At 40.2% G+C, this 136910-nt stretch overlaps 6 protein-coding genes across 10 annotated transcripts; 2 read left to right on the forward strand and 4 right to left on the reverse strand.

Annotated features, from left to right (window-relative positions):
• Positions 1-7061: 7061 nt before the first annotated feature.
• Positions 7062-17053, reverse strand: LOC128230188 (serine protease inhibitor Cvsi-2-like). The gene is made up of 3 exons (XM_052942249.1): positions 16987-17053; positions 12795-12929; positions 7062-7226 (listed from the first exon to the last, which is right to left on the reverse strand). The coding sequence occupies exons 1-3, from the start codon at positions 17015-17017 to the stop codon at positions 7105-7107; spliced, it is 288 nt and encodes a 95-aa protein (XP_052798209.1). The 5' UTR covers positions 17018-17053; the 3' UTR covers positions 7062-7104.
• A 2951-nt stretch (positions 17054-20004) lies between these two features.
• LOC128231278 (DNA repair protein RAD51 homolog 3-like) lies at positions 20005-35149 on the reverse strand. 4 transcript variants are annotated; one of them, XM_052943889.1, is made up of 8 exons: positions 35009-35149; positions 33450-33584; positions 32955-33177; positions 32008-32174; positions 31639-31772; positions 30184-30315; positions 24065-24244; positions 20005-21196 (listed from the first exon to the last, which is right to left on the reverse strand). In XM_052943889.1, the coding sequence occupies exons 2-8, from the start codon at positions 33568-33570 to the stop codon at positions 21068-21070; spliced, it is 1086 nt and encodes a 361-aa protein (XP_052799849.1). In that variant the 5' UTR covers positions 33571-33584; positions 35009-35149; the 3' UTR covers positions 20005-21067. The 4 variants fall into 4 exon arrangements, with proteins under 4 accessions (XP_052799849.1, XP_052799845.1, XP_052799848.1 ...); XM_052943885.1 differs by having other exon boundaries at positions 32955-33183; XM_052943888.1 differs by having other exon boundaries at positions 32955-33183; positions 34579-35044.
• LOC128231277 (protein phosphatase 1E-like) lies at positions 35119-63589 on the forward strand. Its single transcript, XM_052943884.1, has 7 exons — positions 35119-35320; positions 43960-44135; positions 44329-44528; positions 44906-45094; positions 47822-47965; positions 56113-56209; positions 56489-63589. The coding sequence occupies exons 1-7, from the start codon at positions 35133-35135 to the stop codon at positions 57865-57867; spliced, it is 2373 nt and encodes a 790-aa protein (XP_052799844.1). The 5' UTR covers positions 35119-35132; the 3' UTR covers positions 57868-63589.
• Positions 63590-63765: 176 nt separating this feature from the next.
• Positions 63766-67426, reverse strand: LOC128231094 (arginine/serine-rich coiled-coil protein 2-like). Its single transcript, XM_052943515.1, has 6 exons — positions 67357-67426; positions 66656-66808; positions 65963-66074; positions 65338-65495; positions 65083-65179; positions 63766-63901 (listed from the first exon to the last, which is right to left on the reverse strand). The coding sequence occupies exons 1-6, from the start codon at positions 67424-67426 to the stop codon at positions 63766-63768; spliced, it is 726 nt and encodes a 241-aa protein (XP_052799475.1).
• Positions 67427-85866: 18440 nt separating this feature from the next.
• LOC128233008 (uncharacterized) lies at positions 85867-115891 on the reverse strand. 2 transcript variants are annotated; one of them, XM_052946858.1, is made up of 3 exons: positions 115552-115891; positions 91039-92147; positions 85867-89114 (listed from the first exon to the last, which is right to left on the reverse strand). In XM_052946858.1, the coding sequence occupies exons 2-3, from the start codon at positions 92119-92121 to the stop codon at positions 88089-88091; spliced, it is 2109 nt and encodes a 702-aa protein (XP_052802818.1). In that variant the 5' UTR covers positions 92122-92147; positions 115552-115891; the 3' UTR covers positions 85867-88088. The 2 variants fall into 2 exon arrangements, with proteins under 2 accessions (XP_052802818.1, XP_052802819.1); XM_052946859.1 differs by lacking the exon at positions 115552-115891 and adding an exon at positions 114938-115066.
• LOC128231095 (uncharacterized) lies at positions 106913-108145 on the forward strand. The gene has a single exon (XM_052943516.1). It carries the CDS (start codon positions 106913-106915, stop codon positions 108143-108145), a length of 1233 nt encoding a protein of 410 aa, XP_052799476.1.
• Positions 115892-136910: the final 21019 nt, after the last annotated feature.

Consider the following 136910-nt stretch of genomic DNA (forward strand, 5'->3'; position numbering starts at 1 on the left):
CGCACCACCCCTAAACTCGTCCAAGTTTACCTTTTGTTTCAGAATAGGAGAAAATAATAAAGTATACTTAAATACGACCAAAATGCGTCATTTCGGACAAAAAACCAAACCCAACCTACCAATACTTTAAACAAAATAATTTTCGATTCAGAGGGAGGGGCGCAAGTCAAAAGTTTACGCCTAAAACTACGTACGGGATTTAGAGGATGCTGGAAAAACGACATGTAATGGGACACAGGAGTGAAAAGACTTTTGTTCGAAAATGGTTCCGCTTATGCACGGATCGCCATCGAAGTTGGAAACAAGACAAACTATATTGTTGTTTAAGACTGTGCCTTTTAGAAAATGCAGGGATTTGCAAATTCTTCATTCGCTGCACTATGGATATTTTATAAGTCTTTTAAACCCGGAGATATCCTAAGACTTACCATTCATGTTGGAAAAGCCGTTATCTCTTATGGTTTCTTTTGTTGTTCTAGTGGTTACAGTCTTAGAAGCAGCAGCAGCAGCAGCAGAAGCAGCAGCAGAAGCAGTAGCAGTAGCAGTAGCAGTAGCAGTAGCAGTAGCAGTAGCAGTAGCAGTAGCAGCAGCAGTAGCATTAGCAGTAGTAGTAGTAGAAGTAGTAGTAGTAGCAACATATTGGAAATTGCAAGTAATGCTTATTATTATTGCTAATCATGAATAAATGACACTCTCAACCCCGGATGATACCTCTAGCACCTGATGCACACCAGTAGCACCGGTTACACCCCTCCGGTATCGGTGTCACACGTGTATCAATGGTTTTACCCCTCCGGCATCGGTGCCACACGTGAAACACCGGTTACACCTCTCCGGCGTCGATGTCAAACGTGAAGCACCGGTTAAATCCCTCCGGCGTCGGTGACACACGTGTAGTACCTGCTACACTCCTCCGGCATCGGTGCCACACGTGTAGCACCGGTTACACTCATCCGACATCGGTGTCACACGTGTAGCACCGACTACACCCACCCGGCATCGTAGTCACACGTGTAGCACCGGTTACACTTCTCCGGCATCCGTGTCACACGTGTAGCTACAGTTACACTCCTCCGGCATCGGTGTCACACGTGAATCACCGGTTACACTCCTCCGGCATCGGTGTCACACGTGTAGCACCGGTTACACTCCTCCGGCATCGTTATATCACACGTGTAGCACCGGTTACACTCCTCCGGCATCGGTGTCACACGTGTAGCACCGGTTACACTCCTCCGGCATCGGTGTCACACGTGTAGCACCGGTTACACTCCTCCGGCATCGTTATATCACACGTGTAGCACCGGTTACACTCCTCCGGCATCGGTGTCACACGTGTAGCACGGGTTACACTCCTCCGGCATCGTTATATCACACGTGTAGCACCGGTAACACTCCTCCGGCATCGTTATATCACACGTGTAGCACCGGTTACACTCCTCCGGCATCGGTGTCACACGTGTAGCACCGGTTACACTCCTCCGGCATCGGTGTCACACGTGTAGCACCGGTAACATTCCTCCGGCATCGTTATATCACACGTGTAGCATCGGTTACACTCCTCCGGGATCGGTGTCACACGTGTAGCACCGGGTACACCCCTCCGGCATCGTCGTCACACATGTAGCACCGGTTACTATCCTCCCGGATCGGTGTCACACGTGTAGCACCGGTTACTATCCTCCGGGATCGGTATCACACGTGTAGCACCGGGTACACCCCTCCGACATCGGTGTCACACGTGTACATGGTACACACACCCGGCACCGGTGTTACACGTGTAGCACCGGTGGCACGCATGTAGCACCGGATACACCCCCCCCCCCCCCAGCACCGGTGGCACACATGTAGCACCGGATACACACCTCCAGCACCGGTGGCACACATCTATACCAACGTTTAAATTTTAACAGTAAATGTTTTATGCGAGAAAGTTTTATTCCACCTTATGTATGGAAATTGGTTTTGTCCCAATAACTTCACCAACGAAAACTGGAAACCTTAATTTAACCTCCAAATTATCTAATTTTCTGACTTTTCACCAGTGTCGAGCAATATCTTCAGCGTGCTATGTGCCGCAAGATACTTCATCGTTAGTGTTTTTAATACATCGAAACTGCTTTCTGTGAAGACTTTTTCGTTCAATTTCAGAAAGTATTTGTACAAGCACGTTTTAGGGCAGCAAAACATACTGCTAAAATGTTCGAAAATAACCACAATCTGACAATTACTACCTTTAATCGGATGACGCACACCTCAATTTACTGACCTATGTACCTTTGAACGATGATTGTAACTTTATTTTGAATATTTATTTTGATATAATGCAACTTTAACAATAACTTATATTTGTTTAAAAAGCCTTGTCTGTGAAATCTATGTCTACGTGCTTGTGAGATCTATGTCTACGTGCTTGTGAAATCTATGTCTACGTGCTTGTGAGATCTATGTCTACGTGCTTGTGAAATCTATGTCTACGTGCTTGTGAGATCTATGTCTACGTGCTTGTGAAATCTATGTCTACGTGCTTGTGAGATCTATGTCTACGTGCTTGTGAGATCTATGTCTACGTGCTTGTGAGATCTATGTCTACGTGCTTGTGAGATCTATGTCTACGTGCTTGTGAGATCTATGTCTACGTGCTTGTGAGATCTATGTCTACGTGCTTGTGAGATCTATGTCTACGTGCTTGTGAGATCTATGTCTACGTGCTTGTGAGATCTATGTCTACGTGCTTGTGAGATCTATGTCTACGTGCTTGTGAGATCTATGTCTACGTGCTTGTGAGATCTATGTCTACGTGCTTGTGAAATCTATGTCTACGTGCTTGTGAGATCTATGTCACCTTTCCAGTGCTCACTTCCACATTAAAAGCTATGATACTTAGGACGGCATTCACTGTTATTTTCTTTTTAAAACAGTAAAAGTGACCTTGACCAAAACTGCAATCCGAACTTAATTGTATACACAAGATACAACCTACATAATCTTTATATAAAGTCGGGTAAATGATAACAAGAAACATTTTAGCTCAATGAGCTTTTATCCGACATGAATATCAAACACATGTTTACAAAACATAACAAAACATAACAATGAACTGCATGGTGACTTGGAAATAAACGCATACAATCTTACTTGATAGGTTACATATTGAATAAAATATTTACAAGTTCCGTTTTAGGTTATATTCATGCAGACAATCACAGAAAGTAAGATTGATAGAGTAGTGCGTTCAATGCTAACATCAGCTAGTTTTCACTGCTGTAAAATGGTTAGTTCTTTCAAAAGTATAAACTTAGGATAATAATAGTATATAAAGTTTACACAGCAAAATTGTTAGTCGTATTATGTACATGGGAATTACAGCATGGTATAGTACATGGGAATTACAACATGGTATGGTAATGTGTATAGTTGGTAAAAAATAAAATGAAAAAAATCTGGTATTTGATTTATAAATTACTACTAGACTTTACAAAGACATGGTTACTTCTATGATTGGGTCAATCGCTACCATCGGATAAGCCATCCAAAACACTGCCCGGCCATCGTCCTGACAATCATCAACATATTTTAGGAAAGAATATATATCAAATCGTAACACCTAGATAAAATCTTGCCGAAAACACACTCAAATAGTTGTACGTGTTCGATAGATGTTGATGATATATACATTTGAAACAATCAACAATAAACATTAGCCCTTGCTATTTAATTTTGATAATTAATATTCATAAGTGTCAGGTTTCAATCGTTATCGTACTGTCGCGTTTTCATCATCGTACTATCGCGTTTTCACCATCGTAGTTTCGTGATTTCGCGTTTTCATCATCGTACTATCGAGTTTCGCGTTTCAGATCAACACATTCATAGGTGATGGCCCTAACGGCATACCGTACCTAACGGCATTACGTAATTGCCTGATAATCAATGCACGGCCACGAAAAAAGGCATTTAGGCATTTTTTTAGTATTCCAATACAGGCCGTAGAAATATACTCTACTTTCAAACATGAGTCCACGGATGGTTTATAGGTCAGTGATGAGTCGTATATAATTTCCATGCCCGCCAAACCAAATGCATTGGACATGCTAATTTTAAGGAATGAATTGCGGGCTTGATGTCATTATCGGGGTATGAACGCAATTGGGCTGGTCAAAGTGTGTGGAGTCCGAAGAACCCCACGCGTACTTTGACTAGCCCAATTGCGTCCATATCCCTGATAATGACATCAACCCCGCAATTCATTACTTATATTTACACCAATAGTTCATTATTTTATTCAAATAATTGTTAAAAAAATACTTGATTTCATTTAAGAAAACCTTTCTGTAACCTTTTCCTACCCATTCTGTAAATAGAACGACCCGACTGTAACCGGAAGCATTTTTTTCAAATGACGTCACAATAACGCGGGAAAATATCAACCACTTGAAATCACTTTAAACGTAAAATTCAAACACTTATGGCAACAAATCATTTAAAATTTAAAAAAGTAACACTTTCTGAAATGTTGATTTATATTTTAGGGGACCTGCTACACAATATAAACAATAACAAGATCAATATTTTTCATGTATATTGCTATGCAATGAATTGCGATCCGAACATATCCGAAGAAGTTGCGTTCATCGAACGCAATTGCCGAAAGGCAGTTCATTTAAGGAATGGAAGTTGAAGTGTAAATATGAAGTGTATGAAGTGTATGTTTAAGGTCTCTATCCACTATGACAGGATACTGGCACAAAATTCCTCGGGATCGAATCATCCGCGCACTATTTATTCCCTGTATACATGTTTTAATGTATCTAAATATTGCCCTCAACCTATCGCACTCGTGGACGAAATGAACATAATTATCTATATCAGTGGTTTATAAATATGCACATCAATCTTGCTCAAAACTCTGAGTTAAAATTATTGAGACAAACTGAGAAATCCTTCCGTTCCATGCGGTATTTCAGGACTACTCTCACAGAACGAAGCAGGCCGGCATTTATTAGACAAAATTGATCTTGTTATATATGTTTATGCATGGATTTTGAATAAGCATGTCACTTTAACTATAGTTCATTTATAATCAGTGCTTTAATTATTTAATAATGTTAACTATTCGGAATTCAACAGAAGAAAACAATGTTGAATTATTAATTTAACTAAAATTAACAACAACTGTTATATGTTATTGATCAGTGGTTTATTCAAAACTAAGCTCTTATTAGCGTAAATAATCGTTCGATTTACGTCATGCTAAACGTTTTATAACAATACGTAATGAAAAAGAACAGGTATAGGGGTTAGATTATTTGATACTGCGCAAAAACGAACTCGGTGAGGTACCCTTTTTTGATATCAGGCGATTTGTAATAAAACATTAAATACATGTATTTAAAAAAATCAAAAATTAAACGAGGAGTTTTTTCAAGAATCAAAGAAAGTCGCACTTTTTTCAGCGAAACACGACGCCGTTTTCCCGCGAAAAATGACGTTAAAGACGAATTTTAAATAAATAACATAAAACAAGAGATCGAAAAATATATGTGCGTGAACGTTTTCACAAGACGCACTTGAGGTTTAAATTTCTTAGCGGTAAACGAAGAATTGGTGAAAATATCGGTTATTGTAGCTGGAACGCAAAACTATGAGAGACGTCTCGAAATTGACGTCAGTGGTATATTTTGAGGAGTCATAGTTTCAAAACTGCTCCGAATATTGAAAATGTAAAAACAGTTCCTAATTGGGCATATGCTCTTCTATTCGTATACCAATTTTCAGACAGTAACTCGAAAAAAAAAATCATAGTCACTTCCACCTTAAGCGCTTTGATTGTAATCACGTAAAACATTGCGACATGTGGTTTTATTAATTTATTACCGACCTTACGCATGGGAACTGAAAAGAGCCTAGCCCTACAAAAAGTAGAAACGTCGCACTGCGTTTCCGTCTTGCTTTAGGCTGGAGCAATGCATCCCTACATGGGTTGTTTTTCTTTATTTTTTTTTGAAATCGGAGTTGCGTGTATGTTTATCCGGTATATTTATTTAGTGGTGAAACTTTAATGATTAATTGTCTTTCAGGTCCTTTTTCGCTGGGAAATCGTCCGTTGTTTCGGACGAAGGCTGGGATTATATAGGAACTCTCATCGGACACATCAGGGAATAACGAAAAGCAACCGGAGAGCGTATCTTATGACGTATCGAATAACATTTCTAGTAAAATTTTAAGGAGACCGTCTTGTGGAACACTAAAAGTGAGTACTCTCTTAGAGAAATAGTTGGCGGAATAACAACTTTATGTATAGCGTATGTTTATATCATATCCAGAAATATGAATGGCTGAAGAAGGATAAATAAATAAATCCATTACGATGCATCTACTCGAAGACACTGGAAGTTATCTTCAAGCGAATAACCGGTATAGCCGTAATGGAGTAATGTCCACAAATGTGCTTTATTATTTTAAGAAGCTACATCAGATTTATATTTACTCAAAAGTTTTATGGAAAGTGGTTTAACACAGGTTCCAAGATTGACTGACTGAAGCGTCCTGTATACATTAATATGTAAGTCCCAAGTTATTCAGCGATGGTTACCATCGAATAACAGAGAACGCTATGAACTCCCCAAGTTGTCTGTATAGTATGGGCAATCCAATAGATAAGGCTGAATTGTTTCTTTGGTGCCAATGTTGGGGAGCAGGACTTTTCAACCCCAAGACTTTTCAACCCCTTCTCAAAACGAAGACTTTTCAACCCTTAGACTTTTCAACCCCTATTTTAAGACTATTCAACCCCTACCTGTTTGGACTTTTCAACCCCTAAATCAAAGACTTTTCAACCCCTAGTTGCCATCATTGAATTAGTCACATTGAACGTCTTGTTACCGATAACTGGCGATACAAATGACAGCTTTGTTCTAAAGTTCGTTTTCTATATCTTCTTTGTGAATTTTGATGTTAATTTTGGCCGAACGCATGTATTTGCTGATATTGCCAAAAACTGAAACCGTTATAACATCCTGTGAACAATTATCACATATTGTAAAAAAAAAGACAATAACTGCTGGTCAAGAGCAATTTAATACAGAATATGCAGTAGGTCAGTTAAACGCGTAAGCATTTGCACACGTTGTCCAGACAATGCCAACGCGCAGTGCGACCATCGCCATTAATGCACGTACTGTTATTGGCCCCACCACCGGGACAATCAGCAATTGCCAAGCAGTCTGAAAAAAAAACACACAACAATAACACATTAATGAAACAAAGACATAGCTAGGAAAAAAACGCACGCGGGCCTGTGACATACAGTTATTCAAAAGAACAAGCCCGGCTTACGGTATACACCATACATGGACTAAAACACACGGACTCAAGGTATGCAATATAAAGATAATAAAACATGAATGCGGAACAATGCTATACAGCAACAATAACAAAAAAGAAACGGACTAGTCATAAGTGGCATATTACACAAGAAACAATGGTATACCACATCAGAAACAAACGCACGCTGGCTATGGGTTACCACATCAGAAACAGACACACGCGGGCCAATGGTATACCACATCAAAAATAGACACACGCGGGCCAATGGTATACCACACCAGAAACAACCACACGTGAACCAATGGTATACCACACAAGAAACAACCACACGTGAACCAATGGTATACCACACCAAAACAAACACACGCGGGCCAATGGTATACACACCAGAAACAACGACACGTGAACCAATGGTATACCACACCAGAAACAGCCACACGTGAACCAATGGTATACCACACCAAAACAAACACACGCGGGCCAATGGTATACCACACCAGAAACAACCACACGTGAACCAATGATATTCCACACAAGAAACAACCACACGTGAACCAATGGTATACCACACCAAAACAAACACACGCGGGCCAATGATATATACACCAGAAACAACACACGTGAACCAATGGTATACCACACCAGAAACAACCACATGTAAACCAATGGTATACCACACTAGAAACAACCACACATGAACCAATGGTATACCACAATAGAAACAACCACACGTGAACCAATGGTATACCACACCAGAAACAAACACACGCGGGCCAATGGTATATCCCACTAGAATTAAACACAAGCGGGTCAATGGTACCACACCATAAACAAACACACGTGGGCCAATGGTATACCACACCAGAAACAAACACGCGGGTAAATGGTATACCACACCAGAAACAGACACACGCGGGCCAATGGTATAACGCATCAGAAAAAGACACACGCGGCTCAATGGTATACAGCAACAGAAACAACCACACGTGGGCCAATGGTATACCACACTAGAAACAAACACACGCGGGTCAATGGTATACCACACCATAAACAAACACACGTGGACCAATGGTATACCACACTAGAAACAAACACAAGCGGGTCAATGGTATACAACACCAGAAACAGGCACACGCGGGCAAATGGTATACCGCACCAGAAAAAGGCACACGCGGGCAAATGATATACCGCACCAGAAACAGGCACACGCGGGCAAATGGTATACCGCACCAGAAACAGACACTGGCGGGCCAATGGTATACCGCACCAGAAACACACACACACATGGGTTAATGGCATACAGCACCAACAACAAACACTCGCGGGTCAATGATATACCACAACCAGCAACAAACACACGCGGGTCAATGGTATACCACACCAGAAACAAACACACGCGGGTCAATGGTATACCACACCAGAAACAAACACACACGGGACACCAGAAACAAACACACGTGGGTCAACGGTATACCGCACCAGAAACAGACACACGCAGGTCTATGGTATACCACACTAGAAACATCCACACGTAAGCCAATGGTTTTCCACAAAAGAAACATATACACGCGGGTCAATGGTATATCACACAAGAAACAGATACACGCGTGTCAATGATATACCACACCAGAACAAACACACGCTTGCCAAAGGTATACCACACCAGTGACAAACACACGCGGGTCAATAGTACCACACCATAAACAAACACACGCGGGCCAATACGTATACCGCAACCACCTTCAAACACACGGGATATTGATATACCGCAACCACCTACAAACACACACGGGATAACGGTATACTGCAATCACCTTCAAACACACACGGGATATTGATGTACCGCAACCTCCTACAAACACACACGGGATAGCGGTATACCGCAACCACCTAGAAACACACATGTGATATACCGTAACAAGACACAAACACGCTGGGCAATGATATACCATACCAGCAACAAATACACGCGGGTCAATGGTATACCATTCCAAAAACAAACACGCGCGGGACAATGGTATACCGCACCAAAAACAGATACATGCGGGGCAATGTTTTACCACACCAGAAACAATGACAAGCGGGGCATTGGTATACCTCACCAGCAACAAACACGCGCGGGCCAATGATATACCGTAGCCAGCAACAATCACATGCGTGCCAGTGGTATACCGAAGCCAGCAGCAACCACATTCGGGCCAATGCTATACCGCACAAGCAACATACACACGCGGGCCAATGGCATACCGCACCAGATACAAACACACACGGGTCAATGGTATACTGCACCAGAAACAAGCACACGAGGGTCAATGGTATACCACAACTAGCATCAAACACACGCGGGTCATTGGTATACCGCACCAGCAACACACACATTCGGGCCAATGGTATACCGCAAGCAGCAACAAACATACGTGGGCCAATGGTATATCGCACCAGCAACAAACGCACATTAGCCAATGGTATACCGCAGCCAGCAACAATCACATGCGGGCCAATGGTAAACCGCAAGCAGCAACAAACACAAGTTGGCCAATGGTATATCGCACCAGCAACAAACACACATTAGCCAATGGTATACCGCAGCCAGCAACAACACGCGAGGGCCAATGGTATATCGTATCAGCAACAAACACACATTAGCCAATGGTATACCACAGCCAGCAACAACACGCGCGGGCCAATGGTATATCGCACCAGCAACAAACACACGTTAGCCAATGGTATATCACAGCCAGCAAGAATCACATGCGGGCCAATGGTTTCGGGCTAGCAACAAACACATGCGGGCCAAAGGTATACCGCACCAGATACAAACACACACGGGTCAATGGTATACCGCACCAGAAACAAGCACACGAGGGTCAATGGTATACCACAACTAGCATTAAACACACGCGGGTCATTGGTACCAGCAACAAACACATTCGGGCCAATGGTATACCGCAGCCAGCAACAAACAGATGCGGGCCAATGGTATACCACACCAGCAACAAACACATGCGAGTCAATGGTATACCGCACCAGCAACAAACACATCACGGCAAATGGTATACCGATTTCAGCAACAAACACATGCGGGCCGATGGTACACCGCAGCCAGCAACAAACACAAGCGGGCCAATGGTATACCGCACCAGAAACAAACACATTCGAGTCAATGGTATACCGCAACAGCAACAAACATACGTAGGCCAATGGTATACCGCACTAGCAACAAACACATTCGGGCCAATGGTATACCGCAGCCAGCAACAATCACATGCAGGCCAGTGGTATACCGCACCAGCAACAAACACATGCGGGCCAATGGTATACCGCAGTCAGCAACAATCACATGCGGGACATTGGTATACCGCAGCCAGCAACAATCACATACGGGCCATTGGTATACCGCACCAGCAACAAACACAAGTTGGCCAATGGTATACCGCAGCCAGCAACAATCACATGCGGGCCAATGGTATACCGCAACTGCAACAATCACATGCGGGCCAATGGTATACCGCACCAGCAACAAACACATGCGGGCCAATGGTATATCGCAGCCAGCAACAATCACATGCGGGCCACTGGTATACCGCAGGCAGCAACAAACATACGTGGGCCAATGGTATACCGCACCAGCAACAAACACAAGTAGGCCAATGGTATACCGCAGCCAGCAAGAATCACATGCGGGCCAATGGTATACCGCACCAGCAACAAACACAAGAGGGCCAATGGTATACCGCAGCCAGCAACAATCGCATGCGGGCCAATGGTATGCCGCAGCCAGCAACAATCACATGCGGGCCAATGGTACACCGCAGCCAGCAACAAACACATGCGGGCCAATGGTATACCGCAACAGAAACAAACACATTCGGGTCAATGGTATACCGCAACAAACATACGTAGGCCAATGGTATACCGCACCAGCAGCAAACACATTCGGGCCAATGGTATACCGCAGCCAGCAACAATCACATGCAGGCCAGTGGTATACCGCACCAGCAACAAACACATGCGGGCCAATGGTATACCGCAGTCAGCAACAATCACATGCGGGCCATTGGTATACCGCAGCCAGCAACAATCACATGCGGGCCATTGGTATATCGCACCAGCAACAAACACAAGTTGGCCAATGGTATACCGCAACTGCAACAATCACATGCGGGCCAATGGTATACCGCACCAGCAACACACACATGCGAGCCAATGGTATATCGCAGCCAGCAACAATCACATGCGGGCCACTGGTATATCGCAGCCAGCAACAAACATACGTGGGCCAATGGTATACCGCACCAGCAACAAACACAAGTAGGCCAATGGTATACCGCAGCCAGCAACAATCACATGCGGGCCAATGGTATACCGCACCAGCAACAAACACATGCGGGCCAATGGTATACCGCAGCCAGCAACAATCACATGCGGGCCAATGGTATACCGCAGCCATCAACAATCACATGCGGGCCAATGGTATACCGCAGCCAGCAACAATCACATGCGGGCCAATGGTATACCGCAGCCAGCAACAAACATACGTGGGCCAATGGTATACCGCAGCCAGCAACAATCACATGCGGGCCAATGGTATACCGCACCAGCAACAATAACATGCGGGCCAATGGTATACCGCAGTCAGCAACAATCACATGCGGGCCAATGGTATACCGCAGCCAGCAACAATCACATGCGGGCAACTGGTATACCGCAGCCAGCAACAAACACACGTGGGCCAATGGTATACCGCAGCCAATAACAATCACATGCGGGCCAATGGTATACCGCAGCCAGCAACAATCACATGCGGGCCACTGGTATACCGCAGTCAGCAACAATCACATGCGGGCCATTGGTATACCGCAGCCAGCAACAATCACATGCGGACCAATGGTATACCGCAGCCATCAACAATCACATGTGGGCCAATGGTATAACGCAGCCAGCAACAAACACACGTGGGCCAATGGTATACCGTAGCCAGCAACAATCACATGCGGGCCAATGGTATACCGCAGCCAGCAACAAACACACGTGGACCAATGGTATACCGCACCAGCAACAAACACAAGTTGGCTACTGGTATACTGCAGCCGGCAACAATCACATGCGGGCCAATGGTATACCGCAGCCAGCAACAACCACATGCGGGCCAATGGTATACCGCACCAGCAACAATCACATGCGGGCCAATGGTATACCGCAGTCAGCAACAATCACATGCGGGCCATTGGTATACCGCAGCCAGCAACAATCATATGCGGGCCAATGGTAAAACGCACCAGAAACATACACACGCCGGTCAATGGTATTCGAAACTAGAAAGAAGGAGCCAAATGTATACCACACCTGAAACACACTGTACATATGTTGATAAAACTTTTCGGTGAACCGAAAAGTAGCAATACAGAAAAGGCAAAACAGTTTAATTTTGAAACTAGGCAAATAAATCTATTTTAATGACTTACTGATAGCATCGCGCTCACAGGTGCAGTGTTTGGCGTTACAGGCTATGTGCACGTGGGCCTCGGTGCTGACGCATTTCGTGCCTACACAGTCAGTGGACACGTTACACGGCTCCGAGTGCACGATGTATACCAGTACTGAAACATACCATGATCACGAGATTTAAAGTATTTCAACACGTTAGAGAACTCGATTCAAGATACAACGTTATTTAACGTTTGATATATAATAATAATAAGGCATTGAGCCATTTTCCGACATTTGAGTTACAATTCACGCATTCTGATTACAGATTAGTAAAAAAATTTATGTCCATCTTCAATTATGTTAGCATTACTTAATTCACAATTTGTATCGAACAATATGTTCGTATATAACTCTTTCAATTTCAAGATCATGGCATGATATTCGAAACAAGGATCTGAATCTTATTATATTTAACACATCTTAATATGACTAAAACTTAGATGTATTTATGTATGGAATATAGCCTTTGGTTTAAACATATGTTATGGAGCTAAGTACACACATCATGTAATTATAATTACATATTCAATCTCAAGGATTGGAACGGTACAATCAAAGCACTGAGAGTGCTGAATGCGGCAACGAGTGGATTGAAACTGATGGTCGATGAAAGATTTGCGATAATATGTAAACAATGACTGAGTAAGACACCGATACGAGTAAACTAGCCAACCGGGTCGGTATTTATACTTATATATAAATAATCATAGATTCTGATTATAGAATGTTGTTTGTCGTGTAAGCTCAAAATTCATATTACAAAAAACAAGGGGGACAAAATGGCCCTACATCGCTCACCTGATCAAAATGGCGAAAAAGTCATTCTTTATTTTGGACATTGCTGCCTGCCTAGGGAGTAAGTGGTTGCTCGATAAGTTGATGGTTGATACTACTTATTCTAAGGAAGTCGAGGCATTGTAAACTACATTTGTAGTTATTCCCAGGGACAATGGTAGCCGACTAAGAAGGTGAGAATTATATGGCTGCAAAGGAAGTCATCGGTTGTTAATTAATTCATTTGATGCTAAAGATGTAGGAAGTTGCGAAGGTTATTATTTGTAAGGAAGTGATTGTTTGCTATGAATGTATGTAGCTGGTAAGGAAGCAAGTGGTTGCTAAGGAAGTCATTGGTTGCTAAGAAAGTTGGTGGTCACTAAGGAAGTCAAGAGTGGCCAAGAAAATCATTGGTTGTTAAGGAAGTCATTGACTGCTTAGGAGGGTATTGGTTGCTAAAGAAGAAAGTGGTTGCTGAGGAAATCATTGGTTGCTTAGAACATTATTGGTAGCTTAGTAAGTAAATGGTTGATACGAAAGTGATTGGTTGCTAAGAGAGTAGTTGGTTGATGCATGCTGCTTTATACCAAGTATCAAGGTTTTTGGTCTTGCAGTTTCAAAGAAGATTTTCAAAGATTTTATTATATAAGTATATAGAAAACCTGAAAGTTTGTAATTCGACCAGTTTTGTGTTATTTTAAACTCATTATAAAGAGGCGTTTTACTTTCCTCGTTTACTATGTTGCAAATGAGTAAAACTTCTTTATTCTTGAAGGTATGTTGTTATTTAGTGCATTGATTCATTCAATTTGTTTTGCATGTGATAGTTCGTGTCATTTATTCCATGTTACTAATACTTAGTGGTAAATTAATCCATAAGATAATGGAAAGCTTTCCATGAACGGCCATCATGTAACTCAGTAATTGCTATTACTAAAGAACTTCACTCGATTCTTGAACTTGTACTGTATAAAATTCCTTCTCTGGTCTTTTTGGTTTTGGCGTTGCACATCTCGATCTTGCAAGCTTGATTGGCCGTGGTTGTAATGCAGCATTAAATAAAAAAAAAACCTAACGGTGTGTAAAAACACTAGTGGAGCGTTCTCCCTATATATGGTGTTTGGGGTCGTGAAGCACTAGAAATCGGTGTTATCTTGCATGCAAATGGGCCAATTGACTATAGAATAGATTAATATATAGGACAATTATTTTGGGGTCTTTGCCCTACGTCCGTGGCATTTGGAACTCCTCGGCCATTTTCCATAGAAAACAAACTGGGGTGTAAATGGACGGTTTACAATGTCAGAAACCTTTACATTTAAATTACGCTGCAAGTAGATCGCGTAGTTATTTCAATTTAGCAGTTAAACTTAATGACTTTACTGTTGGGAATCTTAATCATTTATGCAATTTATTATTCATTTTAGTGGCAATCATTTTAAACTTAGATGTTAAAACATTACAATTAATTAATACTATAATTAAAAAAATACGAACTAGTTTAACCGATGTACCGGAATTCCCTCGAGGTTGTTTTCGATGGTAAATGGCCGAGGAGTTCAGAACGACAACCGTGGTTGTTTTCCGATCTACAAACGGCCGAGGTATTTCAAATGCTCATATGGTCATTTTACCGATACACATTGGTTACGTTACACTAATTTTATTTTTCTTATAAGACTCGTAACTTTTTTCTAACATTAATTGTTAATGTTAAGTTCACAAGGGGCTGATTTATGGTGTTGGGGTCGTGAATGCCTGGAAATCAGTGTTTTCTTGCGTGCAAATTGGTCAATTGACTATATTATATATTAGTATAGGACATTATTTAGTGGTGTCTGACTTTGAATTCTGACCACGTGTTTATTGATAGAAAATGGTACATGACATATCTGTAATTCGTAAACAAATTTACTGATGTCACGCATCGATCTGAACGTTTTGGAATTTTCAAGACCGGGCATGTACATGTCTTATAAGCAACAAAATGTGTCCAATATTTTCGAAATAGTATAATTTGGAAACTGTTTTTCAGGAGGATCCACAATTCAAGTGCTGGCAGTTTTATGAGACTTATATATTTGTTTTTGTAATTATTGATTAATGTTGGGCCAATTGTGAGGTTATGGCCCTGGGGTAGGCAAAGGGAAGAAAGCCCATTTAGGGTCTTGAAGTTTTATTTTGATGTAGAATTAGAAACATAGGAAACAGAAAGACGGCACCTATATATAATCTTGGAATACTTAACAGCTACGCTCACCCCGCCCATTCTTCATCATTAGGATTTTAATTCATGTCATCTAACTATTACATAAACCTTCAGGTACAGTTAACAGAATAAACGTTTGTGTCTCTAGTAAATGGTCATTTAGGCCTTTGCTTTGTGAGTCGAAACAGAGTTCATTGTTTTCACTGTCCCTCTATTTTTCATTGTATAATTGTTAATTTGCAAAATATTTGACAAAAAATTAATACATATTTTATGCCATGTACTATGTATTTGCATGTGACTTGTTTACAGGTATAATTTTGACATCTTTCTCATTCTATATGATATCAGATCCACCAAAATACAGAATCATAGCATAATTGTTAACAAAAATACACTTTTCGACAGGTCCCAAATCATAATTATTATAATTTCAAGTTTGTAGTTAGCCGACAAGAAACGTTTTTAAAGAAAAAATATCCAACGAATCTGCCATCTGCCTTTAACTGGATATTATGACTTCAACCACGATTTAAAACACAACAACTTGCAATTCTTGTATTCAGTCTTGACGGCATCGGCATAAATCTGGTAGTTTTTTTAATGAAGAACCACGTCAGTTTTGACCAGCTTTCTGTCATGGCGCTGCTACGATTTCTTAAACGTAGCGCAATCTTATTTTCACTATTACTCAAGCTGTCAAATTGCCTTTCTTGTGTAATCGTAGATGGTCGTGGCTAATCCTAACTTCGATTTTATGACGATTCAGTACGAAAGGACAAAACTATTCTGCATAAACTACGATTTGCTACGTAATGCATGATTGTAAGATCTTTTTGTTACATTAGGTGAGGCATATTCCGTAATCATGCAAGGTGCGGGCTAATCGCCACTAATTGTAAATCCCGTTTTAGGATAATTGTCAGAAAACAATTTGGCCAATCCACTTACAATTGATTATCATTAACGTTTGTGCGTTAACTCGGCAGACACCAGGGCTGAAATTGCGACAGTTAGAACCAGCCATATGTCTTTAATATATATATTATTTTCATTTTAAAGTAGTAAAAGTGGTCTGTAAAGAAAGTGTTTGGACATACATTGTAATACGTACATTGATAACCATGACAGAATAAATATCACTATATTTAACTATATACACTTCTAAAGTTAAGAAAATGTACCTGCTGTATAAATTAGAATCACGATCTTCATGTTGACGTTGAGAATGCCAAGTGAAGGCCTGCGCCAGACATCATGACACAATTTGATAATGTAGATATAGAGTCTAAATTTGGAAAAACATCACGTTTTTCCAAATTTAGACTCTTTATCTACATTATCATTGTTTGAAGTCAAGCTTCGTCCCGCAAACATTTAGTCCATTGAAAAGTGCGTAATTGTACTCAATCGGCATCCATACATGCGTACTTGTTCTCAATAGGCATCCATACTTGTTCTCAATAGGCATCCATACATGCGTGCTTGTTCTCAATAGGCATACATACATGAGTACGTAATTGTTCTTAATAGGCATCCATACAAGCATAATTGGTTTCAAGTGCGTATAGCATTATTTTGAACTTGTTTTGGGCGATATAAAACAGAATCATACAGAAAATGAAAAATGTTTTGGGAGTCGAAAAAACGGCCACTATTTTCGAACTTCAAACACTTAACGCATAATAGGGTTGACGGGTGGTGAAGTTTCAAAATAATACATTTTGGTGTGGGGGTGGGAGGGGGGAAAGTCCCGAGTGCTAGTACAAGTTTTCGGAAAACGTGTGGCAGTTTTTCAGACGCTCATTGTAATTATGTATTAAACCTATCTTAGCTTATCTTAGTGAGATTTTACGACAGTATTGCAGGGAATGTCAAGGTTCAAAGGTAATTACAATTTTGACAACTACCTGATCAAGGAGTTCCATTCCACGAAAGAGCTCGTTTTGTTGGACATTTCGTATCTATAACTTAAATATATTAACTTCGTGCGCTTCCTACCTTGGACACTTAATTCGTACTATCTGGTCGACCACTTTCATTCGGTGTACTGGATGTATATTCTTTAAGAAAGGCTATTCATGTACTGTAATATGTAATGACGGTTTCTGTATTTCTAAAAAAAACAACAACAACCAAAAACGTACAGTAATAAGACATTTGGAGTCATGGTATATATGCTTAACGGACACGGTATTAATTGAGGAAGAATTCGTGTATTAACAGTATCTTGATGGCAGTGTGGAGATAGTAGGTTAAAGCCTTGTGCAGATGAGTACATCCGATTATAATATGCTTCTTTATTAGTTTTTTTAATTAATTCCCAAACTGGTATATTGCAATAGATTTAATACATATATAAGATATCAGTAATTTCAATACAAACTAAATAACACCCACATTACATGATTGTGCAGACTCTATCTGGAGTATCCAATCATAGTTAAACTTATCCAGTGTTTGCAGGCATAATTAATGTCTAGGCCAAGTTCGATTGTTGGTTAAATCGTCACAGTTTCTGAGTTTAGCCTCTTTTAAATTTAAAATAGTAGATTAATGCCTTGTGTTTAATTACTTTCTTTATCACAATCCATTCAGTATTAAAGTGTTACGACTGCCTGCAAATTATAACTTTTCCTTCAAGCAAGCTCCACTCGATTTCTTTATTTGTTCAATCAAGAAAGTAAACTTTTATATAAAGGGCAAGTTGGCGATGGCCGAATTATAAGGAACTCAAGGGTTCGACACTAAGACACCAACCATTTCAAACCTTAATAACAATGTATTTGTCAATTTAAAAAAAATCAGATCCCCAATACTTGCTTCGTGTACACAGCGTTAAAGATGCACTCTTACTCCTAAAATTGTGTACATATAACAAAAAGAATGAATAAACATCGAAACAATGGTTATAATGAGACATACAGAGCTTAGTTTGAACGAAAGGTGCAGAAAACACGGTGTTTCTACCTTATTAAATCTTTTAGCACTCACCAATCATTTAATATGTTTTGCGTTTTCAGCTATTAATTAAATACAAAGTTACAATCTTGTAATAAGTAATTAATATTTTCATGAATGCATTATTTGTTAAGTATGTCAAGGTTTATCACTCAAAATTTATGTTTTTTATACATGCGTATGTATTGATTTTGAATAAGAGTTCCACTTCAAGCTATTGTTAGTTATGAAAGTTATCAATGGACATTGTTCCGTGAACTAAATTAAAATGTATGTTGTCAAGGTCAATTTGTGGTGATCTCCACCATCATACATAGCGTAATGAAATGATTTCACGACACGATATGATTTTAATGAGATTGCGTATACGAGAGCCATATTGCTAAAGCCAACTGAGTTATGTAACTTTTAATTTCAAAAATGAACCAAGTCCACTCTGTTGAACTAACTAAAACTGTCCAGTCTTTAACACACCTGGTTATAATGTTTATGGGCATACCTTCATATTATAGGCAAAAGAGAATTACATCCCCAGTCATTGAATTGGACTAAACAGATAATCACAACAGTACATGCCTGGCCACAATAGGTAACTAATAAACCTATATGAACTAGGAATCTAGGATATATGAACATTGCTTTCATCTCGCAAGGTCATTGCTAGTGTGATGTAAATAGAATGAATCTCAATATTGGTTGAGGATGTTTTGACTATTAATAGTAGGTTAAGTAAGGCAGGGTATTTTAGTCAACACTTTTCAACTTTCAGTTTAATAATCTATAATTACCTATATTTCCATCGGTTCTGCACCAAGATTTATTTAAAATTCTCAGGCTTGCTTTCAAGTTCACGTTGCAATCTTATGAACCTATGTTAATAAAGAGGTAAAAAAAGTAGATCTGATGATACCTGATTTCGATTTGCATTATTTAAGTCTGTAGGCCAACAGCCTAAATAATTCACATCAACGCTACATTATTACAAAGAGAAAAAAACACAAGAAATGGCCATAATCTTCGTAAAAATGAGCACAGCACAAAATCCTTAGGGCATGATTGTGAACATGATGCCTCTAAAGCTTGAAGCAAATCTGTGCAATGGTATACATGTAAGTGAGGTTTAACACAAGGTTTTGGACTTGTTATAGCAAGGGGACAGACAAGAACAACCCTGTGCCTCCCATAAAACATACTGTGGGGGCGTAAAGATGATTACATGTATACATTTTTGCCATCTTTTTTATTCAAGCATAGAGAACTATTTAAGAAATTTGTCTCACTATTTTTACATGTGATATTATTAAAACTGCTGATGCCAAACAATGCTTATGGTAAACAATAAACAAAAAGGTCAATGATTTTAGATAATACAACTGTTCACAATGATCCAGTATGTAACAAAAGATGTCACAGTAAGTGTTAAATACCACCAGTGCCATCCAGTTCAATGGATTTAACAATTACTTATATGCCTACATTCAGGAACAGCTATTATAAACTATCAGCATACATGTCATATTTATGTAGCGAACACATGTGCCAAGTAATTTTAAAATATATTCACAAATTTACAGCCCGTACACAACTAAATATAGTCTATATGTGACCTTGAAATTTAAGGTAAAGCCAGGGTGCTTGCCCATGACACATCACCTTAACGTACCAAACACGTGTGCCAATTCATTTGAAAATCCCTGTGCATACAATTATGCAGTATTCCATAATGATTAAACTCTGAGAGTGACCTTGAATTGTGAAGTAGGCTCTTGTGGCTTGCACGCTTGCTTCACGGCAACCTTGACCTTCATGTACTGATCATATGTGCCAAGTAATTTGAAAAATCCTCCGTTCATGACCATGTTACAGCCTGGACAAGACCAACTATACTTTGAACTTTGAGGTAGGGTCTTAGGTCTTGCATGTGATACATCGCCTTTATCTTCAGAACAATTGTGCCGATGTATTCTTTAATCCCTCAATGCATGACAAAGAAACAGCCAGGACAAGACCGACTATACTGTATATGCATATATGCAGTATTCCATAATGATACACCTGTACTAAGACCGTGACCATTGAGGTAGGGACGTGGGTCTTGCATATGACACATCGACACAGAACAAATGTGCCAAGCAATTTTAAAATCCTTCCATGCAAGAAAAAATCACAGACTGAACATGGAAAACTGGCAGGACAGACGGGCGCTGCGATTCTTGGGTCTTCAAGCAAGTTCATTATTGCAACATATGCAAACTGAGAAAAACTATGGGGAAATTAGTTTTGCATATTGTTAAACAGGTCATATCAGGACACTTTCTGTCGTTTTGTTGGATTTTCCATGTTCATGTCTTCCATCTTTCCAATACATGTAGAGTCCACATCTCTTTCCAATACATTGTTGCTGTCGGACGCCACATCACGGATTCCACTTTCCTGGAAAGGTAATTATGTAAATTCTAAGACTGAACATTATTACCCAGCTTCCCCTCTACCATTTGCACCATTAGTATAACTAATTTGTTACAAGGACTCACTCTCATACCGGTAGTGACGCAATTAAAAAGGAACTATTTGATAAAATGTTTTCCTTGACCAAAGCAAAATATTCCAATCAAATAATGTCTCTGAAGACATCAACTTTGAAATGTGCTTGTAACACGATTGGAATACAAATAGAAGGCCATGCATAAGCAGCTGATAACTATACAGTTTAAAACTAGAGATTGCTTTTTAAAAAAAGCGCTTGTCGCCCCTATTGTGTGGTTGTAGCTGAGCAAAAATAAATGATGGACATGAAATTTGTAATTTTAGACTGGAGACAAACCAACAATGAAGTTTGGTTTATCCACCCGTATTAAATAGTGAACATCTACTGCGACCTTGACCTTTGATCTACAGATCTCAAAATCAAAAGGGGTCATCTACTAGTCATGATCAACTAGCATACCAAGTTTTAAGTTTCTGGGTACAAGTGTTCTTTAGTTATTGAGCAGAAACTATTTTTAAGCTTAAGGTCACCGCCAAAATATCATTTTTTACCTGAATGTATCCTTGACCTTCTGATCTCAAATCAATAGGGGTCACCTACTAGTCATGAAAAACTTGCATACCAAGTATGAAGTTCCTGGGTGCAAGCCTTCTTTAGTTACTGTGCAGTAACCGTTTCTGCACCTCAAGGTCGTGGTGATCTTGACCTTTGACCTACTGATCTCAAAATCAATAGGGGTCATCTACTAGTCATGACCAACTAGCATACCATGTATGAAGTTCCTGGGTGCAAGCCTTCTTAAGTTACTCAGCAGTAACTGTTTCTTCACCTCAAGGTCGTGGTGATCTTGACCTACTGATCTCAAAATATTAGTCATGACCAACTAGCATACCAAGTATGAAGTTCCTGGGTGCAAGCGTTCTTTAGTTATTGAGCAGAAACTGTTTCTTCACCTCAAGGTCACGGCGACCTTGACCTTTTACCTACTGATCTCAAAATCAATAGGGTTTATCTACTAGTAATGACCAACTAGCATACCTATTATGAAGTTCCTGGGTGCAAGCGTTCTTAAGTTATTGAGCGGAAACCTTTTTTTCACCTCAACGTCGTAGTGACCTTGACCATTGACCTACTGATCTTAAAAACAATAGGAGTCATCTACTAGTCATGACCAACTAGCATACCAAGTTTTAAGTTCCTGGGTACAAGCGTTCTTTAGTTATTGAGCAGAAACCATTTTTAAGCATAAGGTCACCGCCAAAATATCTTTTTTTACCTGAATGTATCCTTGACCTTTTGATCTCAAAATCAATCGGGGTCATATACTAATCATGAACAACTAGCATACCAAGTATGAAGTTCCTGGACCCAAAGGATCTTTAGTTATTGAGCGGAATCCGTTTCTTCACCTCAAGGTCACGGCAACCTTGACCTTTGACCTTGTGTGCTCAAAATCAATAGGGGTCATCTACTAGTCATGACCAACTAGCATACCAAGTATGATGTTCCTGGGTCTAAGTGTTCTATAGTAATTGAGCGGAAACGAAGTGTGACGTACAGGCTGACGGACGGACAGACTGACGTACAGGGCAAAAACAATATGTCTCCCCATGAATGGGGGAGACATAATACTATCAAATGACAATACTGCTGGTGCTCTTGCTTAAATATAAAACAGGTTTCCTGATCAGTGTTGACTAGGCTTGCAGGAATATGCAAAATCATTCATATCCAGTGGCGTCGCTACATATAGGCCTTGTAGGCCTAGGCCTACACGTTTTTTGAAAAATGAAAAAATTTATGTAACCAAAAAATGCAATAAAAACTGATAGCTACTCAAACACTTTGATATTTCTTTAAACTGTGTACAGGGTGTATTGCTTGATTTTATTGTTGTCGTTGCATATATATAATTAAGTGTGTGTAATGTGCATATACAAGTCCCAAAACTCACATATTTAAATATATAAAATTGTAACAGGATTTTATGTTGGTTAAATTGGTATGAACTTTGGTGACATCAATAAGAGAGTCCCTTTTAAAGAGAAAATAAGTGTCCGCCAGTGTTGGTCTCAGGCAGACGGCACAAATTACTCATGGTATTCATATGGTAATGATTGAACCCCTCGGTCTGCATGCAGACACAATGACATCACTAGAAAAGCTTTGCTCAACAGCAAGACAGTCTAAGTGTCGCTACATATATGGAAGACCCGGTTTCATGGTGTTTTTTTCCCAAATGGTAGTAAATTACTAAATACACTTCACGTTTTCAAAAATAATTGTTTAAATGGGAAATACAGGTATTGATAATGGACGGTAAATTTATTTTTTAAATTTTCAAAATCCTTTGATTGAAGAGTTATGGATGGGACCCCTAAATGTAGGTGGCTGGAACAAGGGCTTGGCACTTTGACTCAATGTGCTTAACAATTGATCCACCTTATATTTAAGTAGCGCCGCTGAAACCTTCGCGTTGCACATTTGTTCGATTTGGATAATAATAAAATGTGATATTTGACCTTTGTGGCTTCTACCTTAACGGTAGGTAGCTGAAACATGAACTCTGAATGATGGCTTGATGCGTTAAACCTTTTTGCAATTTTTTATGGACAGGAATATCTGAATATTATGCTGTAAGTGTCACCTTGAAGGTAGGAGGTTAGAATATGTGATTTGTATGGTTATTTTGACATTCTTCCATCGTTGAGGGTGTATTGAAGGGACATGAAATGGGGGACAGAAAGACAGTGGAAGATATTTGCTCCCCAATCATTTTCATTAAAAGTGCAGTGCCTGTTCTTATGTCGTACCGTGATCTGAAAGTGTGCCAATGTTTGCTTATTAGTTGGAGACTTGAGGAGGAAGGCATATCCAGAGCCCTGCAGGAGAAGGCGAGTGGTGCAGGCATGGGCCCAGCTCTCACCCAGGCAGGGAACCACTCGGGCACCGTCCTCACTCACCCGGGTAGTCATCTGGTTGGTTACAACAACCTGTCAAAGGTACATTAACAGGAACTGTCACTGCAGGTGAATAAAAATATAAATATATAGGCACAGTTCGGCTTTTTTGTGTTGGCAGCGAGTTTTTAAATAATTTATTCTAATTGCGTTCAGGGCTTTTTCTGCCCATTTTGGGAAAAAGACCCTAGACATTTAGGGAAATTTTAAGTCGTGAAAATGCGGAAATTGGGAAATTTTACAGTGAAAAGAAAAAGCTGTCTAGTCTCCTGTGAATTAGGAAATGATTTAATATTAGTTTATTTTCCCTTTAAAAGACCCAAAATGGCCGAAATATCAATCCTTGGGGTGTAAATATCTATTGCAATAAATCATGACAGATAATATTTCATATCACATAATTTATTAGGATGTTGAAAATGAACCAGTACAGGTAAAAAGAATTTCTAAAAAAAATATTATTTTTTTTTGGATTGGGATTTTTTTCTGAAGATTGGTAAAAATATCTTATATTTTGCTTTGGGAATGGGTCCGATAGTCGGACCCGTGGGTACTACAGAAAAAGCCCTGGCGTTACAATATTAATGTCAGGCTTTCAAGTGACCGATAACAGAAAAGTAGTGATAAAAGTAGGAGGATTTTTGGGAAAAAGTAGGGAAATATAGGGATATTAAGAGCAAAAAGTAGGGATATAGTAGGGCTCTTTACTAATCGTTTTTATGCTAACAAATTACTAAATCAATTGTCCTTTCCAATAACTCATTCATCTGCCCCTGAATACACTTCACCCGTGAGATTTAGTCCACGGAAGAAGTAAAGTTTATTTTCAAATGCCATGCTTCAATTTCGGCTTCGTTGGGTGTAGCCCTTTTTTTGTATAATTCTGTGTTCTAAAGGTTATACTAGTATTGGGTTTTCAATAACAATGTAAGAAACATGCGCTACAAACAAACAAGCAAAAAGTAAAGCATGACATTTGAAATATGAGTTAACTTTTCTCCTTCAGGGGCAGATGAATTAGTTATCCGAAAGGGCAGTTAGAATTGCTTTATTGACAATGGGCATATTGGCCGATACCTGGGCCATTTTTCACAAACAGGCTCAAGAATTGACTCAACTGAGTCCACCAAGTTTCACAAAAAAGAAACAAAGATTTATACAAGAAATATTGGCTACACCCAAACAAGCCACATTGTAGCAAGGCATTTCAACTTAAAACTTTTCTACTTCGGGGGACTAAATTTCCCAGATGAAATGACTTTCAGGGGCAGGCATGCATGCTATATCCCCTGCCGGCGGAAAAATCCCCCGTAATTCCAACCCATCACATGGCCCCCCACCGGGGGATCCATATCCCCAGGAATTTTTATTTCATTTATTTTTATTTGTTTTTAAAAATAGCTCAAGGATGACAGTGTCCATAATATTATGAGTGTGAAATTCCATGAAGGACCATGATGACTAAGTCCAAAAATTATTTAATTAGAGTGCGTTTCTGTATTTATTCTTATATCATGAATGTAGATATTGTGCTAAATTTTGCTGTGTAAAAATCCCCTGGTGTAATATCAAAATCCTCTGGAATTCGCACCTAAATCCCCTGGCAAGCCTCTTAGAAATATGGCATGTATGGGCAGGTAAATGAGTTATTGGAAAGGACAATTGTGATGTACATGTAGTTATCTTTGCTTATAAACCAGTGCTTTAAGAGGGATTCAGCCACAAGATGCGGAGATGAACCTGGAAATGGGGTCTCTGACTTGTAAACATGCACCACACATTCACATCTTAGAACCCCTCTTGCAGCACTGGAAACCTGCTGCATCAAACTGATCCTACAAAAATACTAGAAATGGCTTCTTATTAAAACCAAGATTTAGATTAATTCAATCAATGCATTCAGTTAAAACTTTTCTATTATTTCTTGAATTATTTGTACAAAAAAGTAGGGATAGTAGGGCTTTTTCAAGGAAAAGTAGGGAAAAGTAGGAGCTTAACAAACTAGAACTCCGCGAGTCGGATGTGTCGCCTGACGAATTATTTACTGTCGACATTATAGCTGTTAGATTGGCATTTTATTCATTTATAGACAATGATGTTGCCATTTAACTTTCAAGTGTAGGTGGCATTTGAACCCTCAATCAGATATACCTACATATAAGTTTCAGGTTGAAACCGCCTATAGTTTACGAGATATGCCACGGACAAAACCTAAGCAAGAAAATTAACAAAGGGCAATAACTCTAAAAATATGGCAGCAAGAGTAACGGTTCTTGTGCACTGCACTTGCCCTCAATGAGATCTATCTAGCTATGAAGTTTCAAGTTGATACCTCTTATATTCTTCAAGATATGCCCCGGACAAAACTTTAAGCATGAAAATTAACAAAGGGCAATAACTTTAAAACTAAGAAAGCAAGAGTTACTGTTATTGTGCACTGCACTTGCCCTCGATGAGATCTATCTAGCTATGAAGTTTCAAGTTGATACCTCTTATATTCTTCAAGATATGCCCCGGACAAAACTTTAAGCATGAAAATTAACAAAGGGCAATAACTTTAAAACTAAGAAAGCAAGAGTTACTGTTATTGTGCACTGCACTTGCCCTCCATGAGATCTATCTACATATGAAGTTTCAAGTTGATAACTCTTATATTCTACAAGATATGCCCTGGACAAAACTTTAAGCATGAAAAATAACAAAGGGCAATAACTCTAAAAATATGGAAGCAAGAGTAACAGTTCTTGTGCACTGCACTTGCCCTCAATTAGATCTATCTACATATGAAGTTTCAAGTTGATACCACTAATAGTTTAGGAGATATACCCCGGACAAGCGAAAATGGGACGCGGACGCCGCCGCCGACAAAAGTAACCCCTATATGTCGTCTTTTCAGGCGACACAAAAAGTAGGGAAAAGTAGGAAAAGAAGGGCCTGCTTGAAAGCCTGTAATGTGTATAGATCATGATGTTCCTAAAATAAGTTTGCTGATAGCATACACTAAATGCCTTGTTTGTCTGAACAGTACTTGTTTAATTACACATGCATTATGTGAACAACAAGAGGGTCAAGATGACTAGATATCGTTCACCTAATTGGACAAAGGATAATTTTTCTTAGATTGGACAACATACTGGATGCTGCCTACCCGTATGCTGAAGGTGAAACTATAACCAGTCCCGTATAGGCGTATAAAAACATGAAAAATATGTATTTGTTTAAAAAGTTACAAAGTACCATGACTCTTATGACATTTAAGAGTTATATAACTAGTTACAACACTTGAACAGAGAACATTATTACAGTGAATAAATTCATGTTGTTTGAAGTTGATATCTTCAATGATTTTAGAACAATAAAATGACTTTATAAAAAAAATAACTAGAGATTGCAATATTGAACAAGAGGTTGTCTCCCCAATTGTGTGGTTGTAGGTGAGAAATAATAAATGGACATGAAATTTGTACTTTTGGACTGGAGAATAACAAACAGAGGTCATCTACTGGTCATGACCAACCTGCATACCAAGTATGAAGTTCCTGGGTCCAATTATGAAATTCCTGGGTCCAAGTGTTCTTTAGTTATTGAGCGGAAAGAAGTGTAATGTACAGACTAATGACCAACAAATTGTTTTTCACCTGAAGGTCATTGTGAAGGACCTGACCTACTGACCTCAAAAGCAAAAGGAGTCATCTACTTATCAAAGACCAACTTAAGCAAACAAAGTATGAAGTTCCTGGGCCCAAGTGTTCTTTAGATAGTCAGCTCTATTTAACCATAAGGTCACCATGACCTTTGACCTACTGGCCTGAAAATCAAAATGGGTCATCTACTCTTCATGACCAACTAGTATACCAAAATATGAAGTCCATAGGCGCAAGCCTTCTTTTGTTTTTGAGCTGAAAGTGTTGGTTTTTTATCTTATGGTCATTGAGACCTATACCACATCTTTAACCTCCTGATCCAAAAATCAATAGGGTTCATCTACCAGTCATGACCAATTGGCATATCAAGTATGAAGTTCCTGGGTGCAAGAATTCTTTAGTGTATGTGCGCACCTTTAACCTTCTGATCCCAGAATCAATAGGCGTGTTCAATTAGTCATGACCAACTGGTATAGCAAGTTTTAGGTACCTTGGTGCATGCAGTTATTCAATGGGAAAACGTTTTTCACATTAAGGTCTCATTGACCTTTTGACCTACTGATCCCCACATCAATAGGGGTCATGAACTAGTCATGACCAACTGGCATATCAAGTTTGAAGATCCTGGGTGCAAGTGTTCTAAAGTTAATGAAGGGAAAACATTCTTTTAACCTCAAGGTCACCATGACCTTGACCTTTGACCTACTTATTTCTTAATCAATAGGGCTCATTTAATAATTGAGTGGAAACCATTTTTCAGCTTAAAGTCACCAACAACAAATCATTTTTTACCTGAAGGTCACCTTGACCTTTGACCTTCTGATCTCAAAATCAATAGGGGTTATGTTCTGGTTATAAACAACTTGCATACCAAGTATTAAGTTTCTGTACGGTACCCAAAGGATCTTCAGTTATTGAGCAAAACCCATTTTTTCACCTCAAGGTCAATGCGACCATGACCTTAGACCTTCCAATCTCAAAACCAATAGGGGTCATCTACTGATCATGACCAAGCTGTATACAAGTATGAAGTTCCTGGGTCTTCCTGTTGTAATGAAATGGACGGACGGACTGACAGACAGGCCAAAACAATATTTCTTCCCCATTCAATGGGGGAGACCTACCTTATCATTGATTTCATCAAGGAAATTATTCTGATTAAATTTTCATTGGACCAGATATATTGCCTCTAGTATGTTCCCGAGATTTTTTTCAAAGATTTGACCTAGTGACAGTTTTTGACCCCATGTGAACCACTTTTAAAACATGGCAAGATTTCATTAAGAGAAAAATTCTGTCCAAGTTTGAACATAATCTGAGAAATCAATACCATGATATTGTTCCGGACAAACAATCTCAGATTTGACCAAGTGACATTAATTTTAATCCCATGTGACCGAGTTTTGAATTTTTCAAAGTATTCATCAAGGGGGAAACATTCTGATTAAGTTTAATGAAAAGTGGGCCAAAATATAACGCCTCTGTGTGTTTCAAACATTTGACCTTTTGAACTAGTTTTAAACTCCATGTGACCCAATTTTACAAGCGATTGGAACTTGATGGGGACATTCTGACCAAGTTTAAACATTATCTACCCAATCCCCACCAAGATATGGTTCCAATGATATGGTTCCAGACAAAAATATCTATGATTTGACCCAGTGATCTATTTTATACACCACATGACATAGTTTCAAATTAAAAGAAGAGTAATCAAGGAAAACATTATATCTCTTGTGTGATCCTAAGAGGTTTCAAAGATTTGACCTAGTGACCTTGTTTTTGACCCAATGTGACCAACTTTTGCAAGCCGTCGAGATTTCATCAAGGGGAACATTCTGACCAAGCTTGAACATTATCTGACTAATCCCTTCCTGCATTAATGTTAAACAGATCCTGCAGAGATTGCTGAATAATATGTTTTCTAAAATGTTAAAATTAAATTAAGGCAATTTCTTACAAGATGACAATTAAATTTCTAATCAATACTGCAATACAAATCTTGTAAGATGTAAATCAAATTCCTAATCAATATTGCGTCACCAATGCTGCAAGAGTGCTGCTTCTGCTAAAGCTACCATGAATCACATGGTCAACTATCCTAGTAAATCAAAATTTACATGGAACCTTGTTATATGATCAAGGTGTATGCAAGTGACAGTATAAATCATGATATGTTTTTGTCAATAACACCTATCCCTACTGACTTGTATAATGATTACAACACCAAGATCCCTCCAAATAACAGAACTACATGTAGTTATAAATTGTAAATATTTTTATTCTATACAAAGCATATTAATCAAGTGATGAATGTTTTATACATACAGCTATATTGAACTTCCTTGCACAGGACTGCAGGGACTGAGCCAGGTTGGTGAGGACCCTGGTGCGCAGTGAGAGATCCTCGAAAGAGCTTCGGAAATGGAATGATATGCTGTCAACCACCACCAGTTGGACCTACAAAGAATCAACAGAGAGCTGGACCTACAGAGAATCAACATAGAGCTGGACCTACAGAGAATCAACATAGAGTTGGACCTACAGAGAACCAAAATAGAGCTGGACCTACAGAGAACCAACATAGAGGAGGACCTACAGATAATCAACATAGAGTAGCTGGACCTACAGAAAATCAACATAGAGCTGGTCCTACAGAGAATCAACATAGTGCTGGACCTACAGAGAACTAGCATAGAGCTGGACCTACAGAGAATCTACATAGAGCTGGTCCTACAGAGAACCAACATAGAGCTGGTCCTACAGAGAACCAACATAGAACTGGTCCTACAGAGAATCAACATATAGAGCAGGTCCTACAGAGAAAAAACATAGAGCTGGACCTACAGAGAACCAAATAGAGATGGACCTACAGAGAACGAACATAGAGCTGGACCTACAGAAAACCAACATATAAGGTTACCCCTACAGAGAACTGACATAGAGTTGAAACTACAGAGAATCTACATAGTCTTATATGACAGAGCTGGACCTACAGAGAATCAACATACAGAGCTGAACCTACAGGGAACCAACATTTATAACTGGACCTTCAGAAGACCATTGTATAGAGCTGGACCAACAGAGAATCAAAATAGAGAGCTGGACCTACATATAATCAACACAGAGCGCTGGACATATAAATAATCAACAGAGAGCTGGACCTACAGATAACCAACAGAGAGCTGGACCTACAGATAATCAACATAGAGCTGGTCCTACAGAGAATCAACATAGAGCTGAACATACAGATAATCAACATAGAGAGATGGACCTATAGAGAATCAACATAAAGCTGGACCTACAGATAATCAACATAGAGCTGGACCTACAGATAATCAACATAGAGATGGACCTACAGAGAATCAACATAGAGCTGGACCTACAGAGAATCAACATAGAGCTGGACCTACAGATAATCAACATACAATGTAGAGCTGGACCTTCAGGAAACGTAACATATATGATATATAGAGTTGGACCCAATGTACAGAACTGGACCTACAGCTTAACAGATATTTAGAATTGGACCAATAGAGAACCAACGTATATATTTGGCTTTATAATTAGCCATTATTTCATTACACAAACAAGTGATCAAAAGTGGTATGTGTAAAACTTACAAGAGAACGGGCTGAACAAAGTGGAATTTTTGGCTATATTTTTCTATAAACTATTTTCACATATGGAAACATTCATGAATCATGAACCCTATGTCCCATCCCTCTGGCAGGGGTCATCGTTATCATCATCCAAATTGTAGAAATTTGAAGATAAAGTTACCTTCCTGTGTGCATGAAGGAAGTGTGGGAGTTGAGAGATGATGGCCAGGAGCTGTATGTGTGTGGTACAGCTAAGGATGTGGATCCCTGACAACAGTCGGTCAACACTCATCTCACTTAGTGCTGCCACAACATCTGGAAAAGATGCCTGTCAACTGACAATATGGAAAAGTATAGATTGCCTACAGTCAGTAAACTGTCAAGATCTTGATAGTTAACCTTTACCGGTATTATTTTATTATATTACAATTTCACTTAATTGTTGAAAATTTATCACTAGCAAAACATTATCACCAAATACATTTTCATACAAATTTGACAATTTAACCTATACCTAACAAGTTAGGTCTTTTAAGAGTGATCCACCTACATTGGTCAGTCTCCCCAGCAGCGATTTGCTGACAGTGCTGGATCGTAGCCGTTGCCATGGATACGAGCCTTTCAATGACCACACCCCCCTGGGTGTCAATGTACACAGCCTCCCCCTCTAGCCCACCAAACACATGGGGTATCCTCACATCACACACTAACTGCATGCTTAATGTATCATATTTTTAGAAAAAAACATTCAGAAGTCAAATGGTTATAGCAGTTTTCAAACAAGCATAATACCACCAAATGAACTAAAGGTATTAAAATAACCACATACATGTAATACAGAGTTGAGTTACAGTTTAAAAGGAAAGATTATTTCCCCAATATTCATGTTATCATCCAAGTTTATGGAAGCAAGCTATAACTGAGCAACATGAGCAATGGATGTAACTGTCTATGTTCTGCCAATTTGCTCTCTTGATCAAGAGAAATAAATATTCTAGATAGCTTGCCACACGTGTTCATGATATCAGTGAACTTTAAGTAAATACATTTTTTCTCAAGCTAAAGCAACATGATTGATTTTGCATGACAAAATTGAAATATGTCAACAAATACACCGTGATAGTGCAGAGAATCAAAACTAACTTTTTCTTTCGATTAAAGGAATGGAAAACCCTTCAATGATTTAATTATAAATGAGCACCATCATTGTATGGAAGAAGAAAATGCAACCAAAACATTTTAGAACTCTTCAGGACAAATTTTCAATACTGAATAATTGGTCAAGACAATTTCACTATCAATTAAAGTTTCCAACGTTGGCCTAATTGATCAATTATCAATAACAAATCATCATTGGAACAACACTTGACCATGTTCAAAGCTATTACATGTATGTATGTTGACTTTTTTTCCCCTCAAGTCCCTCTACACAATTCCATTTTTCTAAATAGCAAATCTCAAACGTACATGTACTTCCTTTATATGGTAGTCACTTACCAGAGCTGTGTTTTTCCAGAGCCCGGGGCACCACAGATCTCAGTGAGGGAGCCACAGTTTGCCCCACCCCCAAGGGCTACATCAAGTTGCTCGCAGAAGGTCATGATGGCCCGTCCCTCAGACTCACGGTCCCTCAACTCCCATCCTGTCCACATACGCACCTTCTGATTTCTTGCTCTCTCTACCACCTCCAACACACATTCTACTTCTTCTAGAGACAGACCTGTAACTGTACTTCAACATGTTACCACAATCAATATAATAACATTTAAATATTAACCATGTGATAAATATCCTGGTGTTTTTTGTAGATTAAGATCCTTATTTTCTGTAAATCTAAAACCTGTTACAGGTGACCCCTATACTTAAACTCCTTATAATGGTTATTATAAAATACAAAGAAGGTAAATAATAACATTAATAACAATAATATTCATTCATTATCAGTCAGTCTGTACATTTTAAAGGACGCCAACAAAACGCATAATAAATAACCTTTAGAGATTGAGATCGGTTGTGTGTGTGTGACATCTTCCACAGTCCTGTAGCCAGCTGCATGAAGTTTCCCCTTCCATACAGGGGCAAGAGGAAGAACACTTATCTCACATATTTCCATCTAACCTTCCTAACCTGAAACATGCCTCAATATTAAATTGTGTATGGTTGGAGGCTGGCCTTGCACTTTAACAGCTTCTTAAGAGTTTTAAACGTAGCATTCACACATTTACATACAATACATGTAGATATAAATTTTATGATACCAGCTCGATTTCCACTAAGCAAAAAAATGCCTCATAATTTAGTAAGATTAAAGTTCTGACATCAATTTTCTTTTATAAATTTCGTGTGAAATTTTTGGAAAATATCACAGACACAGAAGATGCTGCCTAAAAGCATTATAAATGCGATTGAAACTTGAATCATTTTAGGCTTGGATTTACCAAATTCTGTTCAATGAGTATATAGAAGTTGCTGTTTGGTCTTTTTTCATGAAAGTTAGTAAGTAAAATAACTCTATTGCAACAATACAAAAAAAAGTTGCCAACATACAATATGTGAACGCGTCCCTTTAAAGCGTGTTTGAGCATGCATACTGTAATTGTGATTCCCAGCAAGTGTGATTACCAGTGAAAGTAAGTTATGATCTTGAAAACTTTTGGTATTTAAGTTATATAATATATGTACTTGATAACAAGCGTTGTTACATTGTTCCTGCTGAAACTTTTCAAGTACTTGTTTGAGATCATCCAAATATTGAATGAGGACACAAGTGATTTTTTTTTGGTGCAATAACCTGCCTTACAAAAGCTGTTTCCCCTTGTGAAAAAATGTCCATTTTTCCCAAAATTTTATATTTTTTCCCAATTTGATTACTGTAGATTACGTTATTGAATAAAAAAGCAATGAATTTCTTGAAATATAAACAAAATCTTGACAAAACTTACTCTTTCACATAGCATACCGTACGCATAAAAAGTAAAAACATGTTTATTTACCATTATATTAGCTATTTTGGCCTGATTTAGTATTTTTCCGAAAGTCAATTTTTATTCCCAATTTGCAAGGCACTGGCGGTAAAAATAATTACCAAAAAAATCACTGGGACAGATTTTTTTTCGCTTACTTTAATATTGTATGGTCAATCCTTCAGTAGTGTTATTGGTCCCTGATAATACAGGTCTACAATGACTGGAATCCCCCTAATTACCGGAATCTACCAAAATCTACTCGACTGCAAATATTGACATTGATTTGAAATCAGATATTTTGCATGCTTTGATGAATCAAATGATAATTAATCGTATGAAAAATCTAAAGGCTCATACAAAGTGCCTTTCTGTTCATCACTGTTCAAAGGCTTTCACTTTGAAACACCGCCGTTTTGAATTTTCATTACCTCGCCCGAAAAACAAAGGTGCGAAAACTAAACCAATAAAACCCATTGAAATCATGCGAAAACTATTCACAAAAGTGATTATATATCATTTTATTTCAAACAATATTCAACATTAAGTAGATTCTACAATCACTTTCTGCAAATCTCACTGCCATACCAATAACAAATTTCTATTCCCAGTGTAATATTTTCCCGCGAAATTCCTAAAATAAATATCAACACAAAATTGACGTCATCAATTCATGTGCACATGTGCTGGCTAGAAATGAAAACAAACGGTGATGGATAAGACGGAAAACTCCAATAAAAGCAAAGAATTCCATAATTTTTTGACAGAACTTTGCAACCAATTCAAAGAAAAATGTGACACAGAAAATTCTGTACCATTAAGGCACCCAAATCCACGGGTCACCACGGGAGAACTTGAAGGAGAATGTTTAGTTTGGTGTTTGGAGCACTTGTCAACAAGGTGAATTACATGTATAATATAATCTTGACAGGAAATATGTTTTGTGATTATTTGTGACTTTATTTGTATGTGGGATTAAATCGGTGAGTCTAACTGCACCTTTAAAGTCGAATTGGACCTATATTATCATATACGATATTGGTTCCGACTTGAAGTGCAAAATCATCATACTAATATTGCTTAGAATTTAGATATGATTTCCTGATATATGGAGGTCAGATATCATCTAGTCCAACTAATTGAATTGCGCTAAATTTAGATACTGGAACAAAATGTATTTGAGTTCAACTCGCTAGCATCTCGCTAAAACTACAATGTTATAAACAATATCTAATTTTAAATCATATTAAATTGTAACAGTTCGTTTTAAACTATTACCAATTGCTTTTGAATTCTTACTCTTAGTCCAATCTATAACATACATGCCATATTTTCTGGAGACCATTCAGGGGGATTTTTTTCAGAAATACTGAAAATTCAGGGGGATTTTGGTAGTATTCAGGTGGATTTTTTAGCAGGTTTAAGTTGACGTATTTTTAGACGCAAGTACAAAAAATGTATTCACATATATTTTGCTATGAAAACCTCTAACTTTTTCATTATACAGAATTATTATATGTCATGATTTATCATATTCTTATGATACACTGTCATGTCATTATCCGTAATACTGTAAATTAAATTTAACTTCCTCCAATGCCTTTTAAAAAATTCTGCTTAATACTATCAGCTATGATGACATTCAGACACTAAGAGAATGGAATGAAAATTATTAATTTCTTCCTTTTCCAAAATAGTAATATTTCTTTGCCTTTGATCAATACTGCGAATTAATTGATCACTTGTTGTTAAGGTTGCCTTTTCGCATTTATCAAACCTCTTTTAAACAGTCATTTCACCCTTGCGGAGTTGTTTCTTTACATTCAGTTTCACTCACATACTGTGGTTTCACTTTGTCATTATTGCCTGATGTAAAATATCTAAAAAAAATTAAAAATATTCTTAAATTCCGGGAGATTTTTATCTCCCGCCGGGGGATATGGCATGTATGCTATAATGTTATGACATCAAATCCAAGGGCAGTAATGTCAAGTGTGTCCAGGTTTCCTGGTTCATTGTTTCCGATGCAAAACATCCTCGATTCGGTGACTATAAACATTGTTTTCGATATGTTTCAACATTATTTTTTAGAAACAACCTTGTGGTTGGATAAGATTTGCACGAAAGAGAATGGTATAAAATAGTAGTTTTGAAGCATAAAGTGCATTGAGTGAATTGGTAAGCCTAGTAGGAACTTGCATTGTTTTCACGAGTTATTTTAATACAGACATGATTTTCATCTAAAACAAGTGTAAACCAGAAATTCCTCTTCATTCGGTGCACAAGATCTTTCAACAAATTATTGTTGAAACATATCAAAAACAATGTTTATACTTACCGAATCGAGGATGTTTTTCATCCCAAACAATGAACCAGGAAACCTGGATGCACCTGACATAACTGCCTTTGAAAGCATTCTTAACAGTATTTTTCTCTAAATCGTTGTCTTGTCTGGCATACACAGTAAGGTTTTCGCCATTGCCATTGCCTTTGAAACTGGTCTGGCTGAACTTAAACTTGCAACAAAGTTTTTTTCTGAATATAGGCCTCATAATTATGTGTCCCCATATGTTAGAGTAACTTTTGAAGTTTCGCAAAGATTTCATAGAATTATGCTAATAGAAACTATTCCAAGTCAGAAACAGTTTCAGTTTGGCCCTTCATCTATAGTGCAGACCAAATCTGATTAAATCATGATTGCATTTTGTTCTAAATGTGAAGAAAGTCTTCATTGTACCAGGATGTGGTCCAGCATGCCCTCTCAAATTATGATTGAAAATGCTCAGGCCAAAAAAAAAGGTTTGGTTAAATCCTTTTCAAAAACAGGTAGGGTAGGTAGGTTTTTTTAATTATTTTTTATTATGCTTTATGTGAGAACATTATTGTTAGCATTGAAGAATGGTGTTAAAGTAATTTTCTTTACAAAGCTTTAAAGGTTTTGAACTACATATTAAAACACAAACTTAAAAACAAATAAATATATATATATTTATTTCATTTTTTTTACCAACTTACTATAAAAACAGTAGAGTCAGCAGTCAGCACCTATTTCAAAGGTAGGGTCGGGTAGCCGGAACCAAATGTATTTTTTGTTAAGGCCTCATGCTACTTCAGATTGGTATTTGTTCAGGTCAGAGTGATGCACATAATTTATAGCTGTTTTACTTAAAATTCAGTACAAAACCTGCACTCAGAGAGAAAAAAAAATATCTTAGAGATTAATTAATTTTTTTTGGACCAGAACTTGGCTGTCTTCCAGTATGTTTGGTTGTCATATACGTGAAACTCTAGAAATGGCAATTATTTCCAATCTGAAGTGTTGTCTGTTTGCAATGAAATGTACAGAGAAATTAATTAGTACTAAGTGTTTAACCTTTAATAAGAATTAATGTTGTTCATTGTTGTGTTGTGTTGTGTAAGTTAAACAAAAAATGGTACGTGTATTTGCATAGTGCTCAGCAACAGATTTCATATTCAGACAGGTACATGTACTGTAAATGTGGACATTTTAGAATGTGGTCCACGTTAATTATTTTAAAGTTGATGTTAATGCATCTAGGTTAGTCTGAAAATAGCACCAATAATCTATCAATGAGTACCATATAACCTGTATCCAGCCGCTTGGTAGTCATCTTCAAGAATGCACTTATTATCATGCTGTACTAATTGAACAATATCGGTCCAATGCATAGGAGACATGATATCAGAACTGACCTGCATCAGATGGACAGCAGTATAGGTCCAACACCATTCTTGTTATTTAACTGATTTCGACATACCTATTTGATATCCGTTGTTTTTTACCAACCTCTTTGCTGACATAGAAAGTTAATCAGAGACACATAGTAAGATTTTTTGTAGCTTAACGTACAGGGTATGCACTTTGTATCATTCTATACCGGTAGCTTGTGTTGTACAGGACATGCTTTTGATACCATTCTATACTGGTAGCTTGGTTGTACAGGGTATGCACTTTGTATCATTCTATACCAGGAGCTTGGTTGTACAGGACATGCACTTGGTACCATTCTATACCGGTAGCTTGGTTGTACAGGACATGCACTTGGTACCATTTTATACCGGTAGCTTGTGTTGTACAGGGTATGCACTTGGTACCATTCTATACTGGTAGCTTGTGTTGTACAGGACATGCACTTGGTACCATTCTATACCAGTAGCTTGTGTTGTACAGGGTATACACTTGGTACCATTCTATACTGGTAGCTTGGTTGTACAGGGTATGCACTTGGTACCATTCTATACCAGTAGCTTGTGTTGTACAGGGTATGCACTTGGTACCATTCTATACCGGTAGCTTGGTTGTACAGGACATGCACTTGGTACCATTCTATACCGGTAGCTTGGTTGTACAGGACATGCACTTGGTACCATTCTATACCGGTAGCTTGGTTGTACAGGACATGCACTTGGTACCATTCTATACTGGTAGCTTGGTTGTACAGGGTATGCACTTTGTATCATTCTATACCAGGAGCTTGGTTGTACAGGACATGCAATTGGTACCATTCTATACTGGTAGCTTGGTTGTACAGGGTATGCACTTTGTATCATTCTATACCAGTAGCTTGTGTTGTACAGGACATGCACTTGGTACCATTCTATACTGGTAGCTTGGTTGTACAGGATAATTATGTACTTAGTACCATTTTATACCAGGACCTTGGTTGTACAGGATACGCACGTGGTATCTTTCTATACCGGTAGCTTGGTTGTACAGGATATGCACGTGGTATCTTTCTATACCGGTAGCTTGGTTGTACAGGGTATGCACTTGGTACCATTCTATACTGGTAGCTTGGTTGTACAGGGTATGCACTTGGTACCATTCTATACTGGTAGCTTGGTTGTACAGGGTATGCACTTGGTACCATTCTATACCAGTAGCTTGTGTTGTACAGGGTATGCACTTGGTACCATTCTATACTGGTAGCTTGGTTGTACAGGGTATGCACTTGGTATCATTCTATACTGGTAGCTTGGTTGTACAGGGTATGCACGTGGTATCTTTCTATACCGGTAGCTTGGTTGTACAGGGCATGCACATGGTATCTTTCTATACCGGTAGCTTGGTTGTACAGGGTATGCACGTGGTATCTTTCCATACCGGTAGCTTGGTTGTACAGGGTATGCACTTGGTACCATTCTTTACTGGTAGCTTGTGTTGTACAGGACATGCACTTGGTACCATTCTATACCAGTAGCTTGTGTTGTACAGGGTATGCACTTGGTACCATTCTATACCGGTAGCTTGTGTTGTACAGGGTATGCACTTGGTACCATTCTATACCGGTAGCTTGGTTGTACAGGGTATGCACTTGGTACCATTCTATACCGGTAGCTTGGTTGTATAGGGTATGCACTTGGTACCATTCAGTTCTATACTGGTAGCTTGATTGTACAGGGTATGCACATGATACCATTCTATACCGGTAGCTTGCTTGTACAGGATATGCACTTGGTATCTTTTTATACTGGTAGCTTGGCTGTACAGGGTATACACTTGGTACAGTTCTTTTTAATCAGCAGTAGCTAAGCTCTGATGGCAAGAATTGTTTTGAGTAAAGAATAGATGAAAATTTTACCCTTGTGGTTTATCCATCATCAACCTGGAAACTGGCAGTATGCAAGGAACATAAGACATGCTCAATTACTGTCCAATTGGGCAATTTGTCTAGATAACTTTGAAAAGTTAGTAAGGTATCCAGGATTTTTTTTTGTGAAAGAGCAGCACAGTTTCAGGAGTAAGTAGTAATTTTCTCAGGTTGCCTATGTAGATCTGTTTTGATGTCTACAACACAGTTAAAAATAGTATGTTACTGGAATTAAAAAAAATCACATACTGAAAAAAATAGTCATAGAAATCACCATCTGAGATAAACACACATGTGGTATTATACCTTGTTTAAAAGCAAGCTACCCATGCTGTATGCAACATAAGTTTACACGTTTTTTGGTACACTAAGCACATACATACATAAATGTGATATAAGGTTATACAATAGTATACTAATAACTAAATAACCAGGCTGTGGACTGGCAGATGCCCACTCTAAGAGTGTAGCTAAGTGGGTACCTGCCAGTCCCAGACAGTAGAGAGGGCACCTGCCAGTCCAAGGCAGGAATGTGGGAACCTGCCAGTCCAGGGCATAAATATTGGCACATACTAGTCCCAGGCATTAGAGTTGGCACCTGCCAGTCACAGACAGTAGAGTTGGCACCTGCCAGGCCAAGGCAGTAGAGGTGGCACCTGCCAGTCACAGGCAGTAGAGTGGGCACCTGCCAGTCACAGACAGTAGAGTAGGCATCTGTCAGTCCCAGACAGTAGAGTAGGCACCTGCCAGTCCCAGACAGTAGAGTGGGCACCTGCCAGTCCCAGACAGTAGAGAGGGCACCTGCCAGGCCAAGGCAGGAATGTGGGAACCTGCCAGTCCAGGGCATAAATATTGGCACGTACCAGTCCCAGGCATTAGAGTTGGCACCTGCCAGTCACAGACAGTAGAGTTGGCACCTGCCAGGCCAAGGCAGTAGAGGTGGCACCTGCCAGTCACAGGCAGTAGAGTGGGCACCTGCCAGTCACAGACAGTAGAGTAGGCATTTGTCAGTCACAGACAGTAGAGTTGGCACTTGCCAGTCTCAGGCAGTAGAGTGGGCACCTGCCAGTCACAGGCAGTAGAGTGGGCACCTACCAGTCACAGGCAGAAGAGTGGGCACATGTCAGTCACAGACAGTAGAGTGGGTACATGCCAGTCACAGCCAGTAGAGTTGGCACATGTCAGTCACAGACAGTAGAGTGGGCACATGTCAGTCACAGACAGTAGAGTGGGTACATGCCAGTCACAGGCAGTAGAGTGGGCACATGTCAGTCACAGACAGTAGAGTGGGCACATGTCAGTCACAGGCAGTAGAGTGGGCACATGTCAGTCACAGGCAGTAGAGTGGGCACCTACCAGTCACAGGCAGAAGAGTGGGCACCTGTCAGTCACAGACAGTAGAGTGGGTACATGCCAGTCACAGCCAGTAGAGTTGGCACATGCCAGTCACAGCCAGTAGAGTTGGCACATGCCAGTCACAGCCAGTAGAGTTGGCACATGCCAGTCACAGACAGTAGAGTGGGCACATGCCAGTCACAGGCAGTAGAGTGGACACCTGTCAGTCCCAGGCAGTAGAGTGGGCACCTGCCAGTCCAAGGCCGTATAGTGGGCACCTGCCAGTCCCAGGCCGTAGAGTTGGCATCTGCCAATCACAGGCAGTAGAGTGGACACCTGCCAGTCCCAGGCAGCAGAGTGGACACCTGCAAGTCACAGGCAGTAGAGTGGGCACATGCCAGTCCCAGGCAGCAGAGTGAACACCTGCAAGTCACAGGCAGTAGAGTGGACACCTGCCAGTCCCAGGCAGCAGAGTGGACACCTGCAAGTCACAGGCAGTAGAGTGGACACCTGCCAGTCCCAGGCAGCAGAGTGGGCACCTGTAAGTCACAGGCAGTAGAGTGGACACCTGCCAGTCCCAGGCAGCAGAGTGGACACCTGCAAGTCACAGGCAGTAGAGTGGACACCTGCCAGTCCCAGGCAGCAGAGTGGGCACCTGTCAGTCACAGACAGTAGAGTGGGCACCTGCAAGTCACAGGCAGTAGAGTGGGCATCTACCAGTCACAGCCAGTAGAGTGGGCACATGCCAGTCACAGACAGTAGAGTGGGTACCTGCCAGTCACAGCCAGTAGAGTTTGCACATGCCAGTCACAGACAGTAGAGTGGGCACCTGCCAGTCACAGGCAGTAGATAGGGCACCAGCCAGTCACAGGCAGTAGAGTGGGCACCTGCCAGTCACAGACAGTAGAGTGGTCACCTGCTAGTCTCAGGCAGTAGAGTGGGCACCTGCCAGTCACAGACAGTAGAGTAGGCATTTGTCAGTCACAGACAGTAGAGTGGTCACCTGCTAGTCTCAGGCAGTAAAGTGGGCACCTACCAGTCCAAGGCAGTAAAGTGGGCACCTACCAGTCCAAGGCAGTAGAGTGGGAACCTGCAAGTCAAAGGCATTATAGTTGGCACTTGCCTGTCTAAGGCAGTGGAGGTGGCACCTGCCAGTCCCAGGCAGAAGAGTTGGCTCCTGCCAGTCCCAAACAGTAGTTTGCACCTGCCAGTGCAAGGCAGTAGGGTGGTCACCTGCCTGTCCAAGGCAGTAGAGTGGGCACCTGCCAGTCACTGACAGTTGAGTGGATACCTGCAAGTCCCATGCAGTAGAAGTGGCACCTGCCAGTTCCAGGCATAGAGTTGGCACCTGCTAGTCCCAGGCAGTAGAGTGGACACCTGCAAGTCACAGACAGTAGAGTGGGCACATGCCAGTCCCAGGCAGAAGAGTGGGCACCTGCCAGTCCCAAACAGTAGTTTGCACCTGCCAGTGCCAGGCAGTAGGGTGGTCACCTGTCTGTCCAAGGCAGTAAAGTGGGCACTTGCCAGTCACTGACAGTTGAGTGGACACCTGCAAGTCCCATGCAGTAGAAGTGGCACCTGCCAGTCCCAGGCAGTAGAGTTGGCACCTGCCAGTCCCAGGCAGTAGAGTGGGCACCTGCATGTCACAGACAGTAGAGTGGGCACCTGCCAGTCCCAGGCAGTAGAGTGGGCACCTGCATGTCACAGACAGTAGAGTGGGCACCTGCCAGTCACAGACAGTAGAGTGGGCACCTGCCAGTCCCAGGCAGTAGAGTGGACACCTGCAAGTCACAGACAGTAGAGTGGGCACCTGCCAGTCACAGACAGTAGAGTGGGCACCTGTCAGTCACAGGCAGTAGAGTGGACACCTGCCAGTCCAAGGCAGTAGAGTTGGCACCTGCAGTATCAGCATTATTCATAACCTGAGCATTACCAGAGTATCTCACTGTCTTCAAATTAAATGCCTCCATCTATGGGGTGTAAAGCATTTCCCCCAAAAACGCACTGGTTGAAAGAGGAAAGATAAAATTACTCATTTTTTTTATAGAAAAACAAGTGGCCATCATATTGTAGAATTTCTGATTTCAAAATTAAAGCTTTATAAGAATGACTCTAAATTAAGCATTTTTGCTGCCTTTGAAAAAATGAGGCATAAAAGGTTTGCAAATTCGGAAAAGTCTGTCAGACGTATATAAGTCTTCATGGTAGTTTACCTGGTAATGGTCAGGTCAACTATGTTATGAAAATTGTCTGCACAATTAATCAAAACAAGGAAACTTCAGTGGTTGGTTGCTGCTTGATGGTATAGATTATCCCTATTATCAGTAGGTCAAAGATCCAGTCGCATTCAATCAAAATGAGATATCATGTCCATTATACTGCATAAAGATGTATGACATAATTTCTTTGGAAAACTGTTCAACTATTCAATGTTAAAGAACAATTATTATGATAATTAACTTCTCTCCAGGAGGTGGCACTCATTTGGTCCTTCGGTTAAAAATATTTTTGAAATCAGACACACACCTCAGGTAGACAACTTAAAATTATAAAAAATCATAATTTATGACTAATAAGTAACATTGTTGACAGGGGGTGTCCTGCAGGGTTCTCGTACCTGTTAGCGCGGGATGTATACCGACACATAGAGGTGGAGGACCTGGCAGGGTATGTTACAGAGGACAAGTGGCGTGATCCCAGCCCTCCAGGGAATGATGCACAGACTAACGGGGACAACGCAAACCCCACCAGCAATGACGAGGACATAGGTGAGCATCGACACATGTGGGCATTGAATAAAATTGTTTTTAAAAAGAGTTCACTGGTCAACATCTTTCTCTTTTGTTTGTAGACATTCTTTAGAGTTTTTTTCTCTCAATTTTGTCATTTCAAAGACCAAGAATATTATCAAATTATTTTTCTGCTGTAAAATATGTTCTCTTGTTACATGTAACTTGACAGAATATGATGCCAAAAGTCTGCATGACCATGTGCTAGATGTGCTGGGGTTGGTGTGTAAGGCATGGCTGGACAATTTCCCGGTATTCAACATTGCGGGGAAAGAGCCGGTGGTGTCACACCACGCCATCAAGAACACGCGCAGGAAGATGGAGGACAAACACGTCATTGTCCAGGATCTCAATGCACTTTATGACATCAAGGTGCGGCAATATCTACAAACAGCAGTCTGCAACATTTGCATTAATGAAGTCTTTAACTTTTTTACTTTGACAAAGGATATGATTTATATGATTTGCTATACCCATATACAATCTCATCAAATCAAAGGCTCATTTGATATCTCTTACTCAAAGCATTATACAATTTTATATTGTTTAAATTCTACCATGTTTTGTATTAGATGTATTAATATTACTTATATTGCTGTTTTCTCTTATAAAGAAAAATAATGTTTTAAAGTTTAAAAACCTCAGAGTAACAAACCAGTAACTCAATTTATTTGATTTATTTAAAAATTATTTATCTGATTATATCTGGCATCTTATATATGGCCAACAGTTTGTGTTGAACTTGTCAGGACCAGACCCCTCAGGCTTTCTATGGGATATTTGACGGGCATGCAGGATCAGATGCATCCATGTTTGCAGCAAAGCACATTCTGACTCACCTTGTACGTCACTGCAACCTTGCCACTGACCCCGCTCGTGCCTGCACAGAAGCGTTCAGGCTCACGGACGAACAGTTCATTACCAAGGCTAGGAAAGAGGTACGTACAGCTGTTGTATCTACTTTGTCAATTTATCTGCACACTACTACTGCTTGCAAATGAACTTTACATTCAAAGTTTTAATGATCTAGGCTGTTGCTCTACGAATAACAACGAAATGAACTTCGAATCAAGTGCACAATATGTTATTAAGGATTTTCAATAAACTTCACACAAAGAGGAAACACTAACTTCTGTCGACAGTGCTTTACTTACTTCTGAAGAGAAGGGCTGATTACCCCCCAAATCCACCATACACATACCGTTTTTTTTACAGCATTTTTTTTATTTTGAGTGGCCTATTTAATTGTAGCTTTAAATTGTGCTTGCAAGAACAAATACAAGTCCTTAAAGTGACTGTGTCACAGATTGGCACCAAAAAAAGTATTTTCTGTAACGAATCTCTAGACAATTATTTAATGGAATGTGTTTCGCTTTGATATCATAATTGTAAAAAAAAAGTACCAAAATGTAAAACAAAATTGTGTCGGAGACTGGGTTTGAACCCGCGTTGCCAAAATTGTAATCCAGCTTCTTACTCACTGCGCTACAAAGGCTTATCCTAATTGGGTGACATAATTAAACTATACACCTACCTCGGTAATATCACGTGATAACACTGACTAGCCAATCACGCATAAGGAATGAACTCTACCTGGTAGACATACCCAGTAATCTTTTTTAATGGAAAAATATGAAATAACTGCTAAACTTGAAAAATTGTAAACTATGTGCTACTTCAGATAGTAAGTTTCAATTAAGGAATGAATTGCGGGGTTGATGTCATTATCGGGATATGAATGCAATTGGGTTGGTCAATGTGTGTGGAGTCCGAAGGACTCCACGTGTACTTTGACCAACCCAATTGCGTTCATGAATATCCCCGATAATGACATCAACCCCGCAATTCATTCCTTATATTTACACCAATAGTTCATTATTTCATTCAAGAATTGTTAAAAAACTATTTAATTTCATTTAAGAAAACTTTTCAGTAATCCGTTCTTACCCATTCTGTAAATAGAACGACCCAACTATAACCGGAAACATTTTTTTCAAATGACGTCACAATAACGCGGGAAAAGATCAACCACTTGAAATCACTTTAAAACGTAAAAATTGAAACACTTCTGGCACCAATATATTTAAAATATAATAAACTAACACTTCCTAAAATGTTGATCTATACTTTACGGGACCTGCTGACTCAATACAACCATTAACAAGATCAATAGCTTTCATGTATATTGTTATGCAATGAATTACGATCCGAACATATCCGAAGATGTTGCGTTCATCGATTGATGAACGCAATTGCCGAAAGGCAGTTCATTTAAGGAATGGAAGTTGAGGTGTAAATATTGATTGTACACATCAATGCCAAGTTCATGTTAGTTTTCGACAATTTTCTTTTTTTTTCGCTATTTTATCATACGTGAGACAGCCCCTTTAAAACTGATTGCCAAAAGCCGCTGTTAATGCGTAATAAATTGACTGTCTCTTCATTAAAAATTGGTATTGTGATCATGCTTTGTTTAACTGATTGACGTTTATTTGCAAACTTATTCTTGAAATTGTTCTTGTTATTCCTGCTCTTTCACCTAATTTATTTCAAACCATTGAAGTAACAACACTTGATTATGTATATGTAACCGTCTGTTCTGATTCTGGGTTTGATTTGAGTTTAGATTTAAAATATTATTATTTCATAAAAAAAGAACTTAAAATAAATATGACTGCGTTAAATCAGTGAAAGAATAGAGCATACAAATAGTTAATACAACATTACATATACAAACACACAAAAGATAGACAATACAAAATATCTTCCTAGGTGCTAGTATTTCAAATCTATGATTATGTTAATTGTATAAGATATGATGCTACTCTTTTGAGAACAAAGATTGGAATGAAACAGGAGAAGATGTTGAACAAAGGATCTTGTGCAGTGTGCAGTGTGCAGTGACCATGAATAAGACTGGAGTGTTAGTTAGTGTTCATTGCCTTTATATTAATTATATTGATGAAAACTCTTCACACACCCAAGACAATCTAAATAACACATACATGCCTGGTAAAAATTTGCACAAAAAGAGACCCGCAATTAAATAAAAACACCTTTGTTGTGTACCCAACTTCAATTTCTCCCTCCTTTATCCTTTGTTTATATCCCTTGATTACCATGTTTATCCTTCCACACATTGCTCGACCAATCTCCCAGTCTAAATATGATACCTGACATTAGAATATTTTTCATCAATAAATATTGCTTACATATTAAATACTTGCTCATACATATTTCACCTTAAGTGTTCAATCTACCACAATTAGTGTAAGTAAAGCTATCATGAGAGAAACATTATAAGCTCTACTTTTGTTTTGATCTGCTACATAATGTATTCTCCAAGACAATACTATGCCCCAGTCTCTCTACAGTCATTAAACTTAACTGAATATACTGTTTAATGTTCTGGTTCTTCCAAAGTTTGGTTCTTAATATTTTAACCAAATTTTGTGTGTTAATTTTCTTTATGAGGCCATTAAATATGCAAGAAAAGGGTTGAGTACACAAGTTTGTAGAGTAATTATTCTAGTATATTTCTTGCTTATTATTATTTTCATTTTTTTGACAGAAAATCATTATCAATATATTCTTAGAGAGAGTATGATTTAAACAGAGGTATTTTTGATACACTTGGGCTAGCACACCAATTTATTCTATTCCAGAAATGGCGTAGTGGATGTACCGGTGTGGTAAGCCTATTGCGAGGGTCTCGACTATACATGGCATGGCTGGGGGACTCTCAGGCTGTTCTTGTTAACAATGGGAAGGCAGCCAACTACATGGAGCCACACAAACCAGACAACCTGGTGAGTATATGCTAGTCTCTACCTGGCCAGTATGCGCAAGTCTACCTGATCAGAATGTGCCACTCACTTCCTGGTCAGTATGTGCCAATCTTTACCTGGTCAGTATGTGCCACTCTCTACCTGGTCAGTATGTGTCACTCTCTACCTGGTCAGTATGTGCCACTCTCTACCTAGTCAATATGTGCCACTCTCTACCTGGTCAGTATGTGCCACTCTCTACCTGGTCAGTATGTGCCACTCTCTACCTGGTCAGTATGTGCCACTCTCTACCTGGTCAGTATGTGCCACTCTCTACCTGGTCAGTATGCACCACTCTCTACCTGGTCAGTATGTGCCACTCTCTACCTGGTCAGTATGTGCCACTCTATACCTGGTCAGTATGCACCACTCTTTACCTGGTCAGTATGCGCCTCTCTCTACCTGGTCAGTATGCGCCACTCTCTACCTGGTCAGTATGTGCCACTCTCTTCCTGGTCAGTATGTGCCACTCTCTACCTGGTCAGTATGCACCACTCTCTACCTGGTCAGTATGCACCATTCTCTACCTGGTCAGTATGTGCCACTCTCTACCTGGTCAGTATGCACCACTCTCTGCCTAGTCAGTATGCACCACTCTACCTGATCAGTATGCGCCACTCGCCTCTCTTTACCTGGTCAGTATGTGCCTCTCTTTACCTGGTCAGTATGTGGCACCACTCTCTACCTTGTCAGTATGCCCCACTCTCTACCTGGTCAGTTTGCACCACACTCTACCTGGTCAGTATGTGCCATTCTCTACCTGGTCAGTATGCACCACTCTCTACCTGGTCAGTATGCGCCACTCTCTACCTGGTCAGTATGTGTCACTTTCTACCTGGTCAGTATGTGCCACTCTCTACCTGGTCAGTATGCACCACTCTCTATCTGGTCAGTATGCACCACTCTCTGCCTGGTCAGTATGCACTACTCTCTACCTCGTCAGCATGCGCCACTCTACCTGGTCAGTATGTGCCTCTGTTTACCTGGTCAGTATGTGGCACTCTCTACCTGGTCAGTATGTGGCACTCTTTACCCTGTCAATATGTGGCACTCTCTACCTGGTCAGTATGCACCACTCTCTACCTTGTCAATATGTGCCACTCTCTACCTGGTCAGTATGCACTACTTTCTACATAATTAGTATGTGCCACTCTCTACCTGGTCAGTATGTGCCATTCTCTACATTGTCAGTATGCCCCACTCTCTACCTGGTCAGTATGTGCCACTCTCTACCTGGTCAGTATGCACCACTCTCTACCTTGTCAGTATGTCCCACTCTCTACGTGGTCAGTATGCACCACTCTCTACCTGGTCAGTATGTGTCACTCTCTACCTGGTCAGTATGTAACACTCTCTACCTGGTCAGTATGCACCACTTTTTACCTGGTCAGTATGTGCCTCTCTTCACCCTGTCAGTATGCAACACTCTCAACCCTATTGATATGTGCCCCTCTCCACCCTGTCAGGATGTGGCAATCTCCACCCTGTCAGTATGTGCTACTCTTCACCCCGTCAGTATGCATCACTCTCTACCTGGTCAGTATGCACCACTCTCTACCTGGTCAGTACGCGCCTCTCTCTACCTGGTCAGTATGCGCCATTCTTGACCCTGTCAGTATGCCCCACTCTTTACCCTGTCAGTATGCGCCACTCTTTACCCTGTCAGTATGTGCCACTCTCCATTCTGTCAGTATGTGCAACCCTTCACTCTGTCAGTATGCAACAATCTTAACCCTATTAGTATGTGCCCCTCTCCAACCTGTCAGGATGTGTCACTCTCCACCCTGTCAGTATGTGTTCCTCTTCACCCGGTCAGTATGCACCACTCTCTATCTGGTCAGTATGCACCACTCTCTTCCTGGTCAGTATGCGCCTCTCTCTACCTGGTCAGTATGTGCCACTCTCTACCTGGTCAGTATGCACCTCTCTCTACCTGGTCAGTATGCACCACTCTCTACCTGGTCAGTATGCACCACTCTTTACATAGTCAGTATGCACCACTCTCTACCTGGTCAGTATGTGCCTCTCTCTACCTGGTCAGTATGCACCACTCTATACCTGGTCAGTATGTAACACTCTCTACCTGGTCAGTATGTGCCTCTCTCTACCTGGTCAGTATGCCCCATTCTTGACCCTCTTAGTATGCCCCACTCTTTACCCTGTCAGTATGTGCCACTTTTTACCCTGTCAGTATGTGCCACTCTTTACCCTGTCAGTATGTGCCAATCTCCAGCCTGTCAGTATGTGCCAATCTCCAGCCTGTCAGTATGCGCCAATCTCCAGCCTGTCAGTATGTGCCACTCTTTACCCTGTCAGTATGCGCCACTTTTTACCCTGTCAGTATGTGCCAATCTCCAACCTGTCAGTATGTGTCACTCTTTACCCTGTCAGTATGCGCCACTTTTTACCCTGTCAGTATGTGCCAATCTCCAACCTGTCAGTATGTGTCACTCTTTACCCTGTCAGTATGTGCCAATCTCCAGCCTGTCAGTATGTGCCAATCTCCAGGCTGTCAGTATGCGCCAATCTCCAGCCTGTCAGTATGTGCCACTCTTTACCCTGTCAGTATGCGCCACTTTTTACCCTGTCAGTATGTGCCAATCTCCAACCTGTCAGTATGTGTCACTCTTTACCCTGTCAGTATGCGCCACTTTTTACCCTGTCAGTATGTGCCAATCTCCAACCTGTCAGTATGTGTCACTCTTTACCCTGTCAGTATGCGCCACTCTCCAGGCTGTCAGTATGCGCCACTTTTTACCCTGTCAGTATGCGCCAATCTCCAACCTGTCAGTATGTGCCACTCTTTACCCTGTCAGTATGTGCCACTCTTTACCCTGTCAGTATTCGCCACTCTCCAGGCTGTCAGTATGTGCCACTCTTTACCCTGTCAGTATGTGCCACTTTTTACCCTGTCAGTATGTGCCACTCTTTATCCTGTCAGTATGCGCCACTCTCCAGGCTGTCAGTATGCGCTACTCTTTACCCTATCAGTATGCGCCACTCTTTTACCCTGTCAGTATTCGCCACTCTCCAGGCTGTCAGTATGCACCAATCTCCAACCTGTCAGTATGTGCCACTCTTTACCCTGTCAGTATGTGCCACTCTTTATCCTGTCAGTATGCGCCACTCTCCAGGCTGTCAGTATGCGCTACTCTTTACCCTATCAGTATGCGCCACTCTTTACCCTGTCAGTATGTGCCAGTCTTTACCCTGTCAGTATGCGCCAATCTCCAGCCTGTCAGTATGTGCCACTCTTTACCCTGTCAGTATGCGCCACTCTTTACCCTGTCAGTATGTGCCACTCTTTATCCTGTCAGTATGCGCCACTCTCCAGGCTGTCAGTATGCGCTACTCTTTACCCTATCAGTATGCGCCACTCTTTTACCCTGTCGGTATGAGCCACTCTTTACCCTGTCAGTATGCGCCAGTCTTTATCCTGTCAGTATCCACCACTCTTTACACTGTCAGTATGCGCCACTCTCCACCCTGTCAGTATGCACTACTCTATACCCTGTCAGTATGCACCACTCTTTACCCTGTCAGTATGTGCTACTCTTCACCCCGTCAGTATGCATCACTCTCTACCTGGTCAGTATGCACCACTCTCTACCTGGTCAGTACGCGCCTCTCTCTACCTGGTCAGTATGCGCCATTCTTGACCCTGTCAGTATGCCCCACTCTTTACCCTGTCAGTATGCGCCACTCTTTACCCTGTCAGTATGTGCCACTCTCCATTCTGTCAGTATGTGCAACCCTTCACTCTGTCAGTATGCAACAATCTTAACCCTATTAGTATGTGCCCCTCTCCAACCTGTCAGGATGTGTCACTCTCCACCCTGTCAGTATGTGTTCCTCTTCACCCGGTCAGTATGCACCACTCTCTATCTGGTCAGTATGCACCACTCTCTACCTGGTCAGTATGCGCCTCTCTCTACCTGGTCAGTATGTGCCACTCTCTACCTGGTCAGTATGCACCTCTCTCTACCTGGTCAGTATGCACCACTCTCTACCTGGTCAGTATGCACCACTCTTTACATAGTCAGTATGCACCACTCTCTACCTGGTCAGTATGTGCCTCTCTCTACCTGGTCAGTATGCACCACTCTATACCTGGTCAGTATGTAACACTCTCTACCTGGTCAGTATGTGCCTCTCTCTACCTGGTCAGTATGCCCCATTCTTGACCCTCTTAGTATGCCCCACTCTTTACCCTGTCAGTATGTGCCACTTTTTACCCTGTCAGTATGTGCCACTCTTTACCCTGTCAGTATGCGCCAATCTCCAGCCTGTCAGTATGTGCCACTCTTTACCCTGTCAGTATGCGCCACTTTTTACCCTGTCAGTATGCGCCAATCTCCAGCCTGTCAGTATGTGCCACTCTTTACCCTGTCAGTATGCGCCACTTTTTACCCTGTCAGTATGTGCCAATCTCCAACCTGTCAGTATGCGCCACTCTCCAGGCTGTCAGTATCCACCACTTTTTACCCTGTCAGTATGCGCCAATCTCCAGCCTGTCAGTATGTGCCACTCTTTACCCTGTCAGTATGTGCCACTCTTTACCCTGTCAGTATTCGCCACTCTTTACCCTGTCAGTATTCGCCACTCTCCAGGCTGTCAGTATGTGCCACTCTTTACCCTGTCAGTATTCGCCACTCTCCAGCCTGTCAGTATGTGCCACTCTTTACCCTGTCAGTATTCGCCACTCTTTACCCTGTCAGTATTCGCCACTCTTTACCCTGTCAGTATTCGCCACTCTCCAGGCTGTCAGTATGTGCCACTCTTTACCCTGTCAGTATTCGCCACTCTTTACCCTGTCAGTATTCGCCACTCTCCAGGCTGTCAGTATGTGCCACTCTTTACCCTGTCAGTATTCGCCACTCTCCAGCCTGTCAGTATTCGCCACTCTTTACCCTGTCAGTATTCGCCACTCTCCAGGCTGTCAGTATGCGCCACTCTTTACCCTGTCAGTATTCGCCACTCTCCAGCCTGTCAGTATGTGCCACTCTTTACCCTGTCAGTATGTGCCACTCTTTACCCTGTCAGTATTCGCCACTCTTTACCCTGTCAGTATTCGCCACTCTCCAGCCTGTCAGTATGTGCCACTCTTTACCCTGTCAGTATTCGCCACTCTTTACCCTGTCAGTATTCGCCACTCTTTACCCTGTCAGTATTCGCCACTCTCCAGGCTGTCAGTATGTGCCACTCTTTACCCTGTCAGTATTCGCCACTCTTTACCCTGTCAGTATTCGCCACTCTCCAGGCTGTCAGTATGTGCCACTCTTTACCCTGTCAGTATTCGCCACTCTCCAGCCTGTCAGTATTCGCCACTCTTTACCCTGTCAGTATTCGCCACTCTCCAGGCTGTCAGTATGCGCCACTCTTTACCCTGTCAGTATTCGCCACTCTCCCGCCTGTCAGTATGTGCCACTCTTTACCCTGTCAGTATGCGCCAATCTCCAGGCTGTCAGTATCCACCACTCTTTACCCTGTCAGTATGCGCCAATCTCCAACCTGTCAGTATGTGCCACTCTTTACCCTGTCAGTATGTGCCACTCTTTACACTGTCAGTATGCGCCACTCTCCAGGCTGTCAGTATCCACCACTCTTTACCCTGTCAGTATGCGCCAATCTCCAACCTGTCAGTATGTGCCACTCTTTACCCTGTCAGTATGTGTCACTCTTTACACTGTCAGTATTCGCCACTCTCCAGGCTGTCAGTATGCGCCACTTTTTACCCTGTCAGTATGCGCCAATCTCCAGCCTGTCAGTATGTGCCACTCTTTACCCTGTCAGTATGTGCCACTCTTTACCCTGCCAGTATTCGCCACTTTTTACCCTGTCAGTATGCGCCACTCTCCAGGCTGTCAGTATGCGCCACTTTTACCCTGTCAGTATGCGCCAATCTCCAACCTGTCAGTATGTGCCACTCTTTACCCTGTCAGTATGCGCCACTCTTTACCCTGTCAGTATGCGCCAATCTCCAGCCTGTCAGTATGTGCCACTCTTTACCCTGTCAGTATGTGCCACTCTTTACCCTGCCAGTATTCGCCACTTTTTACCCTGTCAGTATGCGCCACTCTCCAGGCTGTCAGTATGCGCCACTTTTACCCTGTCAGTATGCGCCAATCTCCAACCTGTCAGTATGTGCCACTCTTTACCCTGTCAGTATGCGCCACTTTTTACCCTGTCAGTATGCGCCAATCTCCAGCCTGTCAGTATGTGCCACTCTTTACCCTGTCAGTATGTGCCACTCTTTACCCTGCCAGTATTCGCCACTTTTTACCCTGTCAGTATGCGCCACTCTCCAGGCTGTCAGTATGCGCCACTTTTACCCTGTCAGTATGCGCCAATCTCCAACCTGTCAGTATGTGCCACTCTTTACCCTGTCAGTATGTGCCACTCTTTACCCTGTCAGTATGCGCCACTTTTTACCCTGTCAGTATGTGCCACTCTTTATCCTGTCAGTATGTGCCACTTTTTACCCTGTCAGTATGTGCCACTTTTTACCCTGTCAGTATGTGCCACTCTTTACCCTGTCAGTATGTGCCACTTTTTACCCTGTCAGTATGTGCCACTCTTTATCCTGTCAGTATGCGCCACTCTCCAGGCTGTCAGTATGCGCTACTCTTTACCCTATCAGTATGTGCCACTCTTTATCCTGTCAGTATGCGCCACTCTCCAGGCTGTCAGTATGCGCTACTCTTTACCCTATCAGTATGCGCCACTCTTTTACCCTGTCAGTATTCGCCACTCTCCAGGCTGTCAGTATGCGCCAATCTCCAACCTGTCAGTATGTGCCACTCTTTACCCTGTCAGTATGTGCCACTCTTTATCCTGTCAGTATGCGCCACTCTCCAGGCTGTCAGTATGCGCTACTCTTTACCCTATCAGTATGCGCCACTCTTTACCCTGTCAGTATGTGCCAGTCTTTACCCTGTCAGTATGCGCCACTCTTTACCCTGTCAGTATCCACCACTCTTTACACTGTCAGTATGCGCCACTTTTTACCCTGTCAGTATGCGCCACTTTTTACCCTGTCAGTATGTGCCACTCTTTATCCTGTCAGTATGCGCCACTCTCCAGGCTGTCAGTATGCGCTACTCTTTACCCTATCAGTATGCGCCACTCTTTTACCCTGTCAGTATTCGCCACTCTCCAGGCTGTCAGTATGCGCCACTCTCCAGGCTGTCAGTATGCGCCACTCTTTACCCTGTCAGTATGTGCCACTCTTTATCCTGTCAGTATGCGCCACTCTCCAGGCTGTCAGTATGCGCTACTCTTTACCCTATCAGTATGCGCCACTCTTTTACCCTGTCGGTATGAGCCACTCTTTACCCTGTCAGTATGCGCCAGTCTTTATCCTGTCAGTATCCACCACTCTTTACACTGTCAGTATGCGCCACTCTCCACCCTGTCAGTATGCACTACTCTATACCCTGTCAGTATGCACCACTCTATACCCTGTCAGTATGCACCACTCTTTACACTGTCAGTATGCGCCACTCTCCACCCTGTCAGTATGCACTACTCTATACCCTGTCAGTATGCACCACTCTTTACACTGTCAGTATGTGCCACTCTCCACCCTGTCAGTATGCACTACTCTATACCCTGTCAGTATGCACCACTCTATACCCTGTCAGTATGCACCACTCTTTACACTGTCAGTATGTGCCACTCTTTATCCTGTCAGTATGCGCCACTCTCCAGGCTGTCAGTATGCGCTACTCTTTACCCTATCAGTATGCGCCACTCTTTTACCCTGTCGGTATGAGCCACTCTTTACCCTGTCAGTATGCGCCAGTCTTTATCCTGTCAGTATCCACCACTCTTTACACTGTCAGTATGTGCCACTCTCCACCCTGTCAGTATGCGCCACTTTTTATCCTGTCAGTATGCGCCACTCATCTCCTATTCAGTCTCTACCTTGTCAGTGTGCTTAGCTTTAAGTCTATGCAAAAATAAGCTCACAGTGTACTATTGCACCTGTTTCATTTTGGCCATTATTTGAAGCATATTTGTATATGATTATGTAATATATTTTCTTTTTTTCTCATTCTTGCACGCATCCCATATCTAAATCGACTTCTTATATTTTCCATTTTGTAACTGTCACATGTTTACTGCAGGCTGAGCGAGAGCGAATCCAGAAGGAGGGAGGGTTTGTTATGAAGGTTGGAGAAATGTGGCGCGTAGGAGGAAACCTCGCTGTGTCACGGGCAATAGGTAATGTATCAAAGAGCACTTTACATTGATAAAACCATTTGAAACTACAAGGTTGGATAATTTTAAAATACCAGTATGTTGAATTTTTAGGCACAATCTGGATATAACCGATCATTATATCATTGTTATTTTTCTGCTATAGATTACATGTTCTTGAAATGTTCTGAGAGGTCACTAGTTACATGTCAGAATTTGTAACTGGTCAGGTACATGTGTATAATTAAGCCTTTATAATGATAACTGAGTGGAATGTACGTTAATGTTTGATTTATGGTGTAGGTGATGTGCAGTACAAGCCATTTGTGAGCAGCAAGGCAGAGGTTCAGGAGATGTCCCTCGATGGTGGGGAGGAGTACCTTGTGCTTGCCTGTGATGGCCTTTGGGATGGCCTCACCCCTGAGGAGTTACCACATGTTGTGTATAACTATGTCACCAAAACCGGCGGCGACCTTCAGGGTGTGGCCAAGCACCTTGTCAAGTATGCAAAAGACAACGACTCCCAAGATAACATATCTGTGATTGTTGTATTCTTCAGGGAAAATCTGTCCAAGCCTGTAGCTGATACAGGACTCTTTAACCTTCTCGGAGGGAGTGACACTCAGGGTTCTAATGATTTGGGTAAAGGTAAAGGAGATTTTGGAGGCAGCTCTGGGGCGGGAAAAGGTGGTGATACTGACAACACCGGCGCCAACTCCCCAGGACACAATGGTCCAAATGGAGCGACTGAGGTACCACCAGCAGATGAGAACATGAACAATGAAGAAATAAACAACGAATCAGAAAAAACAAGTGACCTTAATGAGATGAATATAGATGACAATGAGCATCTATTCAACATGAACCACAGTTTTATGATGCCTTTTGAAGCTGAAAAGGAAGAACTGTCTGAAAATTTGGATGAGGAAGTGAGCGGTGTGGATGACGCTGATTGCTACGGCGTGTTCAACACTCGCATGGTGGATGGACCCTTGGACCTCGACTTCATCTCTGACACAAACTCCACCGGTCTGCTCAAGGATATTGCCAACACCATGTACAATCAGTCCAGCTTTGATCAGTTCCAGCATGTCAAGGACGAGAGTAGTAGAATCAATGGAATGCAGGTTCAGCAAAGTAGAAATTTAAACAAAAGCTTGCAAAGTTACCTGAATGCAGAGAGAGTTGGAGACATGCCAAAAGTGAAAAGAGAGGAACATACACGAGTCCGCAGAAATGGAAAAAAGAAGAGTGGATCTCCAGTATGTTGGGCCTTCACAGGGAAGAACAAGGCCTCTGTACAAAACCACAAGCTCAACATGGCAGCTAAATCCTTCAACAAGGTGTCAGGGGAGGCTATCCCATCAGTTAAACTACCACCCTTCAAATTTGCTCAAAACTATTCAAGGAATGAAAATATACATGATATTGCTAACCTCACTATGTCCAATGGAAAGCTTGAAAGCATACCTCAACCTTGGCCGAAAGTGTTACCTTCTAGTCTGGATAAACTCTCGGGGTTTACGGTGTTTGGGAATAAGTCCGCACGGCAGAACGAGTCACAGAAGTTCCAAACAATGTGGCGACCCCGGAAACCCCTGAAGCCCATCACCACTGTGGTGTACGAGACCCCACCCACACCCTTTGTCAACACCAAGTTGGGGCTAACCCGGGAACATTGAACCAGCCCCACTCTAACATGCCTTAATATGTTGACTTTTGTGCCAATGTCTGTGTGTGAGATGTGTGTGAGAACATTTCTAATGTTACTTATAATGATCTTGGATTAGATAATTTTAGCACTCATTTAATGTGTAAGAATATTTTATGTTGTTTTTAATGTATGTTGATATACAGCAGCCAATTGTATAAACCTTTGATAAGTTGTCCACAGGTTCTCCTTTACCTAGTGCAGACATTTAAATCATTTTATTAGTTTATTATAATCATTAGAATAATATTGACCAATCAATAATTTTGGCAAACTGACCAAACCAAAGAATTAACCAGTTTGTACAGTTGGCTTCAGTTGTGTCTAGTTAAGGAGGCTGTTATTTGTTGTTATACATGTATACATTATATCATTTTGTACTAATTTTGTATTTTATTCTCTTACATTCCTTGTAAGAAAGGATAGATGTTTGCTTGTTAATTTTAATAACACCATTGGATGGCCTCTCTCGTCTGTTTGTGTATGTATATAGCATTAATACATAAATGGAGAAATTTACTAAGGTTTATGTATTTTTATGAATTTCATTTTAATAGTAATTTTACTTCTTTTATTTAATTTGCAAAGATACGAAAGAGAAGCGATATGTTTCTGACATTGAAGCTTGATGGAAGAGTTACTGAATAATGTTATTATGTTGCAGAATTTGGACAATATTTGAAAATTATTTTGTGGTTTGAAAAGGACAGATAGTTCAAATGACTGTCAGTTTAAACTATGATGGTTTTGTTGCTAGTAACAATGATGTTTTTATAACAAGTGCCGCTACAATTTATACAGTTATTTTATGTATGATGATAATAATGATGTTAATGGAAATAATTGTTTAAGTAAGGAGGTGCTAAAATTATTAGTCTAGTGTTGTTGTGTCAACTGTAAAGGTTAAATATAGGTATTGGTGTGTCAACTGTAAAGATGACATAAAAGTATTGTTGTGTCAACTTTAAGGCCACATATAGGTATTGTTGTGTCATCTGTAAAGGTGTTATTTTACGCGCTGGTAGCACTGGCATCTACAAAACCTTCTAGAGATACCTTAAATATTTATTATCTAATCATGTTGAAACTTGGTGACTGTGTTGGTAGTCAAAGTGTCTTAGTTAGGTTTAATCGTGTGATGTATGGCCTATAGTTAGCTATGCCCCTTTTACATTAACAAATAATAGCCTTATATATTGTGCAGACTAACTTAAGGTTTTATTATCCAAACATGATAAATCTTGGTGGCATTCTTGTGAGCATAATTTCTCAGTCATGTCCGATTTTGGGCTAAATCAACTCCAGAGTTATGGCCCTTTTACATTAATAAAAGGAAGATTAGAGTCTTTTGTAGACAATAACTAAATGCAAAGTTTTGTGGGGTTTTGTTTTCTGCTGTATCTAATGAAACAGTTCAATAAGCTGTGACCATTGATTAATAAAAATGTATGTGGAAAAAATCACCTATGAAGGCCTCAAGCACTGAAACAGTGATCAGTGATATACAGCTTATCCATAAGACTCTCCTCATTCCTTATAACAAAGTTGTTGTTTGCTTTTAAGTAATAATTATCAAATCATGATGAAACTTGGTGACAGTGTTGGTTGGCATAATGTTTTTATGAAGTTTGAATGTGGGGTAACTCACCTCAGTAACTCCAGAGTTAAGTCCCTTTTACAGTGCAATATTGATGCTTTATTACTTGTGCAGCCAATTACTTAATTATAATCCAATCATGATTAAACTGTAACATTGTTAATAGGCTTACTGGCTTGACCATGTTTGATCAAGAGATAAATTGCTCAAGTTAAAGCACAGTAATAGACCTGTATTACTTATGCAGACACTTAATTTCATTAATATCATCCAATCATGATTCAAGTTAATGTCAGTGGTTGCAGGCATAATGTTTTGACTAAGTTTATGAGATAAATCACTCAAGTTAAACTGCAGTTATGCCCCTTTTACATTTAAATGCAAGTGGCTTACTTTTTGATTGGGTATATTAGACAGAGAAGTTCAATTCGTAATTGACTACTAAGTTTTGCGCCTTTTAAATAAGATTGATATTATAGCTGGTTGACTGTGATGGGCACTCCGATCAGGCGGCTTATCTTTGAAATGCTAGTTTGTTATGGTGTTTTGTTTTGATTTTGTGTTAAAAGAGATTGTGTTATATGTTGTTTTGAAATTGATTGTTTAAATACTTCAGGAAATAGATGATATTTTTTTGTTATGAGTGGCAGGTATCTTGTAAATAGTGTTCTGTTCTCAGTTACATTTGTGCTCTAATACTCAGTTTAAAATGCAATCAGTATGCAGGCAGATATCAGGCATAACCTATTGAATTAAGCTGTCTGTAGTAAGCAAATGCTTTTACAATGTAGATTGCATTATTCATGTTACACTATCATCTTCAACTGTTTTCATTCATGATTGCTGTGTCATACCTCTCACTTGTGCTGTTCACTGTGTTAAAGATTGCTTTGTTGCCATTTTAATGTTGTGAATATGTGTGTGCGCGTGTATGAGTGAGCGTGCATGTGTGTGTAGATGCCTGCTCTGTGTATAATGTTTACTGGATGCTGGTTTCTTCTGGCACAATCTCCAATTGCAGTCACCCACACCCGCTCACTCACTCACTCACTCACACACACACACGCACACACGCACACACGCTCACTCTCAGATGTGTGCATGTTTTCAGTTTATTTTTATACTTTCTGTCATTTATTCTTCGAAGATAAAAAACAACAACATGATTTTGTTCTCCCATTTTCATTGTCTGGTCTTTTTATTGTGTGATGTAATTCTTGTTCCAGTGCCAATTAAACCTTCTTTTCTGCGATTGATATGTCTGTATTTGGAATGTCAAATGATGAATGAAAGTCTGAAAACACCCATCAGTATGGATGTCCCATTTAATTATAGTGGTATTATTATAGAAGACAGATTGTTTAACACCTCTAACAGGGAATATTCCTACTGTCATGGTTATTCATAAAACAAAGTATGTAATAGTACTTCAATATTGTTTTTGTTTACTTCCTAGTTTTATTTAGTTTCTATATTTCCTGTAAACCATCATTGCCTATTGTTTACCTGATTTATGTTATATTTTTACAAAATGTTTTTTTCAATTGATTTGATACAGAACCATCTTTATATATTATTAAGAAAATGCTGATGTTTCTGGACTGCTTGTGGTTTGAAACAGCCAGACATTTTTGTTTTTTAATTTTTGTATTCTGACAAAATCGCAAAAGGGGGAGTTAAGATGCAAAAAAATGAGATACCAGGAAAGCTTTTGTAATTAATGTTTGAAAAATAATTCTCTTTTTAATTAATATTTTTTGAGAGTAAGCCGTTTTACAGCAAATAATTTTTGCGTGTAATTTAAATTCAGCTATGTTATTAAATGTAAATTCCTCAATCGTTGCAGAATTATTTCTGATTTTCAGACATTGTACTTGAAAAATGTATATAACCGTCTTATATATACACAGACATATATGTGTAAACATATGAAGTAACCAATACATGATATATATATATTTATGTCTCCCCCTCTCTGGGGGAGACATATTGTTTTTGCCCTGTCCGTCAGTCCGGTAGTCCGGTAGTCCGTCAGTCCGTCCGTACGTCACACTTCGTTTCCGATCGATAACTGGAAAACCGCATGACCTAGGATCACCAAACTTGGTAGGGAGGTTGGTCATGAGGTGTAGAAGATCCCTATTGTTTTTGGGGTCACTAGGTCAAAGGTCAAGGTCGCGGCGACCCCCAATGTAAAAAACATTTCCGCTCAATATCTTGACAATGGTTTGACCTAGGTTCACCAAACTTGGTAGGGAGGTTGGTCATGAGGTGTAGAAGATCCCTATTGTTTTTGGGGTCACTAGGTCAAAGGTCAAGGTCGCGGCGACCCCCAATGTAAAAAACATTTCCGCTCAATATCTTGAGAATGGTTTGACCTAGGTTCACCAAACTTGGTAGGGAGGTTGGTCATGAGGTGTAGAAGATCCCTATTGTTTTTGGGGTCACTAGGTCAAAGGTCAAGGTCGCGGCGACCCCAATGTAAAAAACATTTCCGCTCAATATCTTGAGAATGGTTTGACCTAGGTTCACCAAACTTGGTAGGGAGGTTGGTCGTGAGGTGTAGAGGATCCCTATTGTTTTTGGGGTCACTAGGTCAAAGGTCAAGGTCGCGGCGACCCCCAATGTAAAAAACATTTCCGCTCAATATCTTGAGAATGGTTTGACCTAGGTTCACCAAACTTGGTAGGGAGGTTGGTCGTGAGGTGTAGAGGATCCCTATTGTTTTTGGGGTCACTAGGTCAAAGGTCAAGGTCGCGGCGACCCCCAATGTAAAAAACATTTCCGCTCAATATCTTGAGAATGGTTTGACCTAGGTTCACCAAACTTGGTAGGGAGGTTGGTCGTGAGGTGTAGAGGATCCCTATTGTTTTTGGGGTCACTAGGTCAAAGGTCAAGGTCGCGGCGACCCCCAATATAAAAAACATTTCTGCTCAAAATCTTGAGAACGGTTTGACCTAGGTTCACCAAACTTGGTAGGGAGGTTGGTCATGAGGTGTAGAAGATCCCTATTGTTTTTGGGGTCACTAGGTCAAAGGTCAAGGTCGCGGCGACCCCCAATGTAAAAAACATTTCCGCTCAATATCTTGACAATGGTTTGACCTAGGTTCACCAAACTTGGTAGGGAGGTTGATCATGAGGTTTAGAAAACTCCTATATTTTGGGGGGTCACAAGGTCAAAGGTCAACGTCGCTGTGACCTCTAATGTAAAAAAATATTTCCGTGCAATATCAGGAGAATGCTTTGATCTAGGTTCACCAAACTTTGAAGTGAGGTTGGTCATGATGTCTAGTTGATTTTGCAATCAGTTGGTCAAAGGTCAAGGTCACTGACCTTGAGGTGAAGAACCGGTTTCTGCTCAATAACTCAAGAACGTTTACACCCAGGAACTTCATACTTGGTATGCCAGTTAGTCATGACTAGTTGATGGCCCCTATTGATTTTGGGATCCATCATTGATTATTTCTCACCTACGACCACACAATGGGGGAGACATGCGCTTTTTCAAAAAAGCAATCTCTAGTATATTCTTGATAATCCTTTTTATACCCCTGACAGACAGAGTTTGAAGGTGTATATTGGAGTCATCCTGTGGTTGGTTTGTCAGTCCCTTGCAATTTTCCTGGTCTGGAACATAACTTGAAAACTGATTGTTGTAATTTTATTTAACCTCATACAATGGTAAAGCACAATGAGATGAAATTCAGTGCACAGGACCCATGACTCCATATTAGCTAATTACAGAGTTATTGCTCTTTGTTATGTTTTATTGTCCAGAAAATAACTTGAAAACTACTTGATGGAATTTAATTTGACTTAATACAATGGTTTAGCACAATGAGCGAAAGTGCATAACTGCGGAAGGACCAAAACTATTTTAGCTAATTTACGGAGAAATTGCCCTTTATTACTCTTTTCTTGTCCGAAACGTGACTTGAAAACTGCTTGATGGAATGTAATTTGACTTCATACTATGGTAAAGAATACCGGGGGTATAAATCACATTCAGTGATAGATCTAGTTAAAGGCTACGTTAAAACATTTTTCTCAATATTAAATATTTAACTTTGTCTCTCATTAAACTTTCAAAAATATGTGTTGGCCTTGTGTAGATATTTCAATTCCTCAATTGCCCGATTTCTTACATGCCGATGGACAGGAGTCAAACTGGAATACTTCAAGATAACATCATGACAGAGAAAACAGTACCATAATGTTAACATAAATTTATTTTCAATAGATGCTCATATATTTCAAAAGTATTTTTATGATTTATATATTCCCCGATGCGTTGTCGACTGCTTTTGGGAGGAGCCACCAGGGACGGACGCGATGTCGTCTGCTCGCCTGGCACGTACTGTTGTTTGTTTGGTCCCAGGGGGACACGCCGTCAGCGTGCGCCGGGTACCTGCAAAGGTATGTCATTGTTTCCCTTTCTGCTTCCTGCTAATCGAAGGGCAAAAGAACTGTCGAAATAACATGGCCAAAACAAGTGTTCGTTCGTCTCAGAACTCATGTTCAAGGTCAATGTGAAGCTTGTTAAGTACCAAACAATCAAATGTTCATGCTTGCAATGTGTCCGTTGTTAAGAACTTTGATCGGTCCAATGCCACAGAGAAATTAATGTTTAAAGGGTTAAAAGGAAACGCTGCAGAAGACGTAACTTAATACATCAGTTATCACTGAAAGGGGCGATACGTCTCGTCATACAACATTTATTACTGAAAGGGGCGATACGTCACGTCATTCAACATTTACTACTGACAGGGGTGATACGTCTCTTCATACAACAGTTATCACTGAAAGGGGCGATACGTCTCTTCATACAACAGTTATCACTGAAAGGGGCGATACGTCTCTTCATACAACATTCACTGAAAGGGACGATACGTCTCGTCATTCAACATTTATCACTAAAAGGAGCGATACGTCTCCTCATACAACAGTTATTACTTAAGGGGCGATACGTCTCCTTATATAACAGTTATCCCAGAAAGGGGCGATACGTCTCTTCATACAACAGTTATCCATCAAAGGGGCGATACGTCTCTTCATACAACATTTATCACTGAAAGGGGCGATACGTCTCGTCATTCAACATTTATCACTAAAAGGGGCGGTACGTCTCCTCATACAACAGTTATCACCAAAAAGGGTCATACGTCTCCTTATACATCAGTTATCACTAAAAGGGGTTATACGTCATCTTATACAACAGTTATCACTAAAAGGGGTTATACGTCTTCTTATTCAACAGTTATCACTAAAAGGGGTGATACGTCTCCTTATACAACAGTTATCACTAAAAGGGGTTATACGTCTTCTTATTCAACAGTTATCACTAAAAGGGGTGATACGTCTCCTTATACAACAGTTATCACTAAAAGGGTCGATACGTCTCCTTATATTACATTTATCACTGAAAGGGGCGGTCCATCTCTTTACACAACAGTTATCACTAGAAGGGACGATACGTATCTTTAAACAACATTTAAAGGGGTGATACATAATAACATATTTTATGTTTTGGTAATCATTTCAAATTCACGTTTTTGGCTTAAGCTTGAGAGACACATATTTTGTGTATACCGTGTCTGATTTTGGCGCTGCGGCGCGTCATGTTGCCTGTTGAGGCGTTCCAGCTCCGCCCTGGCGGTCGCCAGCAGCTCTCTGTTCACCACAAGTGCTGGATGGGAACAGATAAAGCCCATGAACATATATAATTTGAGCAGTTTTCAATAACATGTAACCCTTCTGAAAATAGTTTGCATTGCGCCCCGTTCTTAAAAAAAAACCCAGCAGAAATACAACCGTTTCCATGGATAAATAGTAACTCATATTCACCGTTTAAGTCTGTGGGAGGCATCCACGAGGCGAGCCTCTCCCGTGACCTTGAAGAGTTGTTGCGCCGCGGCTGGAGCACCGTGAGACTGTCCACGGCCAGGGGTGCGTAACTCTTGCCGGATCCGCCACCAGCCTTTACAACTTCTGCTCGCTTCCGCCTGTACAAGTATCACGGTCAACAACATTCGGGAGACGGACAAAATACCCCCGCAAAAATCACCAAATTTTTGCATAGTCGGGCAAAATCCCAAATAGTATAACTAACTTGTCTTTTCATTTTCGAAGGTATATTACCATATGTATTGTATGCACTTTGTTTTAGTATATTTTACATTTCTACCCGGAAACAGCATAAAACATAGTTTTAAAGCGTGGGGGGATTTTCTCTGTCTGCAAAAACTGTCGTCCGAGGGATTTTGTCCTACACTTACAACAACCAGTCAAACCGTTTGTTGCGATATAAATGTGTGTGTGTGTGTATTTTTTTTTTTAGGCAAAATGTTTTAGCATTTACAATATTACTTTCTTGGCCTGGTCTGAAACATATAGCTATAAAGAACCTCTTTTATGCAAAGCAACATTTAACCTCACGCTATTGAAATGAAAGTTAATTTCAACACTGTACCGGAAGTGGGCCTCCATCTTCGCCATCTTGGCCTCCTCCCGCCGCTCAATGTCCAGCTTCCCCGCGCTCTTCTCCTCTTCAACATTCCGGCCCCGGTCTTCTGCAAAGCAAACTAGAGTCAACATGCATGGAACTATATTGTTCAACTTGTAAATTAAAAGTTATGATGTCTAGTCCTAGGACGGTTAAGTCTCCAATAGATAGATGTTTCTCATTTCAGTAACACTGTGTGTTAATCCATCTTCGGTGAAATTCAGACACCCAGGAGACATATTTATTATGGGATGTTAGTAAGTTGTAATTTTTATTCTAAGATAGACACACTACCACCGACAGAATATCTCCAACCAACAAAGAAAAAGGGGCACATTAAGGCGAAAACCTTTAATGATTGTGTTACATCAAATATCATACAAATCCAAGTGATAAACAACTCTAGAGGCTTTCAAATAATATATTATAAATCTGAGCAACTAAAAAATCATTCTTTGTGAAAACGCTAAGAGAGTGGAGTCAACTGGAAGATAGTGAGGCCAACGCAGAGCCAGTTGAGGGCTTCAATGCCGCCCTCCAATTTTAGCGCCGTCCTCCGGTGTGTGAAGCCTGAAAAGGTCCTAAGCCGTAAAGATGCAGATACGGATACAATTTAAGTAAGGCTAGCTGTGTCCAGTCAAGATTTCACCACCACTGTACCTTGTTGCTCCAGCCAGTTCCGCCGGGTCCGATCGTCGTGCAGCTTGTCATCCTTTCGGTCTGGTTTCTCCTTCCGGTCTGTCTTCTCTTTGCGGTCTGGTTTTTCCTTCTTTCGCTTCCTGTTTCGTTCCTCTGCGGTATCCGGGCCGCCGCCTGCTCAAGCAATTAACCAGACAATGTTTAAACAAGGTCGTATGTCTAATATGTGTACCAGGTTCACTTAAAAATTTAAAAGTTATAGTGTTTCGGTGAAGCCAACGGGATATAGGACATTTGATTTTTTCAGTGTAGTTCATCCAGGTTAAATTCCCTTCATTGTGAAATATACATAATATATATATACACTTCTTGAAACGTTTAATAGTATTTCGATTTTCGCGAGGTGCGTGCTTCTCGTCAACTACTATAATTAAGTTGTTCAAATGATACGCTGGTAATATTATTTAAAAAAAATCCAGCTAATGCTAAGAAAATGTTCATTTATAAAATGTATTTGAACTGCGATTAAGATTCTGCAATCAATAAAGCAAAATAATATTTTTGAAAACTTATATAGTTTCTACATATATAATTATATAAGTCGGCTTTACCGGTAAAGTACGAAAGTTACACAATTGTTCTGTGGAGAAAATTGTTAAGTCGTATACATTAATCATCAACCATGTTTAATTGTATTAAAGCTTGACTTTATCGTCGCTCACCGTCTATGGGGCTGTTAACGAGCGGCCCGGGAATAAGTCTTGGTAGCTTAGCGCTTGACGATCCCGTCATTGCTTCCTCAGTCAGTGAAGACGGCGCTTGAAACAGTCATGTCTGCCATCATCTTCTTACGAAGTGGGTCTATGTTTCTCTGGGCGTTGTTAACGTCAAAACGTAATCACAGATTCAATGACGTAAGTTTGTGACGTCATGACAAAACAAGAGTCCGCAAAGAATGATGTTACATTCAGCATGGAGCGGAAATGTATTATAAAAGACAGTAACGCGTTAAAGAGGGGGCAAATATTTGATTTTGATAGAATACATTCAAATTATCGGAACCCATGAGTTACTGTATTAGTCTGATTTCTCTGTGGAATATTCACTGGAGTGGTGGGTAGTTTTGGTGCCTTTGATGATGATAAGAGATAAATGTTTATCTGCATGTTCACCACCGTCATATGTGGCTTGTGCCTGTGGTAATATTCATATGATCGCTTCTAGGGCGGGATGTCATTGTTTCAAACCCCTGAATAGACGATATAAAAAGGACACCACCCGTACGAAATAAAGGGGCGGATTCCGGGCACAGAATCGGTGAATTCCGCCTGGAGTATGGACGGAATCATTATTCCGATTTCACATAGCGAGTTAAAGACTAAACATCTTCCATGCTTTCATCTGAACACCGCATACTCCATGCAATATAAAATATGCAACAAAAATAAAAATAAAACTACAAAGGGCAGTCAAACACATACAGGAAAAAAACAACATGACCCCATGATATAAATTGCACTCAGTTTTTATGAACTTTAAAGTCCACTTAAAATGTTACTTATGACACTAATTGGGACATTATAACATCAATCACTTATAGCAATTGAACTAAACTTAGCCCAGTTGGCTATAAATAATTGACTTCCACTCGATTCGAGGTCATCATGTACAATACTGTGCTACAATATTTGACTCACCGATAAGCCTCATGGGCTATCAATGGGGTACAAGATCCAGCTGTTCATAAATACTCGCCTTATCTTGCACAAATCTGGTTTGAATTCCCTTTGAGAACCTTAACCTTTATTTATTCCGGTCATGTGTTTCACAAGATGCCCACACGGAAACCATTACTGGTAGACATACATGTACCGCGCTTACGAATAATGGATAACTAGACTTTTACCAAGAAAACATTTGAATTTGCGTGAGTAACGTTAAAGTTAAAACGTATGGTTGTGTGTATTGACCAACAGATGGAATATTAGCCGTGATTGATAAGAATAACGCGGACTTGAGGTGTCTTACAAACTTTGAATCGCGAAATAAAGTGCATATGCTGTGTGAGACTGGCGGATAATCAAATGTAACAATATTGACCTTACGACAGGATTTGATTGACAGGTCCTATCAGCCAATCAGAATACAGCGCTGATAAGCCGTGTTGTTATCCGCCATTTTGTCCGTCAAACTGACCAGAGTCCGTCATATACATGCATTGACATTTCATCGCCTTTTTAAGTATTATGGTAAAAAGGTGTTGTAATGACACTTGTAATTCGGATACAAGGTAGCCAGACCGGCGTGGAATTCGTTCCGTTTCCGAAACAAGCGAGAATAATGCAATCGCTGGATCAGACTCTGTGGAAGACATAACTTAAAGATATAACGAGCTTTCCGATGTAGCAGCCAGTAACAAATTCCTTTGCCTACTGTTGTTTTCGCAGTGAAATGTCACATTTATGATAATTTGGCCCCAAACCGTCAGGAATATCGGTAGGCGAAACGACGCCATTGCTTCCTTGTTTGTTTGACGGACATAGACAGAGTTCGCTCCCTTGATATCAGGGAGCGTGGCTTAGTAGCCGCTGTCGTAAGGTCAATTCAAAGGGGTACGTTACAGGTCGTGAAAGATGGTGGTAACTTTTCCAGTTCTCGTTTTACCAGTACTGGTTTTGAAATTGTGTTTGTCTGTTCTCACTTTTACAACTATTATGTTTGATTTACATCGAGTAAGTTCGATGCGATTAAGAATGCTTAGTTTATGCTTTACAAAATATTTGGTTGGGTATCAATACTATGTTTATTACAACCAAATTACCTTATATTTGCCTTGTTACATAAATTTCACCTGAAAAGCATTATCGCAATCATTAAACTTCACAAAGAAGTTCATATGTGCAACGAACAAAAGATATCAGCATTAACCCCCCCCCCCGCGAAAGTTTCCGAGTAATTTCAATTGTTGTCGGTGTTATCATAATGAAACTTGCCGGAATCTACCGAGTTCACATATATTCATTTTAATATGTTCGTTTAAACAACAAAATGTTAATTAAGTTCTGCATTATGCTGGAATAACGGTTTTAGTCTTAATTTTAAAAACAATATTTAAATTAATAAATTTATTAAACAGAAATAACTGCGTTATACATGTGTTCTTCTTGATATTTCAGCAGCCACTTTCACACGCAGAATTCGACTGCATCTCCATCAACAAATTTCACAGCAAAGGTAATGGCTTTCTCGATTAAACCTCGACAGTGCTTAATTAATTAATGTACCATATATATTTTATAAAGATGTTATTCATGATAAAATAAGGGTATAAAAGAGAGCAGTTATATTAAAATAATATGGATTGTGTAAACAGCTAAAATAAGTCATCATTTAATTGTTATAAGGTGATTGTTGCAATTATTTAAACAACTTTTACAGTTATCGGAGCAACTTAGGTCAACTTCGCAAGAAAACTCATGCCAACCATCTCCACTCCTGTAACCCCAGGCAACTCTGTTGTGGTAAGAATACATTTCAATATTGCTCAGTCATCACGCATTCTGGCCTCCCGAAACATAATCATGTTCTCTACTTATTTTGTTCATACAAATATCAGAATGTTAATCAAACGGTTATTTCAGGAGTCGTTGCTACCTTTATGAGTGTGCTGCAAGAAACACTACATATTTAGTTATACCTGTTTGTTTAATCATAATGTTATGATACTATAATGGCAAATAAAACCTCACGCTCAGAAGTTTATGACTTTGTAAAAGATAAATAACATTTTCTTAACTAAACTGACTTTAATAACCATTTATTTTAAATACAATTCAACCAGCCTTGTACTATGGCATGCAACTTAAAGAGCTTGTTACGTATGACTTTATTTCTGTAATTGTTGTTCTGTGTTACAGGGTTATCCATAGATCATGTTTCAATTCAGGTGTGTAAATTATACAATACTATCAAATAAACCTAAAATATACAATTTCAATAGAAGGAAATCATTAAAACTTAATTTACAAGATAGAGTATAAGAAAACTTTCCCAAGTTTCAACTTATTTACAGGTGAGGCTATTACCTCACAGTGAGGTTTATAGAACGAAACATGTACCACTGCTATCCGAAAGGGGGCAAAATGAGACAACTTGATGTATGACCTCATTGACAAGGATTTCACCATTACCAAACTGGCGAACTCCATGGGGAACTGGTATTGGGAAACCTCGCCCTGGTGAGGCAAGAAAGCATATGCTTGGCCACTGGCAATACTCGGAGGTAGATGCTGTATTACAAGTAGACTGCCTAAAATATAAACATAAGGCAGAAGTAAAGGCTCATGGTTACCCTTTAACAAATCATTGTGCAAAATTATAACCCGAAGACTTAGGTATCCATACACAGAGTTAAGCAATATAGCACTCGTCTTATATCACTTTTATAAGTGTGTTGTTGTTCTTTTGAGAAAAAAGAGCTTTCGGTTTTCTTATGATAAGAAAGTTTATACTTTCGGTTTAATAAAAAATATAATGCCTTGTTTTCAGAGTATGTGATATGACGAAAAATGCTGCCATGACGTTTCCTGAAGTAGATTTAAATCTGGCCACTACTAAGAGGAACATGTATGCGCGATAACAGTTGTCAAATACTAGATTGATGAACAATAAGGAAGTATTCGATGAACAATAAGGAAGTATTCATTCTACTGTGAAGTGTACTAGTGACATGAATTATATTTCATAGCCAATATGATAATTTAACTTTTATTATTCTGCGTATTTATATTTAAAATGCACAATAAATTGAGTAAGCTTTAGTATGGTTATTCACATTGTTTTTCAGTCCGTTAATTTATCATAGTTTTCGCATGTAAATTATTGCGCACATAAAATTAAAATTAATTAAACTCCATGTGACATATGTATGAATATCCGCCCGTAAACTAAAATTCTGCCAGTAACTGAAATTCCGTCTGAATCTGAAATTCCGCACGTAATCTGAAATCCTGCCCACAACCGAAATTCCGTCTCATTCTGAATTACCGCCCGTAATCTGAAATTCCGCCCGTAACTAAAAATCAAGCTAAATCTGAATATCCGCCCGCAACCTGAAATTCCGCCCGGAATTTGAATTCCGTCCCACCTCATTTACATATTTTGCCCCAAAAACCCGGCCGGGATCCACCTCTAACACTTAACATTATATTATTCAAACTACGCCTGGAAAATAACTCCGCCCGGAACTTATAGTTAAATTACGTGTCAATTCCGGGCGAAAAATTTCGTACGGGCAGTGGCTCCCTCCCCTGGCGCACGGATTTGAAGACAGTACTTGGCGTATTCAGTACTGATGTATACCATAAAAAGTTGTAAACAATACATTGGGCTCGTTAGAGAACATCGGGATCTATTCGAAATACGACTTAGGGTACATCTCCCCCCCCCCCCTTCCCCTCCTCCTCTCCCCCATTATATCGCATGCAGTCTCTTTAGATCTGCTGTCTCTACCTCAACCGCCATAGGACTCCTTTAAAATTAATTACCATGTTCATTCATGAGATATCCTAGATCGCAAGATCTGCATAGTATAGTAATAATAAGGACAGTAGTCAATGTGCAAGCTGTCCGCATCCGCCATCCGCTTTCATAGTCCGCATCTTCATTAAAAGCGGGAACCGTATTCCATGTGTCCGCAAAAGTACAGCAGATCGCAGTTCTCAGTTAAAAGTCATTGGATTTGAATAGCCGCAGTTGTTTGTCACATTTACAGATACAGCTGTTGGTAGATTTGTTTCATTTTGTTGTTGAACAAGGTTATCGTTGGAAAAGATGTTTCATCCAAGATGGGGTATACATCAGAAAAGAATGAATGGACCTATATCATACTATAAAAATTATTAAATGGAAAACTCTTTAAAAAAATCATTGAACCGGAATGTGGTAATACTATGCGCATTTCCTCTTGAAATTTAAGTTTTACATAAAGTTTCATTGAATTCATACTGGTAGGTGCAGAGAAATGGCCCGGACACGCATGGACCTACCGCCAGTGCGGTATAGCACACTATATCGAAATAAAATTTACAACGTCAAAAATCTGAATGACTGAAGATCAATAGATCTATAGGGTCTGTTACGTGCCGTCATTATTGATACACAATTATATTCCACGAGTTTACGAAATTTGCTAGTAAGGGATACTTTTTCCTGGACGAGTTGAATGTATTTGACTATAATATGATGGCGAGTGTCAGATTCTTTTTTCATTTGCATATGCGGTCATAGCACAAATTTACCTGCGCTGAAGTGGAGATGAGCCGAATACCACAATCTGTCAAAGCAATGCTACTTCCCGCGCTACTTGCATTGCGGAAATGTAGTAACCAACAAAAAAATGGTCTCATCATTTTAATTCCGTTCATAGACTGAGCTGATATCCATTAAAAACTACAACATAAACACAAAACTTTAAACGAATTTGTTTTCATTTTAATGGTGACCTTAAAGCTGCACTCTCACAGATTTACCGTTTTCCGACTTTTTTATTTTTTGTCTTGGAATTCGCATTCTTTTTGCGTAAATATCTGCTAACCAGTGATCAAAGACTGCTGACAAAAGATCAGATCGCAGATTTTCATATTTCCATTCCAAATGTAATGTTCTATGGCTTAAACCGTTACTAACGGTTTAAGAAAAATGCATACACCATCCATTTTTGGACGGAATTATGAAAAGCTGCGTCAGCAGTCTCTTATCATTGGTTTTCAGATATTTACGCAAATATTTGCTCGTTCCATGAATTTAAGAACGATTTTCATTAAATCAAGAGAAAATATGACTAACTTATTTTTTTTCTGGAAATTGAGCGCACCTGATTCGTGAATACTACGGCTCCATTCCCCATCGTGACCACATAGGTTTCCCTCGATTTATTCTACCCTATTTATATACTATATTGACAATTGTCGATATATAATACAAAGAGGACAAATAGAGAGAAACCCCCGTGATCGTTAAAGTATTCAATGCATTTGTAGACAAAGAACTGGTATTTTACTCAACTTATGTTTTGAGTTTAATAACCTTGGGTGGCCAATACAAGCCATGCAGCTTATTTTTAATGACGTAAAAATGTTATTTATACTTACAATTTGAAATGATACAATACGACTATTCACAAGAGGCTGATGTAGGTGGCATGGTAAGAAGAACCCCTAATCTTGTAAATATGCACGGATACAGGTCCTTGTTGGTCTGCTTGAGGGTCTCTGGAAGACTTGATGGACTTGCGGCTGCGATGCTCCATCTGACCTTCCATCGTACAATTTCTGTTTTAAATATGTCAAATGTTTCGTGGAGATCAGGGGCATGAGCAGCACAATTTGATGGCAGCATGTCTTCCTGCAGAATATCCAGTTTTGAAGGCAACAAATGTTGTGCACTGTATCTGTCTTAATTTCTCAGGATACGGCTTTCCATTACTTGTTCTAAATGATCACTGAAGACATTGTACAAGGTTATTCTGAAGCAGCCAGATGGTGTTTGCACCTCAGGATTTGCTCTGTTTTGTTGCCGACCAACTCTTCTTGGCATTGATTGTTGAATGTCGAAGTCTGATCCTATATCCGTTGCTTTCATGTACAGTCCATTCCACACATCAGGATCAGCCCTCCAGTCTGTCACTGCACAATTTGACAATGACGTTCGTTTCTTCAACAGCGTGTAGTAGATCATTGCCTTCCTTTTGAAGTAGATTTGTCAGCTTCACGGTAGTGCCCAATATGTGTTGCACCACTACAAGTGAGATTATGAATTCTGAGCGCAGTACAGCGGCCAATACCGGCCGGCTTTCTCGTCTCCGTCTTCATTAAGAGTTTCAGGTGCGTGGACCACTACGGGGGACGCATTTGGAACGTTTCGAGTGCGTCCACACGACTGGACCACCGTGTCTCACATAACGAGCGAAGCATAGTTCGCAGGTTCATTTCCTCTTTCGTTGCGACGTCACTAGAAAGCTAGTCCTGGAACGCTGCTAGACGTTTTGCTGAATAATTGAACAAGAATCCAATGTCTTGAACTGTTGCCATCATAGTCCGGACACAGAGAATGTTCGAACTATGGGCCAATGCTAGATTCAAGCACTGCGACTTGCAATGCACATAATTTGCATGCGGCAAACGTTCACGCACGCGAGCCTGGAGCCCACGATATTTTCCAGACATGTTGGCGGCACCGTCGTTACTCTGATCTTCAATATTTTAAGGTTGGCTTCCTGCAAAAAATCCATTCTATTTGCGCATAGTGCAACCCCTTTTATAGAAGTACACCTAATGAACCCCAGAAACATCAAATGTAACATAGTTTTAATAAATTGCATTATATCTAGATAAAACATCTCTAACGTGTTAGAATAGTTAGTCTTCAATGTGTTTCTAGGACATACGAGTACATCAAATAACCATCCATCTATTTATAACACATTATCTAACCGGGATGGAAACTGGTACTGGAGGCATGATTGCCATATTGGCCCCAGACTGTTGATAATTTCAAATATTAAAGCGCCCGCAAACTTTTAGCAAGCCGATTGGAAATGTTTAATGTACGGCGTCAAAGCGCACACTACTGGTATGCAACTTTCGATAAAATATATACGGAGCATTAATGTCATGTGAAAATGTATATTAGAGCAAAGGAAAACGATGGATTTGAAATATCCGGTTTCCGATTAACGCGCATTTGTCGCAATTTCATAGTTTAGCCGCCCCCACCCCCACACACCCTATGCCTACAGTTTTTATTGCAGATTTATCATTTTTATTTTGTAGATTTTTCTGAAAAATGTGTAGGCTACGCCCCTGTGAACACTACCATGGGGATGTGGAGAGGCCTTGAACTGTGGCCACTGGCAGCATTATGGAGTGACCTTGCATTATGTTCACTGGTAGAGATATGGAGAAGCCATGCACAGTGGTCACAGACAGAGATATGGAGCGGCCTTGTACTGAGGTCACTGGCAGAGATATTGAGCGGCCTTGCACTGTGGTCACTGTGCATATATTTGGAGCGGCCTTGCATTTTGGTCACTGTGCAGAGATATCATAGGTAGCGGCCTTGCACTGTGGTCACTGGTAGAGATATGGAGCGGCCTTGCATTGTGGTCACTGGCAGAGATATGGAGCGGCCTTGTACTGTGGTCACTGGCAGAGATATGGTGGCCTTGCACTGTGGTCAATCTGCAGAGTCATGGAGCCGCCTTGCAATGTTGTCACTGTGCAGAAACATGGAGCGGCCTTGTACTGTGATCACTGGCATATACATAGAGTGACTTTGCTCTGTGGTCACTGTGCAGAGGAATGGAGTGGACTTGCATTATGGTCAATGTGCAGAGATATGGAGTGGCCTTGCAATGTGGTCATTGTACAGAGACATGGAGTGGCCTTGCAATGTGGTCACTGTACAGAGACATGGAGTGGCCTTGCAATGTGGTCATTGTACAAAGACATGGAGCGGCCTTGCAATGTGGTCACTGTGCAGAGATATGGAGTGGCCTTGCACTGTGGTCACTGTGCAGAGATATGGAGTGGCCTTGCAATGTGGTCATTGTGCAGAGACATGGAGTGGCCTTGCACTGTGGTCATTGTACAGAGACATGGAGAGGCCTTGCACTGTGGTCACTGTGCAGAGATATGGAGCGGCCTTGCATTGTGGTCACTATGCAGAGATATGGAGTGGCCTTGCAATGTGGTCATTGTGCAGAGATATGGAGCGGCCTTGCAATGTGGTCATTGTGCAGAGATATAGAGCGGCCTTGCAATGTGGTCATTGGACAGAGATATGGAGTGGTCTTGCATTGTGGTCACTGTGCAGAGATATGGAGCGGACTTGCAATGTGGTCACTGTAAAGAGATATGGATCGGACTTGCAATGTGGTCACTATAAAGAGACATGGAGCGGCCTTGCAATGTGGCCACTGTACAGAGTCATGGAGCGGCCTTGCAGTATGGCCACTGTACAGAGACATGGAGCGGCCTTGCAATGTGGCCACTGTAAAGAGACATGGAGCGGCCTTGCAATATGGTCACTGTAAAGAGACATGAAGCGGCCTTGCAATGTGGCCACTGTACAGAGACATGGAGCGGACTTGCAATGTGGTCACTGTAAAGAGTCATGGAGAGGCCTTGCAATGTGGTCACTGTACAGAGACATGGAGCGGCCTTGCAATGTGGTCACTGTACAGAGTCATGGAGCGGCCTTGCAATGTGGCCACTGTACAGAGATATTGAGCGGCCTTGCAATGTGGTCACTGTACAGAGACATGGAACGGCCTTGCAATGTGGTCACTGTAAAGAGACATGGAGCGGCCTTGCAATGTGGTCACTGTACAGAGACATGAAGCGGCCTTGCAATGTGGTCACTGTAAAGAGACATGGAGTGGCCTTGCAATGTGGTCACTGTAAAGAGACATGGAGTGGCCTTGCAATGTGGCCACTGTACAGAGATATTGAGCGGCCTTGCAATGTGGTCACTGTACAGAGACATGGAACGGCCTTGCAATGTGGTCACTGTAAAGAGACATGGAGTGGCCTTGCAATGTGGCCACTGTACAGAGACATGGAGCGGCCTTGCAATGTGGCCACTGTACAGAAATATGGAGTGGCCTTGCACTGTGGCCACTGTACAGAGACATGGAGCGACCTTGCACTGTGGTCACTGTACAGAGACATGGAGTGGCCTTGCTCTGTGGCTACTGTAAAGCGACATGGAGTGGCCTTGCAATGTGGTCACCGTACAAAGACATGGAGTGGCCTTGCACTGTGGTCACTGTACAGAGACATGGTGCGACCTGGTACTGTGGTCACAGTACAGAGACATGGAGTAATCTTGCTCAGTGGCCACTGTAAAGCGACATGGAGTGGCCTTGCAATATGGTCACCGTACACAGCCATGGAGTGGTCTTGCACTGTGGTCACTGTACAGAGCCATGGAGTGACCTTGCACTGTGGTCACTGTAAAGAGATATGGAGCGGCCTTGCAATGTGGTCACTGTATAGAGACATGGAGCGGTCTTGCACTGTGGTCACTGTATAGAGACATTGAGTAGTCTTGCTCTGTGGTCACTGTACTGAGACATGGAGCGGCCTTGCAATGTGGTCACTGTACAGAGACATGGGGTGGCCTTGCATTGTGGTCACTGTACAGAGACATGGAGTGGCCTTGCAGTGTGGTCACTGTACAGAGACATGGAGTGGCCTTGCAATGTGGTCACTGTAAAGGGATATGGAGTGGCCTTGCAATGTGGTCACTGTAAAGAGATATGGAGCGGCCTTGCAATGTGGTTACTGTACAGAGACATGGAACGGCCTTGCAATGTGGTCACTGTTCAGAGACATGGAGCGGCCTTGCAATGTGGTCACTGTACAGAGACATGGAGCGGCCTTGCAATGTGTTCATTGTACAGAGATATGGATCGGACTTGCAATGTGGTCACTGTAAAGAGACATGGAGCGGCGTTGCAATGTGGTCACTGTAAAGAGACATGGGCGGCCTTGCAATGTGGTCACTGTAAAGAGACATGGAACGGCCTTGCAATGTGGTCACTGTAAAGAGATATGGAGCGGCCTTGGAATGTGGTCACTGTAAAGAGACATGGAGCGGCCTTGCAATGTGGTCACTGTACAGAGACATGGAGTGGCCTTGCAATGTGGTCACTGTAAAGAGATATGGAGCGGCCTTGCAATGTGGTCACTGTATAGAGACATGGAGCGGCCTTGCAATGTGGCCACTGTACAGAGACATGGAGCGGCCTTGCAATGTGGTAACTGTAAAGAGACATGGAGCGGCCTTGCAATGTGGTAACTGTAAAGAGATATGGAGCGGCCTTGCAATGTGGTCACTGTAAAGAGACATGGAGCGGCCTTGCAATGTGGCCACTGTAAAGAGACATGGAGCGGCCTTGCAATGTGGTCACTGTAAAGAGACATGGAGCGGCCTTGCAATGTGGTCACTGTAAAGAGATATGGAGCGGCCTTGCAATGTGGTCACTGTAAAGAGACATGGAGCGGCCTTGCAATGTGGTCACTGTAAAGAGACATGGAGCGGCCTTGCAATGTGGTCACTGTACAGAGGCTTGGAGCGGCCTTGCAATGTGGCCACTGTACAGAGACATGGAGTGGCCTTGCAATGTGGTCACTGTAAAGAGATATGGAGCGGCCTTGCAATGTGGTCACTGTACAGAGGCTTGGAGCGGCCTTGCAATGTGGTCACTGTAAAGAGATATGGAGCGGCCTTGCAATGTGGTCACTGTACAGAGGCTTGGAGCGGCCTTGCAATGTGGCCACTGTACAGAGACATGGAGCGGCCTTGCAATGTGGTCACTGTAAGGAGACATGGAGCGGCCTTGCAATGTGGTCACTGTACAGAGACATGGAGCGGCCTTGCAATGTGGTCACTGTACAGAGACATGGATCGGCCTTGCAATATGGCCACTGTACAGAGACATGGAGCGGCCTTGCAATGTGGTCACTGTACAGAGACATGGAGCGGCATAGCAATATGGTCACTGTACAGAGACATGGAGTGGCCTTGCAATGTGGCCACTGTACAGAGACATGGAGTGGCCTTGCAATGTGGTCACTGTAAAGAGTTATTGAGCGGCCTTGCAATGTGGTCACTGTACAGAGACATGGAGTGGCCTTGCAATGTGGTCACTGTAAAGAGATATGGAGTGGCCTTGCAATGTGGTCACTGTACAGAGACATGGAGTGGCCTTGCAATATGGCCATTGTACAGAGATATGGAGCGGCCTTGCAATGTGGTCACTGTACAGAGACATGGATCGGCCTTGCAATGTGGTCACTGTAAAGAGACATGGAGCGGCCTTGCAATGTGGCCACTGTACAGAGACATGGAGCGGCATAGCAATATGGTCACTGTACAGAGACACGGAGCGGCCTTGCAATGTGGTCACTGTACAGAGACATGGAGCGGCCTTGCAATGTGGCCACTGTAAAGAGTCATGGAGCGACCTTGCAATGTGGTCACTGTAAAGAGATATGGAGCGGCCTTGCAATGTGGTCACTGTATAGATGCTTGAAGCGGCCTTGCAATGTGGCCAACGTACAGAGACATGGAGTGGCCTTGCAATGTGGCCACTGTACAGAGACATGGAACGGCATAGCAATATGGTCACTGTACAGATACATGGAACGTCCTTGCAATGTGGTCACTGTACAGAGACATGGAGCGGCCTTGCAATGTGGTCACTGTACAGAGACATGTAGTGGCCTTGTACTGTGGTCACTGTCCAGAGATATGGAGTGGACTTGCACTGTAGTCACTGTACAGAGTTTTGGAGCGGCCTTGCAATGTGGTCACTGTAAAGAGATATGGAGCGGCCTTGCAATGTGGTCACTGTATAGATGCTTGAAGCGGCCTTGCAATGTGGCCAACGTACAGAGACATGGAGCGTCCTTGCAATGTGGTCACTGTACAGAGACATGGAACGGCATAGCAATATGGTCACTGTACAGATACATGGAACGTCCTTGCAATGTGGTCACTGTACAGAGACATGGAGCGGCCTTGCAATGTGGTCACTGTACAGAGACATGTAGTGGCCTTGTACTGTGGTCACTGTCCAGAGATATGGAGTGGACTTGCACTGTAGTCACTGTACAGAGTTTTGGAGCGGCCTTGCAATGTGGTCACTGTAAAGAGATATGGAGCGGCCTTGCAATGTGGTCACTGTATAGATGCTTGAAGCGGCCTTGCAATGTGGCCAACGTACAGAGACATGAAGCGGCCTTGCAATGTGGCCACTGTACAGAGACATGGAGCGGCCTTGCAATGTGGCCACTGTACAGAGACATGGAGCGGCCTTGCAATGTGGTCACTGTACAGAGACATGGAGCGGCCTTGCAATGTGGCCACTGTACAGAGACATGGAGCGGCCTTGCAATGTGGCCACTGTACAGAGACATGAAGCGGCCTTGCAATGTGGTCACTGTACAGAGACATGAAGCGGCCTTGCAATGTGGCCACTGTACAGAGACATGAAGCGGCCTTGCAATGTGGCCACTGTACAGAGACATGAAGCGGCCTTGCAATGTGGTCACTGTACAGAGACATGAAGCGGCCTTGCAATGTGGCCACTGTAAAGAGACATGAAGCGGCCTTGCAATGTGGCCACTGTACAGAGACATGGAGCGGCCTTGCAATGTGGTCACTGTACAGAGACATGAAGCGGCCTTGCAATGTGGCCACTGTACAGAGACATGGAGCGGCTTTGCAATGTGGTTTGCTGTAACGAGACATGGAGCGGCCTTGCAATGTGGCCACTGTACAGAGACATGAAGCGGCCTTGCAATGTGGCCACTGTAAAGAGACATGAAGCGGCCTTGCAATGTGGTCACTGTACAGAGACATGAAGCGGCCTTGCAATGTGGCCACTGTACAGAGACATGGAGCGGCCTTGCAATGTGGTCACTGTACAGAGACATGAAGCGGCCTTGCAATGTGGCCACTGTACAGAGACATGAAGCGGCCTTGCAGTATGGTCACTGTAAAGAGATATGGAGCGGCCTTGCAATGTGGTCACTGTACAGAGACATGGAGCGGCCTTGCAATGTGGCCACTGTACAGAGACATGGAGCGGCCTTGCAATGTGGCCACTGTACAGAGACATGGAGCGGCCTTGCAATGTGGCCACTGTAAAGAGTCATGAAGCGGCCTTGCAATGTGGCCACTGTACAGAGGCTTGGAGTGGCCTTGCAATGTGGCCACTGTACAGAGACATGAAGCGGCCTTGCAATGTGGCCACTGTACAGAGACATGGAGCGGCCTTGCAATGTGGTCACTGTACAGAGACATGAAGCGGCCTTGCAATGTGGCCACTGTACAGAGACATGAAGCGGCCTTGCAATGTGGCCACTGTACAGAGACATGAAGCGGCCTTGCAATGTGGTCACTGTACAGAGACATGGAGCGGCCTTGCAATGTGGCCACTGTACAGAGACATGAAGCGGCCTTGCAATGTGGCCACTGTACAGAGACATGGAGCGGCCTTGCAATGTGGCCACTGTAAAGAGACATGGAGCGGCCTTGCAATGTGGCCACTGTACAGAGACATGGAGCGGCCTTGCAATGTGGTCACTGTACAGAGACATGAAGCGGCCTTGCAATGTGGCCACTGTACAGAGACATGGAGCGGACTTGCAATGTGGCCACTGTACAGAGACATGGAGCGGCCTTGCAATGTGGCCACTGTACAGAGACATGGAGCGGCCTTGCAATGTGGCCACTGTACAGAGACATGGAGCGGCCTTGCAATGTGGCCACTGTAAAGAGTCATGAAGCGGCCTTGCAATGTGGCCACTGTACAGAGGCTTGGAGTGGCCTTGCAATGTGGCCACTGTACAGAGACATGAAGCGGCCTTGCAATGTGGCCACTGTACAGAGGCTTGGAGTGGCCTTGCAATGTGGTCACTGTACAGAGACATGGAGCGGCCTTGCAATGTGGCCACTGTACAGAGACATGAAGCGGCCTTGCAATGTGGTCACTGTACAGAGACATGGAGCGGCCTTGCAATGTGGCCACTGTACAGAGACATGAAGCGGCCTTGCAATGTGGCCACTGTACAGAGACATGGAGCGGCCTTGCAATGTGGTCACTGTAAAGAGTCATGGAACGGCCTTGGAATGTGGTCACTGTAAAGAGACATGGAGCGGCCTTGCAATGTGGTCACTGTACAGAGACATGAAGCGGCCTTGCAATGTGGCCACTGTACAGAGACATGGAGCGGACTTGCAATGTGGCCACTGTACAGAGACATGGAGCGGCCTTGCAATGTGGCCACTGTACAGAGACATGGAGCGGCCTTGCAATGTGGTCACTGTACAGAGTCATGAAGCGGCCTTGCAATGTGGCCACTGTAAAGAGTCATGAAGCGGCCTTGCAATGTGGCCACTGTACAGAGACATGAAGCGGCCTTGCAATGTGGCCACTGTACAGAGACATGGAGCGGCCTTGCAATGTGGCCACTGTACAGAGGCTTGGAGCGGCCTTGCAATGTGGTCACTGTACAGAGGCTTGGAGTGGCCTTGCAATGTGGCCACTGTACAGAGGCTTGGAGTGGCCTTGCAATGTGGTCACTGTACAGAGGCTTGGAGCGGCCTTGCAATGTGGCCACTGTACAGAGGCTTGGAGCGGCCTTGCAATGTGGTCACTGTACAGAGACATGGAGCGGCCTTGCAATGTGGTTTGCTGTAACGAGACATGGAGCGGCCTTGCAATGTGGCCACTGTACAGAGACATGAAGCGGCCTTGCAATGTGGCCACTGTACAGAGGCTTGGAGTGGCCTTGCAATGTGGTCACTGTACAGAGACATGGAGCGGCCTTGCAATGTGGCCACTGTACAGAGACATGAAGCGGCCTTGCAATGTGGCCACTGTACAGAGGCTTGGAGCGGCCTTGCAATGTGGCCACTGTACAGAGGCTTGGAGTGGCCTTGCAATGTGGTCACTGTACAGAGACATGGAGCGGCCTTGCAATGTGGCCACTGTACAGAGGCTTGGAGTGGCCTTGCAATGTGGTCACTGTACAGAGACATGGAGCGGCCTTGCAATGTGGCCACTGTACAGAGACATGGAGCGGCCTTGCAATGTGGCCACTGTACAGAGACATGAAGCGGCCTTGCAATGTGGCCACTGTACAGAGACATGGAGCGGCCTTGCAATGTGGCCACTGTACAGAGACATGGAGCGGCCTTGCAATGTGGCCACTGTACAGAGACATGGAGCGGCCTTGCAATGTGGCCACTGTACAGAGACATGGAGCGGCCTTGCAATGTGGTCACTGTACAGAGACATGAAGCGGCCTTGCAATGTGGCCACTGTATAGATGCTTGAAGCGGCCTTGCAATGTGGCCACTGTACAGAGGCTTGGAGTGGCCTTGCAATGTGGCCACTGTACAGAGACATGGAGCGGCCTTGCAATGTGGTCACTGTACAGAGACATGAAGCGGCCTTGCAATGTGGTCACTGTACAGAGACATGGAGCGGCCTTGCAATGTGGCCACTGTACAGAGACATGAAGCGGCCTTGCAATGTGGTCACTGTACAGAGACATGAAGCGGCCTTGCAATGTGGTCACTGTACAGAGACATGGAGCGGCCTTGCAATGTGGCCACTGTACAGAGACATGAAGCGGCCTTGCAATGTGGTCACTGTACAGAGACATGGAGCGGCCTTGCAATGTGGCCACTGTACAGAGACATGGAGCGGCCTTGCAATGTGGTCACTGTACAGAGACATGAAGCGGCCTTGCAATGTGGCCACTGTACAGAGACATGGAGCGGCCTTGCAATGTGGCCACTGTACAGAGACATGAAGCGGCCTTGCAATGTGGCCACTGTACAGAGATATGGAGTGGCCTTGCAATGTGGCCACTGTACAGAGACATGGAGCGGCCTTGCAATGTGGCCACTGTACAGAGACATGGAGCGGCCTTGCAATGTGGTCACTGTACAGAGACATGAAGCGGCCTTGCAATGTGGCCACTGTACAGAGACATGGAGCGGCCTTGCAATGTGGCCACTGTACAGAGACATGGAGCGGCCTTGCAATGTGGCCACTGTACAGAGACATGGAGCGGCCTTGCAATGTGGCCACTGTACAGAGACATGGAGCGGCCTTGCAATGTGGCCACTGTACAGAGACATGAAGCGGCCTTGCAATGTGGTCACTGTACAGAGACATGAAGCGGCCTTGCAATGTGGTCACTGTATAGATGCTTGAAGCGGCCTTGCAATGTGGCCACTGTACAGAGGCTTGGAGTGGCCTTGCAATGTGGCCACTGTACAGAGACATGGAGCGGCCTTGCAATGTGGTCACTGTACAGAGACATGAAGCGGCCTTGCAATGTGGTCACTGTATAGATGCTTGAAGCGGCCTTGCAATGTGGCCACTGTACAGAGGCTTGGAGTGGCCTTGCAATGTGGCCACTGTACAGAGACATGAAGCGGCCTTGCAATGTGGTCACTGTACAGAGACATGAAGCGGCCTTGCAATGTGGCCACTGTACAGAGACATGGAGCGGCCTTGCAATGTGGCCACTGTACAGAGACATGGAGCGGCCTTGCAATGTGGCCACTGTACAGAGACATGGAGCGGCCTTGCAATGTGGCCACTGTACAGAGACATGGAGCGGCCTTGCAATGTGGCCACTGTAAAGAGACATGGAGCGGCCTTGCAATGTGGCCACTGTACAGAGACATGGAGCGGCCTTGCAATGTGGCCACTGTACAGAGACATGGAGCGGCCTTGCAATGTGGCCACTGTACAGAGACATGGAGCGGCCTTGCAATGTGGTCACTGTACAGAGACATGAAGCGGCCTTGCAATGTGGTCACTGTACAGAGACATGGAGCGGCCTTGCAATGTGGCCACTGTACAGAGACATGGAGCGGCCTTGCAATGTGGCCACTGTAAAGAGATATGGAGCGGACTTGCAATGTGGTCACTGTAACGAGACATGGAGCGGCCTTGCAATGTGGTCACTGTACAGAGGCTTGGAGCGGCCTTGCAATGTGGCCACTGTACAGAGACATGGAGCGGCCTTGCAATGTGGTCACTGTAAAGAGTCATGGAGCGACCTTGCAATGTGGTCACTGTAAAGAGATATGGAGCGGCCTTGCAATGTGGTCACTGTAAAGAGATATGGAGCGGCCTTGCAATGTGGTCACTGTATAGATGCTTGAAGCGGCCTTGCAATGTGGCCAACGTACAGAGACATGGAGTGGCCTTGCAATGTGGCCACTGTACAGAGACATGGAGCGGCATAGCAATATGGTCACTGTACAGATACATGGAACGTCCTTGCAATGTGGTCACTGTACAGAGACATGGAGCGGCCTTGCAATGTGGTCACTGTACAGAGACATGTAGTGGCCTTGTACTGTGGTCACTGTCCAGAGATATGGAGTGGACTTGCACTGTAGTCACTGTACAGAGACTTGGAGCGGCCTTGGAATGTGGCCACTATACAGAGACATGGAGCGGCCTTGTACTGTGGTTTGCTGGCAGAGATATAGAGCGGCCTTGTAATATGGTCACTGTACAGAAATATGGAGCGGCCTTGTAATGTGCTGACTTTGCCGAATAATGAATAATGTCATGTATGCACAATGCCCCTTCATAGATTTAAGCGTGGATGATGTCAATGACAAACCAAACTCGTATCGTTTTATTCATTATATAACATCTTTATAATAACTATGTCTTAAAAAATGCGAAATTTCTCGTATACACTTCGCACATTTGGAAATTACTTCACTCAATTATGCTTAACATGTTCACAGCACTGTCTATAATTATATAATGGCATACATTCCAGCAAATCAAAACTTGTTTTATCAATTTTTAAAGAGCAAATCCATCTTGGGTTTTATCATGTTGACAACGAACTAGTTTTGAAGTGTTGAGATAAACCTAGAAAAAAAGCATAAACCCTCCACATTAGAATAACGCTGACCCGTTGCCAGAGTGTTTATTCCACATCTACTGACAAAGAATCACACGAGGCTCTCAAGCTTAAATCTCTAGGGGAACAATCTGTATTCAACAGCACATGTGAATAATGTAAATAGATAATTATATAATATGTACATGTATGATACTTTTTTTTACAAAAAGCGACTGTAAAACAGGAGCACGCGATAACATGTACAATGGATATACAAAATGTAAATGCTTAAAACGTAATTAAATAAAATGACTACAAACAACGTAATACCGAAAAAAGTCAGGCAAGTATTTCGTTATAGAATAGATTAAACAGCAATTGGTACAGAAGATCGTGTGTTAGGTAACTCGAGTAAGGCAAATACAAGAAAAAATGTGACACATACATTTGGAATTATTTTTGCTATAGCAAGGACCTCTACCATCAACCTAGCCAGCCACGCACATGTGCTTAAACACGTGGTTCAGGAACACTAGCACTAGCCAATGCCAATGCCAAACACAATTCAATGCTTATACCGTGTCGTGTTGGAACACTAGCACGGTGTCCTACCATTTAGCCAATTTATTGCTTATACACACTAGTACGGTGATCTACCATTTAGCTAACTTGTCACACACACTTAAACTCTTAAATCGAGTCGTGCAAGCTCGGTGATTTACCATCTAGCTAACCGGCCACAGACAAACAATTAAATACTTTAAATAAAGACAACGTCATGCCACAATAATGCGAGACAAAAGCCGCAATGCCATGTAGAAACTACGTCATGCCACACTGATGCGAGGTTAAAGCTGCAATGTCATGTAGAAACTACGTCCTGCCACACTGGTGCGAGATAAAAGCTACAATGTCATGAAGTACTCCGTCCTGCCACACTAGTGCGGGATAAAAGCCGCAATATCATGTAGGAATTCAAGACGATCGTAAATCCATTTCATTTCTAACTTGATTACTAGAGAACTACCTTAATGTTTCCTATATGACAATTTAAACGATTTTAATACCTTACAGTTATGACCGTTCGTCTGGCTTTAGATGGTATTTTACCAGGAAAGACCTTCTTGAAATCAAAATCGCATTAGCTTATACAAATTTCTTTAAACTCGATTGGGGTGAAAGCTGACAGCTTATAGAACACGTTCGAGTCCGTGACGTGGGCAGAAAGAAAACTGTCGAGTCCGTGTCGTAGGCAGAAATAATTCTGGTGTCCTTCTTGAGAGCCCCGTGAGAAGTGACCCGTGGTGGGGATCGAATCTCTGCGCTGAGAGGCGGACACCTATAACATTGAACAATTCCCCACCACTAACCCCCCCACCCCCTACCCGGACCACTCTCACTCCTAAATACGCATTGATGCAATGTATAATATAAATATAGGAATGTGAAACTCAAATGTATGGAACTATTTATAAATGTGTTACTTAATATGGAACCTTACTTCTTTCACATACTTCTGTATGTACACTATGATAAATATCTTATTTTCGTAATGGACTTTCAGGCGTATATCTAACACTTCGTATTGTTTGCGAGCTACTATTAAGCATTCAAGGTCCATGCTTCTTACCAAGACATTGTTTAACCGTAAGTCATTGTGATGTATTATAACTAAGGTTAAACTGCAGATATTTCAACAAATATGTCGCATACAGTTGTATGCCTCTGTATGTTTCTTTTGAAACAATACTATTTTAAAGAGACTAAATATGCAATGGTGTTGCTGTAGTTAGGCCAGTATAAAAGTACATATTTTAACAAAATAACATACTTTCAATGAATATTCATCGATCGAGTGAACGTATGTTAGAACGCATTCCAAATGGATTCTAATTTACACTTAAGCAGTTTAAATGACATATCTTTGGCTATAGTATATGAAAAAGTTCTATGTATACAAATTGTAAATTCAATAATTACTGAAAACGTTAAACGCAGTGCAAGTTAGATATAAAATAGATGAGTGTAAAAGGAAGAAAACTGTTAGAAGAAGGTTTAAAGCCGTGTGCCCGGTTTGATAATCTGTCTGTTTGTGGTGAGGATGGGCCTGCTCGCCAGGTGTGGTCAGGCCAACGGCGATCCGTTGGCCGCTCGCTCTGGACAGGCACGTCGGACCCGTAGGACGTGGGCGCGCGTGGGGTCGTCGTCCGCGGGGTCAGCGTAGGCGTCTGAACTTCCGGCAAATAAGGACAAGAGCGCGGCTGAGAGGGCACCGTGAAGGTTCGTAGTGCCTCCATACTGCCGCTCTTGAGCCCCTCGACGGCGGCGCTGCCACAGATAGTAGCGTCCACCACGTAAATGGTACCGAGGCGCTCCTCCCGGTCGTCGCCGTGAATGAACACCCAGCACATGTACTCCTGGTGGTGGTGCATCGTCCGAGTGATCACCGAATGCGCGTTCTCGTCATGAGGAAACACCCCAAGACAGTGATATTCCTTCTGGCTGAGACTGAGGCTTGGTGATGAGCAATTGAGCGGATGGAGACCGAGATGTGTGGTGCGGTGTGCAGGGTTGTACATGAGGCAGTAATCGCACACATCCTCCTCATGCACATACACCTGGTTGTCCCGGAACAGCGGAAAGTCCTCAAGCTCACAGTTCACTTTAGAGTGGAAGGCGATATCCACTATGTTCCGCATGGGCTTCTCCTCAATGCCCTTACCGAACATTTCCCGGTCCTCGGCGTTCGGCTTGAACATAGAGTCGTCACAAACATCGTCCTTGAGCGTGTCCCAGGACTTGATGGGCCAGCCTACGCGGTTACTCAGGCGGTACTCCAGGATGGAAGGGGCGTGCTTCCGGACCTCAAGGCACGCATAGCGCGGGAAGCAGCCGTTGTTGAAGGTCTGCAGTAGCATGGTGTTGTTGAGGAAGTCGTGCTCGTCCTTCTCGTGGCACTGGAACCGGCCTCGCCCCGTCATCGACAATGAGTAGAACTCCACGTCCAGGCGCCACTGCAACACACGACACATGCATAATCATTATTATTATTATTATTATTATTATTATTATCATTATTATTATTATTATTATTATTATTATTATTATTATTATTATTATTATTATTATTATGATGATGATGATGATGATTATTATTATTTTTATTAGTATCATCATTATTATTATTATTATTATTATTATTATTATTATTATTATGATGTTGTTGTTGTTGTTGTTGCTGTTGTTGTTGTTTGCTTCATTTATAAATGTATAAGTTCGTATTTCTTCTCTGCTGACAAACCTTATCATAAATACGCGATTGGTTTCGGTGAGCCGCCATGACATTATCATTTTATGACTGATGTTCTGACATTCACAAAACTCGCGTCACGTGTTTCATTTTCTTGAAATAAAGATACAACACTGAAGTAATGTTGAGTGGCATAGTTATATGTAGAAAGTTACAATGTTCGCGTGCAGCATGCGCGGCTTGGGCGGCCGGATGTGAACAATTGATGGGCGCCATCATCGCGCCGACAGCCGGGTCCCCGGGCTCCAATGCAATGGCCCACTGTGTGGCGGGCGCACGCGAGACGCTTCAAGTGTTATTTAATTACAGAGTTTTCAACTCGTCTCGGCCAGAAATTCTGATATATACAGAGTACAAAGCATCTTAAGAAACGATGATAGCTTCAAATCCCTTAAGGCACCGCCAAACATACGTATGCGAATTGAGTTGAAGGTTTTGATGTGGAATAAACAACTTATTTCAAAATGTTTCCTTGCCTGGAAAATGTCCTTTGAAAACAATCGAATAACTCTACGTAAGACAGCTTAAATAGAAACTGGGTAAATCTTTATACTAGTTAAATATATAGAAAGCCGTCTCTTTTTAGGGTAACCATACGACCTTTCATACAACGTGTGCAAAAAACAAGATTAACACTGACGGTGTATGTCTTTGTCTTTAAGCACAATCCTCTGGTGTGAGTGAATTAATGCTCTTGTTTAAATGTGCATGTCTGTTGTCATGATACTTAATCATCAAGAAGAAAGAAGGCACAGCAATTAATTGGATCGAGTTTTCTCATGATTGCAAGTAAACTTTAGCCAAAATGTTGCTACTGCAGAAAAAACAAGTCTTAAAATGCTAAACAACCATATTTAAATTAAGAAAGATAAAAATCTAAATATCTCATGATCCTCCCTAAGGAACTTAGAATTAAAGGGACTCGACACCAAATATCGATTGCAGGGGAAAACGAAAAATTGTCAAAAATGTAAATAAAATATTTATTGTTGTGTACAATGCTTGAATCTTGCTTACTGATTTATCACACCACTAACGACACATTTATCACCGCAGTTTTTGTGTATATTCCCAGTTAGTTTAATAATAATAGCGGCGGTGAATATTTCGACACAACACGTGACCTTCACATGCTAAATATACCCACTTCATGGCTTCCCAAAAGGATGGACAATGCAAGGAAGCAGAAAACTGCTGCGAAACAACGTAGAGCCCGACAGATTAACATCGGTGATGAAATTGATAGATATAAACTTTTGAAAGAGATAAACACTGCTGAAAGTGATAGCGAGCTGGTAAAACGCTTATTGTGAAACGATCACGTGACTTGCAAGGTGTTCGGAAAAACCATTCCGCGATATTCTTGAACGGGAGAACCATTCCGCGCTATTTTTAAACGAGGAAATTTAGCTGAGACAGCTTGTGGGCGACATGATTGTTGGTTGCATTCTTTAATTCATGTAAAAAATTCTATACTTGTTTTGGGGAAATTCTGTAGTTTCGATTTTGGTAGCATCTGGTGTCTAGTCCCTTTGATAAAACAAAGAGAATTACCTAAATACATTTTGTAAAAAAACGACTACCAAATATCGTGAATTGACGCCCACAATGACATCGCACATGCTTACCTCAGTTTCATGGAATCGTTCGAGCCACGTGCCCTGCAAGGAGCCCGGGAAGGAGCACATGCTCGGGTCACCCGTGCAGTAATTGCAGAACTTCCGGCAATGGATGCTGTACATTTCCTGCTTGCACAGCCGACGATCGTCACAGAAACTATACGAGTCCGCACACGTGGAGCTGATGATCCGCTGTTCAAACTCAATGGACAGGTAGTTTGACGTCTCTCGTATAGTTCCACTCCCGTCACCCGGTGCGCACACAAAGTCAATAAATATTTCACCGTGCTCGATCTTTTTATTCATGTCTGTGCCTTTAATTCTCATACACCACGCCTTAAAATCGTCACTTTGAGGTCTAAGTATTACAAATGTGAAATTATTAAAAGTCCACGTGGCGGCACAATATATGGGCTGTACCTTGGCCATCTCAAGAGCGGGTATTCGGCACGCCTCTGACTGGAAATTGATAGTCATGCCGTCCCCGGCTTCACATTCGCTCTCAAGGCGCGGTGGGATGATCTCCGTCGCGCATTTAGGCTCGTTGTCGGAGGAGTGGAACCGGATGTTGTACCCGCCGGAGAACGGACACGCGATTTTTTGCTTTTCAAAGTTTTCAGAAGTCACCATAGGCCAGTTATCCAGAATAAGGTGCTTTTCGCTGCACGCGTTAGGACTGCGATAGTACAGTTCGGAAGATTCGCGTATTTGTATAATACTGTCACTTCGGCGCAGGATTTGCATACACAGATACATGGGTGGTGAGTTGGGCTTAACGGTGGTGTGCTGCACCTCAAACTTGTCGTCGCTGTGTTTGGAGAGGCACTTTCGTTGGTACTGGTAGCAGTTTCCTCCGTCACAGCGGGAGGCCTTCATAAACTGGTCGGTGAAGTAGCCCTTGTTCTGGTTGCCGTGCTCGTTGTGGGTCATCCACATGGCGCTCGTCTCCAGGTAGCGCGGGAACTTGCACGCGCGCACTCCGCACACCACGTACAACATGAGCACAGACACACAGTAGTGGAAACACTGTTTTGAGCAAACATTCAAGGATTGGGTGAACATTTTCATTGTTCTAGTTCGCACATATGGCATATCTATATTTCGTCTCGGATCGAGTCCTGAAAATACACAATAACAAAACGTATGAAAACATTCAACATCCTTAGCAAAAACGAAACAAAATTAAACATGCATGATAACGATGTTCCATTACCAACTTCGGGACATTTTAAATAGTTACTTAGATGCGTCTGCATGACTTCTTGCATCCTGTATTATGACATCTATTTAACAAATTTGTATTGAATTTTCCAGAAACATCTTCAATGGCAATCAACCAGCTCAACTGACAGAGTGCAAATCACTTTGAAAATGAACTTACCGCATGCGGTTTAACTTAAATGGTTGTTTTTAAGGCCACGATCATGTAAAAGGTGTGTGTCATAGAGGTTGCCATTTCGAGCTTAAAGTTTTAGATGTTACATATCATTCATATTGAATCCCCATAAATGATTTTTATGAATGGGAACCAAAAGTTCACTAATAGGGAAATAATTGTAAGTATTCGTATCTGACACTTTCAATATGAAGAAATAACCCGTCTATATGATCAAACGTACACCAAGCAAGATACAGAGCGCTACATGGCAACATGCATCAACCAACCATCAACATGACAACACACATGGTATAACCATCTACATGACAACGCGCATCACACAACCACCAACATGATAAGACGCAAACAAACATCATCAGGATAACACGCATCAAACAACCATCAACATGATAACACGCATCGCATAACCATCAACATGACAACACGCATCAACCAACCATCAACATGACAGCACGCATATCACAACCAGCAACATGACAGCACGCATATCACAACCATCAACATGACAGCACGCATCGCACAACCATCAACATGATAACACGCATCGCACAACCATCAACATGACAACACGCATATCACAACCAGCAACATGACAACACGCATCGCACAACCATCAACATGACAAAATGCATCGCACAACCATCAACATGACAACACGCATAGCACAACCATCGACATGACAACACGCCTAGAACAACCATCAACATGACAACACGCATAGCACAACCATCAACATGACGACACGCATCGCACAGCCATCGACATGACAACACGCATATCACAACCATCAACATGACAACACGCATCGCACAACCATCAACATGACAACACGCATCGCACAACCACCAACATGACAGCACGCATAGCACAACCATCAACATGACAACACGCATAGCACAACCACCAACATGACAACACGCAACGCACAACGATCAACATGACAACACGCATCGCACAACCATCAACATGACATCACGCATAGCACAACCATCAACATGACAACACGCATAGCACAGCCATCGACATGACAACACACATCAAACAACCAGAAACATGACAACACGCATATCACAACCATCAACATGACAACACGCATCGCACAACCATCAACTCAATAACACGCATCAACCAACCATCAACATATCGTTATTGGTAAATGTCTTACGGCTTAAGTCACATTTGAGCTGCTTTGTTTAAACCTATTTGTCTTATTACGATTTTCATGATGATAAGAATCACTTTCGTTGGCACTATGTAACCTTGAGATTAGCCGCGACCATGCTGCGACTCGTAAGAGACTGATAACACGGATGGTCGTTAGACTTTGATTTGTCGTACGATCACCAAAGACCTGCGACGATCATTATTGACCACTCTCACGACTAGTCATCACTGGTCGTTTTTTCGAATGGTCGTAACTGGTTATGACTGGTCGTGAAAATAGTCGTGCAACTTGTCGTGACTTTTACGACTGGTCGTACAATTGGTTGTGACCGGTTTAGAATGGTCGTGTAACTGGTCGTGTCTGGAGCGATTACAAATTCAGCTCTCTCTAAAATGATATTACGTTCGTTCTCTTTTTTCAAATAAACGAGGAATTAATATGTTGGTTCCCGTTAAGTTCTATACACTACAGTCTTTTTCCTGGCAATTATAATGAACTATGTTTTTATTCTTATTAATTCCAATGTATTGCTTATTGGTCTCAAGAGTATTTATTTGTTTAAAGCTGATGGTAGATACATTTTTTCAGAACCAACCCGGTATATTGTTTATATCTCACAGGATTGGTCTTTGAAAGTCATGACTAATTGCACGACTTTTTGACGACTGAAGAGTCCACCGATCAATAACGTAAAACCATTCAAAACTTGTAGCACGGCTGTTGAAAGCCAGCCTAAGACAACCTAGGATGCATTTTGTCTCATGCAGTTCTTTTTAACTTGATCAAACGAGTTCGGTCGTTCAATTAGCAAGACAATCCAATGCCCCCCAGAACTTGTGACAGGACCTTTCTACGATTCATTGCGTCTCCAGTCTTAGCAGACCGTACCCTGTTGAAAGTTTATCTTTCATTGCAACTACACATTATATACAAATATATATACGAAATGGTACTGATGGTGATGACAGCTATTATCTGAAATCGTTAACAAAGTGAGTTCTGGCTACTGACTAGAATAAAGGGCTTGTACACTACTCTCATATAAAAAACAAATGCATTACCAACCATCCAAACATCATCGATGATCGCTTCAAAACATCTCAATAACATGGAAATGGTGAGTTTTAATTTCTATGAAAACTGTCACCAATTATTTCCGAGCGGTTGTGCGCAAAAGTAGAAACAAAGCGCTGATGTCTAATGATACAACAACCCTATCACCACAGGGTCCGTAGTGTTGCCTCAACCGCTCGACAACTTCCACAACCCACAATGGAGTTGTTCTCGCAGTAATTAAAATGTTTAATATTGAACGTGACCTGTCAGCAAGCATCATTAGTCAGTGTTTACAACGCTTTGTCGGGAGGGGATCGTAGATACATCATTCAGGAGAAAGAGTCGCTTAAAAATAAAGACAAATGAAAAACACCAGCGGAATGTGGCAGGCAACTTGATAGTTGTGTAGTAAAAGTTCGTTTATTGAACTCGTATAAACATAACGCTTCTGAAAAATTACACCAAACAAATCAAGCATTTTGCCTTTTACAAAACAATTACGATAGTCAGATTTACAACAAAGAACGCTTAACACTGAAAACTGAGAACAGATCAGAGAACAGAACACTGAAACAGAACACTAACGTTGAGAACAGAACACTGAAACAGAACACTAACGTTGAGAACAGAACACTGAAACAGAACACTAACGTTGAGAACAGAACACTGAAACAGAACACTAACGTTGAGAACAGAACACTGAAACAGAACACTAACATTGAGAACAAAACACTGAAACAGAACACTAACGTTGAGAACAGAACACTGAAACAGAACTCTAACGTTGAGAACAGAACACTGAGAACAGAATTTGTAAACAGATGCATGCAATACTTAAAGTCAGGAGTAATAAATGCAAATCCTTAACAAAACGTAATTTTGATGTTAAATTTGTTTAGGTGCTGGGCCTTCTTTACAGTCATTCAATGACAACCTAGGTTCAGGGCCTTTCTTACAACAGCCAATCAATGACAACCTAGGTCCAGTGCCTTTTTAAGAGCCAATCAATGACAACCTAGGTTCAGGGTCATTTTAGAGCCAATCAATGACAACCTAGGTTAAGGGCCTTTTTTTAGAGCCAATCAATGACAATATAGGTTCAGGGCCTTTTCTTACTGCCAATCAATGGCAACCTAGGTTCAGAGCCTTTTTAGAGCCAATCAATGACGATCTAGGTTCAGGGCAATTTTAACAACCAATCAATGACAATCAAGGTTGAGGGCCTTTGCCTTTATTACAGCCAATCAATGGTAACCTAGGTTCTTGACCGTTTTACAGCCAATCAATGACACCCTAGGTTCAGGGCCTTTTTTACTGCCAATCAATGGCAACCTAGGTTCAGGGCCATTTTACAACCAATCAATAACAATCTAGGTTGAAGGCCTTTATTACAGCCAATCAATGACAACCTAGGTGCAGGGCTTTTTAACAACCAATCAATGACAACCTAGGTTCAGAGCCTTTATTACAGCCAATCAATGGCAACCTATGTTCAGGACCGTTTTACAGCCAATCAATGACAAACTAGGTTCAGGGCCTTTTCTTTCTGCCATTCAATGGCAACCTAGGTTCAGGGCCCTTTAACAGCCAATTAATGACAACCTAGGTGCAGGGCCTTTTTACAACCAATCAATGACAACCTAGGTTCAGGGCCTTTATTACAGCCAATCAATGGCAACCTAGGTGCAGGGCCTTTATTACAGCCAATCAATGACAACCTAGGTGCAGGTTTTTTTTACAACCAATCAATGACAATATATGTTCAGGGCCTTTTCTTTCTGTCAATCAATGGCAGCCTAGGTTCAGGGCCCTTTAACAGACAATTAATGACAACCTAGGTTCAGGGCCTTTTACAACCAATCAATGACAACCTAGGTTCAGGGCCTTTATTACAGCCAATCAATGACAACCTAGGTGCAGGTTTTTTTTACAACCAATCAATGACAATATAGGTTCAGGGCCTTTTACAACCAAACAATGGCAACCTAGTTGCAGGGCCTTTATTACAGCCAATCAATGACAACCTAGGTGCAGGTTTTTTTTACAACCAATCAATGACAATATAGGTTCAGGGCCTTTTCTTACTGCCAATCAATGGCAACCTAGGTTCAGGGCCCTTTAACACCCAATAAATTACAACCTAGGTTCAGGGCCTTTATTACAGCCAATCAATGACAATCTAGGTTCAGGGCCTTTATTACAGCCAATCAATGGCAACCTATGTTCAGGGCCTTTATTACAACCAATCAATGACAATATAGGTTCAGTGCCTTTATTACAGCCAATCAATGACAATATAGGTTCAGTGCCTTTATTACAGCCAATCAATGACAATATAGGTTCAGTGCCTTTATTACAGCCAATCAATGGCAACCTAGGCTCAGGGCCTTTATTACAGCCAATCAATGGCAACCTAGGTTCAGGGCCTTTAATACAGCCAATCAATGGCAACCTAGGCTCAGGGCCTTTATTACAGCCAATCAATGGCAACCTAGGTTCAGGGCCTTTAATACAGCCAATCAATGGCAACCTAGGCTCAGGGCCTTTATTACAGCCAATCAATGGCAACCTAGGTTCAGGGCCTTTAATACAGCCAATCAATGACAACCTAGGCTCAGGGCCTTTATTACAGCCAATCAATGGCAACCTTGGTTCAGGGCCTTTAATACAGCCAATCAATGGCAACCTAGGCTCAGGGCCTTTATTACAGCCAATCAATGGCAACCTAGGTTCAGGGCCTTTAATACAGCCAATCAATGACAACCTCGGTTCAGGGCCTTTATTACAGCCAATCAATGACAACCTAGGTTCAGGGCCTTTAATACAGCCAATCAATGACAATTTAGGTTCAGGGCCTTTATTACAACCAATCAAAGGCAACCTAGGCTTAGGCCATTTACAGCCAATTAATGACAATCTAGGTTCAGGGCCTTTATTACAACCAATCAAAGGCAACCTAGGCTTAGGCCATTTACAGCCAATTAATGACAATCTAGGTTCAGGGCCTTTTTTACAACCAATCAATGACAATCTAGGTTCAGGACCTTTTTTACAGCCAATCAATGACACCCTAGCACTTCTATGCAGGAGTAGCAATGATTGAACTTAGTCAAATACGTGAAAGCAAACACATCTCTCTCAAAGTGCTTTTAGCTGAAACACACCATTGAATACTTCATTTCAATTATCCAAATTTACAATATTGAACCAATTCTCTTGGGGACAATGAAATCAAATGTTAAATTTAAATTACAAACGTAACAGGAACAAATGACAGTTAAACAGACTATTTCTGCTCTATGTCATATATTCAAACAGATACATGTACCAACACTTTAGATTCAATAGTAGGTTTTTTGTTAAGTCAACTTTAATTAAATACGAGTGACACATGGCCCGGAAATAAAACGTTCAAAGTGCTCATGCTTTGCATATACTTCTAAATATTTTCGAAAAGCGTTTACTAGAATATGGCAAGCTTTACGCAAGTGTTTCTGTTGTCCGCATAAACATACGAAAAGTTTAAGGCACATAAGCTGTGGTACGTAGAGCTACCACATTAAGTTACGAATGCCCCAAAATAGCCATCAAGTTTAATGGATTATGCAATTTCTTAAAACCCCATGATGGTTAACCTCAAATATAGGGTAGTAATGAATTAAGCGGTGGGGACGTGGGTTCTTCACTAGACACGTCGTCTGTATGTACCGAACTCATGTGCCAAGTAATTTTAAAATATCTCCGCGCATGATAAAGTGACAGCTCGGACACGACCAACTATACTCTATCTGCATATACACAGCATTCCATAATGATAAACCTGTGAATGTAGCCTTGACCTTTGAGGTAGGGACGTGGGTCTTGCACGCGACACCTCTTATTTATGTACCGAACACATGTGCCAAGCAACTCCACCCGTGCGTGACAAAGATACAGCCCGGACAAAACCAACTATATGTATGTGCATATATGCATTATTCTTATTCTAGGTTCTTAAGAGGATTAAACTCTTAGTGTGACCTTGAACTTCGCCCTAAAATGACGAACACATATAACAATAACTTTAAAATCCCTCCGTTCGTGACAGAGTAAGAGCCCTGACACGACCAATTATAGTCTATCTGCATAAATACAGCATCCTGCACTGATAAACCTGTAAATGTGACCTTGACCTTTGAGGTAGGAACATGGGTCTTGCACACGACATGTCGTGACCTCAGAAATGCTAGACGATGTCTTTGCCGCTGGAATACTGGGACATCATTATGTTACATGGGCGGAATTTGTCAACATTCACACGTTTATGATTATGATTAGCATGTTAAGTGAACATCTGTTTTGTCGATTTTTTAGCTATCAGACGAAAGACTAATAAAAATCGCAATGGAGGCATAGTGTAGCTGAAAATTTGTTTTTTTTTTAGTTATGATTTAAAACAAAATTTGTGTTGACCATAGCCAAGAGTGTTGCTTTAAGAATTTGAAAAAAAAACCTCAAACTCAGCAATATTCTGTTATAACACCCAAAATAAGCAAAATAAAGCGAAGCAATTATAAATGCTGAGCAAACTGCACCAAACACATAAAACCTGTAAATTTAGCCGAAACCATTTCTCCTTGCTCCTTAGGGAAAAATTGAAACGATATTAATATAATATTTAGACAAAGCTATATCGACGCGGTTGAAGCCTATTGATCTTTGGTCCTTAATGCCCAGTTTTGGTCAAAACGGATAGGTTTATCTGCTATCATATTATATTCGTTACCATGGCAACTGCTGATTTCGTTTTAAAATGGAGATCCCTTGACGACGAACTATCTTCAGAAGATAAGCACAGAAATTGAGCAGCTTTTCAAACAGACTCATGGGGTTGCCTGTTCCATTTTATATTGTTTGGGACGGTGTACGGACGGGTATGTTGGCAACATTTGATTAACAATTAAGTACTTTTCGTAAAACAATCACACGGATAAGAATGTTTTGTACCTTGAATATCGGTTGTAAATACAGAATGTTCCGAATTGACAGCAGCAGTAATGATTCTCTTTATACCATTGAAATATGATTTTATATTGAACATCAACATACTTGATAGTTAGCCAGACACCGAGACATGTACATAAAACATAATGCTCACAGTCGCCATGTACCATGACCCTCTTTCACTGTGCAAAGAATCCGCTTCAAAATATTTAGATGGTCGATATTAAAGCATTTTTCTTGTTATATTTGTTTCATTTTAGTGAGATATATATAGCGTGTTGTTTTGGCTACGACTCCTCAAAATAAATCTGAAATTCATGACCCATGGACCGGAAATAACAATGACGACCTGTAGAGTCATGTCTAACTTAAAATCAATCGTCAACATCCTAATGCTTTTTAGTGATGGCTATATAATCTGATTTGGTTATATTTTATAGAGAGAATGAAGGCAATTTGTCCATAACGACATCAGACGGAACATTATCACTGTGGCCGGATGTCATTCCCAGCACCAGCGTTCTGCAGGCCGCACGGGACGAATATTTCTGTCGTTATCGGATGCTGGTTTATGAAGCAGAGAAATGATGCTTATCTTTTAAATGACCACGGGACAAGGCACGGTCACGTGTTATTCATGTCAAGTAATTATTTGAATTGTACTTTAAGCTTTAATCATTTCTAAGAATCTAAGACTTAGTAGTCTTGTTAGGGATTTTATATTCGGTTGAATAATTACAGCGCTGGAAATCATGAAACAGAGTTTGAAAATGGTGTCTTGCAATACTCCTTAAATAAGAGCTAAGAAATTACGGAATATTCGCTTTTTATAACTGTCCAGTGTTTTTGTGTGATTGATGGTGCCATTATGTTATTCATTTGAATACATACGAACGGTAAACATTGTTTAAAAGGAAATGAAAGTATTATATAGCTAATGTTTGATTTGTTGGCTCGTTCCAGGAAGTAGAAACAGAGGGCGATAATGAATTGCATTATGGGATGGTGGTCGATTGCTCGACACGGCGTGGGTGAACAAATAACGAATCCACTCTTCAAATATATGATATCCCTTTCGATAAATATTGCTGAGAATAACATCTAACAATGTTCTACTGTATCGACATCAGGAATGTTCTTCAGTCTGAAGCCGGTTTTACCCTTTAAGTTGGCACGATGCAATTGTTCCTCTGTGACACTAGCGCCATTTCACAAAATGCCATGGATGCATAAAACATATCCGGAACAACAACAAAGTACAACTTCTATTGATGAACACACATTTTTCTTACAAAACGACAATACACATATCGTTCAAAGAAACAATACCAGCAATATCATTTCTTTTTTCAACTTGTAGTTTCCATAACATAATCATTTGTAAGTTACTGTTGTTGATTTCGTAATTGTTCCATGTGGGAGTGATAAAATAATGTGTGTTTTTTCTGTGTTTTTAAGAACTCCAAGAAGTATTTGTTGCCGACCCACAAAGGTCATTAAAACGTCCCCACAAAGTGGCTACAATAACGACACTAATCTTTATATAGCGTCATGTAACGTCCCCACAACGTGGCTACAAGAACGACACTAATCTTAATATGACGTCATGTAACGTCCCAACAACATGGCTAAAATTACGACACTAATCTCTATATGACGCCACGAAACGTCCCCAGAACGTGGCTAGAATAACGACACTAATCTTTATATGACGTCATGTAACGTCCCAACAACATGGCTAAAATAACGACACTAATCTTTATATGACGCCATAAAACGTCCTAAATATGTGGCTAGAATTGAAACACTAATCTTTATATGACGTCATGAAACGTCCCTATAAAGTTGTTTAAACTACGACACAAATCTTTATATGGCGGTCATCTGGTAAACAAGCCAAAAAGAGCAACAAATACCAAAAAGAAAACAAGAAGCAAACATGAATTGTATAACCTCTAAAATATTGATATAACATAATGCTTAACGTTTGCAAACTTGATATACTGTAAAACCAGTACGAATCCTTAAGCCCCCCCCCCCCAAAAAAAAAAGGAAAAAAAAAAGAAAAGAAAAAACATTGACCCCACATTTTATTGTCCTTTATTTCACCCTTTAAAGACTTTAATAACTGCAGAAGGTTAACCCAAAATAGAATACTTCGGCAACATAAGATGGTGTGAAGAAATCGGAAAAAGAATGCCTGAGTGGTTCGAAAAGGAAACTATTTGAACAAAGACCCTCCAATGGCACATCTCTAATTTCATTAACTCAATGAGCTTGACACTGCGCCATTATCAGACACATTTAATGCTCACAGAGGCTTTTGGAAAGGAATTTTCCAGAGTTCTAAAGGATTTCGTTTTCCAAGTTAGTTAGACAGCTGTACTGCGGTATCAGGAAAAACCCCAAACATGATGAATTAAAGACAATAAGTTTTTTTATAGTTTAAAATTCATTATGGGTTCTCTGGATTTCACCAAACTTTTCATAATCATTGAATTGCTCAAGATTCAATAAATATATTATGAATGTTAACAAAAACAAAACACAGTTAAGAAAAGCGCGTGGCAAACTATATACATGTATGGGAAAGAGCGGCGATATGTTATTGTAATATTTACAGTTCGTTTCCACATTCGTTGTTGTCTTTTAGAGTAAACAGGATTAGGAGGAATTTGGAAAATTAAAATCACTCAGCTACGAACAGCCAAATCCTCAAGGAATTCACTTCTCAATTAATTGTTTGCTTTAAAGTAATGATGACACCTTTTTAGAGCTAAACCATGACTTGCACAGCTCTGAAACACAGCATCAGCGAGCTTTAGGCATGCGTGGATAGCTGAAGAAACATTTTGCATGGCTATTTGTTAAAGAATTTAAAACTGTTTCACATATACCTGTATCGTGTGTATCGTACATCGTAATGTCATGATGAATGGCAAATATATGTGACAGAAAAGAAGACGAATCAACTCAATTTCGTAGCATTGATTGGCGATAAATACAATTATTCCATTAACCCCACCTCCACCACACACCCGTTTACATCGACTTGAATAAGAAAGTATGTATTAATGGAGAAAAGACATGGAAATCATGTTTCTAGTATCAACTTTTTTCTTGCTGAGATTGATTTCGAACCAGAAGTTTTAGCACATCCATCCTTTTCCTCGACTTCTAGAAATCATAACCGTCAATTCACGGTACATGTTTATCATTTATATCTTATAGTTCTGATCTACAATCTTTTTGGAACCAAAATGGGTTTACAGAACTATCCTCTATCAAAGTTAATGCCGATGCTGGTATTTGTCAGGTATTTGTCAACTAAATAAACTGACACATTTTCTGCCAAGCCTTGTTAGGCGTTAACAGTGTGTTTGTCTTCATTAGAGAATTAGATAGCATGCCTCTACAAATGGGAAAAATCAGACGAGCATTCCCTCGCTCCATCCCACCGGGGAAATCCATGGACTGTTTAAATAATAACGACACCTAGGGCAGCTCGAACCGCCAGTCACGGTTGCCAAGGAAACTCTACCGGTACCAACATCAATAATCTGGCACGACAGTTGTCCCTCGGGCGGGATTTTACAATACAATTTTAGGGTTTTGATGAACAGTTTCAAACCGTAAATGTGACATTTTGTAGAAACATCAAGAACGGACCGAAATTAAATAGGTGGTTTGTTTAAAGGCATTATTAAAGCGCTTTCGCATGTCGACTATGTGTTAACATAATTTTTCACCCGAGGTATAACTCAATTAACGAGAACGTGCCTTCTGCATACGAATGCATGTTATATTTTTATCACACTAAAATAATCTTGCTTATTGAATTGTAATCCCCGCAAATATGACGCTTCAATGGACACTGACTGTGTGGAACTATTAGTCACATGATCTGCACAAAGCGTTGCTTGATAGAACGATTATGGTAAATCATGAAAATGCAGCTCGGACTATTGGTGAGGCGCCCGATGCCGAACCCGCAGCAACTAGTTTCAACTTCAACTTGTAACCATTTTAATGTGCGTCCGCAAAAACGACTTGTTACAAAAAGTACCGTATGAACGTCAGAACAATGTCACGACAAATATTGCACTTCTCTTAAATTAAGAAAAAAAAACACGTGGAAATCCATGCAAACTTTACCATTTGCTTCACAAGCAAGTATATTTTTTATATATGTATATTTATTTTTTTAATATTTTGTATTTTTGTATATATATATATATATATATATATACAAAAATACCAAAAAATAAACGGGATCACATGGATCTATCGTTTTTTATTTGCTTAAATAAAAATAGGCAAATAAAATACGATCAATTTATATGATGTTGTTTATCTGATATAAAAAATATGTTCGTTACGGTAGGGATATGTTACACCGCTTGGTTGGATATACAGTCGAAACTCGCAATGTCGAACTCTGTTATATCGATGTTCTGGTTATGTCGTTTTTTTTCGACTTTTTTTCGGTTTTGTTTACACTTTTTATTTTTTATATATCGAATTTTCGTTATCTCGAATTATTTTCTTCCGAGGTCCCAACGATTTTGACATAGCGAGTTTTGATTGTAAACATCAGTTGTAATTCCTACAAGACACAACAACTTACAAGGTGGCGATTTTCATCAACAACAATGACAACCAGACCACATAAATTCGCGTGGTAGTACTATACTTGATATTTAAAACATAAACCTTCACAAAATATAGTCTACATGCAATGTTATTTCCGGTTTTAACTTGTTTCAAGTGTCCACACTTTACATAGAGTGTTTGTAAAGCCGTTGAGCAGTCTCCTTAAAGTGCCAGAGGGTCCCATGTTTCCTCCAGAATTAAATCAGTTTCAGATACTTCACCGCAAATTGGACGGGGATCCTTGAGGATGAAACAATGTTCGTTATTTGTTCTTCGTGTCGTTTCATACTGTTGTATTTTGACTAGGATTCTGTGGAGCGCATATGTCAACACAGTCTACTATGTCGGTAATACGAGCTTCTGAATGGCAACACAATACAAATGCTAAAACCGGCTTAACTGATGTCCCAGCATCATTATTTCACCAGCAGCAACCACCAAGACCGCTTTACAGATTTGTATGGGCCAACAGCTACGTGTACACGTATAAACTTCCAACTCATTTAGAGGCTAAACAGAAATGCGACTGAGCAGGGCACCAGCACTATCCTTCGTAGTTCCTTTTAAAACTTACATTATTTAAATATTCTAATTTTAACAAATTAAACGTGTTTCTTTCAAATCGACATAACTGCCGTATGTGCTGCATATTTCATAAGACTTGAATTATACTTGTTAGACAGAACATTTTTTTCTCCGATAGGTTTTTACTGTTGCAAACAAGGACCCGTTCAGGGGAACACGGTCCTCGATGATGTTACAATAAAACAGTATTTCTGTGTGAATACCCAGCCGTGTTATATCAAGCTGACATTTCCTCTATCTCTGAGGGGAGATCGCCGGTTTATTCTCCTGGTATGCAAATGGTGGCCATAAACACATCTAAATGATGGTTGGGCATTTCTGTCACACAAAAGCCCAGCTCTCTTAATTGGATAACTACCGATAGTAATTTTATACGGACATGAATAGGCACCGTGCAATGAATATTTGATATGACAGATATCGAGACGTTTACGTCCAACGTTTTTTATCACATGCTTCGCCTTAAGCGGCTTACTACTTACTATTACGATGTCTTATAAACTTGCCTAATCTTAATGACCTAGGGCAAACAAGTTTTATTCGTTTGATTGTTTACCTTCAATATGTCCAGAATTATAATCTAAAGAGAAACCTTAAACAATAAATATCACACATCCAAACACCACAAATCCAGGTCCAATTTCACCTCTCTATTGGTCGGAACATTATACGATACGTAAAATGAAATACAATCAAACCAACATTCTTTTTTTGTCATTCAAAAATTAATATCTAATTATTGTTAAGCTCCTCACAAAAAATATTGTTATGCGTTGAATCTGAAATATTTGTCATTTTCCTTTCTTCGTTTAGTACCGTTTTTCAACTCATCCATTAAATATAACAGAAAGCTTGCTAAGTGCTCATTCTAAACAAACAAAACAGCAGCCTTGTGTCCAGTGGTATATCAGAGATGAAACAGCCGACCAAACCCGATAGTTCGAGACCGTAGGATAATAAGAAAGGTACGAACAGAAGGGGTCAAACAATACATGTATGTATACTAGTGATGAAACGATTATCGATTAAAATCGATTAATCGTCGCTGACAATGCTATGTCGGCGACAATCGTAGCGGTTTTCTAAAATCGATGTCGCTAATGTTACTTCCGGTAACTACGTATTTTTTTGTTTTGTTGTAAAAGTAAATGTCAATTTTTCTTTTAGGTAAATTCTCGTTGAGTTCATTTTAAAAAAGGAGCTCACTCTCCTACACAAATGGGGTGAATGTAAACACCTTTGCTTAAACACTTACAAACTTTCCCAAAATTACAAACTGTTTTTAATTGTTGATATATTTCATAAAACCTTCAATAACCTGTCTCTATGGTGAAGTGGGTCCGGTCTTCTCTGCAGATACCGGGAATCCCGGCTCGATGCATTCTGTTTTTGAAACCGTTTTTGGTATCGTTTGTAATTAACTAATTTACTTTTTTTGTGAATATGTTATGAAATTAAGATATTCTAATGAAATGTTCAATATGACAGGTTATCGAATGTTCAGCTGGTTCACAAATATTTAATATGCTTTTACATTAATAAAATGCTAAGATAATTTACTTGATGCGGTGTGCATCATTTTGCAATTGATGTGCAATTATTAAGTATAGGTTATGTTGTTATGTTTTTTCGTTTGGTTATTAAACACAGAAAAATGTTATGGAAATTTACTTACTGTTGTAAAAAACATGACAATAGCATCACACGTACTGATACCAGGTTTAACCATTTCAATGCTCATTATGATACTATGTTTAAAGAATGTATTCCTTGCTGATATCATGAACTTTCAATTATTGTCCGATAGTAAATCGATATGCCTGGTCCGATTCGATTCGATTATCGATAGCAAATGGAGTCCGATTTTCAAACACTAATGTATAAACAGAAGTACGAGACCGTAAGATAATGAGAAAGGTACCAAAAGAATGGGTCAGACACACATGTATGTATACACTGAAGTTCGAGACCGCATGATAATGAGAAAGGTACAAAAAGAATGGGTCAGACACACAAACACGGAAGTTCGAGACTGTATGATAATGAGAAAGGTACAAAAAGAAGGAGCCAGACACACATACACGGAAGTACGAGACCGCATGATAATGAGAAAGGTACAAAGAGAAGGAGACAGACACACATACACGGAAGTACGAGACCGCATGATAATGAGAAAGGTACAAAAAGAATGGGTCAGACACACAAACACGGAAGTTCGAGACTGTATGATAATGAGAAAGGTACAAAAAGAAGGAGCCAGACACACATACACGGAAGTACGAGACCGCATGATAATGAGAAAGGTACAAAAAGAATGGGTCAGACACACAAACACGGAAGTTCGAGACTGTATGATAATGAGAAAGGTACAAAAAGAAGGAGCCAGACACACATACACGGAAGTACGAGACCGCATGATAATGAGAAAGGTACAAAGAGAAGGAGCCAGACACACATACACGGAAGTACGAGACCGCATGATAATGAGAAAGGTACAAAAAGAATGGGTCAGACACACAAACACGGAAGTTCGAGACTGTATGATAATGAGAAAGGTACAAAAAGAAGGAGCCAGACACACATACACGGAAGTACGAGACCGCATGATAATGAGAAAGGTACAAAAAGAATGGGTCAGACACACAAACACGGAAGTTCGAGACTGTATGATAATGAGAAAGGTACAAAAAGAAGGAGACAGACACACATACACGGAAGTACGAGACCGCACGATAATGAGAAAGGTACAAAAAGAATGGGTCAGACACACAAACACGGAAGTTCGAGACTGTATGATAATGAGAAAGGTACAAAAAGAAGGAGCCAGACACACATACACGGAAGTACGAGACCGCATGATAATGAGAAAGGTACAAAGAGAAGGAGCCAGACACACATACACGGAAGTACGAGACCGCATGATAATGAGAAAGGTACAAAGAGAAGGAGACAGACACACAAACACGGAAGTACGAGACCGCATGATAATGAGAAAGGTACAAAAAGAAGGAGCCAGACACACATACACGGAAGTACGAGACCGCATGATATTGAGAAAGGTACAAAGAGAAGGAGACAGACACACATACACAGACGTTCGAGACCGCATGATAATGAGAAAGTTACAAAGAGAAGGAGCAAGACACACATACACGGAAGTTGGAGACTGTATGATAATGAGAAAGGTACAAAGAGAATGGGTTAGACACACATACACAGAAGTTCGAGATCGCATGATACTGAGAAGGGACACACGACTGTTAAAGACCACATGATAATGAGCAAATGACTAGAGACCATATGGCATGAAAGAGTGATACTCACACACGATAGTTTTATACCATACGGAAATGTGCAACTAGACGATAGAGTGAGACCTTTACATGACCGTTTGAGACCATATGGGAATGAAAAAGGACGTAAATAAAAGAGTATGTCATACACACATGATTTCAACGAAAACAAAATGCGTTTATAAGAATGTTGGGGCTACTACAGAGAATGAAAATTGGGCTGAATGTCGTTAACAAACCCGACATTTGGTGTCTTTTTCGTTATCAAATCCCATCTTCTATGTTTGACTTGTGTAGTCTTTGCGTGTATTCTAACAATAGCAATATAATTAATATCATCGATATGGCAAAATGTGAATGGTTGCACCTACAGTGAACTCCTCTGCGCAGATTTGATAGGTTTCTAGACAAAGTTCAATGAATGATATAACTTATTAAGTTAGACAACATACTCAATAAATACCGCTCGAACGACCTTGTCATCAAATATTTAACATCTAGTACTCCTCTAGCAAAACAGACATTCCAGCCATATAATCCATTTACTGGCAATTGCTTGGAACATGGTTCCTGATTTCAACGAATTATCGTACGCTCGGAATGGAATCTACTATAGAATGCATTATTCGTGCCATTAAATCCAGGTCGCATCAAAAATTAAAACGAATTAAGGAAAATTAAAAGGTGTATTATAGGCGTCGACTCTTTCTAAACGCTGCAATCCATCTATAATGGGTTTCCTGGAACGACTGTCGGATTAAGCAATAAACACACTTAGTAAGGTGGTTAAAGAAAATGAGAAAATAGAATTAATGTATTTGTCTTAAGCTTAAAATCTTCCGTTGAAATGAATTTTGTGAAGGAAAAAGAGATTACTTAAGTAGCGGAGGAATGATGTAAAACTCTAATCTTCCCTAAAACGTTTAAAAATAATCGTTTCAGGGTTTTTTCGTGCCAACGCAATTTCCCATGTAAGTGTTTGAAAATATTTATTTTTTTAGAGTCTAAGTCCTTTGCATTAAGTAACGTTTGCTAATTCACAATGCCACTGTGACTGCAACGTGTTTTCGTGAAAAGATTCAATTTATGAAAGCACTTGGTTGTCTTCATGTGTGCATGAGTGTATTGAGATATGACACTCGGTCAAGTTATGTCTGCGAAGTGTCAACATAAATTGAGCCAACACTTGTTGGCATTTTTCAGGCATTTTTTTTAACTGTTTCATGAAATAGCATATCAATGTAATTCTGCAATGGTTCGGAGCCTTTAAAGCATGTCATCGATTTTCCCCTAGGTTAGGTGAGGGAATCAACTGTATTACTCGCCTCACAACACACGTTTTCGGGCACTTTTAATACTTTTTTCCTGGCATAATTACATTCCGTTTTTTTTTAAATTTCATTGATTTAAAATCAGTTTTACTTTTTGTCATAAAGTTTTTCACGGTAGAATATTTTGATAATTACATTAACATAATAGCATACACTTTGATGCGATTAAACATTTGTGTTGTATTGTAATTATTTAATATATATTTATATATTGTAATTCGTATTGTAATAGTCTGGTATTGTAATAGGGCGGTCGTCTGGACAATTGTCGAAGCAGCAAAAAGAAACAATACTGACTAGTTGCAGAAACAATTGCTCATACATTTAGTCACATTTCGGAACTTTATTATGAAATATTGAAGCGGAGCAGCAATAATTCACCATAATAGTGTTGTAAATAATACTACATCAGCTGCCGGTCATCGTGGGGTGTCATTGCAGATGCAAAACCGTGAAACACAAGCGGCCTTACATCTGAATTATTCAACCAATCAAGTTATTCGATCGTTTATGACACTCGTATGTCTTCGGTAATTATATAAATATTTAATGTTGTAAGCGGTAAAAGATCGCCATCTTCGATGAGTATCCGGACATTTGCCCACACAATAATGCTAAGAATTTGGACAGGAAAAGACTGACAAACTAAGCTTATGTGTGTATCTAAACGCTACTTACGATTTGTTCGGATAAAGACATGTGTTATTGTCAATGGTAGTTAGTATAAATGCTTTTGGTTGGTGCTCACCAAGCCGAAGAAGTGGGTTCCATCCGGGTACTCCGGTTTCCTCGTTTAAACAAAACCACTCTCTCCCGTAACATCGTGCCAACGAGAGAGATTTATATAATACTGTTTTAACTTGTTTTACAATCGATGTAAAATATAGAAGTTTCACAATCAATTTAAAATATTTACACCTCAACTTCCATTCCTTAAATGAACTGCCTTTCGGCAATTGCGTTCATCAATCGATGAACGCAACATCTTCGGATATGTTCGGATCGTAATTCATTGCATAACAATATACATGAAAGCTATTGATCTTGTTATTGGTTGTATTGTGTCTGCAGGTCCCGTAAAATATAGATCACATTTTTAAAAGTGTTAGTTTATTATATCTTAAATATAATGGTACCAGAAGTGTTTCAATTTTACGTTTTAAAGTGATTTCAAGTGGTTGATCTTTTCCCGCGTTATTGTGACGTCATTTGAAAAAAATGTTTCCGGTTATAGTCGGGTCGTTCTATTTACAGAATTGGGTAAGAAAGGATTACTTAAAGGTTTTCTTAAATGAAACGAAGATTTTTTTTTAACAATTCTTGGATGAAATAATGAACTATTGGGGTAAATATAAGGAATGAATTGCGGGGTTGATGTCATTATCGGGGATATGAACGCAATTGAGTTGGTCAAAGTACGCATGGAGTCCTTCGGACTCCACACACATTGACCAACCCAATTGCGTTCATACCCCGATAATGACATCAACCCCGCAATTCATTCCTTAAATGAATAAGTTTCATACCCGTTGTAATATAAATAAGTTTTAAACCACACGATTAACCCATCAGTATTAAAATAGCCTTTTAACATAGAAATGCATAAATCATAATAATAAAAATAATACAGAGTTGAATAACTTTATTATAGAAACGCATCATGCACGAATAGGCTAACACGTGTCTTACTTAATTCTAATATAAATTGTTTAAATTAATCGAAAACCTGCTTATTAGTGTAAGATGATGTCGTTTGGCGTGCAGGTAGACGGAAGTCAAAATGTATGAGAAATCGAATTGTCTATATTAGCTCAACAACTCTGATACGGAATCATGGACGCCTTGTCTATATTAGCTCAACAATTCTGATACGAAGTCATGGACGCCTTGTCTATATTAGCTCAACAATTCCGATACGAAGTCATGGACGCTGTGTCTATGTTAGATCAACAATTCTGATACAAAGTCATGGACGCTGTGTCTATATTAGCTCAACAATTCTGAAACGAAGTCATGGACGCCTTGTCTATATTAGATAAACAACACTGATACAAAAGCATGGACACTATATGTCTATAATGTCCCACAATTCTGCCGTCCACTGTTTTACAAGGGTGATACGGTTAGACTCACAATAAACCTTGATCATGCAAATCTACGGATTTTGTCTTTTAATAAGTTTTATACATTTATATTGATATTCACTATCATAACAAACCTTTTCGATTTCCTGGATTTCTATGAATCCAGCATTCTGCTTACAACAATAAACGTTTAACCCTCACATATTTCTTAATGTAAATATTGAAAAAAGAAGACTTTTACATCGTTAACAATCAATGGCAATGCTGAGTTATCAATTAGTGCCATCTTCACCTTTTTGTGTATTAAATCTTTATAGTCTAAGCTTATTCATATGTAGGTTTCAATTTAAGATCAACAACCTCCATGAACATAACGCATACGTTTTGCGAGTAATTAAGGAAGAACCCCTTTACGCCCGAATTGGTGAATATTTGTGGTCCATGCAATACTTAATAGAAGAGTGAAACAGTTTTATCATTTCATGTAGAAACTAACTATTGCAACAGAAGAAGAAACTGTGCTCATTTCTGCCAATAAAGCCTGACGTAAATTCAATTACTTTCTGTGAATGGTCTCAGGAACCGATAGAGTTTGTAAACATGGATTTGAGACAGATCTCCCGAGTTCTACGAACCTGATATCTGTCAATGGGACATCGAGAAGTATCACTGGATTGTTCGTTACATTTGGCCCATTTCAGGAAGTATAATGCTGCTTATGATCTAAAGGCTGTTTGATTTCCTTTTCAACACAACTGTCAAATGGTTATTTAAATGACGAATTCATCAACACCAACATGTTTGACTCTACCAATTCAAATGCGTTCGCGTGACAAAGTAGCTACGAACTGTGTCCTTATGTGTAAACAGTTCTTGTAGGTTACATAATTATGTAATCTCGATACATAATTCAAACGGACTTTAAGAAACATGTACGAACAGTGAGTATTTATTAAAAATAACAATCATGCAGTGTATACGTATACATCATAGCATTTACAAAGTTCGTATTTTCTTAGTAAATGTAATGAATCACTTTCATCGCCAATGTACGCTATTGTCGGAAGCATGGTATTCCTTTACCAAGAGGTTGAACTGACAAGGCTCCATAATTTGTGAGGAGGCTGAGATTGGATCGCTCTCTGTTGCATCTCATATTTGCGCTTCGTCTCATTATTTCAATTTAGCAAATAATATGTCTATATTTTGTAATGAGGTAAACTAATAATCTGTCAGTATTGTATGGAGAATCAGGCATCGGAAATCTCTCTAACAATAAAATGAGGCCAAATTTGTCATCTTTTCCTGAGAAAGTGTTGGCTTTTGTATTGATTACCGAATATATTTTGATAACCTTTACTTAATGCAATCTTATCTTCAGCCCCAGACTTGACTCGCGGGTAATACAGTTTGTTTGAACATTTCTTAGAAATGCGGGTTGCAGCAACACGTATACTATATATAATATCTTTATAGCGACTACAACACGGTCTTTCACGATAATCGAACAACCATTTTAGTAATCTTAAAATACAATACAGCTGTACATGTACATTTACTGGAGTATTGGATCAAATTCTACAAAATTACTCCAAAGTCGGTTCATTTTGTTTGCATGTTCTAGTGAGGTAATTTGTTCAAGCAGAATGCTTTTGCCCCCAAAAGTCTGATTCTTATTGTAGCGCGTACTTCTGACTTGAAAAATTTGTCAAATGCACAGAACATAACAGAACATTTATTAAGATACAAGCACATACAGCTTATTGTCATCAAAACAATCATCATTGCATGCACAATGGCATAAATAAATGTACATGATTATAAACAAATAATAACACATTGTTTCAAGCGGCAATTACATCTAGTTTAAGTAATTCTGGAATGTTCACTATATTATCTGATTTGCCTGTAATATAAAAATAGCCATCTTATATGACAATGCCTTCGTTTGAGAGTACAATAAATTTAAACATACTCGGTCGGTCCCGATCATAATAGCTAGGTAAATTTTGAATCTATCAAATATGAATACAAACTAATATTTATCATCAACATAGTTCACATTTCCTTAATGTTCCTATAACGGCTTATAATCTATAACACAGATATAAAGGTTTGGTTGATATGATATGTTAAAGCTGCAAAATAAGGAAAAATGAATCAAAACTATGTTTACTTCCTTATTTTTGCACAAAAAAAAACACGGAAAAGGGGTTTTGTACAGACTCAACTCCATATACTCGACAACGATTTTAATCTGTTTTGATGGAATTGTGAATGAAATGTTTGATAACTTCTGAGTTTTGAGGGTTTCTGGTTATCTCTTTTTATCATTGATCCTAAAAAAGTGCTTGTATTTAATCTTAAAAATTGACTAACTAATTTTATTTTTTATCATTTTAATAAAAAGGTGTCAATTTTCACTTTGAACACATGTAAATTGATCCATTAAGCGTCACCGGAAGGGCTAAACACGTCATTCCAACCATATGAATCTACTAATACCCATCCAAGACCTCAATGGCAGCCTGCTTGAAACAAGACCCCATAATTGCTTCCATTGTCACCCCGTATTTCACATTAATATTTTAGATCATACTTTAAAGTCCTCGTTTTTAACAATTAACAAAACACATGATACTTAAATGGCTTCAATGATAAGACTAAAAAAATATATGGTGTAACACTGAAAGTAATGTTAGGTTTCTTACAATATGATGTAGTTTAGTAAAACACTTGTATAACATACAGACGTATGCAATACCATCTGTTATGAATGACATTGTTGCAAGTATATCAAAGTCTACGTACATATGTGGTAATATAGAATGAAGATACAGTTATCAAATCTGTTAAATGTCGTGGTATAATTACTTGTAAACGGATAGAGAAAATATGCGAACCAACTTCTCCGTATATATTGAGCTTGGATTATTTAACATACCATGTAACTCTGATATACAGGAGTACTTCCTTATAACCGGCGGCCTTATGCAGAAAGTATTGCTCATTTGAAGTTACTTTTTAAGATATTATCTAGGAACCCCAATAGTGTAACATGCAAATTTTATTCCGCTGGTATATTATATGACATTATGCACTAGCTGTAGATAATTGGTTTAATAATGACACATAAACTGCCTTTAGCATTATATAAATAATTTGACAAACCAACGTATAATTCTCTAGGGGGGGATTTATATTACATTAAATGTCATTATTGTCATTTATATTATATAATGTAATTTTACCATATCCAATAATCTTAAAATTTAGTTAATTAAACACGCAAATTCCTATCGAATCCGTATAAAAGCATAAATTATTTTTTTCAAAGTAAAAGAATGCTAATAACTCACTGTTGACAAATCTCCCGCTGTAAGTGGATTTGCATGGAATTAAAATCCAGAGAACTAGTCAGTTTAAACACGCAATAACTCCCCAAGCAGACACTGAAGTTGACAATGATTGGACAATTTGTATTCCAGTGTTTTATAAGAATGTGCGTATTGCTGTATGTGATATTGGCTTGGCGGGTGTGAGATGCTCCTGCTACAACAGATGGTGCACTCGAACACCCGGACCACAATTCACACGCCTAAGTAAGGTCCAAACGAGTTGAACGTCTGAAGATATCTTAACTTGAACTGAATGACCATCACTTCGCTAGATCAGTTGATGTCGTTTGAGTCCAACCGTTAATACAACTATATATTAAGGAAATTAACTAACTTTGCAAGTATTACAGATTAAAGAATAATTACTAGTTATCAACTATCCGTATTTTTTCCCTAATTAATCCTTTTTGCATTCTACCATGCATTTAATTGTGAACAAAACAGAACAAATTTACTGCTGTTTTTTGTTTGTTTAAATTACTACCGAATTATTAATTTTAGTGCATATATTTCCGTTAAAACAAGTTTCTAATACTGTAAGTCTATGAGAAAACATAAAATAAAACGATACTCACAAACAGGTACCGTCACAAGTTCCTTCCAGCAACAAATTCCATTTCATATTATATTTATCGTGAACACAAATGGCTCCCTTGGTTTCCCGTTAGGTTCTGTGCAAAGGATTTCAACATCTAGCTCGCCAAATGCAAAAAAAACACACTACAGAAGGGCACATAAGAAATTCGGTAGATCCGATAAGGCTAGCTACTTTGGTAAATATGTCTAAGTTAGCAACAATGGAATCTGTTTTATAGAATAAATTGTCCACTCAATAACAATTGGGCGTAATGCGAAACCAATTCCATAAAGCATTTTACTAGCTCTTCCAGAGAAGGAAGACCACGCGACTGTATGCTATAGTCCCTCGCGCGCAACTATTCAAACGAGAATGACGGCGTCATTGTAGCCAGCAGAGAACGACCGCCTAGTACTGTATGTCCAGTTTACTCAGATATTGATGCAATTATTGTTACATTAGCTCATTAAACATTGACTACAATAACCGACCGCCGAGATCTATGGTGGAACAAAACAAACATAAAATGAGTGCCCAGGAAGATTATAACATGATGTCTGGTGCTTGAGGTAGCTAACTTAATTGGAAGCAATAATGGCAGTGCTACATTTTCCGAGGGCAAATACGGAACATTCTGTAATTCTACTAAACGAATTATATGGTCCATCAAAGGTAACCCTGTCTAAGTGTTTTTAAAACTGTCGCTGATATGGAAATGAAAGAAAATACGTTTTTATTGCACACAAAATACAACTGTACATTGCCTTCTGCGATTGGGGAAAATGTGTTTGGTGATACGTTTGTATTTGTGTTTAATAATTCATTGACTTCTAGTAGTTTAACAAACAGTGAGAAACAGACAGAAATTGTAGAGACAGGTATGTAAAGGGCTGTTGAACAGTGAGAAGAGTTTTGTAACCTCGAGACATAATTCCTCCACTTTCCTTCCCAGAATTCAATTCCTGCCCAATGACCGTACCGCCTACCTATACGACACATTAGATGACCACGAAGTAACCAGACGAGTACAATGGACGCTTGTTTTAACCATTATCGATACTTCAGTCCAGCTCGCCTGTTTTGCAAACATGCCGCGTCTCTAATCATCGTCTATTCATAACTATGGTGACTTGTTTTAGACAGACTGACCCTTGGGGATTCACAATATTAATTGCGTTTTGAATCGACGTAAATTACTTTTGATCGCGCCACAGTGTTTTGTATCAAAGAGAAACATCGACAATAACAAAAGCATTTGGAATAGCATTGCATTGAAAACTAACAACGAGTGAAAGCTATATTTTTCTATGTTGCATGACACTAGTTCAGTTCATTGTGGGTGATATGGGCGAAATAGATTAGATAACATGCAAACTGGATATGAGCTTTTGTTCGTCATTTGATTTGTTGTGAAGTTCATGATGCCATTGACGATAATGTTGTTAGAAAAACGAGAACGAGTTTGTACAGCGTTTTTCGACCGACGGCCAAGTGTGCCTCAAGTGGAACCCAGCCTCGAGTGCACCCCAGCCTCGAGTGCAACTCAGCCTCAAGTGCAACCCAGCCTCGAGTGCAACTCAGCCTCGAGTGCACCCCAGCCTCGAGTGCACCCCAGCCTCGAGTGCACCCCAGCCTCGATTGCAACTCAGCCTCAAGTGCAACCTAGCCTCGAGTGCAACTCAGCGTCGAGTGCAACCCAGCCTCGAGTGCACCTCAGCCTCGAGTGCAACTCAGGCTCGAGTGCAACCCAGTCATGTCAGCATAGCCTAGTCATGAACGTCAGTCACAATTCAGATCTATTGTAAAGGTAAGTAAATATCGGCATTGTTGTATACAGTAATATCTATTGTAAGCAGACAAATAGTTGTTATTTAGAACCATTATTGACTGTGCGCACATGAGGACGTTTTTTCTTCAACAGAATGGTTTTGATCAATCAACATACATTTTGCATGGTGATGTAAATATTAAACGTATTCTCGCTGTTCGCTGCAAGTATTACATTTTGGATGTGAAATCAATTATTTGGGCATGCTTGAATTCCCAGTCGGCAGATAGGTATCGGGTTGCGAGCTCGTTTCCATATTTGAGGAGATCGCTCGCCTCGGCGCCAACGGGAAACATCGGAAGAATAAGTAGAAAATGCAAAACGATTCGCCCTTAACGGCCAGTTAAGTGCTTATGCCCTCCTTTGGGTCATTAATATTCAATTAGCAGTAAATATAATTTTGGTTGTCGACATATGGTTGCCTTACCCGGGCTTTTCCCGAAATACCAGCGACATGTAAGTAAACGAAGCCTTCGAAGCTGTAAATAACCGGGCATGTTTTACACGCATAACATATTTGCATTATTCGCAATATCAAAGATAAATGTATACGCTACCATTTGAATGTCACCGTATATAATTTGCTAATGTTTCCGTTTCAAATGGTAATGGAGGGAATTTGGTATAGAATTGTTTATATATTTGCTCAGTCCCTCGATCTATGGATTCGTGATTTATTTAGCTGGGTTGTTGAGGCGGTTTAACTGCAAGGTGAAAGTAAGTACTATAATCGTTTGGTCAAAACATCAAGTAAAAGCTGCACTCTCACAGATTGACCGCTTTTTATTTTTGTCTAAGGATCAGCTCATTTAGGCACCAATCTCTTCAATCTAGTATAAGATAACTCACAATAGAACAGATCTTAATTGTCTGGAAAACTGCCGAAAAATTATATTTCTTTAAGCGTTAGTTACGCCTTTAACTAAATAAAACGTATATTTTCGAACAGAAATATGAAAAACTGCAATCTTATCTTTTGTTAGCAGTCTTATATCACTGTTTTCAAGACATTTGCACAACAGTTTGCTTATTTCAAGACACAGTTATGATGTAATAAAATAAAACAAAGATGTCAAAACTGTCAATCTGTGAGAGTGCAACTTTAAACGATGTACCAGATAAGTGGTAATAACTATGATTGACATTATATTGCAGGATTCCGAATTAAAAACTGGATAATTGCCACTGACTCTGCCAGTAAGTGTATATTCGTGTCCAGTAATTATAAAGCAAAGTTTAAGAACAAATAAAATTTGTCGAAGATCAAATGTCCACAGGTTTTCGTGCATGTTATCAAGATTAGTTACAAGGTACATGAACCTAAACAGTTGATATATTAACACCCACTGTCGTTTTATCGGAGCAAAACGAATTGGAGAAAATCTAAGAAACAAGTTAATTGCGTGTTCAAATTAAGTGATCGCATTACCGTCAGCGTTCCTACCGGGAGATTGTCTCCTCCCATATATTATGTTCGTTTGATTCGATTGTGTTGTGAGGAACAGGGCTGGCCGTCAATTAGCGCGGTCCTCGAACCGTCCCCGACATCCATCAACGCGCGAGCCGCCACGTTAGCGCATTCAGGGTCAACCGATCTTGGCCTCACATTTAACGTAGACTTTAAGTTAGATACATACGTGTTTTCTAAAAATGATCAGAATGCTTTTGCTCATTTGAATATTGTTTTTTTCCCGCTTTAGGTGTAAATATTCACGAAAAAAGCCCATACTCATTACCAATATATTATGATATGTAAGTCTTTATACCGGTATGTACACTAATACATAAGTAAGAGCTTATTTAAGCCCACTTTTGGCGAAAAATACTTTTATGCATATACATGAAAAGCATGTTAGACATTAAGGATAGTACATTTAAAGTAGCTACATGCATTTAATTCATCGTTCATCAAATACGGTAAATTGCGAAAGCCAAACCATTACATTCAATGTACATTAAGTAGGACGATCTGTTGCTACCAGAATTCAGAGTTCTTGTAGGATGTAGCAATAAAAATAGGGTCACATTAGGGCTCCCGTGGGCGACATTATACCGATGGATGTTATGTACATGCAATCATAATTTCATGAAGAACACGTTTATTTGGACAGGAAATGGCAGCAAAGCCTCTACTGGGAACAGGCTTATGTCGGAAAAATAGATTTTCCGCCATAAGGATATTGATTAAGATTGTTATGAAATATTAAATATTTCTTGACTGTCTTCCCTCAACGGTGTGCGAAAATCGGCTGGTTGACGACCCTCCAGGGTACACCGTCTGTCGCTGCAAGGCCGACGGCGGTGCCATGTTTGCTGTAATTATTTGGTATCTCACCTTACTTGCAGAACTCTCCCACTAAAGCGTTTACCACAACACGCACAAATATTAATTAAAATTTTATAGGTTTTATTGTTAAATAATTTGAAAAAAATAACCACGAATCGATGGCACAACCGAGTGTCTGTATTATTGTTGACCCAGAATTCACAGGCTCCGAAATTGTGTGAGCAGATCATCTTTCCTTGAACTAAGATACAGCTTTCCCAAGATCTCTCCGAATTGCACGGGACATACTCCTATCTATCACTTATTGCCACATTCAAATCTAATCTGACAAGATTTGGGAGCAACCTAACTTTGTTTTACTCTAAAGAAATGTACAATTTTAAAGATGTAAACAAATCTGGTAAATCCGTAGCAATTGATATATCTGCATGGTGTTGTCTAACACCCTCCTCCCCCGCCTCTGTCTCCGCTGTAAATCTCATTTGTGTCCACGCATTACCAGTGAGGATGGTCTAAAGTAAAGGTTGACATAAATTGAAAAAAAGAGAGCTTTGGAAAAAACAGCACTCGTATTCTGACGTTTACTAAAAAGACTTGTTTAAAACTTGTCGGCGATTTATGATTAGTCCTTGAGGCGAGTAACATTATATCATTTCTCGTTTGGGCAATCATTGTTAATTAGTCATTTCCGTTGAAGGCGGTGTAACTCAATAAGCAGCGCGTCTCCACGATTACTAGGCCGTCCAGCGAGTCTCACCAAATAAACCATCCACAAGTAACCATGCTATGGAGAGATCGTGCTATGCTTCTTCCACACTTAACTATAATGAATCATGGTCTACGTTCATATAAACGTCGATGTCAATTTGCGATCTATTTGTAACATTGCTATTTGGGCTTGGTTCAAATAGACATATATGGTCCCAGTGGACCCTTCAAGACAAACGCATAGTTGCTGGCCTTTTTCCTGCCTTTACTACCGCTAGATGGGTATTAGCGGAGATATGAAGCTATAAAATCAAGTGACGCTTTACCTTCGGGAACTCTTGAAAGAAGACTGCTTTATATAAGCTGTTCTTAATCTGACATGAATTAAGCCCGCTGTAGTAGTACCATCGTTCATGCACACTCTATGTGAATGTAGCAGATGAAATGTTTTGGTATTTTATTTGAAGTCAAACCTGATAACACAACGGAAGCTACATTGAAAAGTCCAGTAGCCAAACAACTTCCCGTATACTTTGTTTAAATAATACAACATAAGCTACAGGGAATAGTCTAGCAGAGAAAACGATATCGATGGCCGTGTATAGAGTCACATTGTTATAGGACCTAATAAGAGACACATGACGTCACAATACACCAATAAACGACACAAGGTTAAGGTCAAACTTAATGCACTGTCGGAACCAAATTTTACACAGTGAATATAGGTAGTGAATACTTTTCGCCGACAGAAAGATCAATGTCCAGGAGACAACCAACGAGATACACACAAGGCTCTCAGTAAGTAATGGAAGTGAACCTCGTTCATGTTTAATATAAAAGGTAATGACCTCATGTTTTATATTGTATATTAAAACACCAGTCTTTCCCCTGTCGATACCGGCCACCAAAATGTCGCTGCAACACCTTTGCTACCTACATACAAATAGAAAAGCTATCCATTGAAATTGTCAACCAATAACATATATGAGGGAAAGATTCTCTGGCAATTATGATATTGCCTGCATACAATATATTTGGCATGGCAATCGTTTTCTGAATATTTAGAACATTTTGTCAGACGAACAAGAGAAAATCTAATCTTTTATAGACTTTGAATAGATTACGATTCTTAAATTATGTTTAAACAAGACGTTCTTTTTACGAGACTACTTTGTATGTAAAGAAGATATTTTTCAAACACTTGTTAAGCATTAGTCATTGACATTTTTGTTCAGTATTTACAAGCAATAAGGACGTAGTTTAAAACTTAAATTATTCTTAGATACTCTGATGGTAATATAAGTTAATATATTAAATGACGGTCAGTAATTTCAATAATTTCTTGTCAACTGTCTTCCTTTTTCTCTTCCTAATTATACGATACATTGGTTTTGAGTTCCATACATTTTAAGACGTACTTACGTTTAAGAAAATCGTCAGGCAATCACATTACGGGCCCGTTTTGACGAACGGCAGAGAACTAATTACAAATTCAGCTGTCGTCGATCAGACAGGGAGTGTTCCACGGGTCTCTTAAATCTTGATGAAAACTGAAGTTCAAAACAAGTTTTACACATGTTGTCGAAACAAGGCTTGGTAACGTGTAACGTGTAACTGAGCCAAGGAAGTTCTACAATAATAAACGTATCACTAACTAACGAACCAAATTATTTCTTAAATTTCGCGTTTGATTTTAGCTGGCATATATTCCTGAATGTAAAGATGTCCACTGAAATCTCCAGTTGTGGAATATGTCTATTATATGGACGACCAGAAATGAGAAATTCTTAACCATTTCCAGAACACCTTAAAGAAAGAAACGTTGAATGCAATGGCATAATTTCAATGCTACATGTGCATGTTTTCTTAAATTGAACGGCTTTATTAACGTTCAATTGATTTCCGTACAAACGACTGTGTGCTACAAATTAACTTCAAAGGCAAACTCATATGTTGCTGACAGTGGGGACATCAGAAGTGTACAGGAATGGACGAATAATCCATAACCACAGACTGACAGTGGGGACGTCATAAGTGTACAGGAATGGACGAATAATCCATAACCACAGATTGACAGTGGAGCGTCAGAAGTGGACAGGAATGGACGAATAATCCATAACCACAGATTGACAGTGGAGCGTCAGAAGTGTACAGGAATGGGCGAATAATCCATAACCACAGATTGACAGTGGAGCGTCAGAAGTGTACAGGAATAGGAGAATAATCCATAAACACACACTGACAGTGGAGCGTAAGAAGTGTACAGGAATGGGCGAATAATCCATAACCACAGATTGACAGTGGAGCGTCAGAAGTGTACAGGAATGGGCGAATAATCCATAACCACAGACTGACAGTGGCGACATCAGAAGTGGAAAGGAATGGGCGAATAATCCATAACCACAGATTGACAGTGGAGCGTCAGAAGTGGACAGGAATGGGCGAATAATCCATAACCACAGACTGACAGTGGCGACATCAGAAGTGTACAGGAATGGGCGAATAATCCATAACCACAGACTGACAGTGGCGACATCAGAAGTGTACAGGAATGGGCGAATAATCCATAACCACAGATTGACAGTGGAGCGTCAGAAGTGTACAGGAATGGGCGAATAATCCATAACCACAGATTGACAGTGGCGACATCAGAAGTGTACAGGAATGGGCGAATAATCCATAACCACAGACTGACAGTGGGGACATCAGAAGTGTACAGGAATGGGCGAATAATCCATAACCACAGACTGACAGTGGCGACATCAGAAGTGGACAGGAATGGGCGAATAATCCATAACCACAGATTGACAGTTGGGACATCAGAAGTGTACATGAATGGACGAATAATCCATAACCACAGACTGACAGTGGGGAAATCAGAAGTGTTCAGGAATGAGCGAATAATCCATAACCACAGACTTACAGTGGGAAAATCAGAAGTGTACAGGAATGGGCGAATAATCCATAACCACAGACTGACAGTGGCGACATCAGAAGTGTACAGGAATGGGCAAATAATCCATAACCACAGACTGACAGTGGGGACATCAGAAGTGGACAGGAATGGATGGATATTGCATAACCACACACTGACAGTGGCGATATCAGAAGTGTACAGGAATGGACGAATAATCTATAACCACAGACTGACAGTGGGGACATCAGAAGTGGACAGGAATGGACGAATAGTGCATAACCACAGACTGACAGTGGGGATTTTAGAAGTGGACAGGAATGGACGAATAATCCATAACCACAGACTGACAGTGGGGACATCAGAAGTGGACAGGAATGGACGAATAATCCATAACCACAGACTAACAGTGTTGACATCAGAACATCAGAAGTGTACAGGAATGGGCGAATAATCCATAACCACAGACTGTCAGTGAGGATTTCAGAAGTGGACAGGAATGGACGAATACGCCATAACCACAGACTGACAGTGTGGACATCAGAAGTGGACAGGAATGGATGAATAATCAATTACCACAAACTGAGAGTGGGGATTTCAGAAGTGGACAGGAATGGACGAATAATCCATACGCACAGATTGACAGTGGGGATTTCAGAAGTGGACAGGAATGGACGAATAATCCGTAACCACAGACTGACAGTCGGGACGTCGGAAGTGGACGGGAATGGACGAATAGTGCATAACCACAGACGGTCAGTGGCGATATCAGAAGTGGACGGGATTGGAAACATATATACTAAGATTTCGTAAGATGTCTTCTTTATGAGATGTAATTAATTGGATAAACTTTTGCATGTTTGGTCTACGTCTATAAAATAGTGGTATATATTTACGTCTTATAGTAGAGTATAGGCCACATTCCAGAACCAAGTGGTAACATAAAAGGTTTTTAAACATTAAAAAAGTAGCCATAGTTAAGTGCACAAGCTGTCAAAAAAACACTTACATGTGAAAAAAAAGAAAAAAAAGTGCACAAGCTGTCGTTAAGTGTTATATCTCCCGTTTTTGTTAAATTAAAGTAATTATATTGAGTTCCCTAATACCGTTTGTAACTTATTTATACGATATGCTTGTTCAATGCACAGCCTTTGAAATCTGTAATAAAATATTTTTTTCCGCCGCTCGAGACAAAGTCAAGTGTTATTTAGCTCTTATTGACACTGCTGACTAATCTTAATTGTCCTCATGTTGTTATGTTTGTATGACGTGAGTGTAATAAAGATAGTTGTTGTTGATGTTGTTGTTGTTGTTGTTGTTGTTGTTGTTGTTGTTGTTAAGAAATAGATACAAAATCTCAATGAAATTCAGCTAAAATAGGTCCAAGAATGGTATATTTTGACTCAAAACGCAGTTATAAGTCACGCAATTTTCTATTTTCAGTTTGAAAACAAACAATCGTTCAGCTTATACATTCAATAACTTTTTTGTTAAGGCCTCTAGAAACATAGGTTAAAAAACGAGAGGAGTTGACATGTCTGTCCCCCGGGTGGGCGTATTTATATTACGATAAAAGTAATATATACTTTCTATCTAGGTCAAACTATCCTTCAAACACACCAAAATACTCAAACAATCCGCCGTTTTGTTCCGCATCAAACATATCCTTCACTTAAGATTTCGTAAAATTAAATAACGTTGGACCACTGCATATTATAGATGTATGCATATGCACCGTCAAATGAAATGATGCAATCCCAATGACATATCATACACTGCATACATGTAATGTTTCACAACCTAATATGTGCAAATTTATATACTACTTCTTTATCAAAAAAATAATGCAAGCGCTCTTTCTTTCGGAATATGTTTTACTAAGCTGACAACATCCCAGACAATGCACTTCTATAGTATAACATAAACTAATTAGTAGACTTAGTTCAAGCATAACATGGTAAAATTGAATTACCTGAATATCAAAGTGACTTACTAAAATGTAGGATTTTTTTATATAATATAATACCTTCTTTATAACATGTACATGATTTATGTCACGATGAAGACCAAATACACACTCTTGACTCGTTTCTGATGAAAACTTCTAAGTGTATCTCAGTGCTGATGTTAAAGTGAAATTTTGTGTGTTTTTGTTGGTAATACAAGTTTGTGTTTTCTTTAGGCAAAGTAAAGGCAAGGGTAGGCAGGGACAGGCAGTGATTATAGAGTACAGTAAAACTGCGATCGCTCGAGGACGCCAGGGGCCCGAGCCAAAACCTCGAGTAATCCGATGTTTCGAACGACCCAAGTTTCCATTTTAGTCTGTTATAATATCTTACAATTTATTTTCAAAATTTGAAGTCGTCTCGCCAATTTTAAAGTGTTTGTTACAGTGTAAAACAGTGATACTAGTATAGGAATTTTACCACGGGAACGCAAAAAGCTATATTTCGAAAATTCTGAACTGAAGTACTTGGTGTTCAAGAAGTGAAATACATTGCATTTATTTTTATTTCAAAATTTAGACTATGAAGATGATATTCATTTAAATTACTATTAAGGGCTTTTTAATTGGAAAACCGCGCCAAATTTGCGCCAAATGATGTCGTACTGGAATTGACACCATTATTTTTTCTTCCCAGTACCGCGTTTGTTTTCACGTCGAAAAGGCGAAAACAAGAGAAACAATGAAGTTATATTTCAATACAATAACCAGTGAGTGAGTGTATACATACAATCGATTTTTAACATACCTCTGCAAAGAATGAAATACAACAGTGTTAAATAACAGCACCGCCAGGGAACGACGTTTGTCTGTGTTTTGCGTCTTGGTTCGAATGTTGCAGTCCAAATTAAACTAGGTTCAATGCGGTTTTTAATCTTATGAGGGAAGAATCTACTCCTTCAGTGCCCTTCCATCGGTATCCAATCCATGCCCTTCCTCCATTCTCCAATCAAGGGCCTCACCTTTCACGGGATTTGATTTATGTTCACATCACTCATATCGCCACTCAGGTCGGCAATAATGCTGATATAAAACACCTCTTGGAGAAATTGCCATAAGTCATTGCTGTAATAAGTGCCTTTCTCGCCGCCACAAGGGCGGTTTTATTGCCTCCTATCCAAGCTTACCACCTTATTGGTTTGTTCTTTTCTGTAATAGGCAATAAGTGAGGTTCGTTCATGCAGACAAGGAGATACAGAGCAGACTTTGTCACAAGGCTGGAATGGGTTGCCGTTGTTAACGCCGTTGTTACTGTTGATGATGACGATGATGATACTGTTATTATGTGAAATTATCAGTTTAACGCATATGGAAACATGGAATACAATCTGTAATGCAATTTGTTCAAAAACTACGTGATTTGTTTTTATTTTAAATGAGCCCCAACCCCAATATATTTGTGTATTTAAATAAAAAAACATTTTATTTTATATAATTCGAATATCGCGCCCCAAGTATTTTTTGTCTTTAATTCTTCTGTTTACTGGTGGGTTTTCTATGAGGACAAACTCACGGCATGTTTTGAAAGAGACCTCACAAAATCGATCATAAATCAATTTAGAGAGACTATCTCCATCATCTGAAGTTCTACAATAACTCACAATGTCTGCTACATCGTTGAAAATTGAGAACGGAAATTACGCGGGAAATCATTTCAATCATATTTCATTATTAATTAACGCCGTCGTATAACTGTTTGCATTGTCCTAGGAAAATAAGAACGTGTAATTTCATCTGGAATAAATATCACATTGTATAACAAATAGAGCTCGACGAATTTCAATCAAGACCTGAGGGCTCAGCTTTGTCGTTTTCAATAATAACGGAGATACAACCTTTCTACTGAAAACTATCCCTGTATGGATAACTGGTGCTTAGCGTATTTTAAGTATTGGCACATTTTGTCTGATTTCTTATGATTAAAAATTGTCCATAAAAATGCATTACGTTTATAACATAAGCAACATTAACGTAAATATTCGCCGTTCGGATATGTTCAGTTATATTCGCCCATGCGACGTTTACCCTGATACTCTGAGAATGAAAGACGTCTATGGTATCGGTTGGTTTGGATTTGTAATTTAAATGACACCTTTGAAATGTTTGCGTGTACCAAACAAAACAAATCTGAACTACTTTCAACATTGACTTAAACATATATTTACAAGTACCTACATATGCAAACTCGTTCAAAGAATAGATTAACGTTAACGCATATAGTCCTATATATGTTCAACTGATTGACAACTTGTAGAAACCTCTGCTGATTGTTAATATAAAAAGGCACATCACCTTTAAAGAATGCAATATTCTTTATAATAGACATAAAAAACTTCAAATTACAGTGAGAACGACTGTGTCCTTGTCATTTGTAGTATTTTTAATGAACATACCATTATTGTTTAATGGAATAATGTCATCGAGGCTCGTGTTTTGTTTACAAGCACTAGAATCGTTATTGAATCAAAGCCACAATCTCATCAGAGTTTTTCCAATGTTAAATCTTTTTCACAAAATACACAATAAATAATGCAGATGCGTGGTTGAATAATACGAATTTCCAATACATTATCATACTAAATTGAAATACTCTGATCTACTATTGATTGTTTGGTTTGCCAGTATGGATTATGAAAGAGTCAAGTTGAGTGACTAGAACTAGAATTCTGAGAACCTGCTTTGAGTGCCCACTTTACGGAATGTAAAACAATTAACAATTATGAGTAGGACTGGCGTAACTCGAGCCATTGATGGAAGGTTCAGAAAGAGATGGTGAACTAGTTTTGATATTGACATGCCCCAGCATATGTACTGTAACTTTACGATAATATGCACGTACCTTCCTCGATTCACTTGTATTGTTGTTGTTTTCGGACAATGGCCAACCACACAAGAAACTAGCAACGCCCCGACATTCCAGGAGCGCTAGCAATGTTCGAGTTTTGCCACCGCCGTTTAAGCAATCATTCCACTTTTACTGTCATTGAGAATTTCGCCCATCAGTACCTGAGGGGCAGTCACGAGGGCAGCATCTTCAAATACTGGTTTGGTCACCCTAAAAGGGCCAGTTTATAGTTTCGACGAACCACGGGGGCTAGGTCGTATACATATATATTCTAATTATCAAATATTATAAATTAGTATATATATAAACATGTATTTATATAAGTCCAGGCCCCAATATCACAAAAATGCTTAAATCAAATCTCAATCTCAATCTCAACTCATTTTCCTATTTATGAGCAAAAAATGTGTTTTTAAAAACGCATATGTTTTTGTTCTCTGTTAAAGCGTATTTTCTCATTGAATGTGTTGATTAAAACTGTTGGCAATATTTCACACAAAACTAATTCTAGAGCAAAAAATAAAATTGAGTAACTGCTCAAGAAGCGAGATTTGTACTCAATTACTATTCGTTATGTAGAATATTTTTCTTTGGAATTTTGACAACAGTTTTAATTCAACATATTCTATGCGGGAATGCCTCTTGGAATAAGGTAAAATCATATATGATTTTGAATAACCTTTTGAAGGAATTGTATAAAATGCGTTCAGTCTGCGTTTGAGATTTGATTTAAGTATTTTTGTGATATTGGGGCCAGGTATTTTCCATCTATGACTTACACTGCTACCAATGACGAGAGCGAAAAGCTCCATTTGTTTGATGGTCAAAATAGAAATTTCAACGAGAGAGCCATTAAGTCGGATTTCTCACGGGCAAGTTAAATACGGACTTATCACTCTGTAATACAACACTATTTGCCGGAAATGGAAGAACCGCGGCGCAAACTGTTACCAGTGCTTAAGGGATTCAGAAATGACCCTTTTGCCACGGTCAAATGTAGTTTAGTTTGGAAAGAGCTTTATGTAGGGAACACAATACATAATATGGAAACTGACCAGTGAGAATACTCTCGAAGTTGTTTTAACGCCGTGTTGTCTAAGGGAAACCTTGGAGATTATTCATACGCAGGTCTTCTACGCGGGGTTATCGGCCTGTTGTTTGTCGCCAAGAGCCGCAAATTTATTCTGTGTACTAGAGCCGAGAATGAGACTCATTATCTTACTTTTTTCAAATGTTTGTTTGCTTGGTGACTTGAGGACAAAATGATTAAAATCCTACTAGTATGTAAGGCCGAATTATGATATTTTTCTGGGAAAAATATTCTAAACATATACGAAGAAATAATTCATGATCAACATTTATTGCAGGTTACTGGTCTGCGGAAATAATTGGAACAGCATTACCACGATTACAAGCTGATACACGTTTGCATCAAAATTTATTGTATGCTTTGTGGTTTGTAGATTTATCATTGAAATAAAAATGATTTTTCACAATTTTAAACAATGGAATATCAATTTGTTTTGCTCATTCTGCTGTCCAAATCAAACATCAGTGCGCAGAGGACTGGGACACAAGGTCAACGACGTCATTTCCCAAATACATACTGATTTACGTTGGTGATGTAAAACAGATTCATTCTGTCAACATTCGGCATTCGCGGGGTCTATCCGGCGCCGATGCGCAATCTCTCCGGCGTGTTTACCTTGAATAACGGAATGTTGAATTGGAAAATGGTCGGACAAACAGCAAGTGTTGTAAGCATGTTTGTGATTTGATACCAAAAGAAAAACGCTTCCAATTATTATTTAATTTCTTTCTTTTGTATAACCTACGGAAACAATGGAAATAAAGTCATCGCTTGTCAGTTTAGCTAAGCTCCGGATTATATCCCTCAGTTGCATAGAACTTTCGGCACCGGAAATATTTGTCACTCGCACCAGCTTCTTACCGATCTTATACGTTATATGAATGTTCTGTGGGTTTTTTCTTCATTTCGAAAAGAAGATCCAATCTTCCTCAAAGTAGAACAAAAGAAATAATCAAACACTTGATAACTTAGTTCAACATTTTTTATGACGGAAACCGGCAAGATACAAATTTCAAGGGAGCCGCCCGAAGCGACCGAATATAACTATTCAAAGCCAATGTCAGTGAAACACATACAGAGTGTGAGTATACCACGTGATAAATTGCGTCATAAATGCTTCGTCGGAAGGCAATATTTTGATTAGTAAAAATACTTTAAACAAAGATAACTTCACAATTTGTTCACCATTTTAAATGAAACATAGCGCAGTCCACCGCTAACGGAGTCCTGCCTTCGATCTTTTAGCTGGGTTTGATTGAGAGTTTAGTATATTAAAACACTTCGACAAACCTTGTCATAATACGGCCGTCTGACGGAGCACTGTCAAAACTTTAGTTTGGAAACAGCAGTGTCTGACGAAACTAATGACCCTATCAAATTTCAGTAATGCAACAAATGCGGGGCTCTTTGAGCTTTTTAGACTGCGCTTTGTTTAATTTTAAATGGAGTTGAAATAAAAAAGTTATCTTTGACTTTAGTCTTCATTTTAAATTAAACGTTGCCTTCCGACGTAGCAAATATGAAGTAATTTAGCATATTGAAGCTAGTTGTACGTGCTCATGTCTATTTAATTGGACCGCTGGGCAGATTCACACTCAACCAAAGAATCGTTCTCTCTCTCTCTCTCTCTCTCTCTCTCTCTCTCTCTCTCTCTCTCTCCCGCTCTCATTTAGAATAGCTCTGACATGCTGCTCAATCAAGAGAGCCTTGAAGACACACAGTGTAGGAGCTGATACCTCTCTGGTTGGTCAGTCAAATCTCAATTTCAGTCTCAACTCATTTTACCACATAAAAGCATAATATGGTCCAAAATCTGGTATGTTTTACTCTTTTAAAAACATATTTTCTCTGAGAACGTGTTGATAAAAAGAAGTCATCAATATTTCTAAGAAAACTAATTATACAGCAAAAATATACTTCATTTATTGTTAAAGAACAATGAATTATACTCAAATACATTTTAGTTGCAGAAAACATTTCCCATCGATGATTAATCAAAGGCGTTTATCAATTTGTTCTTTGGTAGAATGTGCTTTTAAACTGTAAAACATATGATTTTTAATAACTTGTGAAGCTATGTGATACAAATGAGTAGAGGCGGAGATTGAGATTCGGCATAAGTATTTTCGTGATATGAGGGCCTGGTCTGTGATACGCTCCTGAGTCGTCCTTGCGGATGTACTTAAAGGCGTCAATGTCTACAAGGTTTTCATGGATCTTGTAAATCATATGCAGCCGTCGTTTTCATCGCTGCTCAAGAGACATCCAATTGAAGTCTTTGATCATCTTGAAGACGCAACCTGTTCTTAACGAGTAGAAATTGTTTACAAAGCGTGCTGCACTGCGCTGGTCCTGCTCAATAGGTTTAATGAGGGCCTGTTTGTAAGAGTCCCAGACAGTTGAGGCATTTTCTAGGATTGGTCGAACCATGGCTTTGTATGAGGCTTTCTGAACTGGTGGCGTACATTCCATGGTTTGCCTACGTAGAAATCCGAGCGTCCGATTAGCTTGAGAGGTTCTTTCTCAGTGTGACCCCTAGATACCTTATTGGCGTCAACTACTAAAAGGATGTGTCCATGGAGAAGGTGCTGTGTGTCAATGATCTTTGTGCGGCGAGGAGCTATCCTTATAACATAGCATTTTAAGAGGTTGAAACTCATCTGCCAATCTTGGCTCTAATGCAGAAAGGTCCTCTTGAAGTCTGCAACTGTCTTCGTCACTAGGGACTATTTTGAAGAGCATACTGTTGTTAGTAAATAGTTTCATCATGAAGGATTGTGACACCTCATGAAGGTCAATTATGTAGGCAAAAATAGCAAAGGGGCAATAACTGCACCCGTGATACGCCGGGGAGAAGCATGAATACAAATGCTTGCTGGGTGCGTTGGAGGGGAACGATTCTACCCGGGAGTTGACATTTCCCTTTACCCATAATGGTCTTGTTTATGTAGAAGGCGTAAATGAGGATGATTAAATAAGTTAACCAGAAGCTCGCGCATGTGTACTGGCATATATAATAGCATTTGCGGGGTATTTTCCGCTGAAGACAGAAAAGTTAAGCATTACGTTTTGGGTAAGGGCTGGGTTTTAGTCCAAAATGAACTTAACTTTTTTACATTGCAATTCGCCCTGGATCGTAATCTGTAAACTAAAAATACTTTGTCTATGAGCAAAATTAAGCTCTGTTACGAATCACTTTCATTTTGCATGATTTAAACATGTCTCCCTGGTTCTGACTGTTTTTTTTATTTGAGGACATATACAGCTACAATGTATAACTATACAAATCATACGTTATTTGCTACAAAATTGGGCATTGATTTTAACTTACCTTAATACTTTTCGAAATTCTGGATTCTAGTGGTACTGGTACGTCGCCTATAAACAAGTTATTGCTAGAGGAACATGTGTAACTTTAATAAGAGAACACTCGGAAACACTCGACTAAATTTCGTGATGGAGATAAAAGTCTCAGTCGATGGTCTCAAAATTGATAGGTAAGGTCGGGACAAAGTTTTGATTTTTTTTAAATAATATAATGCAAAGCAAATATTCCAAGTTCACAGGCAAAACTTTCCTCTGGCCGGAGGTGGTGCTAGGTATGATCGGGCTGCCATAAACACAGAACACAGTTTTAGAACGCGTCTTTCGGAAAGAGTGGACCAACATACAGTGTGGACATACCACGTGGTTTGTGACGTCACATTTAGTTATAACGTTTTTATAACATTTTTCTCACCTAATGTTTGCATGAAACGAAATTACGTCCTCCCCCTTGTTTTTTCTTTGCTTGCCTGCTGCGCTTCCCCACGGCAAGGGGAGGCCGCATCATTCTGAAAAAGAAAACATTTTGTTTGATTAAATCATTGACCCTCTTTATTGTGCCGATAAACATGGTTTTGCTTCAGTTGTTCGACATCAAGATTTATCACTGAAGTATCCACTTTAACATATCTCTATCAATATGCATTTAATCAAGTTTGATAATGAAAAAAGACAAAATGGCAACGTTTACTTCAATGAACGTTTGTTTAACTTATATTCAAATGTTTTAAGGGTTTTAATTGAAACACAATTAATGTGAACTACATGTAGGTGCACTTCTAATCTACCGACGACACATAAACTCCATTTTTGTCAAAAAATACCAGACAAGCTTATGAAGAACATGCAACGTGCTGTTGGAATCATGAAGTTTTCTGATCAATAAATTGAGTGACATACTTAGCAGTGACATGTAGTTGTCATATATGTATATGTCTTTGAATTGCTGTAAAATATAACCGATACTCATTACAAAACAGGTTCAAAGTGGGCTCATTGCAAGAAGGAGCGAGGTCGGCAATTGTTCCTAAAACTGCTTTTCGTCATAACCAAATAGGTTTTGCTTTTCGTCATAACAAATGCAAACATTTGATATTGATTTTCTATATACTGTATGCCTTATTTGTAGGTATGTATATATCCTGAGGATAGATTATGCATTCCGAGACTTCCGTTTTAAGGCAAACATGGTGAATATACATGTATATATAAACAACATTTTGGACCAGAAACGTAATTTGCTTTTCGTTATAACAAACAATATTTTGTCCATTTTCAGCATTTGCCAACGATTTTTGAAAATAACTATAAATTACTCAACATGTCGCTTAGTAACCGAGTGTAGTGTACATTTTACCGCTTAGCCTCCGCTAGGTTTTATAAAAATTGATATTAAAATAACACACTTACAGCGATAATCCTTTTTGAGTCGAGCGATATTTTACTTCACGTTATAACTAAATGTGACGTCACAAACCACGTGGTATGTCCACACTGAACATAATGCACCTGTCATTATTTTGCCCGCCCGGGGGAGCGGCGGGCATACACGGGGCTTTAGACAGAACACCATTCCTGAAAGGCGGGAATTTGACAAACTTATTGAATCCGGGTCCCAGGAAATAGACTTTGGCCGGTTTTTACATCCCGGGAATCGGGAATTTCGACGCCACAAAATAAAAAAAGGGAGTAACAGCGAAAAGTCGAAAGACGACGGCGATATTTTTATTCGTGTTTTTCTAGTAGCAGATAGCGCATGCATGATGGATGACCTATCGAATTTTTCTGTCGAGAAAATTGTGGGATGGGGCGAGAAGATTGCCCCAGAAATAGGAACAATATCCAAAGGTATACAGGGATTGTATTCTCCATTTATTTTCACCTATATCCAGACATAGTATGCATGGGGCCGAGCGGTTTTCATGTTTGTCATCTGTTTTCGCGAATTAGACCCATTTATTTTGCGAGTCTGAGAGGCGTCACATGAAACTCACGATATGTCGTATTAATAATACTAAATCCACAAAAGAACGTTCACTATACCTGTAGAATATAAACGATTACAGCAGAAAACTTCTAAAAATAAGCATTCATCTAAAAATGAAAGTAGAATTCACCGGGGATGAGCAAAAACAGTCACGTGACCACAAATGCAAACGCCAGTAGTATTTTGGCTCGATTGATCGTCAATCAAGGTAAGTTTCTTATCGATATTTTTGTTATACGCGAGAGTTCGTTCAAATGACATAGCGCAAAAAAGAATGCATTGTTTTGTCTTTCGATCGGTGTATTGGTCACCATTCATGTCTGCATAGTTTTCGAGAACACTTCAATACAAATTGTGTCCATGAATGCAAACGCACGTAGGTAGTGTTAAAATGTCAAATATTAAGATAAATTGCCACATTTTTTCAATTGTTTTGACTTTCAGTTGTTCAATAATGGTTTTTATTTGTTTTATGAATATTCTGTGCGATGCAATTTGTACAAACAAATGCATTTTCTGAAGAATTTAAATTTGGCAAACGCACGTTGGCATTTTCATAAGGCAAACGCACGTAGTCTACCAAAAATGACAAACGCACGTAGGCATCTTATATAATAATAAAAATGAGTTATCGTATATGTCGAAAGCTTTTAAAACGTTTTATTCCTTTTATATACATAACTTTTGCTGTAAGATTTTTGAATTTATATTTAATTATTATTATGATCATAATGCTTACGGTCATATGCATAAGGGAAAGTGAAACGCTTTATGTCGTTTTACTAAGCTAGATAAGCCATCTTTTAAAATTTTAATAGGCGTTTGTTTGCGCGAGACGTATTTTTTATGAAAATGCTTTTACAGATGATATTCTTTTAACAAACTACAATTTGTGTAATATATTTTGCGAAGTAAATTAAGTGGCGCTTAATTAATGAATGACAGTGTCTGTTTCAGTGATGTCATTTGTTTGCCACGTTTGTAGGAATGCGTTGAAAACGACATGGGGGCTGAAATTGCATGAGCGCCGCCATGACGGTGTAAAAGCATTTACACGCTGTTAGAAACAGTTATACACCACGGAGAGCTTGACGCGCCATATGTAAGTGTATTCTAGTATTAAAAAAATGCTTATATTATTCTTGTTTTATTCTATATTACTTTATAAAATCAGCAATTATCTACCAGTCACAAGCTCATGCGTTTTTATTAAAGGTTACCAAAATATTGCAATTAAAGTATTTTAATTGCATACTTTTAAAGGCATACATGTATTTATACAGGTGCACCACACATGGATCCAATAAGCAGTTTCTGTGCCCGAAATGCATGCAGGAGGTCACCACACATACGTTCCTGAACAGGCATTGGCGAGGAGGCACGACATGTTATACGTGCGACAATTGTGGGATTTCAATGGAGGAGAAATATACCTGAAGGCTCATATGGACGGCCATACTGGCGAGAAATCATACCAGTGCGCTGAATGTGGGAAATGTTATCGGCATAGAAGAAGATTGTGCAAGCAAAAGCTATTAAACACATCAAATAAAACATCAACTTTTAGATAATAAGTATCTTTCATGGCCGAGAGTGCAAGGTTCATCCCAACCCGAACATAGAGTGTATTGCGGAAGCGGGGTTTACCGTGTTTCCGCAAAACACCCTGCGAGAGGGTTGGGATGAACCTATCTTACACGAGCGGCGATGATCATGGAAAAACCTGGAAATCTTTAATGCGTAGTGAATATATTGGGCGTATAGATTTGTAATAATTCGTGGTTGTTATGGATATGCGTGCAGTGATTCGGATTATGTTTATGTTATGATTAAATATTTATTGTTCTAAAAAGAGGACAGCGTTATTTCTTGAATGGAGCGCGAAAACTTTTCTATTGCTCCATTTGAATCGAGAAATAATCAATTTTGATTTTTAAAATTGCCACGAGACAATGTTTCCATGATGCTACAGACGACAGTCGTCTACAAGGGAGGTAATTGTGTGATGACGATTAAAAAAATAAATTCCATACTGGTACTTGTTTTATCTTGGCCCTTGCCAAATTTTTAGGTCAACTTATCTGATGTGGAAGAAAAGAGAATCTCAGGCAGATCATAACAAAAGTATTGTTTATTAATTAATCGTTATGTTATTTGATTACTTATCTTTGATTTCATCTGATTATCTGTGATCGCTTTTATTGTCAATCATTTTATTCAATGTATAAAACTAATCTAAGATATACAGTTATAGAATAAATGAAGAATATTTCCATCATAATGTCTTTATTTCTGTAAAACAGCACTTATACATACAGTTTAAAGAGTATTTTCAGTGATATAAACATTGTTCCGGGTAGAGCATACAT

This window comes from Mya arenaria, chromosome 4 (genome assembly GCF_026914265.1).
Source record: "Mya arenaria isolate MELC-2E11 chromosome 4, ASM2691426v1".
In the NCBI taxonomy this organism is placed as follows: domain Eukaryota; kingdom Metazoa; phylum Mollusca; class Bivalvia; order Myida; family Myidae; genus Mya; species Mya arenaria.

Bases quoted from the DNA above. Each gene is read 5' to 3' on its own strand.
- LOC128230188 (XM_052942249.1), bottom strand. From the start codon at position 17,017: ATGAAGATCGTGATTCTAATTTATACAGCAG. The intron at 12,930-16,986 runs GTACATTTTCTT...GGTATGTTTCAG, and splicing joins GATTCTAATTTATACAGCAG to TACTGGTATACATCGTGCAC. The intron at 7,227-12,794 runs GTAAGTCATTAA...TTTTTTTTTCAG, and splicing joins CTGTGAGCGCGATGCTATCA to ACTGCTTGGCAATTGCTGAT.
- LOC128231278 (XM_052943885.1), bottom strand. From the start codon at position 33,570: ATGGAAATATGTGAGATAAGTGTTCTTCCTCTTGCCCCTGTATGGAAG. The intron at 33,184-33,449 runs GTTATTTATTAT...GTTGAAGTACAG, and splicing joins ACCGATCTCAATCTCTAAAG to TTACAGGTCTGTCTCTAGAA. The intron at 32,175-32,954 runs GTAAGTGACTAC...TGATACATTAAG, and splicing joins TCTGGAAAAACACAGCTCTG to CATGCAGTTAGTGTGTGATG.
- LOC128231277 (XM_052943884.1), top strand. From the start codon at position 35,133: ATGGATAAGACGGAAAACTCCAATAAAAGCAAAGAATTCCATAATTTT. The intron at 44,529-44,905 runs GTGCGGCAATAT...TGAACTTGTCAG, and splicing joins ATGCACTTTATGACATCAAG to GACCAGACCCCTCAGGCTTT. The intron at 56,210-56,488 runs GTAATGTATCAA...TTTATGGTGTAG, and splicing joins CGCTGTGTCACGGGCAATAG to GTGATGTGCAGTACAAGCCA.
- LOC128231094 (XM_052943515.1), bottom strand. From the start codon at position 67,426: ATGACGGGATCGTCAAGCGCTAAGCTACCAAGACTTATTCCCGGGCCG. The intron at 65,496-65,962 runs GTACAGTGTTGA...ATACTTGTACAG, and splicing joins AAGATGGAGGCCCACTTCCG to GCGGAAGCGAGCAGAAGTTG. The intron at 65,180-65,337 runs GTGAATATGAGT...GTTCCCATCCAG, and splicing joins GCCTCCCACAGACTTAAACG to CACTTGTGGTGAACAGAGAG.
- LOC128233008 (XM_052946858.1), bottom strand. From the start codon at position 92,121: ATGCCATATGTGCGAACTAGAACAATGAAAATGTTCACCCAATCCTTG. The intron at 89,115-91,038 runs GTAAGCATGTGC...CGTGTGTTGCAG, and splicing joins AACGATTCCATGAAACTGAG to TGGCGCCTGGACGTGGAGTT.
- LOC128231095 (XM_052943516.1), top strand. From the start codon at position 106,913: ATGAGAAAGGTACAAAAAGAAGGAGCCAGACACACATACACGGAAGTA.